Source organism: Topomyia yanbarensis, chromosome 3 (assembly GCF_030247195.1).
Source record: "Topomyia yanbarensis strain Yona2022 chromosome 3, ASM3024719v1, whole genome shotgun sequence".
NCBI lineage: Eukaryota > Metazoa > Arthropoda > Insecta > Diptera > Culicidae > Topomyia > Topomyia yanbarensis.
In genome coordinates this window covers 18,182,894-18,327,072 of record NC_080672.1, presented here as the reverse complement: position 1 = coordinate 18,327,072, position 144,179 = coordinate 18,182,894, and the positions used below count along the sequence as shown (strand labels likewise).

At 37.8% G+C, this 144,179-nt stretch overlaps 1 protein-coding gene across 7 annotated transcripts; it reads right to left on the bottom strand.

Annotated features, from left to right (window-relative positions):
• Positions 1-81,757: 81,757 nt before the first annotated feature.
• LOC131689419 (zinc finger protein OZF) lies at positions 81,758-132,538 on the bottom strand. Of its 7 annotated transcripts, none has more exons than XM_058974497.1 (6): positions 132,390-132,518; positions 93,545-93,610; positions 92,190-93,392; positions 83,306-83,689; positions 82,965-83,243; positions 81,758-82,907 (listed from the first exon to the last, which is right to left on the bottom strand). In XM_058974497.1, the coding sequence occupies exons 3-6, from the start codon at positions 92,778-92,780 to the stop codon at positions 82,584-82,586; spliced, it is 1,578 nt and encodes a 525-aa protein (XP_058830480.1). In that variant the 5' UTR covers positions 92,781-93,392; positions 93,545-93,610; positions 132,390-132,518; the 3' UTR covers positions 81,758-82,583. The 7 variants fall into 7 exon arrangements, with proteins under 7 accessions (XP_058830480.1, XP_058830481.1, XP_058830477.1 ...); XM_058974498.1 differs by having other exon boundaries at positions 132,416-132,513; XM_058974494.1 differs by lacking the exon at positions 132,390-132,518 and adding an exon at positions 121,423-122,042.
• Positions 132,539-144,179: the final 11,641 nt, after the last annotated feature.

Sequence of the window (144,179 nt, the reverse complement as noted above, 5' to 3'; positions counted from 1 at the left end):
CTTACCTTTCAATATACGGGCCCCTTGTCGAAATTTCGGAAGAAAAGTCGTGAAAGGTTTGGTTTGTTTTATTAAATTATGAAGCATGTATAACATGCATTAATAACAAAAATACTGTGTTTTGAAAAATCTTTCGAAAACTACTCGGAAAAAGTAAATATTATCAGCTCATCTCGGTCAGCCGGCAATATGGTACACCAACCGAATACATAAATGATGAAGTTTTGAATATAGGTCCACTACTGATTTGTTTCTATCATCATTCGTACTGAGCTGTTTGGAGCGAAAGAAGCATCTCCTAAAATGGCCGCACAATACCGAGAAGGAAACATTTGAGAGCTGTGCACGGCTGGTGGATGAATCATTTTGTATCGTTACGTGCTGTTGGAAGCGGCCAGTATTTTCATTTTCGATGATTGGAAAGCAGCATACACAATGAGAAACCGGAATAAAAAAACGACCGACGCGCGTTCGTGATTGGTTACCAGTAATTTCATGTACCAAGCTGCAAATTTTGAACAGAAAGAATGGAGATTTTAGTCGGTTTCTACTAGTCAACCTTATCAGATGGCCAGAGACTACATTTAATCATCGGGAGAAAAGGCGATTATTAGGATTCGGCTGACTCCGTCAACAGGCTGTAATCATTAGTTTGTGCAGCTCCGTGCTAGTAACGGGAGCCAATTGGTACAAAAATCTCTCACACGGAGAATATTTTCTTTGGAAAACAAAATAGCCCTTATCAACGCTATCGAATCATCAACCAAAAAGTTAAACTAAAAATTCTTTTCCTTCACAAACTATTATTTTTATTCACATTGGGTGGAAAGTAGCGTGCACGAAAAAATCATTTTAAATCATCTGGCTGAAGCTTGTCCTCAAATGCTCTCGGTAATTTCATGCGCAAGTTTGGAGCCGTGTTCGTACGAAGCTTTGAAAATGGAAGTAAATTGATTTCGTTCGATGACCAGCCCCTTTGGCTTCGAACGTAAACGGAATCGAGTACATAACATAAAGTGAAGGAAAAGCACAAATTCTCGCTAATCTTCAGTTTCCTGTCGGTCGAATCCACTGTTCGCTAAGAAAGGGTCACTGCACCGTTTCGGTGCCGAAGCACCCGTCTACCTGTTAGCAGTGCTGGAACATCTTACCACCGAAGTATAGGAACTGACAGGAAACGCTGCCCCTGTTAATAAAAAGACCAGAATCATCCCCATCATATGCAGTTGGCAATCGAAATGACGAAGAGCTGAACAAATTGTTCTGCAGCCTGAACATTACCCAGGGTGGTGTGTTGCCGAACATACAAGTCGTTCTGTTGCCGAAGAAGGCTCCGTAACCTAAATCGCCTTTCTGACTGAAAAAAACCGCCCGCTTCAGGGCGACTATTTTCTTCGCCTAAAGAGTTCATTTGATTTTCTTTTAAATTTTTACTAACGTACGTTTTAAGCGTTATTTTTTTGCAATGCCACCCTAAATAGTAAAAAGTGTATCATCTAATGGTTTGTACATTGAAATAAGTTCTCATCCACCATGCTTATTATTTTGATTTAATGAGATTTTTTTATTTATGGGTGGAAAGTAGCATACATATGGGTAGCGTCTGTGACATAACTGTAATGTCGTGATTACACTTCGGGCTGTTATTGCAAATCTAATGATGTTCAATGTAATTACGTTTGAATTTTATTTTGGATAGTTATGGTGGTTCTGACAAGAGCTTTTGGATTCGAACATCAATAAATGCTACTGACTTCTGTCCTCTATGCTTAGGCTCATCTGTTGTTCATGAAAACGATTCTGACATGATTGATGAAGGTGTAGGTCGTCAATTGGTAATTATTTTACCATGTGTTGTATATAAGAAATTAAAAATCAATCAAAGTATTTGACTAGGGTATGACATGTACGAAGTATTCTTTGGCTTCCTACTTTGACGTTTTGGGAAAAGATCAATGCAGGTTGGCCCTTTGTTAACGGGCTGTATGATCGAGGGTTCAGCGAAAATGCCTCCTAATGCCGATAAGTCTCCTTTTCGATACAAATTATATCCATCTAATGCAACCACCCCCGGTTGGTCTACTTGCGGACTAATGATAAGCCATTTAACATCTTCGATATATCGAGATCTAACTAAACAGCACTCGGCCGTGTACGAAGAAGCATCTTGTATATGTATTCGCCCGGTAAGTAGAGATTGATGGTGTAGTCTCTGACAGCAGCCCCAAATCGCGAAGTATGGGGTTGGTTCCTTCAAGAAACCTTAGCTTCAGTTCTGGCTTGCAAGCAATTGCTTCTAGCAAAAATTGAGGAGTACAAGAAAATAACTTATTATCCATCAGCCTCATTTCTAGCCTTTTGTCGGATCTGCTCTTCCAAACTTTTTTCCTTTGAACGGGGGTCGTTGAGCTTTTTATTCCGCGGGGCATGATGCATCGTTGCAAATAATTGGGCCATACAGCTACCCATTGTAGAAACACGGTGTGGAAAATGCGGAGAGAATCATGAAAAGACTTCCGACTGTGGAGAGGCTCCGCATGAACTCTCGGCATATCCTGCATATAAAGTATACGGGGAAAAACTTAAGCATTCTTTTAAGGACCACTCTGAGAAGAAATACTAACGATGGCTTCCCCATCGGCCACGACTAATTTCTACGCTCCCTTAGTCTCTAAAGAGCGAGAATCTGACAATTCCACTGAGTGAAAATCTTCTAATATGCCTATAAATTTTCCTAAGCTTCCTCGTAAAGGCCTGAAAGTGGACATTGATGGGTTCTGTCACAAAACCGAAGTGGAAGCCTTGGAAATCTTAGACACTAGCAGGAATTTCCACATGAGACATCAAAAGCCCCCTATATTTCAATCCCTATATTTTTCCAAGGTCATACACAATGCCTTGTGCCAAATCTGGTTAATTTCCGACGTAGATCTTCCACAATTTTAACATTAGTGGCCAGGGGCGACAAAACACTGTGGATGAGCGTTTTTAGGGATGAAAAAGTGCAGTTCTTTCAATAGGATTAACCTCTGCTCGGTACCAGATATTGAAGTTGTCGCTTGTGAAGATAATTTGATAAATTTCGTGGAACAATGGAAGTTTAAGAATGCCAAAGGTATCAACAAACCTTGGTTCAAGGGCATGGCTGAAAGTCATGATTTCATTCGGGTGATATCTCGAGTCACGTACAACCAATATACGTTGAATGCGTATCTCCGGCGTATTGGTATTATGGAGAACGGTCTTTGCGCGTATGGTGATGGTTATCGCAACATTAAACATGTTGTCTGGTCGTGCGCATAGTGTGCTAGTGCCAGATATCCGTTAAACGAATCCCTTCGGTCTCGTTCCAGTCTGAGATGTGCGATCTCTCCTATATACCTCTCATATACGTACGATAAATATCCAAATTTAATTATCCCCTCTTTTGGTTGATATTCTAACAACTTCCTGGACATTTAGTCTCAAACGAAATTCCAGTGGATCTAGGGAGGCCAGTAGGCGGTCCGGTCCATGCTGTCCAGACAGTGATCTTCTTGTTGCCAAAAAGCTGCCAGTGAGACACATATGTGGTTAATCTCAGGTTTTGATTGGTTCCAAACTATCGAGTGAGTAATTCCCCCTGGGTTATTTGCTGTGTGAGGTACTTATGAGTTATGATTATAAGATGTATTGTATACAGGACATCAACGGAATCGCCCTATGCAGTTGTACTCATCGTGAGTACCAGCATATGGAGTTAATCAAAGCAGTCTTTGACTCTGCTCTTTCAGTTTTCAAGCGTCCTACAGGCAAGACGTGATTCCTTTCTGGGCCGCAAATTAGACATTCACATCTGCGAGTGGGGAATTACCCACTCGCGTGATCCACCGGCTTTGTGGATGTACTTTCTAGTGTTGCTGGTGCAGGATCAAAGATAAGATGAAGCTTATGATTTAATATTTCTCGGATTTTCAATGTCTATGTTGAAATCTTCTGAAACAATAATCGAAAATAAATTACGTGTTACGAAAAACTGCCTTTCTTGAATAGTTGTATCTGGTGAAATGTATACTACAACAAGCAACATTTTAACAGCTTATAAGCCTGATAAGAGTTATTTAGCTTAGTGTAGAGAAAACGTCAATGTAGAAAAAAGAAATATATTTCGAACTATTCATATCTTAGATCAAAACTTGATTAGTGTGATCCAGTGGTTCAATTTGAAACCTGCAATACATAACACATGGTAAAATTATAACCGGTTGACGACCTACATCTGTATCAATCATGTCATGCTGACGGAAGCAAATTGAGTTCAGCGCAATCATCAAAGGTTCCTTTCCGAACCACCATAATTATCATAAAGAATAATTTGAAAATTTTCCATTCATTAGATATCATTAGATTTGAAATAACATGTCCGAAGTGTTCTCCTGTTGCTAACAACGAATCTCAATCGACATTGTGTAAATGATCAGAAAGCACAGCAAAATCTATCAGCCAATAATTCACTTGGCGCCTATTGCTATTATCGTAAACCGTCGACGATCGGATGCTTTCAGTATTTGTATGGATTGAAATGGTAAGCGGTGGATGATGGGTATCTGCGGGTAGTAGCAAGACAGCGCAACTATCAACTCTTCATAATCGAAAGGACAGAAAAAAAGATCGAGTGTACGTTCGAGCAAATTGCACACAAGATTTTTCTGCGCAAGACCCAGAAACTCCATACCTTCTAACAGTGTGTGGCTAGCAGGTGGCAGATGCGAACTGTTGCATACAATACCAAAATCGTTCCGATCTCAATGCATACGATGCTGACTAATTGTGTCCTTCTACCCAAAACTAACTAGGAGAACTTTCGTGCCTTAAAACCGCCATACTGTTCAACACATCCCTGGTTGGCATTTTTATGACCAGTTCCCATGCACCATAATATTCGAAACTATAAGCGCCAATATCACTGTGCCTCATTCGATCCCAGACATTACTTTCGGACTCTTTGGACAGTTTTAAATCGATCCGATGTGTGTAGGTTAGACGATAAGTTGTCGGATGGATTTTTGCACGAGGTTTCATGTTTTCTGCAACCAACATGATATATTGCTTGAAACTAAAAATTAAGTAAATAAGTAAGTAAAATTGATTTCGTATTTAAGAGCGAGTAAGGGCGCTATAACCCTGGCTCATTAGCCAGGGCAGGGCTAAATACTTCTGTCCCATCCCAGGAACCTAGGACCAAAAGAGTGACATTAACCCTCTTAGCAAAGTCACTCCCAACTATTTATCAAACCCCCATCAAATTGAAACGGTTGTGTACGGTTGTCCACGTTTCTTCCTTATTCAAGGTTCAGAATAATCCGTTGAATAAATTATTCATTGAATGAATAATTTGATTACCGTATAATTTTGAATCTTCTTTATTTTGTACGCTGCACAGTTGGCCTGGCCGCTTTAATGCTTGTGTCATTTTCAATATGTGCCAGAAACATTAATAATGACAAGAAAAATTGTGGACGAACGTCTGCAATTTTCTAGGATCCCTACATGTATTGGCTGTGTATGTGTAGACTAGACTAGACTAGACTAGAAGTAAAATTGATTTCGTATTTAAATGCTGCATTTCTTAGAAGATCTAAAACACAGCGCACAAATTTTGCGCACATATGAAGATAAACTCATCGACTCAAAATTTTGAAGAAAAAAAAACTATATCTAGTTGGCCGGATTCCCTTGAACGAAAACTTGCACCGAAATATTCTCGGTCGCAGCCATCGCTCTCAAGAAGGCATTGCAACCCACTAACACAGTATGCCTTCAGAAGCCCACAAGTGTTCAGGACGCCTAATTGGCTGGTGTTTTGTTTAAGAACAAACTAGCCCTATCACTTGACTAGTTCACTCTGGTACATCTTGGCCACTGTTTTATTCAGCGGAACTATTTCCTTTTGCGTTTTATTCAGAACCAAGATGTTGAAAATGAATAAAGTGATCTCTTACGACTTACCCCAAGCCAAGACAGTATTCATTCAAACACAAAATAAAAAGATTCGCGTAGAATCAGTACGACACATTTCGTCACACCCTGGCTGATGGCGGTTCCTGGCCTCTGGCCCGGAGCAATTTCGCGCAACATTGTTGGCGAGTTGTTTACAATTGCACGCCTGGCATTGAAAGATTGGGATCCAGAGAGTGTGCAAAACGTACCCACAAAGAAACGAGTTTGATCCAGGTACAAGTGTTGCAGTACACCATGATGTTGGATGCTAACCATGGAACCAGTAACGGTACCAGGGAGGAGACGGTAGTATTCGTCTTGGGGACGCTATCATATCCAGTACGTTTACTAATGATTCAAGCTGATTAGTTATGATTTAGATTTTTTATAGATACAATAGTTCCACAATTTGGTCTTGATCTAGAATTCCCCCTCTCTATTTTTACGACCTGGAAACTACCTACGGCCGGGATGACAGAGCACCAGGGTGGCTGTGCTATGCATTTGTCATCAACATTGTGCACAGAACGTGGCCAAAGTCAGTACTGGATACACTGAATACACTTTTTCATCCTTCTTTCACAGTGCCTGAAGTGCTGAAGTGTGTCCTCCGTTGAATTACATAATTTGGCTGGAGTTCTCCTGTGCCGCGCCGGGGCTGGGCGACACATTCAATGCAGGGAAGTCCTGGTGTCGGTCGGTGTGATGATATATTAAACACATCGAGGGCGTGAAGGGTGTTGAACGAGAACAAAAAATTATAATAAACCCGTCAGGAGAGAAACCGCACACTATTGTTCTTAGCTTTTTGTGCTTGCTCGCAGTTGATGGTGCTGAAGCCGGGGGGACGGGCCAGTTGAGACCTGGCTCGTTGTTACAAATTCGCGAAGTGGCTTTCGTGGTTTTTGTTTTCGGTTGCGAAAATAAGAAAGCGTTTGGTACAACGAACATAATTGTTCGGAGAATTTAGAACAGAAATATATGCTACTTATTAAGTTTGCTGTGCACACAAGAAACTCAAAACATGCCCTTTTTCAATAGTTGGAATGGGTTCAAGACGGCATTACATTGAAAATTCAGAAAGCAACTAAAACGATGGATAGCGGTCGTTCGGATCAATAATTGCGATTGCATAGTCAATTGCCTGATCAAACCAAAAGAAATTGAAATCAACCATCAAATCGTTACATGGCTTTTTAATGTTCTATCACAGACATCAACATCCACGGAGTAATTTCTGCTATCTTGCGCTGGTGTTGCATCCCTCTTGTTATGGTGTAGTAGATCCAATGTCACCTTTGATCATGTTACGGTGTAAATTTAATGTCTTATATAAAGCTTCGCATATATTTTAGTAAATGTTTTAATTTGTGATTATTATACCAGGGAATACTGCATGTTACAAAGCTTCGGATATGATTAAGTTATTCGTTTTTTGTCACGTCTCCTCGATAGTACATTGTTATGGATATCACGAAGCTTCGGATATGTCATAGAAATTCGTTTTTTCGCGTCGTTTTTACTATAAGTGTGCATTATTTGATTGTTACAAAGATTCGGATAATTGTGCTCAGAATTTAGAGAATTGTGATACTATCACTGCGGAATTATTTATTGAATGGTACAATGCTTCGGATTTGTTTTAGATTTTCGCTTTATTTATTCATTCGTCAATCAAATGTAGACTACATTATACAAATATTAATTGCTTATATACTATCCTGTATACTATTTCTATGTGCTATGATGCCGTAAAGAGTAGAAAAACTGTTTTAAACTTGTTCGGGGCATGGTAAGGTCAATACTTTCACAATGCTCGTTATACACTAGGGTGGGGCAAAATGATCGTTTTTTCAGCACAGCACTTTTTTAGTACCTTTTGGGGTCCCAAACAACTGCACAAAATTTGGGGTCGATTGGTGTTGACCCGGCGTGGCGCATTGCGTTAGAAATTTGTATGGAGATTAGCATGGGAAAACCTACATTTTTGCATTTTTAATTCTACAGACTACAATTCTTCCTGTAGTATGCCAACAAATAGATAGAAGTATGGTCCAGGATATGCTGAACAACTTTGCCGAAGGATGTATGGTATTAGAATGTCTCTAAGCCAAGTTATAGCTGTTCAAAGTTCTGGGTGGGTGAAAATACAGGTTATCAATGTCACCCCGGAATACGAAAACGGACTTCAAATTGTAATGATTTTTGAAAAAATAGTAGTAGGTGGACAATTTCAGGAAAAACCATGAAGTCTTGTTCGTCATACATCAGTACATGGTTTAAAAATATTAAACTTGAATAAAATGTGCTATGCCGAAAAATATGTAATGATTACTTCGAAAAATTATCAATGTCACCCCGGTTTACGGTACCATTCTTTCTAATCTAAAACAGAAAAATTGGTTTTGAAAACCTAATAATTGCACAACCTAAGGCGATTTAAAGCTACAGTTTTGTGAAATCTCGACAAAAAACAAAATTACGCGTTTGTCCAACGAGCTTTCTGTCCCGTTGTTGTGGTGAATTATGCCCCCGTGATGTGGTGAAGTTTACCCCCGCAAAAGTACGTTTTGCCCTGCACATTTTTCAAAGTGTAATTTATAATGATTTTGAAACATTGTATATTTTACATGTTTTTGAACATTTTGCAACGCGTTATGATTGCGATAAGAGAGGGGAAATGTTGGTTGAATGATATTTGTTTGGGCCTAGGGGTGGCCCTTAGTGTGGGAAATTTGCAGCTTGCTGTTGGTGGCTGGCTATGTTTACACTTGTTCGCAGACAAATAAAACTCTTGGATGGACCACTCAAAGCAAAACCACAAACAACTTTAGCGGACTGTATGTTGGAAAACCACTTGCTACTGGATGTGATTAATTAGAATGGAAAGCACTGTTTTACACTTTACTCATTTTGTATTTTCACTCTTTACTTGTACTTTACATTTCACTTATTGGAATAATACTTTAATCACACTTAACACTACTTGTTGAAATAAAACTGGTTCCTGCGATGCGCAGAACGCACGCATTTATATTACACACCACGCGTTCTAGAAACGCGTGGAACATTCGCTCACTGACGATGATGCATTACCGCGCCTGCTGCTGTTGCTATTGTTGCTACTGTTGTATGCGAGTCAAATATCTGACAGTTTATTCTGGAATGTTCTTACCGGTTGGAGATTCTGCTCGATTGTGATGGAATCGTGTGAATAATTTTATTTGGCAGTTATTAGCGCTGAACAGAGGCGCGAACAATATTTATTAGATTCTCCCAATGAATGTTCTATTGTTAAACTATGATCATATTTCCTTAGGAGGCGCGTTTTACCCTATGCTATCATAAATAATAATATGCTCAATCCTTAACCAAGCAGGTATCTTAGAGTGGAATTTTCACAATAACCCTGCAATTGTGACGTATGATAATCGACAACGAATTCGGTACCAGGACATGACTTTTAACCCTCAAAAAGGCAACCGGGTCTAAGAGGCCCGGCACGTTACAATTTTTTAGTTACAAAAAAATGTGTATGCAGTATAAGCTTGGGCATGGAAATTTTGATAAGTAGCTTTGAAATCTATAACAAAAATAAAGAATTGTGAAATTTTCATCTATGGAGTTTTGCGCAGCTATGTTTGAATTTTTTACATGCACAAAAAGGCAAGCCGGGTCTGGCAGGCCCGGTGTGCATGCAATACTAGGCTACTACTACTACTAGGAATACCACGGGTTTTATACATTAATATTTATCTGAAAAAAACATTTGGATGAGTTCATCGTCATATTAGCAGGAATTTTTTCATGTTTTGATTGATTTTATCTTTTTACCTTTTCTTTTAAGAAAAAAATCTTGAAAGTTTGAGCGAATTCTATACATTTCTTTTATAAGAAATGTAGAAATAGCATACGATAATGACGTGTGTCATATTTTTTTGGGTAAATACTTTTATTTCACTCACTGTGGTCTACTTGACAATTATTTGGATACAACATAACCTAACTCTGTCGTTATTGTCTATCTGTTGTCTATTCTTTCTGTTATAGTTTTCGTAATAATTCAAATTGTAGGATCTAAAAACAACAAAAAATTGAAATGGCTATAAGACGATATGCCCATGTTTTCAATCGTCTCAAAGAATCTGAAGTAATGGAAGAAATTTGAGCAAATTCAACAGCAGACGATTCCGAAACTGATTTGCAAAGCGAGGAAGAAGATGTGAATGATATTGCTTCCGATGATGAATTTGATGTAGAAAAATATGAATATGTGCTCCGGTTATGCATCAGAAGAAATTGATAGCAACCCAGAAACATTTATTGGTCGTGTTCAAACGAAATGGAGCTTAGAACCAATCGACAGTCGACGTGATCTTCCGAGTACTACCCTTTTGGAAAAAAAATTGAGCTTTTTACATTCATCGCCTTATACGCTGAAATCGGGATTTACTGCGTGTTCGTACTCATCATCCTGTAATTCCGGAACCGGAAGTCGGATCAATTAGAAATTCAACAGCAGCCAATGGGAATGCTGTACCTTTCATTTGAAACCAAGTTTGTAAAAATCGGAAAAGAATTCGCTGAGAGATAGGTATGACATTATCTTAGGAACTTGGTAAGTTCCCCCGGGGCATCAAGAACCGCCATAGCTGGCCAATGTGGTCGAAGTACCCTCGGTGGGTCATTAATGATCTAGACATGCAAAGCCAAGTAATGTTGCACATATTTTAATATATATTGCATCATTTGGACATCATGGTGGTATCAGTTTCTATGGAAATTTGCTGTGTGATTGTACTCTTCAACACCTAACTCCAGAACCAAAAGTCGGATCAATAAAAAAAAATCAATAGCGACCGATGGGAAGGCTGCACCTTTCATTTGAGACTAAATTTGTACAAATCGGTCCAGCTACCTCAGAGAAAAATCGGTGAGATTGTTTGCCACATGCATACATCCATACATACATACATACATACACACACATACAGACATTTTACGATTTCGATGAACTGAGTCGAATGGTATAAGAGATTTGGCCCTGCGGGTCTCGGTTAAAAAGTCGAAATTTCGACCGATTGCATAACCTTTCTATATGAGAACGGCAAAAAAGGAGCTTGAATTTAGACGGGCCTTAGAGGCCCGGCTTGCCCTTTAATGTTAGGATTTTAGCTTGCCTTCACAAGGGTTAATAGAGCTTTTTACTTGTGTAGCCGCGATATTCGCAAACAAAATAAGTAAAATACACATTGCGTCGCTTAGTTGCACATGAAATAAGCCGGGCCTAATGTGGATACAATTAATCTGGTTTTACGGATTGTTATTTAACTGTGTTTATAGCATTATGATACAAAAAACTTTTTCTCTGTTTGCTCCGAGGACCGAGTATTTTAAGTTTCCCTGTAAAAATGCTCTATAAACTCGTAAGTAAACTTTCCGAAGAAACGCGTATCAAATCATCAACAGAAAATCATCATATCAGCATCCAATAAACCAACACCATCCCCTTTACATAACGAAACAACCAGTGCTTATCGAATCGTCACTCACACTCGCATTACCGCTTGTCAGAGTAAAACATACCAAAGAGCACACGCCAGTTATAACTTCATTGTATACACCACAGTGCACCCTGGAACGCGCACCCTGGTGAATTTATTTGTACACGCACCTGACGCCACATATAATTAAAAGAGCAATCGCCAATCCATTTATTCAGCTCCAAAAGAAAGAGATTTCTACTTTTTCTGTGTTGTGTCATCAATGTAGGGTAAAGCGCCTATTTTCACCATACTAAGCAGGGTGTCTGACTAATTCATTAATTTCTCGGCCTACAATCAATAAAATGCGTAAAAATTCACATCACCAGCTTTGCTTCGTTGTTAAGAACCAATATAACAACACAAATGTGCTGGAAACAGTGAAATTCTCGTGCTTGAGCGCAACGAAAACTCAAATCGAGTGCCCCTATTGTTGCGGTACCATTCGATTAATGCGTTGAACAAATATGGCAGGCACTGCTCTAACCAACGGCTTCAAATGGGTAGAGTGGTAATAGAAACATGGCGAAAATGAGTTATCACCCTATCTTTCATGTATGCATGAAACTGGCGCGGTGCATCATTAGAATGAAATGCTATCAGCGCCTGGCAGCAGTCATGGGTATTACCTACCACCGAAGAATGCGAGCTGACATGAAACTCAGCAGCTGCTGCGATTACAACGTCAGTACACAAACTAACGAATTTTTCTTATGTTCAGTGGCTTAGCCAGGGGGAGTTTTGGGGGTTGAACCCCGCCCCCCAAACCAAAATTCATTGAGTTGAAAAAAAATTATTGGTGGTGACCAGTTTAATATGAAAAAGTATTTTAGTTTTAATATTTAAATAAGAATTTTGGAAGTACTACGATGGGATGCATATCAAAAACGGAATGCGGAGACGGCGTATGAACAACGAATTGCAACAATAGCTTGGAGAACCACCCATTGTTCGCTCAGCGAAGTTTGGGCGGCTGCACTTTTTCAGAATGGTGAACAACTCAGTAAAATTGTTCTAGAAACAAATCGTTCTCAACACGTTGCATTCAAAATCACTAAGCGTGCGTTGATCTCCCACTAGCATGCTCCAGGTTTCTTGACCGTAGAGGACAACCGGTCTAATGAGTGATTTGTAGAATATTAACTTCATCCGGTGTCGTACATTCGTCGATCGAAGAGTTTTTCGAAGCCCAAAATAACAACGTTCATCTGCTAGAAGACGTTTCTAAATTTCTCTGTTGGTGTCATTATTGGCGGTCATTAGTGAGCTCAAATACACCAGCTCACCTAGTAAACTAAATGGCGGGTTAAAACATTCCGACGAGCGGTAGGAAACATTGTTCTATGGAACCCGCTGTAACTCGCCAACAATCCGCCCTAATTGTCCCAACAAGCAATTTAGCTGGATAAAAGCTTAAACAGTTCTTGTTCAGCTTATTCTCTCGAATTAAAGGCTTGTTCAGCTTTCATTGCTTGTTGGGGTGTGAGTATCAACCAACTCGATATCATCGTCATCGCTTCAACCGTCAGTCGGATGTACGCACCCACCATCGTCTCAAGATTGTGTGCCACAATATGGACGTTACCGGCGAATCTAAAAAGCTGAGCAGACTTCCGGAAAACCGTGTCAATCTAAGCTCTTATTATCACACCTTACCGTAGCCCTCGAAAGTATTTCTAATACTCATCACATATCACTCGATCTATTTTCGCTGGTCCGGAAATCCGTATTTGGACATCCGTATTTGGAATTTGGGAGAACACCTTCAGCAAAATGATTGCTCGATAACTATTTGCAGCAATCCCGCTTAACACCATTTTTAAAGATGGGACATACTACTTCCTCCATCCAATCTTCCGGTAAAAGCCGTTTCTCCCTGATCATTAAAATCACCCAGTGGCGTGCTCTACACAACACCTCTCTTCCGTGTTTCAGCAGCTCACATGGCAGTTGATCATTGCCAGCGGCTTTATCAGTCCTCAACCGGCCGATCACTTCATGAATTTTCGATAGATCTTGCGCTGAGAATCTGTCATTGCCATAGTAGGCGTTGGCTGAAATTGACGCATTTTTTCGTGGTGCTGAAAATTGAGTCCTTTTAAATGTTCATTAGATGTCAAAGTGTAGTATTGAAGATTTTAATTGTGATTTTAATTTGGTGAAGAATGGTTCTGGTGGTGTCATAAATAGTGTCGACAGCGGTTGAAGTTCCGCTACTCCGCTACTCTGCGTTCAGAACGACCTGCCTAAAATGGAAGCAAGAAACCCCACAGCTATCGGTGCAACGTCGGAGAGAAGCCACCCAGTATCATCGCCATCGTCTTCAATAGTCTTTTTGATTGATTGATCCTGCTGCGGTTTCATCGATTGGAAAAAAAAATGGACGAAGAAAATTCTGACTTGAAACTGGAAATGAATCTGCTACAACATGCCTGCAGGAATATCGCTCCATGGTTTGGTGAATTTTTAGCCGCATCTCTCTCGATCATTTGGGAGAGTAATATCGAAGCGAATGTTTCGTGAATCCACTTGTATGCTGTCATAGATTTAAATGATTGGGACACGGAGCTCACGTTCATTTGTGGTATTTCGGAAATGTCGCTCTACTCGCAATCGACACTTTCATATAACATCAAATGTAAATGACGGTATGTACATATTAAGTATAAAGGTAAGTCTTGAAAGCAATCAATTAAAATTTCATGACACACTAAATACGCGTCAAGAGTTGCAGATCAGTGGCTGGAAGGAGTTGCCTTGTGCCGCGGGATTGGGTGAGATCTGTCTGATTATGGTTTTTGGAATGTTTTCAAATGTTTTCTTTGCATCTGTTCTCACCGTAAAATTGGAAAGATTTTTAAATTAAACATCGATCGTGCACTGAACTGACCTCAATCAGCAGTATATTAATAATAATAAGCCCTTAGTATACCGGGATGCGTTCTGATCTATTTATGCTATATGAAAGGTGAGTTTTTGTATTTGGTGTCTAAGCTTGTGCTTTTCCAGAAATTGTAGCTTATGTGTGTTTAGTTTTGCATTGGTCGGGGGAGTTTGGATGTATGCTATTGTTCCGACTGTGACGGGTTTCGAGGGACTTGGTGTGGATTGATGGTCCTACCATGTTTGTTCGGACGGAGTCAGTCTGGAGGCCGTGTAGTGTTCGATGGCAGCACCGTGAATTGATCGAAACGGTTTCTGCTTCCATGTCATAACCGGTTAACCAATTGGATCAGTTCTTGGTGCTGTCACTGGATATTGCACTGCTTATGGATTGTCTTTGTCCAGGGAAGTATGGTGTGATTGTTTGTCCACGGCGGTCTTTTGGTGTGCGTTACGGTCGGAGTCGTGGCATGAATCAGCGTTTTTTTATCAGCATTGAGTTGGATGTACGTGGGCTGCGGCTTTTGGAAGGCGTCTTGTTTTTCAAACATTCAGCTTTTGTCATATTGGAAATATACGGTACAGTTATTTGTGTTTTCTGTCAACGCTCAACAAATGCGGAAGGTTTCTGTTTTCATGATCCTGTACTGCCTATTCGGACATAGAAGTCCTGTATGGATTTTGGTCGAAGGTGAGTTGTCTGTTGGTTTGTATATTTATGCTTTTTTTGTTTATATTACTACTAATTAACCGATTTCGCCAATTTTCTCTCTATTGTTTCAGAGATCGAGTAAGGGCGCTATAACCCCGGCTAATGAGCCAGGGCAGGGCTAAATAGTTCTGTCCCATCCCAGGAACCTAGGACCAAAGGAGTGATATTAACCCTCTTAGCAAAGTCACTCCCAACGATTTATCAAACCCCCATCAAATTGAAACGGTTGTGTACGGTTGTCCACGTTTCTTCCTTATTCAAGGTTCAAAATAATCCGTTGATTAAATTACTCATTGAATGAATAATTTGATTACCGTATAATTTTGAATCATCTTTATTTTGTACGCTGCACAGTTGGCCTGGCCGCTTTAATGCGTGTGTCATATTCAATATGTGTCACAAACATTAATAATGACAAGAAAAATTGTAGACGAACGTCTGCAATTTTCCAGGATCCCTACATGTATTGGCTGTGTATGTCTAGACTAGACTAGACTAGAGATCTTGCGCTGAGAATCTGTCGTCGGCTTCGCATGTCCCCAGACTGATTCTTGCGATACTCTCGTCGTCTACTGCTATTTCGTTGTTCGTCATAATACAAAAAAAAATTCCAATCATTAGAACGTGCTCGATTCGGTTCTCAGTTTGTGAATCAGGTGATCTCAAGGGCGGGGTTCATGTCGCTGATGAGGAGCTTCACATTCTGCCGCGGGCTCCAAATGCGCGTAAAATGCATCTTTCTCGGGTCACGCTTCGTGAGGGCAGTGCACGTTAACGATGCTGTAGTTGTATAAACCTTTGATCTACACACATCCTTTCTCTGATCGTCCGGTACTTGATTTCGCGTTGGCGCATCTTGCCCAGTACTACAAAGCTTGTTTGTTGTGTCGTCGCTCTAGTAGAATGTAGCCGCGCGATGCCCGCTTTTCCGCACATTTTTTCCTGCCAAGCAAAGTTCCTACAATGCTACATCTTTGAAGTTGAGAGTTTTTAGCTCATTGTGTAGGATTCGTTCGAGCCCAGGGAAGCAAAAAAAACTTACAGTTCGATGTGCCAAGTTTCCAATCGTAGTCTTTTTTTCGTTACGTGGACTTTCATCGATTATTACGTTCCGTCTTGTGCTCCTGATTCTTCGTAACGTGGTGTTTTCCGGGCAGCTTGTTGGGTTTGATACAACTTCCTGTCTTATCGGACAGCCGCGCGGGATTTCTTTGTCACCTAACGTATTCAGTTCTGTCTACGACAGGGTTATAACGCACTCGCACCGTCTCATTTTGCTTCTACTGCTCAAGACGGTAGTACCCAGTCGATGCCGGGCTACAGATTAAATGTCATCAATAGACGCACAGGAAATCATGAGATAGGAGCTTGTGAACACTGGGAAGTATTCACCATTTGATGACTAACCTTCGAAGTTGATGGTTTCGAAATTTTTTGATGTTGACTGTAAGATATATTCCATTTTAAACTCTATGAAGATATGAAAGGAATTCTTTTTTTTTCTTATTTTTAGAATGGAATGGTAATCGCTGAACTGTTTTTGTTTCTGAACTTTCAATATTTTATCAAATTTACATTATATTGACGCATTTTCGAAAAATCAACGATTTTCGTCAAACTACGTTAATTGGAAAATCAAGAAAATTGATGCTTATTTTTTAAAACAACGGGGCTTTTTAATATATTGAACGTGACGTGAGCAGTAGCACGTTCCTGATGTGATGAAACTGTACACAACGTAGCTGCAGAAAAGCAACATTTTCTTTTTCAATAAACATCCCTCTTCGCTAACCGAAGGCTTCGAAATTAATCAATACTGTGTTAGCGAATCTCTTTCAGGTGATTTAGAATTAGGATGATACATTTTCAAGACTCGCATTTCTTGCTACAGGATAAGGAATAACTATTCTATGGTTGGTTGAGTGTCTGTCACCGTGACTAATAATCTATCTCGTTTGAAATTAATTCGGTTTAACCAAAACCGAAATGCGCAGCACAAGAGTGTTCTGCTTGTGATCGGTATAATAATCAAAGAATGCTTAACCGAAAATTTTTCGAAACAAATAAAGATTGGACCGCACTATTCCGTTGAAGTTTTCAGGGCGTGTAAGTAGCGCAGACAGTTAGTATGGGTTTATGCCATGAAACACATTACAAAAACATTTCAAAGCTATATCTCGCCTATATTTTTTTGTTATTTTAACTACTAACGAGACCAAATTTATAAAACGATTGCATTCTGTTATAATTTTGTTATTGCATTCTGATCAGGCATCCTCATCCTCAGTGTGCCCATGCAGAACCCTAAGCTTGTAGCCATTTAGGTGCCACAAGATGCCACAAGATTGATTTCTGGATCATACTTGTAGTACAATAAAGGCGTTTTTAAACTTCTGATCTTCTGTGAACTGTGTTCTTTCTTCTAAATCACTAATTCTTGTTTCGGATTGAGAACGAATGGCCATGAGAGGTGTGAAAAAATTAAAGAAATTGATGAAGCAATTGCAAAAATTTTGCTGGTAGTTCAAGGTATGAAATTTCATACGCTAGACTGAACCGATACCATTTTTTCCTCTTTAGAACCCGGAGGAAATCCACAACTTTCTGGCGGATTTTAACGTTGAATCAGTGCATTCAAGGCTTAATACGTTGCAAATCATGCCAAGGATCCGAAGCAGCGTAAAGCTGCTGAGGATCCGCCGGATGGGGTGGCCGCCGACCCGGAAGCGGCGGCCCCTCGCAAGCGAACTTGTGATCTACTCGTTTGCCGGATTATTCAAACATATGGGCTATCAATTAGTTTAAGTCCGATGGAGCGGTAGCGATGTCGGACATCACCCGGATTGAAGCGATGTGGCGTAGCCACATTAGGCGTCCATTTTATTTTTTATTCCATGCAGTCAATAAATCAGTAGCGAGAAATGAGGTGTAAATATGCTAAACGTTATAATTTTAAGTTAAAAAAAATCTAAATAAATCACCCTTCATTGAAAACTGATCATTCTTTTCCGTTCCAACCACTTATCACTCTCTTTGGTTTATTTGTTCTAATGGCCACTCAGCCTTTTGCATTCGGATGAATGACCATTCGGCCTAATGGCCATTCGGCCTAATTACCATTCGGCCTAACGACCTTTCGGCCTTATGTCCATTCGGCATAATGATCATTCGGCCTAACAACCATTCGGCCTAATGGCCTTCGGCCGAATGACCTTCGGCCTAACGGCCTTCGGCTTAATGACCCAGCATCGTTGCAAATCATGCCCGGTTCTATCCAGAATATTTTTTATGTAAATTCTCGTAAGAAAATGTTCTTTGCCTTAAAATAATTACAAAGTTTGAGGGGAAAACAGATTGATTCAACGAACCTATCATGAGACGAAACGGCACGAGAGAGGAGAGAAGTGTTAAAATCATTCAAAAACCTATTTTAATCCACCTAGCGGTGCAATCGTGCCTTTCTCAATCATGAATCACGAGAATGTGTGCATTGTTTATATTCATTAAAAGCTTTTAAATGCATATATTACATTTTATTATTATACATCACATGACAACTATATACAGGAAAATAAATCATTATTCGAGTTCCAAAATTTTGTAAAAGAAAAAACAGCCACGGTAATATTGAACTGAAATATCGGTTTGAATCGGAGTTTTCTATGTGATCGCACTCCACAACCCGTAACTCCGGAGCCGGAAGTCGGATGGAGATGGAATTTAATATCAGTTTCCGGGGACGCAACACCTTTCATTTGAGACTAAGTTGATCAAATCGGTCTAGCCATTTTCGAGAAACCAATATAACCGTTATTCTGAATTTGGATGCTTCCGGATCCGTCGATGGTGGCCAGTGTGGCCAAAGAGACCTTGAATGACTGTTGGTGACCTAGATCTACAAATTCAACAGTTGTGTTTACATTTTGGAAAAAATTTCACCTTTTTACATTCATCGCAGAATTCGTTAGAATCGGGATTTGTACGTGTCACCCGTATCACCCTGTAATTCAGTGATCGTGATCGTACGTATCACCCTGTAATTCAGGAACCAGAACTCGGATCCACACAAAATTCAACAGCAGCTGATGGACCTTTCATTTAAAATCAAGTTTGTCAAAATCGGTTCAGAAAATTCCGAGAAACCGATGTGGACAAATCAATAAATTTTGTTTTGTAACCATAGTCTTCAACTCGTAATCCGGAACAAGATGTCGGCTGAAAACGAAATTCAATAGCAACCTATGGGAATATTATACCTTTCATTTGAATCTTAGTTTGTAAGAATCGGTTCAGCCATCTCCGAGAAACCGATGTGTACATTTTGTTAACAAATCCGCACATACACACACATACATACATACATACACACATACATACATACATACATACATACATACATACATACATACATACATACATACATACATACATACATACATACATACACACAGATATTTTGCGATCTCGGCGAACTGAGTCGAATGTTATGAGACTCGGCCCTCCGGGCCTCGGTTAGAAAGTCGGTTTTTGGAGCAATTGCATAACCTTTCTATATAAAAACGGCAAAAGAATAATATTTAATTAGCTTAATCAGTATGAGTTCAATGTTATCTTCATCTGATTATAATTTGGAAAGGTTGGTGGAATGGGTTTGAGCGTGTAGGGAATGGGGGGTTAGTAGAGGGGGAGTGGAGGATGCGTCAGAAATCCTTCATCTTATTTCGGTATACGGGGTGGATAAAGGAAATGCGTGAGGGTAGTCCAAGAGGAGGGGAGTGATGAAGGAGGGAGGTGTACGGGCAAGGCGGGGGGAAGGGGCGGCGACGCAATACTCAACTGCATATTTTGCCTTCCATTTGAGACTTGGTTTGAGAAAATCGGTTCAGTCATCCCCGATGAACCGATGTGACTTTAATTGTGGGATATGCCCGGAATTCCGGACTTCCGGAATCGTCGATAGTGGACAATATATTCAAAGAATGTTTGATTGGCAATCAGTGATCTAGATCTGCGATTAGAAGTAATTTGGTGACCATTTCAATAGTTTCTAGCCTCTGAGGTATTACGATTGTACCGATTTATATGGGAAATTCCAGTGTATCCTTACTAACACCCCTGTAACTCCGGAAGCAAGAGTCAGAACCGAATGAAATTCAGCAGCAGTCAATGGCATTACTGTATCTTTCATTTGAAATCAAGTTTGTAAAAATCGGTAGAGAATTCGTTGTGGAATGGGTGTTATATTAGCTTAGGAACATGGCGGGTACCCCGGGGGCGTCATTAACCGTCATAGGTGGCCAATGTGGTCAAAGCTGCTTTGATTGATCATTAGTGATCCAGACCCGCAAACTAGAGTAATGTTACATCAATTTTAATATGTTTTGCATCATTTGAACATCATGGTGGTACCAGTTTATATGGGAATTTGCTGTGTGACCGCACTCTTCAACCCGTAACTCCGGAACCGGAATTCGGATCAACTAAAAATTCAATAGCAGCTTATGGGAGCGTTATACCTTTCAGATGAAACTAAGTTTGCGAAAATCGGTTCAGCCATCTCTGAGAAAATTGTGTGAGTTTAAATGACACACACATACACACACACATACACACACAGACATTTGCCGATCTCGACGAACTGAATCGAATGGTGTATGACACTCGGCCCTTCGGGCCTCGGTTAAAAAGTCGATTTTTACAGTGATTGCATAGCCTTTCTTTGTATGAGAAAGGCAAAAAGCTACTAAATGAATGATCTCGCAAGGTTGAAGATATTATTCGATTTTATGCTAAATATAAGGATTAGGGCATTGCAAAAAAAAATTTTTTTTTTTAATTCTCAAAGGCCCCCCTCTCATATTGTGACAATTGTCAAAGTAAGCTCAGATGCCAACTTTCACATCATTTGGTCCATTTTAGACCCCCGCCCACTTCGCTTGAATTTTTTTTAAATTGGTACTATGGGAAAATTTGGAGGAAAAATACATTAAATGCAATAACTTTTGAAGTAGCAATCAGAAAATTACAATTTATACCTCTTTTGGAAGGAAATAATCTTAGTATTTGAAAGGAGGTATATTTGTTTCCAGAAAAATGCGGGAAAGCGGGGTACTGGGTCATTTTGGCCCCAAAATCTCCTATTTTTAATGATTTTTCTGCTCCGTGATGCAAATCATACATATTTTGTAGTTTTTCTAATGTGAAAAAATCTCAGAAATCGAACGGAACCCTTTTGACCTTAGTCCGAATACGAGATTTCCTTTATTATTTCCTTTCAAAAGAGGTATAAATTGTAATTTTCTGATTGCTTCTTCAAAAGTTATAGCATTTAATGTATTTTTCCTCCATATTTTCCCATAGTACCGATTTCAAAAAATTTCAAGCGAAGTGGGCGGGGGTCTAAAATTGTCCAAATGATGTGAAATTTGGCATATGAGCTTACTTTGACATTTGTCACAATATGAGAGGGGGGGGCCTTTGAGAATTCAAAAAAAAAATTTTTGCAATGCGCTAATAAGGATATTACCCGACTTTTCTCTGTAATTATATTTTGATAACCTATCAGCCCAGCATATGAAATTTTATGCGTTATTTTTTTTCGCAAAAAAATGGTCCAAAGTGGGTATTTTGTTTTTCTCATACTTAATTCGGCATAATATGAGGGCTCACAAGGTATTGTATTAACAATCAAAATTTTTAACGTAGGTGGGTTATAATGGGTTAATATTACGAAATGAAAATTTAATTTTTTTGTGACAAACTTTATTTAACACGCGAAATGTACTGTACGTATGCAAGTTGATGTTCCGGGACTTTACTAGAAAAATTCGTTATGCATTGCATACATACAGGACATTTGTGGGTAAAAAAGTTTTTTCAAAGTTTGAGCGAATCCTATACATTTCTTTTGTAAGAAATGTAATTGAGTTTTCATTTCATAATATTCTTTTATCTTTTCATAATTTATACAACTGTTGGAGAGAATCGGAAATATAGCAGTTGAAATTAGCGTTCCGACTAATGTTCAGGCTTGGAAGTTAGAGCTCCGTGTAACTGTTTTGGGTTTGCTACTAGGAGTTTTAATGTTCTTTCACAGACATCAGCATCCACGGAGTAGCTTCTGCTACCTTGTTTGGGCGTTTCACAGCTAAAGAAGGCTCCCAATTGCCTCTCGCTTGTGAGGTTATGACCATTCCAAAGCCACCTTTGATCATGTTATGGTGATGCGCTTGTTATAGAGCTTCGGATATGTTCTAAGAACTTGGGTAATTTGTGATACACTTACTACGGAATATTTGATGTTACAAAGCTTCGGATGTAATATAGAAGAAAAAAGCTACACTTACTACGGAATATTTGGTGTTACAAAGCTTCGGATGTAATATAGAAGAAAAAAATTGCTATATTTCACCCTAAGGAGGAAAATGGGGTAAACACCAGTCTTTGCACTTGAAGGGCACAGAAAGAAATTGATTTGTGATATTTGTATTACGGAATATTGCATATGTATGTACTCAGAATTTAGAGTCTTGTTCGTTGAATGTTACAAAGCTTCCGATATCTATTAGATTATCACTTTCCTTGTGATATTATCAATCTAACAACACATTTGAATACCACAGAGCTTCGGATATGTTGTAGAAATTCGTTTTTTCCTGTCGATTTACCTCGAGTTAGAACTGAAAACCTAATGTTCAACTTCTATTAGTCGCAATTTTTCAAATACTATCGACAAATAATTACGTCGTGCACTGCTTGTGGTTTCAGTTTAGAATCACACATTATTCAATTAATTGAAAATCGTTTATAGGGTAATGTATCTATCTTCTTATGGCGCTAAAATGGTAGGATAAGCATGTCGCGGCACTCGATTCGAGTAACTAATGAAATAGTATACCAAAATAGATTTTTTATGGCATAAATCAAGATTTTGAGGGTATCAACATTTTTAAAACATTGTTTTGTATTGCATTTGACGCGACCTACAACCTATACTAGATTTCCTTGTAAAGTACAAAATCACCGGATTATACAATCGCCAATTTGACCAAAAACCCTAACAATGCCCGCTTATTTTGTTTAATCATGAAATTTGACACTCCGCAGGAGTAGAACATTAAGAAAGCAGCCGGGAACAACCCCAGTATCTCCGGAACTACGGTCATTTCCGAAAAGATAATATAAGGACACGATGAATTTGAAGGCGAAAAAAATATTTCTGAGTATCAAAATGTAACATTTGAGGGATTGTAGGGGAGACCGGGGCTAGTTGGCGGTGTTTTCCGTTTTCAATTTTTACCGCTTTGATATAGGTAGATCTTCGCGTTGCGTGGGAGGGGGGTTAGGGAAATGCTACGTCATTTACAAGGGGGAGGCTAGAATTTGGTGACCAAATGCTACGAGGGGGGAGGGAGGGGTCGTAAATCGCCAGAAAAAGCTACGTCATTTGTGTACGGCCCCTAATGTGTTTCACATTACTTGAGGTACACAACGAGAGGCAACACTTTATGTCTAATAGAAACGGAGAAAAGGGGCTTCCGCCAACTAGCCCCGGGCTCCCCTAATTTAAACGTCAGATATGTCAATACTCAAAATGTTCATCGCAGTAAGCCTTGCAGCCCATAATTTTCTCACTTTTCTCAGTGACATTAATCCTTTATAAGGGCCAGAGTTTGGGGCTATTAATGGATGTTATATTAATAGAAACACAGTTTTTTTCACTTAGTTTAGAATATATTTACATTTATTTCGTAATATAATAATGTTTTGAAAATATACGTGGTACCACCCGTACCGCCGTTAGAAAACATCAGTCTTCGTAATGTTTGATGTATTTCCAACGAGATTGGTGGAAATATAAGGACAAATGAAGGTGAGTTACTGGTTATTACCTGATTAACAGTAAATAACCCCTGGATTCTGAGAATATGTTGAAAAATGAGACCACAGATTACAGACGTTCATTTATTCACTCAATTTTTTTTCTTTGTAATTTTTACCACTTATAAACCAAATTTTGGGATTAAAAATAGTTGCTTTTACAAATTTGCATCACCAACTTATATGGTCTAGAGTAAGGGTGGGCGAAACTTTATTTTTTTCGCAAATTGTCGGAACGAATCGAAACGAAACGAAATTTTTCGCAAACTTTTCGAAACGAAGATTTCGTTTAAATCCGCAAATTTCGCCGAAATTTTACGAATTTTTTGCCTGTTTCGCAAAGTTTGCGAAACTTTTCGAAATTTATCAATATTCAATTAATTTTAGCGTAGTATAACTGTTTCTTGGTTAAATCTATTTTACACAAAAATAATAACTTGCGATGACTGGACAGATTCCGATAACTGATCGGAGCATGATTCACCTGATATGGCATGCACATGGTGTACTAATGAAAAATTTGTTCAAAGTACAGCTTATTCATTTTATACAATTATATCGCAGAGAAAAGCCGTCCATCTCAAGCGTTAACGGCCTATTCAAAGGTCTGCATCAGGTTGACTAATTTACAAATTTAATAACCCTAGTTTACAAATTTTGGGGTAAGTTAAGCTAAGGAAAAAGTTTTCATAATCGAGTTTGCGTCGCTTAACACAGAAACAATACCCATTTTCCTTAAAAAAAGATGTTCTCAAGATTTTTTTAAAAAGCTTTGTATGGTCTTTGCATTTATTCGTCAAAATTTCGTAAAAAAAATCCGATGAAACAGATTCACAGTTCGCAATGTAATGATCTACCATTTCCAAAAATGTGAAACGTGGGAAGATCAAATATAAATTTATTAAGGTTTCATGCGACTAAGCTGTAACAAGTATAATTTTTGACCCTTCTTAATTTTTTATTTCGACTGTGTGCTTGTAACTTTACATGCGAATTTATATTGTTGGGAAAAGAACGTGCTTTGAACAGTTTATTGATTGTATTGATCGGGCAATTTTCACACGAAATAAGGACCAAAAACCAAAGATAGAATGAAATTGGATATTACGAAATAATTCTGTTTTTGAGGATCCTCCATTTCGAGGTCTTGTAACTGTGATAGAAGTTCCAGTAGAAATTTTACACAAAATGCCCTTCAAACCTAATCTTTTTATGCTAAGAAATTTCATTTTACGCATTTGGAGTTTTTTTCGAGTTTATCGTTTACAATCTAACAATTACTACCCCAAAACGAATACTTGTCCCGTCATTAAATTTAGGTTGAGGAGCTTGAGCCTCAAACAAGGCTTTGATCGGGGCGGGCATAGCGTAGTTGGCCTTGTACGCAACTGACCTGTTTTCGTGTCCCAATTCCGCACATAGAGTTAGAACTTTCTCTAACCCGTAAAAGAGGCAAATGACTAAAGTTAAAACTTCTATAATCGAAACAAAAAAGGCTTAGATGTAACAGTTCAGAATTCGCTAGATTGCAAACTAAATGGATTATAATTTTGTTTTGCTAGATTACTTCTGTGGTCCAGTAAGCCTTAGGCTAACTCGAAAAGAGATAATCGCTCTAATTATCCATATGGCTTTTCCTGACTATTTTTACAAATATGCAGTCACACATTTTTGAAAAAGGTGTTTAATCTACGATCGCTTACCATGAGTTAAAAACATTTTTCATAATTACACACATTCAGCTATACAAATTAACTTTCTTTATATCAAAAGATTTTTGAAAAATTTCGCAAAAGTTCGCAAATGTTTTCGTCAAAATAGAATTTCGTGTTGTGAACAAAATCTACTATTACAATTTTGTTTCGTTTCGTATCGTTAAGAGAATACGGAAGAGTTATCGCATAGACCAGAATCGCGTTTCGCCCACCCTTAGTCTAGAGTATTTTTTTCCAAAATCGAGCTAATTTTATTATCCAAAAGGAAATCGCCGTATTTTTTTTTTCAAAAAACTCTTCACCAATCTTACACTTTTCACTGTATCTCAATAAAAAGTAATAAGAAGAGTTGCCAGACTCCTAACAAGTAGATTTCATAAGATTTGAATACTTCTCACTTCATATTTCTGCGTTATGAACGAAACGAAAAGGTGGCAATATAGTTGCCCCTGCCTTATAAAGGGTTATACTCGATTTAAATTCTACGAAAAAAAAACAACTTTCGCGTTTAATATCACTGAGAACAGTGAGAAAATTATGGGCTGCAAGGCTTACTTCGATGAACATTTCGAGTATTGAGATATCTGACGTTTGAAATACATCTATTTTTATTTGGTTTGATCTTTGATGAACCCCCGTTGCTTTCAATTTGAGGTTATAGTGTTTTGAGTGCCGAAAAAATGTCCCGGTAGGTAACTGACAGGTGGAAGATATCATTAATCCACAGCAATTTGCGAAAGTTGATTTTGTGTTCGTTTAACATTACTGCATCGTGTCACTAACAGCTTTCTTCTGGTTCTTACTGATGGTGACGTGAGTGATCTACTGGGGTCCAACCATGATGTGACGTGAAGGAGTCGTGCAGCAGGTTAGCGCGGATAGCCAAAAATAGATGGAAAGCTTGTACATGCATTACAATGGAGAAAAATCTGACTAATGTACATGTTTCAAAGGGACACACCGAAGAGGGAAAACGAGCCCTTCGAAACCGTGGAAAAAGAACAGCCACAACAACAAAATATTTTCTCTTCCTTTTCCGTACTGTATTTGCTAGGCGCTGACATGGGAGAAAGCACCCACTCCCAATTTACCGCCCATTTCGATTTCTTGCGTTGAAAAGACTGCTTGCCGATGGTGGTGGTCTACGACGATCGAAACCAGCGAACAGCAAAGTAGCGGGTGGATAAAAAATTATAAAGAAAAATACGCTCGAACGAATAATAATCGATATTGCAAAAAAAAGAGAGAAAAATCCTGAAAACTTGTGTGCGGAAATCCGCAGACTGGTAAGGAGAGGAGGGTGGGGCAAGGTATAAGAAAGAAACGAGCAAAATAATGCAACCGGAAGAAATTGAACGGAGTGGAAGAAAAATGAAATAAATAAATAAATGAGAAGCATGATAATAAAATATACATGTATCGGATCGGTTACAAGCCAGGAAGTGATATGGGCGGCTGATTAGAGTTGTACGGATGGTGACTAGGGTTGTGGTACCGGTAATACCGGTACCGAAAATCCCGGGAATACCGACCCATTTTTGGTACCGTAATACCGGTACTGAACAAAAGCCAGTACCGGTATTTTCGGTACCATACAATATTTTCATGGAAAATGTGTGGACTCTCTAGTGGACCTGTTTAAAAATGACTGCAAGATGACTTAATTATATTAAATATCTCCTAAATAAATCGTTGAGCTAACACCTTTGTGGGGAAATCCGCTGGGGCCATCATAATAATAGTTCTAGAAGTTAAACATTACTAGCTCTTGTTGTACTGAACGGTTTGTTTAAATTCCTGCACTATTTTGTCGAAATTAAATTTTAACGATCTTGTAGTAAATTTCAAAATATTCACATCTAGCGTTAGAGACATAAAATTTTTCTATGCTTTTTTATTAGCAACCTACTGATTGTTTTCCATTATTCACTGGGTGGCGCGTAATAATACTATGGTCTATGTCATGTCTGTATTTGGTTTGCTCTTAAACCTTTATCTATAAAAGAACGAACAGCGATTTAGAAGCTAACAATTTTAGACTAGGTGAACTGCTTCAAATGTGGCAATTTGTTATTTCTTGTTATCGGAAAATTCAGCAAAACTCTATAGTTTACAGGAAAGCAAGGAGCCTTGGTATGCATTAGAGAATAGTAGTCAAACGACATAAAGGTCGAAACCAATTTACAGAAAAGCAAGAGAGGAAATGCGAGCAACCTGCATGGATCCACTGCCATTCTCGCTTTGATTTACTATTGTTAATAGGGTTTCTTACATATACCATCTGTTGAAGTCGACGAAAGTCGCACCGCGTAGCAGTTATTGATTTCAAAGTAGCCTTGATTTCGAAATAAAAGCAGGTGCCTCATACGAAAAATATCTTCTGTGAAATGAGTCATGTCATTCCGAAGTAATTAAAAACAATAAACATGCTTTTTTGATCAGCACAAATTAATCATGTAAGAATAAGGTTTTCGGTTTGAGCATTCAATTTCACTTTGACACTTTTTTCGAATTTTTAAAAAAAATATTCGAGTACCGGTACTTTACCGGTACTACCGGTACTGAGAGCTTCAGTACCGTAGTACCGGTTCTCGCCAAAAAGGGTCGGTATTGCGAACCCTAATGGTGACATCGGAAACCGTTTGTGTGTGGATACAAAGAAAGCATGAGAACTGTAATGTGGGGTGTCCATGAATGATCAGTAATGCTTTGAGAAATGTTCGTCAAGTTACAAAACAAATTGTTTCATAAGAAAATCAGATACCTTCGTAAGAAAAGCATTAAACTTTGGTATAGTTTTGGACTTCTCAATCGAATCGCTGCGTACAGAATAATTCCATTGTGATTGAAGGTATAACATGATCGGCGAGAAAACCTCACATATATACGGTTACTAAATAACACTGTTGCACATACTCGAACGAGAGAGGTCATTAATGTATGCATTAGGATAGTAACGAGTAATTGCATATCTTTCAATCCATTTAAGCTACGGATGGCACGGTTTGCTACCGGTAGCTCTATACATTGTCAAACAAAGAGACAGTTACAAATGAACAGCTTAAATTAGCGTATAGTTAAGTCTCATCCGTTACAGAGTTATTGAACTTTTTGACGTAGGACTACGTCTTTGTTTTCGATATAGGGGTGCACGCTGCAAATTCTACAAAATGGTATGTAACGAAAAGTGGTCCAATTTTAAACGCATATAATTCAGCCATCTCACGATAAATTTTCAATTTTTTTGCTTATGTCGCCCCGAAATACTTCTAAGAATAGATTCCAATAGATAAACCCAAAGATTTTTGATATCATGGCATTGAAAATTTAAATAATGAACAACCTAGTCAAAATATCGCGCATTTACACGCAGAAGAGCGTTTCCCTAGTCCAGCACGACATATTTGTGTACCTAGCGCGCTACGCTTCTATGAATGACGTCATCATCGACTATTTAAACGGACGGATTTCGCTGAAGCAGCTCAGTCGCCTGTTGAGCGGCAGGCGAAGCAGATCACTGCGCTGTGTGCTTTTACAGCCAGTGTAGCTGAGTTAGAAGTCCGTTACACTGCCTGTGGAGGTACGTTACCCAGTGAATGCGAATGAGCTTGTCCGTTCAAACACTATGCTATCTTTTGTGTTGTGCTCGTTTCCAGCACACTTATGTATAATTATTCGTACACAAAATAGTTTGTACATGCGAGCTCCATTTACAAACACGGTTAACATAGTGTCGTGGTATTAGTTGTCTCTTTCGCTCTATCATCAGCGTTGATTCATTTTGCTTTGTGCGCTTGGGTTTAATGTTTGAAGCGTAGGTATGTGTAGGTAGATAGATCTAATTTGTTACTAAATTGCACAACGAAAGTTTATTATTTACGTTCGATCAATTAATTGATTCATTTAACCATCGCGTGATTCATTTCCACTCAGCCTATAGTACTTTGATTCTACTAATAGGTACATACTACAAAGCCTATTTATGAATGAATACACTGCCACTTGAAAAACCGTTGCAAAAACGCATCTTGTGCATATATAAAATTGTTATTGATTCTTATATATTTATAGTTTCGATATATGATTAAGACCACTGTATTCGCTATATTTGTATGCGTACTTTAGGAAAGTTATAATAATGGCAAAATATAACTAGAATGCTTGGTCTATATATGAAATGTGATTATATTGTCTAAAATTTGATTTTTCTTCACTGGTCCGGGTTTTTTACCACACACAATCGAAGAGGTTTTACAAGCTAATCTTATTCTATAAAGATTTAGTTCCAGATATTAGTTCAATCACAGTTTCTGTCTTCTTTCTTCAGATCTTCTTAAATAAGTTTAATCGGATTCGATCACCTACTACAAATGAAATGACCTGATAACCAAGAAGGTTTGGTTCAATATGTAATATTCGATGTTGATTGGTTGTGATTAAACCTTACGTAAGATATGTTTGATTTATTATTACTATAAATGTACTAAGAAAATAAATATTTTACATTAAGTAGTATAGTCCTACGTCTACAGTTCGTGCAACCCCATAGGGCTGCCCCTTGTAGTTTTCTGTAAATAATTCATTCCGTAATAAACATCGTATGGGTCGTCAAACGGTGCGATAACATAGTCTTCACTAAAGGGATTGGAATGGCAAGGAGACGCCATGTTCCGTTTTAAGTTTCAATTCAGCTGTAGAAGCTTATAGCTGAGTTAGGATTCAGGACGGAGCATGTCGTTTCTTTGTTTTTTTAATCTCTTTAGTTTTCACAAATCTCCTATCTCATGCCTCCACGCGAGTCTAAGTCTATTGATGACATTTGGTCCTTAGACCAGCGACGACTGGGTGCTATCAGTTACTACCGTAAAAATGAATATCTGATCGGAAATCAGCCGCAACAAGACTTTAATCTGACTAGTATCGATGATCACGGATCAATACGTACTGAAAATTCGCCGCGTCTGTTTTTATGAATCTAATTTCAAGTTCCGTTATTGCACCAGCCCGTGTATCAGGTTAACAATTATTTGTATTTCTCTTCAATGGTCATTATTATCGCTTGTATATGTGTATTTTACAAATGATCCGATACGTAAAATAGGAAATACATACCTTGATTTATAACATCTCGCGCTATCATAACTCTTTGCTCGTATAACGTGTTATCACTCGGTAGTTTTCAACCCAATAAATATACCGTAGAGAAGAAGTAGCGAATTTTGTCTAAATACTGTTACAATAGATAGTAATTCGGCCCATTACGCAGATAAGATTAGCTTACCTAGGCAATACTCCCACGGTCGTTTAGGAAACATAGGATACTCTCGGTAGCCGGCTGCCCAGAGTTTAAAAAGAACCAAAAACTAAACAAGATATTTTCTTTATCAATTGATCATGTACTCGAAGTCTAACTAAACAACTACCTAATAAAATATGCTTTACAGGTCGCATCGCTTGCTTGGAGCGAATCCTAGACCTTATACCCTTCCAAACCACCAACTCCGCGACACCTATGAAAGAGTCTGATGAATCGTCGTTCTTCCGTTAAATAGGTGGAGCATCAACACTTCCCATCTACCTTATCCTATGCTTTGTATTTTAAATCTTTTAGTTTAGTTTAGTTCCAAAAATTATTATTGCTCTGACTTTATTCCCCGCATTCAGGAAACACTTCAAGATGCAGTTCACTTGGCTAAGAACGTTATTTCGGAGCTTAAGCTGGATGTTGGTGTGGCGAATCCCGGAGAGCTGCAGGAATGCGATATACTGATATGATCCACCGTGAATCGTGTTCCGAATCGTCTTACCTTCATCGATCTCGCAGTCTCCAGTCTCGACCAATCGCCCTGATAGCAGCTGAACACATCAGCATTTCTCTAAGCCAAACGCCCTGCGGATGTTGCCACTAATTCTTTCGGCTAGTTTGATGACTACACCCAGTCGTTCTGTCGAGTCAGCATAGATCTTGATATTGTCCACGTAGAAAGTATGGAACGTCTCTTCCGGAGCTTTCTCTATACCTTATCTGATAGTCATGCGGTGATAGTCATTGAGGGGTCCTACTGAGCGGGATAAAAGAATCGTCTAAGAAGGTTCCCCTCAAGATGCGAAGCATTCAAGACCGTAACACGTCTTTTCCACTTCTGAGCTGAGCAATTTTGTCGTTACTCGCTCCATCGCCTGCCGCAGGAACCTTAGACTACAGGATCAACTTTATACATCTTTAATACCTTGATGAGGAGCGAGTGCGGTATGGAGTTGTATGTCTTCTTGTAATCGATATAGGCCATACTAAGGTTCCGTTGATTACACACTACTTCTCCAACAATGACTGCATCGTTTATGGCTTGAACTTTTGTGTTTTTCTTATATCCCTTCTGCTCCTCTGTCAGGATGCTACTCTTCTCATAGTAGGCCCATGCGTATGTAGTGATGAAGGTGCTCATGATCTTGTGCAGACTTGTTAGACAGGTAATTGGTGTGTCCTTGGGGACGAGAATTGTGGCACCACGGGTGATGAAATCCGGCGATAAACGGGGTTCGCGTAACGCTCAATTTCTAAGACACTGCGAACCCTCGCATACATCATTGGTTTCGACGGAGACAGCTGACATCTCGTCGATTTCTTCGTCTGCTCATTTCTCCTCGCGCCTAAGCCGCTGTTGTCCTTCGCGATGTTGTACGGGGACCTCCCAAATACTGGTTCAAAAGTTATAACGCTGATATCCGGTAGACCTTCGCTGACATTGGGATTCTTGTGGCTGTTTTGGTAATAAAAGTGTAACGCCTTAGCCATTTTGATAAGACACTCCGTTACTGTATTAGTTCCCAGCATGCGAAGCTTAGTAGGTGCAATGATAGCGGCAGAGTTGTTCGAGATCCGACTCTCCAATCTCCGCTACCTTGGAGATATTTGCTTTTCTCGGTGATCTTGAGACGGGTCGCCTCTAGGTGTAAGTCGGTATCGTAAACATCTTCCAATACTACAACAGAATACTTCCAGGTTCTTCACAAATTCCAGGTGAATTGGGAGCACGTTACCATTCATGACCTGAAAATCACAGGTCAACTTAAAAGAATACTGCAGCTTCGGGATCCTGGGGCGCGACATTGGATCCGTGTCGCGACATTGCGCAACCGTTTCATCCGCATTAACGACCAAATCACGTAGTAGCTGCCGACCAACGGGTGGGTCTTTCATGTTTTTATCTAGCAACGAGCGAGACGATGAAGGAAGAAAGTTTAGAACAGCGTGGAAAAGGTCATATGAGCAAGCTTAGAGTTTGCTGACGACGTAACCCTTTGTGTTCTACCGCAGGAGTCAGAATCGTCTTGAGTACTGTGGCTCTAAATAATAAAAATAATTTTTCTTCCAGTCCCTTGCTTCAAATATACGTTAAGATTAATCGAAAAAAATTGCCCCCTCACGCAAAACAAGATTGCTACGGCTCTGTGGACTAGCTAAAGTTGCACAGGGAATCATTAAATAATTATGCTTGGGAGTTGCGAAACATCTTTCAATGTGCAACTCATGGTAATCCTAAATTGTTTATTGATCAATACCGGCTCCGGCCAGGCCCGAACGTAGGTCGCGGAAGGAAAGGGAAGGAATTGTTAGTCCGATACTCGCTTTTGCTAGAGGCCGTATATACTACTGCGCACTTCACAAGTATCACGGGAGGAGGATATTTGTTAGTAAGTATAGAAGTTGGATTCTATTTCTTCTTTACCGACGCCAGAGAGGTGGACTCCACTATCTGGACGAGATACCAATCCATCAACTCATGGAGCGGGGACCAACGGCTTTACTTCCCTTCCGAAGGAAGACGTGACCACAGATTCTTTCACCTCAGAAAAATCTCAACGACCTCGGCTGGAATTGAACCCAGGCCAACTGGAATGAGTGGCGGTCACGCTTACCACTCAACCACCGGCACCGTCAGAAAGAATTGTAGAACTTTTTGAGGTGCATTAACTAACTTACTTGTAAAATAATACTAGATTCACTTAACTGAAAGGTATTAATGCTTTTCCTTGGCTTTCAAATGAAAAGAAAACAAGTACAATAATATTCATACTTTTTCAACTAGGGCTAATATTAGTAAAAATGAGACAAAAATATTCAAGTTCAATAACCCAAACACATGAAAACAAGTAAAGATAAGTGTATCGAATCATGCAGCTCTTCAAATCTAACAATCTGAATTATTAAAATGATGATGTTAACTATTGAGATTTTCGAGAATTGAGCGAAAAATCGATCAAAATTGTTGAATTTTAGATAAATTACTTCGAAAAGGTTACTTAACATCATTAGCTGAACCATGTGAGGACACCGTTCAATGGGAAATTTTCTCACCCTTCCAATGGACCCAAAAGATTTGAAATACAAAGTATACTTTTTGAGTTAGAGGTATTTAAAGATGAACTAGCTATTTACCGAAAAAGTTCAATATCTCTGTAACGGTTGAGATTTGATAATGCGTGTAGAACGATTTTTTGCCCCAAGTATGATCTTCTATCACTCTTTGAGAGATTCTTAACGATGAACCAAACACCCTATATAGGCAAATGAGCCCATGTTTGCCCTAATAGGTAGGATGCCGCACTACTTCGTTAATTACTCGAAACGGGTGCCCCAATGTTCGCCCTATCACGAGCCCAAGCCGTAAATAAAGGTAACCAACGCTGCTCTAACCAACGGCTAAATACAAATGGGTAGGGTAATAGGGATAGGAGGTAAATCGTCGCTATTGTGCTATCTTATGACAAACGCCATTTTGGGGTCAACTGAGTTAGATATTCCACATTACTTGACTAAAAAATCTCTACAAGGTGGCATTTTCAGTATTTCGACATTCTGCTTAGTTACTGTAGGTCGATAAACATGCTGAGAATTGTTTAATAATTTGCTTCAAATGACTGGGGATTGGCTCAAGATATATTGATGTATAACATGTTTTATGAGAAACACAAGGGCATAATCTTTTTCAAAACAAAAATACAGGAATTGTTAGAAAAAAGCAGTTCAAGTTTTAAACTGGAAATATAGTATATTTGGCAACACTGTAACCAATAGTGACTATTTTTTTCGAGATTTCCTGACTCATTTTCTTCAAAATGCATCCCACCGATTGTTTATAGATCAAATTAAGCTAAAGATATGAATAAAAGTTGATAATTGATGATTTTTTTGTATGGGAAATTTTCCATGCACGATTATGACACGCCATGACACAAATTTTGTCAACAATACACACCTATGACACGTGTGAGTGCGATTATTGTTTACATTTATAGTAAAAACAAAGTCAACCGATCTTTCCAATATTTGAGAGATTATGATGTTTGTACCATTTATATGTTTCAAGATATTCACTCGTAAACTTTAAAAATCGTTTTTCTCGAAATGTGCTAAATGGCGCTTGTCATAAGATAGCACAGCAGCGACGAAATAGGATCACTAGCGATTCTAAACTAATCGGCAATAAAAAATTTAAAATAACATGTACCACCTTCATTTTTTATTTGTCTTCTGAGAAAGCATATAATAAAACAATCGCAACTAAGTGAGGTTGACCATAATTACATATTCAGTTTTAACCAGAGGAAAAAACGAATTTCAAAAACATATCCGAAGCTTTGTGATATTCAAACGTAATATTCAAGTGGTTATATATCACAAAGAAAATGGAAATCTAAAACATATCCGAAGCTTTGTAACATGCAATATTCCATAGTAAGAATATCACAAATCAAAACAATTTCTAAAACATATCCGAAGCTCTATAACAAACGCTAAACTCACCCTAACATGATCAAAACTGGCTTTGGAATCGTTATGCCATAACAAGTGAGAAGCAATCGTAAGCCTAATTTATTTGTGAAACATCTGAGCACCGAAGCAGAAGCTGCTCCGTGGGTGTTGATGTCTGTGATAGAACACTAGCGAGCCTTGAAACGATTTATCAGTAGTATTGCTTTCAATAGAATATGATTTGACCGCGCAATTGAATTGGGGTATGTTATCGCATCTATTGATCCGAATTACAGTGGTCCGTCAATTTAGTTTATTTTTCAGTTTTCCGTGGAATGACGCACAGAGGAGTATTTGACCGAAAAAGCTGGCCGAAAGTCATATTTTCAAAAACCATTATCAAGGCCATTATATTATATCATAATATTCCCTAGTAATTTCTACATTAGATGGCAACCACGTTGCGTGTATTTATTAAAGTTTGGTAACGCTGTTCACTGTTAAAGGTAGGGGTTTTTAATACTCCAGGCTGATTTAAAGTTGCACGTGGAAACAAAATTTTCCAAACATTAGTGATTCGAATTGTTTCAACTCAAATATCCTATATTTTTAATAAACCAAGGTCAGGTTCATATTTTGGTATAGATGGATCCATGTACTCTAAAAAATATTAGTCTTATTAAACTTAAATACAAAGAAAAAAAATCCGCCATTTTCTCACTTTTCAAAATTGAAAAAGTTCATGTTCCCAATCCGTCCCAGTGAAAACTCTTACGCCCTGATTAAGTTTAACCCAAATACTACTAGATTAACGAAAAAACTTGCACATAATTGCTCCATTTTGAATGTGAGCTATTTGAAAAATTTGATATTTTTGACATTTTTCCTCGTTTTATTACATTGTCCGCGCTAAGTTCAAACTTTTACAAGGATATTTCTTTTCGAAATAATGTGTAATTCATTATTTCAAGATCAAGATTATTTGCAAGATCTAGGTTTAGTTAGCTGGGAAACAAAATTATGGTTTTATTGAACCAGAGCGCTCCAAAGTGCTTCGAATCGATTAGTTTTCGGGTAGAATTGAACTACATATGTTGCTTCAACTGTGTTCCGAAATGACTCAGTTGGTGCCGAAGCACTTTGAAGAACTCTGATTCAATAAAACCATCATTTCGTCTTCCAGCTAACTAAACCTAAATCTTGCCAAGAATTACACATTATTTCGAAAAGAAATATCCTTGTAAAAGTTTGAACTTAGCACGGACAATGTAATAAAACGAGGAAAAATGTCAAAAATATCAAATTTTTCAAATAGCTTGCATTCAAAATGGAGCAATTATGCGCAAGTTTTTTTCATCGATCTAGTAGTATTTGGATTAAACTTAATCATGGCATAAGAGTTTTCACTGGGACGGATTGGGAACATGAACTTTTTCAATTTTGAAAAGTAAGAAAATCGAGGATTTTTTTTCTTTGTATTTAAGTTTAATAAGACTGATATTTTTTAAAGTACATGGATCCGTCTACACCAAAATATGACCCTGACCTTGGTTTAATAAAAACATAGAACATTTGAGTCGGAACAATTCGAATCACTGATTTTGGAAGATTTTGTTTCCACGCGCAACTTTAAATCAGCCTGGAGTATTAAAAACCCCTACTTTTGACAGTTAACAGCGTTGCCAAACTTTAGTAAATACACGCAACGTGGTTGCCATCTAATGCAGAAATTACTAGGAAATATTATGATATAATGTCCTTGACAACGGGTTTTGAAAATTTGACTATCGGCCAGCTTTTTCGGTCAAATACTTCTCTGTGTGACGTCTGAACGCATTTCAACGATTGAAGAGGTACGTTTTGAGTTTCCTATTAAATTACAGCCTTTTTAGTTTTTTTGGCATCTTACATATTAAACTAAAAGAATGAAAATGCGAAGTGTACGTTTTGAGCTAGAGGACTTTTAAGACAACCAAATTATTTACAAATCAATACTCTGTGTTCCTAAAACTATTTGTTCACAACAAAATTTAATTTCTTGAATTTTATAGAGTTGTTGAACTTTTTCTCTATTTGAACTGTTTATCTTTAAATGCCTTTAACTCAAGAAGTGTAAGTATATTTCAATTTTTTTAGTTCCATTGGAGAGGTCAAAAAATTTCCTACTGAATAAAGCTATTATATCTTTCAGTTAATGGATTAAGGTAACATTGAAGTGGTGAAGTAGCCAAAAATTTGTGTTTTGATGAGGTTTTTGTAAGTTTTCTCAAAATAATGAATAATAAACATAACAATACTTATTATCTAAATGTCGAGTTTCAAAGCGATCCATAATTAATTCTTCAACATGATATTCGCATCTCTTCTCCTTTCGTTGAAATTTCATTATTAATCATTTTCTGTAGTAAACTTGTTAGAGTTTAAAAGACTCTTGCGTAAAACATATGCTTTATATCCTTATTACCAAGATTTTATTGGAAAGCTGAGAAAATTTCCTATTAAATTATGTACAATTTCCTTTTAGTTAAACTTACTAAGTGATGATTTACCAGTAAAGTAGTTTAGAATTAATGTTTTAGAGAAGTTTTGTAATTTTTGGAATTACTAATTAACAAAACTAGTTTTTGGCAGTTTATCCCTATCTCTTTTCATTTCGCTGCAATTTAGTAGTAGATAAAACATGACGTCACCACAGTGGGTTCAAAATCGGAATTGTAGAACTTGCTAAGATGCATCATTTCTATAATAATAAAGGTGGCGTTTGTTATTTAGTATTTTGAAAAAAAAATTAAATTGGCAAGCACACTAATAATACGCCAATTTTGAAATAATTTTCTTCTAAAAGAGTACTAAATCCACTTAACTGTAAGATATTTGTACATTTTTCTATGTAAAGTTTCCCTCGCTTTCCAGTGGAAACAAAAAATGTAATAATGGCATATTTTTTATTTATAATCAGTATTAGAGAAAATAATATAAAAATATCCAAGTTCAATAACCCAAACACGTAGAAACGAGAAGAGATAGGTGTATGACGTCAAAGAACAAATTATGCAGCTTTTTTATACGAACAATCTGAAGTATTGAAATATCAACTATTTAAGTTTACGAGATATGGACGAAAACTTGATAAAATACTCTACTTCTAAAATGTTTCTTAGACTCAATAACTGAAAGTCACCATTTTATATGCATTTTTTCACCTTTCTAACGAAACTATTAGAGTTGAAATGCAAAGTGTACTTTTTGAATTAGAGGAATTTCAAGACAAACAAGTCAACTTCAAGTCAAGTCAGTCAGAAAAAAGTGTTTTCTCCTCCGAGAATGATCCGCTATCACCTCTCGAGAAATTCTTAACCATGAACCAAACACCCTGCATAGGGTAATGGGCCTATGTTTGCTCTACTAGGTAGGATGCCTCACTATTTCGATAATTACTCGAAACGAGCGTCCCAATGTTCACCCTTTCATGTGAGCTCATGTATTAAATAAAGATGACTGAAGCCGCTCTGACCAACAGCTACAAATGGGTAGGGTAATAGGAATAGGAGGAAAATAAGATCATTAGCGTTTGTGAACTAATCGACAATAAAAAACAAAAATAACATGTACCATCTTCACTTTGTATGTGTCTTCTAAGAAAGCATATGATAAAATAATCGTAACTAGGTGAGGTTGACCTCAATTATATTACCAGTTTGATGGAAAAAACGAACTCCAAAAACATATCCGAAGGTTTGTGATATTCAAACGTAACGGACATCTAAAATATATCCGAAGCTTTGTAACAAACAATATTCCATAGTAACAATATCACAAATCAAAACAGTTTCTAAAACATATCCGAAGCTTTGCAATATTCAAAATTAATATTCAAGTGATTATGTATCACAAAGGAAAAGGAAATCTAAAACATATCCGAAGCTTTGTAACATCAAATATTCCGTAGTGAAGATATCACAAATCGAAACAATTTCTGAAACATATCCGAAGCTCTATAACAAACGATAAACTCACCCTAACATGATCAAAACTGGCTTTGGAATCGTCATGCCATAACAAGTGAGAAGCAATCGTAAGCCTATTTTTTTTGTGAAACACCAGAACGAGGTACCAGAAGCTACACCGTGGATGTTGATGTCTGTGATAGAACACTAGCGAGCCATGTAACGATTTATCAGTAGTGTTGCTTTCAATGGCATGTGATTTAATCGTGCAACTGATTTGACTATGTAGCCGCTATTATTCATCCGAATTACAGTTGTCCCTCGTTTTAGTTTCTCGGTTTTCATAGAAATACAAAAAAACGAAGAATTTTTACTTATTCAGCCAATATAATTTAGTTTAACGCAATTACTTACTTCGAATGAACCACAAAAAACTTTTTTCCATAAATTGTAGGCTGCCTTAATTGTAATCGATTGATGTACAAATATGCATATATCATCGCATTGAATATTATGCTCTGGAATTTAAAAAAAATATTTAGAATTATTATAACGTTGAAAAATCATGTCAAACTTACTGCATATCTCAATTTGTTTAAGCAAACCATGTTATCTTAGTTGACGCAAGTTCGTTGAAATCAGGAATCTCTATCGATAACAAGATAAAGTTGCTGAGAGGAAGCGGTAACTGCAGCAAAGATTCAACTACTGGCTTAAAAATACAAGAGTGTTGGTGATCAATTTCATTTTTTGCTTTGACTAAAAATTATAAACTTTTTATTACAAATGATTGATGCAGTCGGTAATGACATACATATATGGCGATTCCAGGAGGTATTACATGAAAAGCGAGAACAAGAGAAACTTTCAGCTTTCTTCTAAAACTTAACAGTAATATAATCTTAGAAGAACTATATAGATGTTATTTATTTGGATAACAACTTATTCTACTTATATCTTCTTTTCATTTAACGACATTAAATTAGCTAGAAATTACTAAGTAGGAAAAGTTTTAAGTTTTATGAAAGGATGTGGAATATACAGATAGGAAAGCTGTCGGTTCTAATTGTAAAGAGGGACGACTCTGCTGTTGCGAAGCATGGTAAATTTAAGCAATTCGTAGTAACTCTGTCTAAGCACTACTCCTCCGACCAGAAGATAAAAAATTAGTCCGTAAGCTTCTAAGCCTGTTCCTACCCAAGTAACAATTGATGTTTTATAGCACGGTACAAGTGCAATCTTAGTTTAATAGTAAATACCAAAAAATATATGTTTAAATATCTTATTTCATGGAAAGCATTAGATATACAATTCTCCCTTTAGGACAAAAGTTTTTGGGGAACGATCAACAAGAGATTGCCTGATCGCAACGTAGCAACAAGTTCATAAGGTGATCAGTTCATCAGGCATATGACTATCGGATAACACACGAGGAAACTGGTTCGATGTGGAGTGCCAACGAGCAACAGATGGAAAAAATCAGACTAGGAGACTTTTGCTCGCACTGGTTATATGTTAGAACAGTGTAGTGAGTTGAAAGCCGCTGAAAAGGACGATCACGACAGGGGCGCATAAGGCTTGATAATTATGGATTAGCATGTTAGAGACAATTTAAAATGATATTCAGTTTTGGGCATGTAGAGCGCAGGAGACTCGTTAAAGTGATCAGTAGACAACCTATAAGGCGTCGTCGACTTTTGGGGAAAGCGTTGCTGTCACTGGAGGTATGCAATCGAGAAAAATATGTGCGTGGAGCGTAATTGGAAAGTGGCTCCATGGAAATGTCTAATGCATTCAACCATGTTTCGCATCAAATACCCAGTCACTATAAAATGCACAGGCTTACGAAAAAAATTATTTCTTTCCTAACTATGTTTTCTAAATGCATTTTGGACCACTCAAAAAACCTCGAAAAGTGTTATTAAATGTTTTCCTACAGAAAGAAAATTTTCTATTTTCTACTTGATTCTCAGAGTTGCTCAGAAGACGTTCAGAAGTTTTTGTTTGGCATCATTTTTCTTATAAATCCATTAGAGATTCACCCAATACCTTAAATAGAGATTTTTTTAAATTGAAAAAGTAATGTTAGGTGAAAATCTGGGTCAGAATTCACATACTGAAAAAATTGACATCATAAAATGAAGTTAACACAGTTTTAAAGTAAAATAAAAATTATTCTTTTAAGCTTAAAAACCTATAGTGAAAAAAAATCAGTGGGCCATAATCCATTACCAAATCCTGATCAGATAGAAAGAGAAACAATATATTTCGCAAATATTTTGATCTGATTACTCAAATTCAATTTTTGTTTATTTTTAAATATATTTTTGTTTTTTTTTATATCTCATAATGATTTTTTTTATGGATTTTCCCACCTTTCGAGTACTTTTTTATTGATTTTATTTATGTTTTGCTTTTTGTTCAGTTGTAAAACTTTACATTGAAACATTCTTGAGGTTTGGATGTTCAGGAAAAATTTAATTGGTATTAAAACAAGGTAGCTTTATAGTAGGCGGCCTATTAAAATTGAAATAGCTCGTATGTTGAGATCCACTCTGATTTTTTAACAAAATTTTTCCAGCATAATTCTAAAAATTTAGAAAAAAAATCCAAGTTTGAAACATATGGAACTCATCGAATGTAGAATCGTTATGAGTCTTCTTTTCCGTTATAGTGCTCTTTTGTGACCGGTTCTGTAAATTTTTGACTGCAATTAGCTTGCAATGAAATGCAAAAATTTTGAAAAAAGCTAATGTTTTCATAAATTGTCACGCGATGGAAAAATAGATAATTAATTCTGCACAAAGGAAATGAAGAACCCGAGTATGATGATCACAGTGGCTAAACCCGCGGGTCTGAAAAATGTATGGTCAGGATCTGAACAAATTCAATAAATGCATGGGTAATTTCATTTGATTTTAAACAGCTTCCGGAACAGAAGCTTTATATTGCCAAAGATCACAAATTTCCAAGAAGTGTAAAATTCTTGTTTTTTTTATTCATTTCGTTTATTTGATAGGCACAAATGCTCTAAAATAAAATTCTTGTTGCTGGAAAAAGTGTATGATCTGGCAGTAAATTTGCAGTAAAACTCCGATTTTCATCACAACCTACAATATGAACCGAATTATACACATACGATAGTCTTAAAAACATAATGACGTCATCGTCCTTGAGAAAATGAAGAACTCCCCAAACTGCCCGCGGAATTCCACCCAATCCAAATCTATACACACTATAAATATACAAAATATGCAATATACAAACATAGCTAAGGATGCTAATTCTATGACAGATACTGGAAAAAAGCAGTCAGAGTGTTTGCAGTTTGTGCAGCAATTTAATGCAGGTATCAAGCCCAAAGCTCAAATTTTCATTCGAAACGAATAAAAACCGCAAAAACCCACAATGCACAGTGGTTCCATTCCTTAAGAGAGGGTGTCATAAATATGTGCAATGCAAATATCGCTACTAAACTATATTCTTTTAGTAAGTTTTGGGTCGCTGAATCCGAATTTCAAATTAAAAAATTGATTATATCCACCTAATAGTGTGATATGGCCTTTCTTTTAACTCTAATCATTCATATTTAATTAACATTATTTTTTGCTCTAACATTGTTTAGAGTATCAAATAGTACATTTTTTGATGTGCTTGTAAAAAAACATGATTTTTTATTGAAACTTCTTGAAAGTGCAGCTTTTGTGCTTGAACGCCAATATTTTGATATCGTTTCCAGTGAACATGATATCTCGTGAACCAAATCACAGACCAATTTTCAATTTTGGAATGTGATTATAATAGCAAGCACACGACAAAATTTCAAATTAATTGTGAATGTTTCCCTAAAAATTTTTAAGAACACAACGTGTTTTAGCCACCGTAAAAATAAAGCTTTTCGCATAAATAAAAAATATCCTCATTACGGTACCAATAATTTTAAAATAGAGCAACATGACTTGGTCATGACTTCAAATTTATTTGTGAATACTACGGATATGGTATGAATCGCAACGGACTTTCTGAAAAAACCGCATTCATGAACATCGTTGTGGTACGAAGTAGAGTGAGCCGTACATCGAATATTCCATTCTGACATGTGTTTCAAAAAGTAGCGTCCAATGAATTAATATAACTCAAGTTCGAAAAGAAATTTAGTGAAAATAATAATTACCCTGTCTAATTTCAAGATTTGAAGCAATAATAAATAATATAGTTTTAAAATGTGAAATGATTTTTTTCGTCTTGTATTAACTCGACAAACATATACAACATCTTAGATTCTCCAGGCATTCTGGGTGCAGACATGCACAGCTGAAGCCTACTTTAAAAGGAACTGAATAGTCTGAAGATCATTGTAAAGAAATACAAACTTTCTGCACTCCATATCCACCTAAACCCGATAATTGTCGTTCAATACACAGCTATTAGTAACGTTGTATGATAAAAATACTAATATTGATAACTACAGTTCGACAAAAAAAATTCTGACGAGCAATCAATTATCAATATTATTTAACTTATATATAGCGAACCACCCTAAGAATTCATCTATATACTAAAATTGTCAAAATCAAGTTTGAAGCAATCAAACATATATCCATAACCATATAATCACGAGATAAAAACACGCTCTTGCCGATATATTTTTTTTATAATATTGGACTATGGGGGGCTGTGCAATGTATCTTTAAACTACAATAAATACGCATCATTTTCTTCTAATAACGTTTTATGCTAAAGCATACTTCCAATTGAAAGCATCAAACTGGCTTTGCTTATAGCAGGATACATAAGGCAAATGTTAAAAAAATCCAGTCAACTCATACGAAATCACAACTTTGAATATTCTTAAAAAAATCCATGCATCAATAGTTTACGAGTTATGTGGGACTGAAAAATGGTCAATTTTACTAACTTCAAAAAATCATATTACTATATAAAAAAACGTGAGAATTACTTTGATTACCTTTTTTGAGAAATCAGTTTCGCCATTTAAGAAATAAATGGAACAATTTCAATAACAAAATAAAATAACTGTTTTACAATCGACCCTTTACCAGAAATATACCTGAAAATGAAGGTTTAACATAACTGAATGTTTTAAGCCGTTAGCCCCCCCCCCCAAATGGAAAAGGCTGCGCACGCCTATATTTGTTTATCTCTATACGTCTTACAATTTTTAAGATGGTCTCCCATCGGACATAAATCTGACCCAAAATTTAGCATAGTTTCAAGCAGGCCTCATTTTGCGCATTTTTGCGTCGTAGTTTGTATATCTATGATTTTGAAAATATCAAAATACTACCAAAAATATGTAGCTCATAAATCTTGTTACAAATTGGTTGCCAAAACAACATCATATTGCCGAAAAATTTGTGATTTTTACTTGTTTTGTCAACCATTTTTGCAATTCGATGTAATTGGCTACGGCGCGCTTATGTTGACGAATATGTATGCGAATGGTTTGAGGAAGGCGAAAATTTAAGTACGTCAACAATAGAGCCAGCTTCCAAGAGTGTGCTTTTGGGCGTAAAGTTGCCGTTTAATCCGTCGAGACAATACTTTCTGCGTGTCCGTGTTAGTAACATAAAGCATTATGTGCCCTTTTCAGCTTCTGCCATTAGCTCAACAGGTCTTCGATCTAATTTAATATTTTACCATTTAATCCATCCATCCCTCAGATTTCTAGCGTATTTCATATGTTGACGTGTATTGTTAAATTCTTGAAATGAAGGATAATTTAATTGATAAACAATGTTTTCAAAACACTGAGGTCTCTTCGTTACCTTCCTCTTTCCGCAATAAAACCACACCAACCATAGAAAAGGTTCTATACATTGGACATAATGTTTCTTAAAGTAAATCTAGACGACCAAAAAATGTGCCCTTTTTACCCACAGCATCTAACCAACCGATGCTCATATATCATCAGTGTACATTCCTATCAAACCGTTTAATATTTCCATCTTTCTGTCGCTACGATACTTTATCGACATTTCCCGATGACGGTAAAAAGAAGAAGCAAAGTCGATGGCATTTCCTCACCGAACCATGCCTCCCCCCCCACAACTTCCGCATCTGTTCGTGGCAATACCTTTTCACTGCGATCCATCCCAATTTGGGGGAGTACCGACGCGTGTGTGGCGAAATGGAACCGATTTCCAATGTGCTGCTGCCTGCTCGGGGTAGAGAGGAGCAAGGAAAGGAGTTGCTATAAGGCAAGCCGAACCAAGTGAAGTTGATAGAATGTAAAAATAATTGGAATAGGGTTGTTGAATTTGAAAAATGTAATGTGCATGCAAAGCAAGGAACCGAAACGGCTCGTTTGCTCGGTGTGTCTTGGCTGGCGAGGAAGGCACACAATCCGAGAAACGGCTCGAGCCGCGTGCTCGTCAGAGTAACATGTTTTATGTACAGTACATGCACCCAGGGTATGGGGGCCGGCCGAAAAGGGCGATCCGATGGTTTGAAATGCCATTTCTTTTGAATCGTATGCTTAAATTCGGTGAAATTTAATGGTTTTTCGTGAGTATACAGTTACAGTCTCCGACGAATCAGCTGTGGAGTATCTAAACGAAGATGGTTCCGCGTATTTGTAGAAAGACAAGTGAAACAACAAAAAATTATGGAGCTACGGTTATTACGATGGCTCTTATTATTATAGCGTGTGTGATTTTCCGCTACAAAGGCACCGATCGATCTGTTTTTTTAGAAGTTCTTTTTTAAATAATACCCAGCTTGTGAACGAATGGCTTTTATTTTTATTTTTGGATGAAATTGGTAATGTTTCTATCCAAAGAGTAGATTTTTTTCAATAACTAGAAGAACGCCCCTTTTTCTTCAAATCGAGATGGCATTTGGTCACGGTGTTAGTAAATATTTCTTTATTCTGTCCATCGCCTACGTTTCATCGCAATTTCAAGAATAAAGATTTACAATTCCACTAGTTTTCTCAATGAGAATAAAATAATTGAACCATACGTGGCAACGTTCAAAGTTAATATTCACAAACCGCATACGGCATTCGAGACTTGTTCTATGGGAAATGGCATAATATAAAATTCGATCCGATTTATTAATCTAAATCGCGATTCGGCCGTTACAATATCTCACCCTAACTTGATCCAAAATATGACAATCGGGAGAAGAGCGACGGGCCGGGAAAAAATACTCCCTGACAGCTATCCCATGGCATTGCGGCGATTGAAGCTGCTAAAGAAACGATTTGAGAAGCCAGCATTATGCGATAACGTAAATATGCAAATCGACGATTACCAGCGAAAAGGTGCACACCTAGCTACTACCGATGAGTTGACCCAGACTGCACCTGTAAAAGCCGGGTACCTCCTGCTCAACGTTGTCCAGAACCGCTCGTATGGGATGCTGCAGCAACCGCACAAGGAATCTCACTCAATTCACAACCGCTTAAAGGGCCAGACTTGCTTGTTCAATTAAGGACATTATACAAGCGAGCCACAACATAGCTCCTACGCCGCACACACCCCTCCCCCTGCCTAACCATGTATCTGACATGAGCAAATAAAAAATACGTTTTTCAATACACTAACCTTGCCGGTGTACCACGAAACTGCTACTTGAGGAAGCTAGAACATTTTCCTATACAACCAACCCGAGTTTTTGACGGAATTCTATCTGTAGCGCTTATTTTGTGCGAAAATATCACCCCTCTTCACTTGGGGTTTCTTTTCGAAACACTCTTATTTTACTTCTTCTCATTTTCAGTGCACTTTTTCAAATGCACTTCAATCACACACCACCACTCGCGAAACTTTAATCGTTTATTAACAAAATTCACAATTTTCTGCCAATGTGCAGATGACCGAGGGAAAATGTCCGAAAACTCTCATTTGTGCACTTCGAATTCCATTTTTCTCAATGTAAACAAGCGCGTCGGTGCCTAGCAACAAGCGTGCGTTTCTGGCTTCCACATATCTTCACCTTAATGGAGGTCACCATCGGTTGCCGTGAACAGTGACTAGCATTCAATGGGGACTTGAAGGAGATATCTTATCAGCTGAAGATCCGCACCAAGGATAAACAAGCACAGCCGTTCACCTTTAGAAAGTCTTTCGTTGATCCCCCCAAATTTCAAGGAATTAGTATTTTTATGGGTGCAAACTTTGAAGTTTGATCGCGTTGCGTAACCCCTTAGCCATGCACGTATTTGATTTTCTTTTGTACTATCAATTATTTGAATAGCCATTATGCAGGATTTGAAATAAAGAAAATTTAAAAAAAAAACAAGTTAGTGGCTATTTAAAGTGTACCAACATTTGAGTACTGAATTAAATGGCGTAATACAATTTCGAGTTCAAGGACTCATTCTTATGTTATGAATTACAATAGCGAAGAAAAGTGAAATAAATGCTCGAAAACAGTTTTTACGGTCAATATCATATAACTTTGAAACAGTCAGCTTTGGAAATTAAGTATTTTCGAAAAAAATTCGCATCGTAGCACATGTTCTGGTAAAATAATTTTCGTTAATAATCCTCCCAGATGGATGCATTAACTCTTAAAACAAATTTAGTTTAGAAAAACTTGGTGCCTTCAATAAAGTTTTTGAGAATTTCTTTACAAATAACGTAGCTGAAGACATGAATGCTCCATATATTCAGGGTATCGATATATGTTTGCTATTTGCGAAAGTGAACCTTCAAAATCAATTATTCTGATATTACTGTATATGATCAATCTCTTCTGCTATTAATAAACAATAAAACAATCATTTTTCCAAGCCATGTGCCTCTAAAGCTTACAGTAACATTGAAGAAAACTAGATTTAAGAATAATTTTGTAAATATCGATTTATATCTTGATATGCCACATACCTAGAGCGTTTATATCTTCAATAAAGATGTTTTAAGTGAAATTCGCAAAAACTGTGCTGAAGACATCAAGTCTCTTGCTACTTTTTTGAAGAGTTGATTTTCAATTTCTTTCTTCAAGAACTTCAAAACCACCCGGTGGAATGCTCTAACCAACGCCTCTCTTCCGTGTTTCAGCAGTTCACATGGCACTTGATCATTACCAGCGGCTTTATCAATTCTCAACCGTCCGATCTCCTTATAAATCTTAGGTCGTCAGCTACGCATGTCCCCAGGCTAATTCTTGCGATACTCTCGTCGTCTACTGCTATTTCGATGTTCATCATAATACACTTATCGATCAGCTCACACTCGGTCGTGAGAAGGTCTTCATTAGTATCTTTTCATATGTCGGCCTGTGCCACATAGACTTTGCTCGAGCGATTTACCTAGTCGTAGAATTTTTGTAACGCTACAGACGCTCCATCGCTTCGGTATCCCAATCTTCTTGAAGGGATTCTGAATCTATATTCGCACTGCGGAAGGTACGAACATTTGTGATGTCGGAGCAGAAACTTCAGTTAATTAGAACGTGGTCGATTTAGTTCTCAGTTTGCTAACCAAGTGATCTCAAGGGTGGCGTTCATGTCGCTGATGAGGATTACATTCTGCCATTCTTTACATTCTGCCGCAGGCTTCAAATGTGCGTAAAATCCTTCTTTCTCGTTCTCGGATCACACTTCTTGAGGGTGGTGCACGTTGACGATGCTGTAGTTGTTGAAATGGCCGTTGATCCACACACATCGTATTGCTGATCGTCTGTTATTGATTACGCATTGGCGCATCTTGCCCAGCACTACAAAGCGGATTCCCAACTCGTTTGTTGTGCCATCGATCTAATAGAATGTAACTGCTCGATGCCCGCTTTTCCACACATTCTAACCCGCCAAGCAGAGTTCCTATGTATAATGCTACGGCTTTCAAGTTGCGAGTTTTCAGCTCATCATTCGTTCGAACCCAGGGAAACAAAGTGACTTGCAGTTCGATGTGCCAAGTTTTCAATCATAGTCTTTTTTTCGCTAAGTAAGCATCGACCGATTGTTCCGATCTGCCTTTTCTTCCTGATTCTTCGTAACGTAGTGTTTCTGGGCGGCTTGTTAGGTTCGACCCAACCTCCAGTCTCGTGGAAGGACAGCCATGCGGGGTTTCTTTGCCACCTCACGTATTCAGTTTTGTCTACTGTAGGGTTATAGTGCCCATACCCACTCGCACCTTATCATTTCGCTTCTACTGCAGAAGACGGTAGTACCCAGTCGATGCCGACCTACAGATTAAAAGTCATCAATAAACGCACAGGGAAGCATGAGATATGAGCTTGTGAACACTAGGAAGTATTCACCATTTGACAACCAACCCCCGAAGTTGACTTCGAAATTATGAGATCGTAAAAAAAGTTGTCGAACATATGTTCCACTTTAAAAGTGTTTATTCTTTGATTTTATCATATTTAATAAAAGAAAGTTATCTATAAAGATATGAAAGGTATTCATTTGTAGAATGGAATGGTAACTGATGAACTGCTAATATCTCTCCCTAAGAAGAAAAAGAAAAAATAACGCTAAGTCCAAAATTGGACACAACTTGTGAACACAAAAACGACTTCTACTTTACGATGTCCCATAGGTGAAGAGGCTCTGTTTGCTGATGAGACCTACTGAAATCGAACTTTGTTTTCAGCTAAGCAGGCGAGCGCTAGCAAATGCTATATTTCTCCCTAACGATTTTTGACTTAGCGTCAGCCCGGTGCATTGGTCAAGTGCCGTGGTTCTGAAGAGACGAAGTCGAAACGCAGACACCTGAACTAATTAACTGATGAACTGTTTTTGTTTCTGAACTTTCAATATTTTATCAAATTTACATTATATTGAAGCTTTTTCGAAAAATTTGCGATTTTTGCCAACTCCTCCCCCCCAAACCAATTTCTGGCTACGCCACTGCATCAAAAACTTTTACTTTCCGTGTAAAATCATACACATTGAACTCGGTCAGAGCAAGCAAATTACATTACCGGCGACAAACTTTTTAAAGAAGGACTACCGTGTCTACATGCTCGCTCATAAAGTTGAGATCGACGGTGCTGAAAAGCGTGGCTACTGTGGGGAGAGTCCACATGATCTAGTACTATGGCTATCATACAAAAAGCACAAAAGGAATCTGATGCGTACTCTTAAACGACGCACTAAGTGCTCTTTGGCAGAAATACTACAAAACAATGCCATTCACCACGACGAATCATAATACGTTCGTGGCTCAGAAATAGTATTACTTTTGATGAGATTCCTTGAAAAGGTTTAAACTTTTCTAATGAGATGCCGTCAAATATTCCAGCTCGAGGAAGATCTGACATAAAGTAGGAGCGAACAGCTCCTGGTCTTTGAAATCAAACGAGGGGTTTGTAGCGCTTCTAGGAGTACCAAAACTCTCATGTGACATTTCAACCAGAGATTTTCCTTCGCGCGTAACTGATTGGATCTAGGTTTGGCACCGGCAACTTAGTGATATTTCTGAACTCTTCCCGATATCGAGGAGACTTCAACTCTGACGGTACGGCATGGGGTTGTCTTCTCGATAATTGGTCTAGTTTACTTCACGATCTTTACTACAGTTTTAAGAAGGTGGCCTATTTGACTGCCCATGACCACATTTCTGGGCCAATTGCCCAGCCAACATTTTGATTCACTTTAATAAGTTGCAATTTGATTAACTGTACTCTTCAACGATATGAATTGATTGTATAAAATGCACAAATCTCTTCTATGTGAACAAAAGTGGAGGCCATATACGTACAACAAATCGGTATAGTAGATCTATGTGATTTACGACGAATTTTGATCTCATCAGAAGCATTATACAATCATAGCTTATCATTTTGAGTTTATATATGAGCAACTTTACAATCACACATGAAGGTTTATGCAGCTTAAATTCCCCAATGTGGTAACAAGAAGTATTTTTAAAAAAAATAATATGAAAATAAAAAATCAAGATGAAATTTCTGAAATTCTGTTATAAGACACAGTTACGTCCACACTGGTAGATATGTTTTTCATGGGTGAGGTTGGAGTTACTGGAACATCAATTATTTAAATTACCTGCTACAATTTACTTCCAGTTTTGAACCTGGGATCTTCGTATTCCCAGCATAGCCGCTAGGTACTCATCTATTTATACACTGTCAGGCAACGATTATATTTGAACATTTTTATCGCTTTGTGATTACGATTTAAAAATACCATAATCCAACCTAAATATGGCACTTCAATGATACCTTCTATACCTGCCGAATCACAACCTACATTCTATACTCAAGCCATTTTTTATTGCTCAAATATTGAACTAGTCTGGCAGAGAATTTGCGAAGTGCTATAAGGAGGTTTGAACGATTTTGCAGTTTAATCCAATTGCAAATTAATTTCTATACAATGTTTCAAAATTGTCTTTATTATTCCGCATGTACAATTTTGTTTTAAGTTGTAGTGGACTAATAAATAACCTCAAGTCAACATTGTATTTCGATCACAGATTTGCATTTTATGTGAACTTTTTACAACAAAACATAATTTTTGCTTGCACTATTTGTAATTTTGATTTAGTCTGTCATTATTTGTAATTTATTGTAAACTTTTATATACGATTGCTGGTTTGCTGGGTGTGTTTCTATGAAACTCAAAGATTTGAGCTAATTTAATATTCGCTTGTTTTAATGCGAGTTCTTTGCAGTTGAAATTTTGATGTCGTGCAACGTGAACACATTTGCAAATCTTTCAATTAACATTTGAGAACAACACCATTTATTGTTCATAAATTTGAATCGGACAGACAGGGACGTAGCATGGCCTTCTGGTGGCTTTGGCAGAGTATCAGTTCTGTTCCCCTTTAATGTTTAGATTGACTTTTTTTAGTTCGACTTTCGAACAATAATTTGGTATGTATCTGGAAATAGAATTCCTATCATGACTTATTATATAAAGCAACCTGGGAGCCAGGCGGGAGCCAACAGCACGCTACGGGTCTGTATGCATTAAAGATGGGCGAGTGAATCGCGAATCGATCAAAAGAATCGACTCTTGGAAAAGAGTGAGTGAACCACGATTATTTTTTTAAATAAAGTTGCGATTCTTTAAAGCAATCTGATTTTGAGCAACTTAGGGGATTGTATAATTACATCATTTATAACGAAATAGTTTTTGTAAAAGTTGCCTATTTCTGCGTGTATTTTCCCAAACCGGCATTCAATTTCAACGCCTTCTTCATTCATTAACTTCCAAGCTTATTGAAGTTTTACGCGAAATCGAATGCCTACAGAGGAGTTAATTCACCAACACAAACATGTGAAGGCAAAATATGGCAATTTGAAATTTTAGAGAATAAGTGAACTGCGTAATCTTCTCGATTATCCCCGTCAGAGCCAAAATTCTGTTTGAAACTGAAATTGAATTAGCATCGAAAATAACTGAATGAATGCGCAGCACCAAACCAAATTAAAAAGGCGTAATTAATATTCACACTTATTGGTATATATGGAATCAAAATATCGACTCCAAATCAAAATCAAACAGATATTTCTTTAATCTTCTCAAATGAATCAATGAATCGATCAAGAGTCGATCTTTTTGCCGAGCGAATCGGACACGATTCACTCACTAAACTGAATCGGTTTGCCTAACTCTAGTATGCATGTACCTGTTTGTTAAATGTTTTAAAGTGCTCATCACAGCATGCTGTGCGTTTTACTGTTATCTTTGGTTTGTTTGCATTTTTGAGCAGTTCAAATTCTTCCTTCCCGCGTTTCGCGTATTAAAAACCAAGTAAAAATGAAGATTTTGAACACATGCCTAAGTGAAAAGGATTGGCGAATTGTTTTGGAATTCATAACGCGAGTGAAAAATCCATACTGAACAGGTTTGGGGAATACTATTGTTTAGATAAACTGTATAGAAGATGCAGAAATCTCGGATCTTCCAACCCGAATCTAGACTAGAAAGTTTCTCTTTTCAGGAAGTTATAAATGTAGAAACGAGCATCGGAATGATCCAACATATCAAGAAACGGAACAACCTGAAGAACTAGGAAAAACAGAAAATTTTCGAACAATGTACAGAACAAAAGCAACGTGCTATAAAGAACCCGGAAATTGTCTTGGCGTGTTTGCAGGACAGGCACTTTGAAGGACTACGAGCCCTACGTAAAAGAGGAGTCAAAAACTACGCACACAATGTTATACTACTATCGTAAGGAAGGATATTCAAGTCGATTCGAGTGGAGAAACTTTGTCTAAGAGTACTGGTATTGCAAGCAATATGTTCCTGCAGTTTCAGATATACCATATGGGAAGCATAGTGCACTACCACTGTTTTAGCCGAATTTAGCGTCATCGTACTACGCCAAAACAACGCTAAATTGGCTCACGGATAAAGATATAGATTTCTTTGTGGAAGACTTTAATCCACCAAATTGTCCTCAACCTTGGTCCAAGGAACGTTACTGAGCGTTTGTGAAGAGGGTCTTCACAGAGACTGGTAAAGCAGCTAAGAATAAGCAAGAATTCAAAGTCGAGATCTGGTGCTTAAAATTGATAATTATTGGCATTTTTACTTTATTTTTCGGGTTACTGGAATTTTAAATTTTCGGGTTTGGGTGGGGTTCGGGCTTTGTAATCTCAAATTCTCGGGTTCGGGTTTTCCAAAACTTTTATTCTCGGCTTCGGGTTTGATTTTTTTTTCATTTTTAAAATCCTTCGGTCCAGATTTGCGTTTCCCAATTTTCATAAGAAGGAGCTCTTATTCGAAAAAATAGGTTGGGATTGAGCTCTTATTCGAAAAAATGAAGAATCGCCTTCCAATGTTTAGATCTCGTGATTCAACGGTAAAGAAAGCCATTGTATTGTAGAGCATTTTCAATAGGTGGGGAAAAGAGCCCGCCCTTTATCCACGAAATGTTATCGACGGATCGTTGGCATTTCCACTCTCACTGTCCAAATCACTTCAATCGGGTGCTCTGGTGGTCCCTCCCAGTCCCAATACATTGTTATGTTGGTAGTGGTACATGTAATATGGTTTGGTTTGAAAATTATCAAAATTGCAATACATACTCTTGTGGTCTTCACTATTATCAATACCCAATGTGTATCCTCGGCAATGCACTGTAGTGTTCTCATGGTACAGTCGCAAATAGGGTCATTGTTGCGATTTAACATATCAGAATGCGTCTCTTGTACTTGTAGCTCCATTTGGATTTTTTTTTCTCCGTTTCCCACTAATAGTATGCCTTGGTGATTCCAATTTTCAGTTCTTTTCTCTTGTGTTGTGTATCCATATTTCCAGTACTAATCGTGCTGAGTGGGCGTCGAGGCTATTGGTCAACATTACAGTCCAGAGTCTGAGATTCCCGCTAGCAATCCTGAATTTGAAGAACTATTAGGGATACACTGAAACCTCCATTTACGAACTCTTTTTTTACGTAATATTCGATTTACGTAACTTTTTTTACGAACTAAATTCGAAATAACGAACTCTTTTTTTACGAACTAATTCAATTTACGAACCCCCGGTTTGGTTCGTAAATGGAGGTTTCAGTGTACTAGTATATTTAGTCTACCTATCACGGTATAAGGTGAAGATATGTGGAAGCCACGTTGCTAGGCACCGACGCACTTGTTTACATTGAGAAAAACTGAAATCTGAAGTGAAAATTCAAACGCAGAAATGAGAGTTTCCGAACGTTTTCCTTCGGTCATCTTCACATTGGCAGAAAATTTGAAGTTTTGTTAGTAAACGACTAAAGTTTCGCGAGTGTTTTTGCAGTGGTGTGTGAACAAAATGCATTTGAAAAAGTGCAATGAAAACGAGAAGAAGAAAAATAAGAGTGTTTCGAAAAGAAACCCCATGTGAAGAGGGGTGATATTTTCGCACAAAATAGGAGCTACAGATGGCATTCCGTCAAAAACTCGGATTGATTGTATAGGAAAATGTTCTAGCTTCCTTAAGTAGCAGTTTAGTGGTACACTAGCAAGGTTAGTGTGTTGAAAAACGTATTTTTATATTTGCTCATGTTAGATATATGGTTAGGCAGGGGAAAGAGGAGTGTGTGGCGTAGGAGCTATGATGTGGCTTGCTTCTATAATGTCCTTAACTGTGAAATTCCACAACCAAACATCCACAAAAAGTAGTATTAATCCTCTTCAAATAAAAATAAATCGACGGGTACGCATGAGAAGAAAGACTCCAAATCAATATGATTTCAATCTAGCTACGAGTAGGTAATTTTGGTAAAATTGAAACGCTAGCCAAAAATGTTTCGTCGTTTAGGACGACACCTTCTTTTACTATTCTGGTTTGTTATTACTAGGTATTATTATTATTATTGTTCTTCTTATTATTACTATTGTTGTTGTCGTTGACAAGTGAAACGGATCGGTCCATCTCGTAGGGAATGCACTGGGAATTACCCATGTTGATGGTAGGAGAAATGTCCGCGAAAATGTAGTCGTGAGAGTGCTCTGGGGGTGGTAGTATCTAAGGAACGAGATGGTAGAAAAATCGCAAACACACATTCAACGGTTGTTACATAAGAATTATTTTATTCTGGCGATCCACCATGATTTATAGTTGTGAAAGAGATGAATAATCAACAATAATTATGAAGAGAAATATAACTCGTATGGTGGGCATGGTTTGAGACGATGAAGTCTGTAAGGACAGGATGGATTCGAATGAATGTGTATGTGGTTATACAGAAGCCGGTTGGTGGACGGTATGAGTACGATAATCAACCCTAAGTAATGACAAATGATGCATTGAAAAAGAGAGTGAATGCTATTTTATTCATTGAAATGTTCGATTACATGTTAATGAGTGTCGCCGACGCAAAATCATAAACAGCTGTTCGCAGCGAGCACAAGAAAACCGTTCGGCAGAATCAAAACAAACCACCGCAACATAGAACAGTTCGTTCTGACCTAAAGAGGCAGAAGGAAAATCAAATTACATTCAAGTGCGCCCAATGATGAGTCAATGCGCGCTCACGCAAGGGTCATATATGCTTCATCGGCATTTTCGGTGCCACTGCCGGTCACAGCGCATTCGAAGACGATAATTATATCGATATTTGACTTCGCGCGGTGGCTTGGATAATAAAACATTTGTGCAGAGTTGACAACAATATTCATTGTTAACATTCTGTACCAAAACAAATCCAAATAAAATCGATTCAAAAATCGATTATTTGTAAATAGCTAGCTTTAGGAAAGTAGGTATATAAACCAAAAAATTGTATAATAAAATCAAGTTGAAATCGAGCAGTCGAAAGTACCACTTCACTCAGTCGAAAATCCTTTACTTCGTGTCCAGACCCTGGAGTTCTTCGTTGGTTTTTCCACCTTGTTAAATCCAAAGTCAAATTACTTCCTTGTTTGTAACGCAAGCGGGGAAGCAAATTGTCTTACGACCAGAATTAGTATTGGTTTGTTACGCAGAACGATACTAACTGGACGAGGAATTCCCGGCTTATTAAGCTATAGCGTGTGGTATTTGTAACGCAGGTGCCACAAACTATACTTAGTCTAGAATTAGAAGTGGCTTGTACCGCAGGACGCTTCTAACTAGACCCAGCACCCCCTTCTGCGGCGAAAGATCGTTCGGCGGAACGATATATGGTGGCTCCAGAGAGGATTTATCCTCACAATTCTCGCCACAGAAGGCACGAAGTAAAGAAAAACTACTAAGTCCTACACTGACCAAGCTACGGTAGTGGAAAAAGGCATAAAACATTAAGCGAACACCTACAAACTGTGGTGGAAAAACGCTAGAAACACAGCGTGTCCGTAGCTTATAACGGACAGTAATACGCATTGCAATACGCGTCACTTACAAAATCGCTAATAAGGCGTATCCGTAGCCAATAGCGGATTCGGTGAAAACAAACAGTGCTTGAATAAGATATCACAATATATATCACACCGTGCGATATATCACTAGTGAACCTAAAACAAGCCGAAAGAGAAAGCGGATCTAAAGGATGGCATCTGGAGGATACGCGCACAACCCGAATGGGAATTGCCGCCTGTGCAAGGATAAGGACAGCGCGGACGAATGGATGGTCGAGTGCTCAAAGTGTTGGAACTGGTTCCACATGACCTGCACCAAACTTGAGAAAAGACCCTCCACTAAGGACCTCTGGCACTGCCCAAAGTGCAAAGAGGAAATAATGGAGCTCCAGCAACTAAGAAAGGAGCTGGAGGATCAAAAGAAGAAGACTACCAGGAGTGTGTCCAAGGAACGCGGACCAGCAGACACTGTAGAGCTGCTAAGACGCCAATTTGAGGCACAAATGGAAAGCCAAAAATTGCGTGATGAGGCATTTCAAAAAGCCATGATTGAGATGGCAACCAAAATGCACCAAGTAAAAATGGACCCCGAAGCGGGACAACAAATGGCTCCGACAATCAAATTGCCGGATGAAATTACAAACTTACTGAGGAGGCAAACAGCAACACCCCTCCCAGTTTTCAACGGAAATTACAAGGATTGGCCAAATTTCAAACGGCTTTACGAACAAAGCAAACGAGAAGGTCAATTCAGCGATACCGACAACATAAACAGACTTATGGCAAGTCTAGGCAAGGCAGCAAAGGTACACGTAAGTGCCTTGCTGATGGATCCAGGAAACGAGAAACATGTAGTAGAAACTCTGGATAGTATTTACGGACAACCGTTGGCTATATACAACGAACTATGGAAGGATTTGGCAAAGTTACGGAACCCACGCATGGAATACCCTCAAAGCATGGTGGACTTCGTAGTAACTCTCGGAAATTTGGTGTCCAACATGTCCATGATACAGTGTGAGGATTATTTAACTAATCCGTTGCAGATGGCTGAACTTGTTTGCCGCTTACCACTGAACTTAAGAGAACAATGGGCGGACAAGGAAGCAGAAGCAATGATTCCGCAAGAAGGACGACCACGGCAAAAACTCACACTAAAGGAATTACACGAGTTTTTGAAACCGCAACAGCAAAGAGCAACACTTCTTATTGCACAAAAGGTGTGTCAATCTGAGAAGGAAAACCCGAAAAATGAGCGCCAATCAAGAGTCAATATGCACGCTGAAACAACATCCAGATCCCAAGCCAAATGTTCCTGTTGTAGTCAACAACACTGGATAGTAGCATGCCCGGTCTTTAAAAAGATGAGTGTGGAAAAAAGACGAGAACTGGCACTAGAGAAACGCATGTGCTTTAACTGTTTACGCCAAGGACACTCCTTTAGAAACTGTCAAATGAGGCCAAACTGCAGAACAGAAGGATGTACAGCATATCATCACACATTTCTTCACGTCAGACCAAAAACAAATGATGAAAAACGAGCCTCCCAAAAGGAGGAAACAAAACAAAAAATCAAGGAACCTTCAGGACAATCAAAAGACAACAAGAAGAACCAAGATAAGAAGGAAGTGAAAGAAATAGATGCGCAAGCTCCAACATCGTCCACCTCGAAGGAACAAGAAGATGTGCGCACTAACATACACGCTACCAAAAGAAATAAGGTCTACTACCAAATACTGCCGGTTACACTTTATGCGCAAGGAAGACAATTAGAAACCTTCGCATTTTTGGATCACGGCTCATCGAACAGTCTAATCCTCGACGACTTGGCCAAAGATTTAGGTTTGCAAGGGCCAGTATCACCATTATGCATAAAATGGACAAATGACTCCGTACACGAAGATAACGAAAGCCAAAGCGTATGTTTCAAAATATCAGGCGACAACAAAATTCGATACCAAATGGAAAGTGTACGTACAGTAAAAAAATTATCCTTGCCACGACAGACACTTGACTACAAGGATCTTCATGACAACTACAACCATCTTAAAAACCTTCCTATTCAAGGATACGAGAATGCTGAGCCGACATTACTTATTGGACTTGATCATCCCCGACTATTAACAGCAACAAAACAGAGAGCAAGCAAAGTCGGTCCAGTTGCCGCTAAAACACCAATAGGATGGGTCATTTACGGAAGGACCAACTCCCGACATCAAGGAGAAATATATTCCTGTGTAGTAGAGGAGCAAGACTCACTACGAGAAGAAATGAGGAAATACTTCTCAACGGAAGAGTTTGGCGTTAAGGTTAGCACCACTAACCAACAGAGCGAGGAGGATAGACGAGCTGAAAAATTGATAAAAGAAACAATGAAGTATGACGGGAGTCAATACGAAATTGGCCTTTTATGGAAACAAGCCAGGCCCATAATGCCAAAATCAGAAAGCTTCAAGGGAGCATTAAAGAGGTTAGAATACACTGAAACTAAGATGAGGAAAAACCCTGAGTTTGCCCAATGGTACACGGACAAAATTAAGGAATACGTTGAAAAGGGATACGCACGAAAATTAACAGCAAACGAGATAACACTAACAACCGATAAAACATACTATTTGCCTCATTTCGCTGTCGTAAATCCTAATAAAACACCTTTAAAACCGCGACTTGTATTTGACGCAGCTGCCAAGGTACAAGGATTATCGCTCAACACTGAATTACTCTCTGGTCCCGATAACTTGACATCGCTCTTTGGAATTTTACTGAGATTCCGAGAAGGAAAGTACGCAGTAGCAGGAGACATCCAAGAAATGTTCTCACAAATTAAAATACGCAAAGAGGACCAGGAGGCTCAACGATTCTTATGGAGGGACGGTAAGGCTTCAAATACCATGGGACACTACGTAATGCAGGTAATGACGTTTGGAGCAACCTGCTCACCTGCATGTGCCCAAGCAGTAAAGAATGCAAACGCAGAGAACTACCGAGATTGCGATCCGGTGGCAGCCAACGCCATTATAAAACAACACTATGTTGACGATTATCTGGACAGTTTCTCGACAGCGGAGGAAGCCAGTGCAGTCACTTTCGGAGTTATAAAAATTCATGAAGCTGCACACTTCACACTAAGAAACATCATTTCAAACGATGCCGAAATGCTAGACGTTCTACCTGAACGCAACGTCGCGAGACAATCCACCCAAAAGGAATTTATTGAAAAAACTGCAACATCAGAGAAAGTCCTCGGAGTATACTGGGACACGACCCAAGACACAATTGGGTATAGAATAGCAGACTTCAAGTCCAACGCCATACCGACCAAAAGAGAAGTCCTCTCAACAATTGCCAGAATCTTCGACCCTCTTGGATTAATAGCGCATATTACGATTGGAGGTAAATTACTAATGCAACAAGCCTGGAAAGAAGGTATAGACTGGGATGAGAAAATATCTACGAAATTAATGGAAGATTGGACGATTTGGACAAATAGACTATCCACAATATCACATCTGAGAATTTCTAGGTGTTTCTCTCCCAACATACCGGACGCAAAATCATTGGAATTGCATATCTTTGTTGATGCATCAGAATCAGCGTTTGCCGCGGCAGCATATATACGAGCAGAAACCTTACACGGATACGGCGTAAGCCTAATAGCAGCAAAAACGAGAGTTGCACCAAATAAAGCCATGTCAATTCCAAGGCTAGAACTTCAAGCCGCGGTGTTAGGCACACGATTGAAAACAACCGTTTTAAAGGAACTTCGATTGAATATTACAAACGTAACCATGTGGACAGATAGCACCACTGTACTCTCCTGGATACGAAGTGACCATCGCAGGTATAAAACATTTGTAGCCAACCGAGTAAGCGAAATACTCGACGACACAACGATCTCCCAATGGAGGTGGGTACCATCAGGAATGAATCCGGCAGACGAAGCAACACGGAACATCCAACCTACGGAATCTATATGGTATACAGGAGCGACGTACCTAAATACAAAAGTGGAATCATGGCCAAAGGAGAAAGGTGCAGTCATTGAAACTTCAGAAGAAAAAAGGGTTTGCAGCGTTCAAGAAATACAACCTGCGAACATTATTATGCACACAACTTGGTGCTCGGATTGGGGACGACTAAAGAAGGCAGTTTGTTACTGGCTCAAATACATGGAAAAATTGAGGACGAAAGTATCAAACTCCAGATATGATGAGACAATTACTTCTGATCATTATAAGCGAGCAGAAATCCTATTGTTACAACAAGCACAGCAAGAAGCTTTTCCATCCGAGCTAGTGGCTCTGATCAACGGCGAAGGTATTTACCAGAACAGCTCTGTAGCAGATCACGAGCTTGCATTAGATGAAAACCGTCTCATCCGAATCAGCGGACGAATACAAAACATGACTCCAGTACTATTACCAAACAAGGGACATATAACGAATTTGATCATAAAACAATACCACGAGAAATTTCTACACCGTGAAACAGAAGCAGTTATAGCTCAAATACGACAGCATTTCTGGATAATCAAGATTAGGGCGGCAGTAAAAAGAGTGAATGCAAGATGTCAACTCTGCAGAAACAAGAAGGCAAGCCCTCACCCTCCAAAAATGGGCACATTGCCAAGCTGCCGCACCACTCCAAATTTAAAACCATTTACACACACCGGTATAGACTTCTTTGGACCAATGGAAGTTACTGTAGGAAGAAGATGTGAAAAACGCTGGGGTGCACTCTTCACCTGTATGGCTACTCGAGCTATACACCTGGAACTAGCAGACGACTTAAGTACAGACGCGCTTCTCATCTGCATAAAAAACTTACAAAACAGGCGCGGCAAGGTCTGTGAAATGTACAGCGATAACGGCACCAATATGGTTGGCGCAAGTAATCAGATGAAGGAATTAGAAATCAGAACAGCGATCGAAGGAATAAAATGGAATTTTATTCCACCATCAGCTCCACACTTTGGAGGAGCATGGGAACGTATGATACAAGAGGTTAAAAAATTACTAAATGAAAAGTTATGGCCAGTATCAAAACCCAAGGAGAGCGTACTTAGGAATGCTCTAATCGAGATAGAGCATCTCCTGAACAGTCGCCCGTTAACACATATACCATTAAGCTCCAACGATGATGAACCCCTGACACCAAATCATTTTTTGATTGGATGCGCAGGAGGAACGTATCCTTCACTCGACGACACGTCGCGAGCCGAGGCAACAAGAGAACACTGGAAAAAGGCTCAAATGGCAACTACTAAATTTTGGGATCGGTGGAGTACAGAATACCTTCCTAAACTGAACAAACGAGAAAAATGGAAACAGAACACAGAACCACTCCAGCCTGATGATGTCGTTGTTTTTCCAGACGAACAACGGAAAGGGAAGTTTCATAAAGGAATTATAACCGAAGTAAGGAAGGCGCAGGATGGCCAAACAAGGTCTGCGGTCGTTCGCACTGAAAACTCTAAATTAGTTAGGCCAACTGTAAAATTGGCCAAATTAGACGTAAAGGCAGATACGGTATTCACCGGTCACATACAGGAAATATCACCAAAACGAAAAGACGTCTTCCCGCAAAATAGTAGCTCAAATGCAAAGGCAAATATGACAGATTGGGGTAAGCGACAAAAAATCGACATAGAGCTAGTAAAACAACTAGCAGAAAAGCACAAAGCCGCTCATCCAACCAAACCGAAAAAGAAAACTATTCGAGCTAGGCCAAACATGTGGGCAAAAATGCTCGTCACTACAGCAGCAGTACTATCTTTAAATACAACGTCTAGTATGACCATCAAACCCGTACCAAATGCGGGACTTTTATTCGATCACGAAGCTACCTATTTAATACAAACCGGAATTTGGGACACACAAATTACTACAAACATATCTCCCACCGACGATGTAAAACTCATTGACACGATACACAGAAACATCGAAGACGCTATAAATGGACTAAAGCAGAAAATAAAAAATCCAACACTCATCGACTTGGCTACCTCGATTGAACAACAGTGTTACGCCGCGAAGCAGGAAATTTTGGAACCAGCTCGAGTAAAAAGAGGAAAGGGAATTTTGGATTCCTTAAAGACATACTATTCGGAGGCGATGATCTGACAGAGCAAATCGAGGCTATCCGAATGAACGAAGAACAAAAAATTCATGACGTCACACATAGCATGAATCAGCTAAGGGAAAGAACCCTGCAACAAAACAATCAATTTGAACAACGGATTCACCACGCATTAGATGGAATCAAACTTTTGAACAAACAGTTCGCGATGAACTATGCAGAAACTCTAGCCAACCATCTGATGGACACAATAATGGTGGCTAAACAACTGATCGAGAGTATTCTCACACGTCACAGAAAATTGAAACGTATACCCGTCACCATAGAAGAAAGAAATGAATTCATCCAACAAGCGAACCTGCGACTTCCTGCAAATCACTACATACCCGAGGATGAGTTTGCAACCCATTATAAACTCAAAATAAAAGATGATTCGTATCACATCACGATGAGATCTATTGTGATACTAAGAGAATCATTCGAAAATTTCAAGGTTATAGCTATACCAGACTTTGAAAACAGAACAAAAATTCATGTTGATCAACCAAGAATCGCCATCAATCAGCACAACCAGTATTTCTATCCCTCTAATGAGGCAAGGAAACTAAACGAAACACACTTCCTCTGCTTCAAGCCAACAATACAGATGGAAATGTCATGCGTGCCAGCAGCAATATTTCACAAGCGTCCCGTAAGAAACTGCAATATTACAACTTTCGATAACCTGCCCACCGATTACGCGGAAGTAATCATATTATCACAACCAAACACACTACTATACTACGCAAAAGATCCAAATACAATCACGATACACAGTGGCACGACTCAGAACACAATGTGGACTAAAGTCCAAACTTTTCCGTATCGGTTCATATAGGACATTTTTATATAATTTTGGTACGCTGAATTCGTTTTCGATATCAAAGCATTTCAAAAATAAACATTTACTATTCATTAGGGTGTCTCAAAAATATTTTTTTTTCTAAATCGTTCTAAAAATTTGTGTATATTAATTTTCGTGTGCTAAATCGTTTTTTATATTTGTAAAAAAAAATCATTATACATTAGGGTGGCTCAAAAATAATTATTTTGTTGTGAAGGTTCAAAAAAAATTTAAACACATTTTTGTGCGCTGAATTCCTATGTTGGTTATAAAATAGAAATTAACTTTATTTCTTATTAGAGTGGCTCAAAAGTAAATATTTTGTCTTCTATAATGATTTATTTCAATTGTAATTTTGGAATTTTTTTTCCGTATTGAAACGAATTGATTGACATCTCATTATGGGGCTTCAGAAATGACTATATTATTTTTAAGGATCAAATAAGATGTGATTGACTAATTTTGGAACGTTTAATTCATTATTGGGTTACTTGGTATGAAAACCAAATTTTCTTTCGTTTTCAAAATAAACATTTTGAGCGTCTTAGTGGAATACTGATTTACATTCACTAATCAACAAGATGGTTAACGATTTTGTTTTCGCAGGTGTGTTTTAAGTTACTTAGATTGCTTATTTCATATCTTAAATAAAAATAAATCCAAAATCCTTTTTTCGCGTATATGGTTCATTTAAAAATGGTCTTATTTTATTTGGATAATATCGCATACCCTTAAGGTTGCACAGAGAATGCGCAAAATTCGCAAACGAAAAAAGCAGTTATTTTCCACACCGTATGTCAGATCTTCATAAAAATCAATCAGCAGTACTGTAACAACATTCTATATACGCTGATTGATTTTTATGAAGATCTGACATACGGTGTGGAAAAAAACTGCTTTTTTCGTTTGCGAATTTTGCGCATTCTCTGTGCAACCTTAAGCTATATGAGTGATATGCAAACTCGGATAAAATAGTCTCACCAATGACTAGAACTCTACTGTGTTCACTCAATTTGACAGTTATTGCGTAAGTTAGCAAAAATAGTTTATGAAACATTTTATGACACATATCAGATGGTTGAAAATATTTACTGAATTTTAAACATTCTTAATTCCTTTACCACTTAAAAACCATACTTCCCACTCGGCTCCTTACTCTTGATCACTACTAAAACCCTGGTAGATCATGCTCTAAATGCTATTTGAAAGTTGTGCATAAATTAGTGTCATTATTCTAGTTATAAAGTGAATATTCAAATTAAATGTCAGTAATAACCATGCGTCTCCATTCACAGTTTTTTCAAATTTTGACTACTTATCGCAAGTTTTCGCAAAACTAGCATAGGTTCATTTTAAAGAGAAAATGAAAAGCTTTCAAATGAGCATAGTGTGATCGCGGGCATTCATGGGCGTCGTTGTTGTTTTCGCTTTAGAAGTTCGAATTTAATAAAAATTCATGACAAACAGTTATCTAAACACTAACTAAACCAACTAGTGACTTATTTTTAGCGATTTTACGATGTAATTTTAACACATGGATAATTTTGGTGAAGTAATGCAATTCATAAAATCAACGGTTTCTTTGAAAAACGAGAATAAACGTATGTAGTACCTATGGTCAAATAATGCAAAAAACACTTGAGTTATGCCCTTCAAAAAGCTGTCAAAAATTCATTTTGCATTCAAATCACCTAAAATCTCGCGAAAATGTCTCTGATGGCTCAGCTGATACGAGAAAAATACTAATGAGAATATCGCATAACCTTCATATATGGACTTAAGTCCGGGCTCGTCCCACTGTGCGATACTCTGCAATAAGGAATTGAATTTCACCTCATACAACATAGCGGTTGTAAAATTAGATCCTGGTTGTGAAATACGAACCAAGCACAGCGTAACGTACGCTAGCATTGGCGGAACTTCAAAGCAACAAAAAATATACTTCAAACGCCACGATCAAATACCTCAATGGAAAAACGACAATTTCAATGCGTCAGAAGACACTTGGGAAACAACAGAACTTGATCCGATAGCTGCAACCCATTCATCCTATCACAACGATCCTGAAACAAAGGCGATAAATCATCATGTTCCGGTCATAGTAGCAGCGGTATCATCAGTACTTGTTGTGGCCACGATAATCAGCGCCCTTTACTATAAGAAAGGCAGTCGACGTTACACCATTAGAACATCGAGCAGACCAACTCCACTTCCAAGACGACCACCGAGAATAATTCCACGAACAACAGCTGCAAATAGTGTTACACAAATTTAAAGCAAGTGCATTAATAACTTAAACAAATATTAAAAAATAACTTGAAAGATAGGAACGTTATCATTTATTAAATATTAAACTAGGCTCCAAAAACATAAATCATTAGTAGGTAACAAAAGTAAATATTATATGAACCTTTATAATCAAATAGGCATCGAAAATCTCGACAAGCAAGATGACCATCGGCGCGTCGGCTAGTTTTTCGTAAGGTCTATGGGATAGACTTACGGGGGGCAATATGTCGCCGACGCAAAATCATAAACAGCTGTTCGCAGCGAGCACAAGAAAACCGTTCGGCAGAATCAAAACAAACCACCGCAACATAGAACAGTTCGTTCTGACCTAAAGAGGCAGAAGGAAAATCAAATTACATTCAAGTGCGCCCAATGATGAGACAATGCGCGCTCACGCAAGGGTCATATATGCTTCATCGGCATTTTCGGTGCCACTGCCGGTCACAGCGCATTCGAAGACGATAATTATATCGATATTTGACTTCGCGCGGTGGCTTGGATAATAAAACATTTGTGCAGAGTTGACAACAATATTCATTGTTAACATTCTGTACCAAAACAAATCCAAATAAAATCGATTCAAAAATCGATTATTTGTAAATAGCTAGCTTTAGGAAAGTAGGTATATAAACCAAAAAATTGTATAATAAAATCAAGTTGAAATCGAGCAGTCGAAAGTACCACTTCACTCAGTCGAAAATCCTTTACTTCGTGTCCAGACCCTGGAGTTCTTCGTTGGTTTTTCCACCTTGTTAAATCCAAAGTCAAATTACTTCCTTGTTTGTAACGCAAGCGGGGAAGCAAATTGTCTTACGACCAGAATTAGTATTGGTTTGTTACGCAGAACGATACTAACTGGACGAGGAATTCCCGGCTTATTAAGCTATAGCGTGTGGTATTTGTAACGCAGGTGCCACAAACTATACTTAGTCTAGAATTAGAAGTGGCTTGTACCGCAGGACGCTTCTAACTAGACCCAGCACCCCCTTCTGCGGCGAAAGATCGTTCGGCGGAACGATAATGAGAAAAGCTTTCAAATTTCAAATACTATTTCAACAAAATATTTCAAAACAGAAAATCAATCATGAACCAAAACAAACCGGATATGTGCTCTTCCGCCCCTATATTATACATAGCCACTTGTTGAGTAATGTGTAGAAAATTAAAAGAACTTGAAACACAAGAAGATGGTAACATTTTGAATCACAAAAGCCTGAAATGCCTACCGCGCTATCTCATGTGTTGCCTGATGTTTTCCCAGCTATTGGTATCATTACACAATATTATGTGCATCCGATATTTTAATGGAGATCTATTACAAAATTTACACCCTTCCTGTGCAATAAAAGAATACATTTCGTTTAACTCGATGTTGGGGGAAGCAAAAAAAAGACGAATCAGCATGATGATAGCTGCAGCAGGACGACAGAATGCCGAAGAAAGAAGATTGGATTTACTCGCATTTCAAGCCGAGTGGAAAGTCGGGAAAAGTGGGATAAAACGGAAAATTAAGTATGTGTCATTATTCTGATGTAACGCAAGCAGCAAGAAGCTCGAACGGCTGGAAGCTAGCTAGAGCTATGGAGGGGTACGGCGTTCACACAAAAGAGGAACCGGAAGGGATATGAGTGAGGGTTCTCTTCTGATGCTGCTACCATGGAATTACTTCTCCAAGCTGAATGTTGACATCTCGTCATCTGAATCCTTCCAATGGTAGCTCTAACAAACTAACAAATTTGCACTATTCAGTTGAATTGGAATCGAACTTGTCACTATCATTTATCTGTGGTAGTGTTTGACGTGACCACGTTTTACGCCCACTGGAGGAAAAAAAGCCGAAGTGCGACACAGTGATAGAATTTGTAAATTGAGGATCCGTCGGTATGGTATTTTGCGGTTGGCGGTTTGGATTTTTGGACATTCTACTGCTGTGGAATTTCAGTGTGCTAAGCTTACCATTTTCCCCACTGGCAAGTGAGTGAGAAGTTGGCAGAGGACGGAAGCAAAATAAAAATTAAAAAAAGGCAAAGCAGAAATTGTTGAATTTTGTACACTTGATTTGAGTTGTAAAAAAGAGAGCAATTCAATTATAAATCAACGATACGCTCTGGGAGATTTCCTCGTCAACCACGCGGTTGTCGCCCTTGAGGACGCGTGCAATTTCGAGTGGTCGTCGACGTCTGGTTTTCGGTGTGTACCACGTCGACGCCGGTGTGCCGCACTCGAGCCGCCACTCATCAGTGATTATGTTGTGTATCCTGAGCCCGGGTTGATGGGCTCACAGAGTGGATTTGGGAGAGTAATGTGCGTTTATTGATACGGCAGCCAGCTAGTACATATATGCACCACCGAACCGTTATGGCTGGCACCGAGTGTAGGTGCTCTTGATGGGTGAAGCAGATTCTTTTGTCGCTTGTTTTCGCAGCTAAATTTTAACAAAGCTCTTGTTCGTGAAAACATACTTCAACCTGCCAGGGTAATGGGTGAAAGGCGGCTTCGAGACGTGCCTACGTGGTGAAATGGCCCATTTCGATGCGACAAGGATATGCGCGGAATCAGCTAATCTGTTTCAGGCTCTTGGATCTGGATCGGTATGAATAAGGTTGGATCGATGGCGTGAAATTTAATTAAGCCAAGTGACAACTTGTCAAAGTGAGACCCACATCTCGAAGAAATGCGGTACCATCTATCAGATAAGGTAGAGCAGCGATAAATTCACAACCGCGAGAATCAAACGTTGAGATTTTTTCCTTGGCTGAAATAACGGCTAACTTTTTCATTGGATCTTTAGGAACAGCCGATAGATATTATTGATTGTGAAGTGTTTGGTCCATAGAGAGTAAATTTTATATACAATATGTAATTTAGCCGCTACCGTTCAATTATTTTTTTTATCAGATAGTTTATTTGATAGGCATGGGTGCGTTAGTTTGACGGTGCTATTTTTTACATTTTAAATATCTCAAAACTAAAAGATTTTCTTAAGAAATGATCTAAGAGAAAAAAATACAGCTATCGTAAAGCTAGAAATACAAATCAATCTACAAAAGGTAGGAGGAGCAGTTGTTTTTTTTTCTTTTTGTAAAAATATTTCAGCTAGGAATACGGTTCGATATACAAGAGAGGGACAATTGGTTTTTATTAAGAGGGGGTGATTAAAATAGGTGATATTCAGGACTGGTAATTCAGTTTTTTAGATATAGATTTAGAGATATTATCGAATCGAGTAATTAAATCTAGAAAAGTGCATTCAAATTTGATTTTTATATCGGCGGCGAATGCTTGGGAATAATATTCAAAAGCTAGAGAGAGAGAGAGAGAGAGAGAGAGAGAGAGCAAAAATTGCAACTTTCAGGCAAACGGAAGGTCATCATCTATTAGAGACTCAGGCTACCATGACGTAAGAACCAGGTCGACGGGTGGTGTTCTTCACACCCGCAGGGAATCCTTCAAAAGTGCTTGGTCCATCAAGTCGTTTTCGCTTCAAATTTCATTGGCGCGGGCGTAGTGGTGAGAGCGATGGCGGTAACTGTCACGCTGGTACTGGTAGGCTCCATAAGGCAGGACAGAAAAAACGAGAAACAAACAGAGAGCGGCTATATTGGGATGTTTACCGTTTTTATAAAGTTATAAATAAGGGGGACATATAGAGGAGATCGCAACTTGCCAGGATATCCCGAATTGGGACATTGGGGGGTCTACCTTGGGCCGGAAAGGAATCCTTTAGCTGAGGCCTGGCTTCACAATACCCAGCGCATTCCCAGACAACGTGCTCGATGTCGCGATGGCCCTCGACACAAGCGCACAGATTACTCCCTTCAAGCGCAATACGTCGCACATGCGCATCCAACGTGTAGTGGTTGGATATAATCTGGGACATTATGCGAATGTGATCTCGAACCAGATCCATTCCCGTGAGCCAAGGCTTCGTCGAGACCTAGACGATAGAATGTAGATGATATAATGTAACCATCGTCCAAGCTCCCTATGGCTCCACGAGTTTTGCAAACGGTTGAGTGTCCTCTGACGACAAATACTAAAAAAATCATTTAAGTTAATTGGTCTTTCATAGATGTCAGCTTCTAAAGCGGAATTTATTTGATTTGATTTGAGCCCGCCTTTGCATCAACCTTTTCATTACCCGGGATGGAGTAGTGAAAAGGGACCCAAACAATGGTAATGTTGAGGCAGACACAAGAGTCGATGAAATAAAACACCCCGGCATGGCAATTAGTGAGGGTAAAAACTAACTCATTCAATGAGTTTCATCGTCGCACAATGCTTAGGGTGGAAGTTTTCCGTGACTTAACTTTTTGTCGGCTCCGACAGCATAAGTTATTAAATTGACTTTACGCTTGTCCGGACAAGCCGCAGACTCATGTGATTCGCATTTAATACCAAAAGATCCTGACTCCTGCGCTGCAGAAGATAAAAAGCTAAGTAACCGGGAAACTCTAAGCTTGTTCATTGACCCTACTCCACGCTTTTCTAAACTTTCTTACTTCAAATCCTTGCTCTCCCTTGAGTACTATGGCTCTTAATATTTGAAAAAATACTTCACCTTCCAGTCCCTTGCTAATTATATATCGTTACAATATAAAAAAAAAAAATTTTATGAAATTTTAAAAAATATCGTACTTGCCATTTTTTGCTCAATTATAACTATAATCATGACCTTATTTATAGTTCAAAAAGAATTATCTTTCATTTGCCCCAAATGAGTGATATTGTTATTCCAAACAACTCTATTTTTGACGAAAAAGTACTAATAACTTTTCAGCGGAAATAGCTAGATATGTGGTGCCATGAAACAAATTATTCGCCTTGAAACAATCTTAAAGTTGTCTGAAGACCACTTCATTTTTAAATGAATACAGCAAAAGTTATTGGAATAAAACTGTATTTCTAAGAAACACCCTAAGCTCCCACTTTAAATTTGTTGTAAAATAAAAAGTATGGCAGATAGAGCTTACAAGCTTCAGCAAACTTTTCCAAAATTTGTCGTTCTACAACTTCGCTGAAGGTCGCTTGGCTCTAACTGGAATGATTAAAATTAAATTTTTTGATTTTGGTAAAATTAGAACCACCCTAACTGTTGTTTTAACAAAAAGAGGGGGCTCATAAACTACGAAAACTTCTCCAAAGACTTAATAAGGCTAAGTTGTTTAGTTTTAGTAAAATCTCAAAATTCTTGCTAAATTTGCATTCTGGACCACTGTGCATTGGTATGATTATTCTCATATATTGTTCAATTGGAGTAATGTTGTGAGCCAAAAACAAAAGTGTGCCGACAACCGAATACATTCCCCTATAACATTCATTAATTCAATAGTAATTCTTCAAAAGGGCTAATGAGACTTTTGTAAACAAACTTATTTCGCTCGTTTCTCCGCTACAGAGCTGAGTTTTATGGAAAATACACATGAATCAACATCTTTGCCCTTGGTAGAATCAATTTCAAATGTTTTCTGTGTTGAAATGATAACAAATTAAGAGAAATCAGCAAAACAAAAGTTTGTTTACAAATCTTATTAGCCCTATTCAAATGTTGATATGGAATTGCCCGAAACTGTGGGCCTTATAAAGGGTTAAAAATAATGGGCATGAAATTGCCTCAAGGTATGCAATTTACACAACTTTTCGAGTGTCGAGTGATATAAGTTATCCCGATAGCAGAAATTGAAAATTTACAATAAAAATGATTTTATTTTATTATAATATAACGACACGAATCACCCAACAAATGGAACGTTTTAAACTTGTGGGTTACAACTACTTGCTTTCTACAAAGTTATTCGAAAAACTTGTTGAAAATGATTGTTATAAGAAAGCTTTTTGTGCAACAACCATAGTACAGTATTTATTATTCAAAAGGGGTGAAGAAATTATTGCATACAAACTCATTTCGCTGTTAAGAGAAAAATAATATATACGCTATTCCACATACCCTTCGTAGAAGCAATTGTGAAAGTGTTATGTGAGTATGATACACAGATCGTCACAATGATCTCACAACATCCCCTTTTTCAATCGTTAGAATGGGTTCAAGACGGCATTACATTGAGAAATGAGAACGGTAAATAAAACGACAGACCACCGACGGATCCAAAATTGCAATTACATAGCCAAATCAATTAAGCGATCAAATCAAATGCTTACGAAAGCTGCACAACTCAAAAAATCGTTTCATGACTCGTTGGTGTTCAATCACAGACATCAACATCCACGGAGTAACTTCTGCTTCGGTGCTCTGATGTTTCACAAATAAATTGGGCTTACGATTGCTTCCCACTTGTTATGGTATGACGATTCCAATGCCATCTTTGATCATGTTGGGGTGAGTTTAGCGTTTGTTATAGTGCTTCGGATATGTTTTAGAAATTGTTTTGATTTGTGATATTCTTACTATGGAATATTGCATGTTACAAAGTTTCGGATATGTTTTAGATTTCGTTTTCCTTTGTGATATAATCACTTGAATACTAAGTTTGAATATTATAAAGCTTCGGATATGTTTAGAAAATTCGTTTTTTATCGTTTAATCACTGAAAACAATAATGTTCAACTTCAGTTAGTGTCGATCATTTTATCATTTATTACGCTTTCTCGGGTACAAATAAATAATGAAGCTGGTACAAGTTACAGCTATTACTTTTTGTTAAAGCAGGATTTGGCCAGAATTTCATGAAAAACTTATAACTGCAATAAATGTTCCCTCTTGTGGATCATCAAAGTAACCCTCACTAGGGAACGCTAGGGCATAGGAGTTTGTGGAAGGGTGTGGCATAGCTTTATCTAGTGTCTCTGCGTCAAAGAATGTTCTTCATCCCCGCGTAGTTATATCATGTAGATTCTCTGCACTTTTCAGCATTCTTACTGTCAACCACTTCATTCCATATTGCTACAATGAGTGGCTGTGTGACCCAATTGTTTGTACATATTTAACTACTTCATAACCATGTTTATAAACAACACAACGTTTATGAATAGCTATAAATTCTGATTGAGGCAGGATAAGCTCATTAAACAAGTAAGGCACTAACAGTATTATCCCCAGACCTTAAGTTATTGCAATTGTTCTGATTTGATTCCGAAACAGCAATACTGCCCAGTGACATTTACAGTCGGGGATGAAAACTTTTGTTTTGATATATCCTCGTTGTCTTGAAATATTTTTTAAGATTAATAAATTTAGACGGCCTTCAACTATCTTTATTACCCATATTGAACCCGCACAATAGCCCAATAAACCACACCACACACACCCACACCTAGTTGACTCTTAAATAAATTTCTAACTAACTAACGAAAATTAGTTCACCAAATATTGCTGATTTCGTTCGCAAAACAATGAAAATGAAAAATAAATCCAATTTATTTCAAATTAAGGAAAGTAATATTTCGCTATAAGCTACAATCGAAATTTTGCAAGTCGCTCAAAATGATGGTGTAGAAAAGTAATATTGCTGCAATCATACTAAATCACTTCACTTTCGGTGGCGCTCATCTGTAGCTTACCAAGGTATGGCGAATTTTCTCTAATCCCATTGGCAAGGTCAACATCAAACGAACTCTTCTGGCCTGTTGCTACCCCTTTAGCGACCCTAAACTGTTGGCTAGGGAGGTGAGTTTTGCTTCTTTCTTGGGAGCTCTGTTGATGAATAACCGACACCACATAGTGCTTCCCATGTGATGCCGCTACGCTGCCTCCTTTGTTCTCTTTTTCCTGTGAGTTGTGGAGGAGAGCAATGTTCGTTCGACTTATTCTCCACAGCGAGAGTACCTGGTGCTTTTGTATTTTTGACACATAGTCGGGGAAGTGAAATACTACACCTGACTCTACGGTGATTGTGAGATAATTCTGGTTGTTTTCTAATCAACCAGTTCTAAATGCATGACGACTTACAGAAGGAATGAACGAGTACACACTTGTCCCTTTTTCGCTCAATACGTAATAAAAAACGATTTAAGTGCTCTAAAATGTCGAGCAATCGCTTTGATTCAAATTTCTGTCTAGATCCACGCAAAGTTCACCAATCTCCAGGTCAGTGAAAATCTCCGGGTCAAAAGGTCTCCAGAGGTGGCAACCCTAGAAGGAAAAATAGTTTTGGAATGAAATATGCACTAGAAAAAAGTTGGGTATGAAAGGGTTAAGGGGAGGTTCTCACTTAATTGCTCAAAAAGAAAACAAAATTTGGATTTTTTTTTGTGGACCAATGAAAAAACATAGAAGAAAACAATTTTAGGATTCAAAAAGCTTATATTTTTGTTTTCATTTACAATTTTTTTCAAGACGACAAAATCATGTTTTGAGTTAAACGCGTTTAAAGTTTTGCGAACACTTTCGATGAATTATTCGTGGTAGAATGACATTTTTTTGTAACAAATTCATGGAATTATGGGTTTTGGACATTGCTGATTCCAAATCTTAGAACAGTTTTTCGAAATTTTGAAATGGCCGATCCGGTAGGGCGGACCCCTAATAAAAAATAAGTGGTATTGGCGATGTCTCTACCGATCGAGCCGTGAAATACGTTCTCGGAACCTGTACAGTGTACACATGTAAAGTGCAACGCAAAGCATTCTGGGAACGTCCATAATGCTATGAAAAAGTTTTTGCCTGAGGCGCGCGTCTCGAGCCGAGAGCGTCCCATGGCGGTCGAGATGTCGCTTTAAAATTGCCTGAAGAAACTTTTTTGATTCGCGGATCGAAAAACCTGTTTCACACAATATAGTAAACAATTATACCTTTTAAAATATGCAAAGAAAAAAATCAAATTTTTGAAAATTTTGAATGAGAGTAGCAATTAATGAATAACCACAACTTTTATGAATTTCATTTTATTTTTAGGAAAATTACTAAACTACTAGAAAAACACATACTGATATAACTTACTTGTAAAGGGTCCAATGGAATGAGAAAAGATTGGTATATGATAGTTTTGATTCTTGAAACTCATAATGGATGATAAGAATTGTTAGGCTAATTTGTGAAAATACCAACGTTTGACCACCTTTTATATTGTATATTAGGATTATTGTCATCTTTTTTCGGGTTAGAAAAATGTCTAACCCTAAGTGTGCGGGGGCTGCGTTCAAAACAATCGACTTAATTTTTTCCACTTCAAAAAGGACGGTAACACTTGTTAAGCTAGGCTTTTTAAGACAAACAAGTCCATTGAAGAAATTCAATAATTCTGATAAAGATTGATCGAAGAAACAGTTCAATAACTCGGTCAATGGTTTGATGGTGTGTAGAAAGATTTTTCTAGAGGATATATCATTCCTCGAGAGATTCTTAACCATGAATCAAACACCCTTAAGGACATTCCTGGTATATGTTGCGATTTGTCGACATTGAACAGAAAATACATAACATTTGTAAGCGTTGATTCAATTTAGCTAAGCCTTAGCTTACGTTTGAAACAACAGATGGTTTTACCCCAAATGGTAACTGCTTAGATAGAGGGAACTGTGGGCAAGACGGAGGGGACAGACACATTCTTATTTTAAGCATAAAACATTTAGAATTCATATGAATTTTATGCGTACCCCATCATTTTCAATAAACTTGAGTTTTAAAACTCTCAGTAGGCCGCGAAAACTGTCAAATTTTAAACATTTAAGCAAACATTGAAAATCAGTAGTGCATCTGCATGCGAATGTAACTTTCAAGCTAGTTATTTTAAGGTTTATTGTGGATAAAAAGCAAATGTTTGTGAAAACTTTGTGGTTTCCGATAATCTATCTGTTGAGACCAGATTGTTGCTGTTGAGACCAGGTAAGTTAGTCAGAGAGAGATTTAGTTCGATCGGTTAAAAGCATCATGGTGGGGTAAGACGGGTAGTGTCAATTAATTCAATTGTCTCATTCTTAAGAATGCCTCGCGTGTACACACGACAATCGAATCGTCAAACGTGGACAACCGTTCGGCTTGCAGTAAAATGTGAAAGGTCCGTTAATGCGACTGCGACCAAATACGGAATCTCTAGAACCGCGTTGGGCAAACGGACTGCAACTCCCGAAATGTCGATGAGTATGGGGCCGAAGGCTACTGGTTTTACGACAGAGCAGGAACATGAACTAGTACGGTATCTTCTGAATCTTGAAAATTGTTTTTATGGTATCACACAAAAATATGAGCTTAAACTAGCTTTGGAATTAGTTGGACGAAACTCGTTGACCCATCCTTTTGACAAAGCAAAACAAATATCAGAACATGCATCGTCGATTGGGTTTCTTAAACAAAACCCCGAATAGCGGTTCGAAAGCCGGAAGCAACTTCTGCTGCTCGTGCACGCGGATTCAACATACCAGCAGCAACCGCGTTTTTTGATTTACTTGAAGACTTGAAGTTTGACCCAGCCCATATATTTAATGCGGATGAAACCGTGATTAGTACGGTTAGTTCAATAATTGAAAGTGATTCAAGGTCGTCTTTTTAATAATAGTGTGCTGTTTTCTAGATTCCTAAAAAACAAAAAATTGTGGCTCGGAAAGCGAAAAAGCAAATCAGATCTACTGGTTCTACGGAGTGTGGTGAAACAACATCTGAGGTTTTCATGGGATATTCGATGTAACTGTTCTAATGGCAACAGTATTTATCTGAGCCGCTAATACGAGGGAAGCTACATAGGGCTTCAAAACATCCGGAATATAGCCTTATAACCGAAACGTCTTTACCAATGAATCGTTTACGCCAACGGAAGTAACAGCTAACATTGCAATGCTGTTCTGTACCCGAAAGTTGTACGAGAAAATGATCTTGTTTCGCCTCGACAATTGGGTTGAAGCAAATAACTTGCTGTCAGATACACAATTTGGCTTCCGCAAAGGCTAAGGGATGAACGCTTGTCTTGTGTCTCAACAGAAATTCAAATGGCCTATGCTAGCAAAGAGCAGATGGAATCAGTTTCTATCTGAGAAGCTGCCCCAGCATACCCTTTCACCGATTTTAAACAAATTTTTGCTAAACTTGCTGTCTGAAAAACACATGCATTTTTAGCTACATGGGCCTTCCACAGGGCTCATGTCTAAGCTCCTTTCTTTACAATTTTTACATGAATGACATTGACGCATATCCTGTCAATTCCTGCACGCCTGCCTGCAGCTTTCAGATCACGGTGTGGTGTCTATTACATGTCCCAAAGCTGTCGATTTGCAAAGACCATTGCAAGATACCTGGAACAATTTGTCTGCCTTCGCCCTCCATGTAAATTTCGAATGCTCCACGAAGAAAACTGAGTTAGTCGTATTTTAAAGGGAGCATGAGCAGAGCCGTAGCGTGATCTTCTGGCGCCCTTGGCGGAGGCTCAGTTTTGCGCCCCATGCGTCATTTGTCTACGCTAGCAGCATTGTCAGCGAATATGCCGAATGTGAATCTGAAGTGAAGTATCTGTAAGACAATCTAACCGAAAAGTAATCTATATTTCAATGAACCTGAAAGACATCAGGTTCAAAGAATTAAATTTTTAAGTCTATTTCGGGTAAAGCCATCAGTATGGAACACCAACAGAACACTATAGTTTTGTGAAATTGTAAATATAAGTTGACTGCAGATTTGTCTCTAATATCTTTCGAAGTGAGTGTGCCTCGTGAGCAGACTGCCTTAGGTGTTTGAAGGCGACGGACGAAGCAGATTTTCGGGAGACTGAGAAATCAATAGACCCCAGGTGTTTAAAGGCGATGAACGGAGGATTGTTCTGGAAAACTGTACGTGTATATCTGGTTACAGAGCTGACGATTTTTAGGGAATTCAACCGCCTCTGCGGTTCAACCTTTCAACAACAGTTATGTTTATTTCCGATGATTGAAAGCTTGTAAAATACCGAAATATCCGATTTCCAGAAGATTCGACCGAAGCTCGTTCGTGTTTGACTGCCACACATTTTATGTGATCATCTATATGGCACCTATGGGAAAAAGTAACCATCGAATTTTATAACCAGACACCTCAAAAAAGTCTCTATGCAATACTTTAGCTCAATCAGACATGATAAAAGAGTCGAGCTTAGTGGTCAATTTTGCAAAAACTTTCACCCGTGAAAAAACACCAAGAACTCTTTGAATATTCAAAACAAAACTCGTAGTTTTGATGCAAAGTGGCTTAGATGGTCAAAAAACGTCAAGATTTAGTGGATAGCCTTTGAAAATATTGGAGTTTGGAAAGGTAACTTTTAATTTCTTTTTGAAGTAAAAAGCTTTAGAAATGAATGAAACGTCGAATTTTTAATTTTCCGAATTGTCACCAGATTTCGACGTTTCATGCATATCTAAAACATACAAAAAATTAAAAGCTGCATTTCTAAACTCAGGTCGTACCTCAAATAAAAAAATTTACTGTCGCAGAAAGGCATTTTTTCGAGATTACTCCAGATCTCGATATTTGATGATATTATAGGACATTTTCGGGGACTTTTTTGATGTGCTCTATCTGTATATCAAGACTAATATATTGAGGAGACTCTTTTTAGGAACTTTACCTTGTTTGTGAATTGCTCATTATGGTGCATATTACATTCGAATTATCAGTCCAAGAGCCATTACGAAATTCTGATTATGTCTTTTTTGCAAATGCAAGTAAAACAAAGCTACTACTTATTTAGCGGTAACAGATATTTTGCCCAGATAAACAAAGAATTGTGATATTCTATACTACTATACTGACTACTATATCTACATGCCCGCTCACAAAGTTGAAATCGACAGTGTAGCCACTGATTCGAGTTTGTCATGCGTAGTTCTACTGAAGCAAGGGGTTGTTTGAAGCACCCCTTACTTCGCTTAGCAAAGACTGAACGGCAATTGCACTGGACGGGACAAAATGGTGTGTCCTCTCAAAATTCGTGTCAGGTAACCTTTGGCAGGAGAGTCCCAATAACCATTCCCGCGTACAAAAAGCGTTCGACCAATGTGAAGCATTCCCTCAAAATATGCTCTTAGTGTTCTTTCACAGAAATACAAATCATTATGCTCACTTGACTCAGCCCACATAACAATTGACACAAAGTCTTGGAGATGAAACAAAGAATTTCCAACGCTTCTAGGAACTCCAAAAGTTTCATGTAATTTCAACCAGAGATTCAACTTAGTACAAAACTCGTTGATCACTGATAATTTTGTGATATTGAGGAACTCTTCGTGGCATCGGGAAGACTTCAGCGTAGCGTAATCTTTTAGCGCCTTTTGTGGAGTTTGTGCAGTACTTTGTTTACATTGGCTTTCTTTTTCAGTTCGATGTGTGCTTGGAAATGGCACTCCTCTCATGACTTATGTCATGACTTATCCTGACTTGTTTTATAAAACAGATCACGATTCCAGCGCCCCGCAAAGCTTGGCGCCCTTGGCGAAGGTCAACCGAGCCAACCGCACGCTACGGCTCTGAGCAAGAGTCAGCGAAACTACAGCTTGATTTAATGGGTAAAACTGTTGCTCAGGTTTCAACTTTCAAATATCTCAGGGTATGGTTAAGACAATAAAGGTACCGGTCATATTAGGTATCTGAAACAGAAGTGCCAACAAAGGATCACCTTTCTCCGTACAATAACCGGAACATAGTGTGGTGCCCAATAGTGACAGGAAAAAAATGACCTCTTTCGGCCCACCCCTGAGTCGATTCCTAGTCCCACAAGGAGTACTTGTTCCAAATTTGAAGCGAATCGGATAAGTCTAGCTACCGGACCAACGCACCTGAAGTTTGTATGAGATTTTTCGACAATTTACATGGAGAAAACCCACTAGAGCGCATTTTTGCCGCTAGGTGGCACTGTATGCATCGCATTATCACTGTAAGTGAAAATAAGAAAGATAATTTAATTGTCTCCAACTTTGTCGAAGACTACTAGTCAATCCGGCTTTGTTAAAAGAAGTTATTAAACTTTTAACGATGTGATGTCTGAGTCAGTTCTCTATGGGGCCTAGCAGTGCATGGTTGTGTATCAGTACTCGATTCCCACGAACTAAACATTTTTGTGAAATAACCGTTGAATTTAGCTCAATAGAATGTTCAGAAGAGTTTTAGTAAATAATACGAGTCATGTTTTGGTTAGAAAATTTTAGCTCAACATTGTACCGCATAGAGGGCGCCTACACTAACTTTTCAACGGAAAGAGATAGATATTAGGTGTCTTCTACAAAGTTGTAGAACAGGCATTTTTCAATAATTCTACCGAACATTTCGATATCCTATCTCTCTTCTATGAAAAGTTAGTGTTGGCGCCCTCTATGCGGTCACAGTTGGAACTAAAATTTTTCAACCAAAATATGACTCGTATTATTTACTACAATTCTTCTGAACATACTAATGAGCTAAATCTAACGGTCATTTCACAAAAATGTATATTTCGTGGGAATTACAACCAAGCACAACTAGGCCCCATAGAAAACTGACTCAGACATCACTTCGTTAAAAGTTTAATAACTTCTTTTAACAAAGCCGGATTGACAAACAGTCTTCGACAAAGTTGTAGACAATTAAATTATCTTTCTTATTTTCTCTTCCAGTAATAATTCGATGCATACAGTGCCATCTAGCGGCAAAAATGCGAATTAGTGGGTTTTCTCCATGTAAATTGTCGAAAAATCCCATACAAACTTCAGGAGCGTTGGTCCGGTAGCTAGACTTATCCGATTTGCTTCAAATTTGGTGCAAGTACTCCTGGTGGCACTAGTAATCGAATCAGGGGTGGGCCGATTGAGTTTTCAAAAATTCATTATTTTTCTGGGCAGTCTAGTGCCCACCTAGAAGACCTGATCAGGCTATATCAAACAACGATATTGTCGGTGATGGAGTACGGGTGTTTCTGTTTCTACTCTGCACCGAACATACAGACTATAAGAATCTCTGGCAGCGTTTTACCTTTATTTAATCAGATCAAGCCAAATTGTACGTCATACCAAGACATCGGTGAGAATTAATTTTTGCCTACGCAGACCTCGACCCTGCAAGTTCCGGATTCTGGCAAAATGCGCTACCATTACACGGTCCATAGTCGCAGGTCAGTCCAATTTTCTACGGGATTCCCTTTCTACATGGAACTGATTTTCGATTATAGCCAGTACACAACCCAGAGCTGTAGACATACATCCAGTAAATTATTAGATGTAACGTAGCTCACAACTTTTGGTAGCGTTATGATTACACCCGGTGTCCAGAAGGATTCCCGTTCGAGTTCTACCTTTCTGCCCGTCGATTTTTGCATTCAATCTCGCCATTTGCCTCATTCGTGTTCCACAACGAAAAATTTAAAACTCACATCAAAACCATAAACGACGGATTGTATTGCTCCGTTCCCATTGTTTCTCCAGTAGCACATCGGTGAATTGGCCTATTGCGGAATATTTCAAAATCTACAAAACACAGAATGCTATCGTGACTTCTTTCGATTTTATTACAGGCAACAGGGCGGTTTGGAATCACCCCTTAATTGTTGTTATATCTAGACATCTAGTTGTTGTTACTAATTCCACTACACTAAGCATGATACTAATTTTAAAAAATCGCTCACTGGCATAGTAGTAAATTGTTTTCGTTTTCTCTCACCTTCTGTACAGTACAAAAGTTTGGATTGTAAAAACAAACAATATTTTTTTGGTTTTGAGCTTTCAATATGATATAAATGTACAAAATGGTTAACAAAAACATAAAAACTAAATGAAAACACAGTTTACGTTTACACAACTTGTATAAACTTCTCGAAATGGCGTTTTTTGACTAGATCCTCCACAGACCCTGTATGCAGTTACATCGAATTCGCTCTAGTTGCTGTTAAGCATCTGAGATCCCTTAGCCATTATGGCATAAAATCAATGTAACTATCAACTAAAATTAGACTGTATTAGTTCAAATTTTTTGGCAAGTTTTTATTGGTATTATATGGCAACAAGGCTTCGGAACTTCCGTGTACTTTGGTTGGAAATGCAAATGATTACAATAAACAAACTTACAGTATTCCCATCATCGGAATACCAGGGTTTCAATTCAACATACTTATCCTACTCATTGGTGCATAAACTAACGTTACGAATAGTTTAGTATAATAGAATTCAAAATAGTCCATTGAATAGTGCTACACCATTTCTGAATTTTTCTACCTCGTACATTGAGTTCTTTTGCTATAACAAATAATTCATTTCGATTTTTTTTAAATAATATAGATAATTCGAGAAAGAAAAGAAAAGCCTTCTACCCGAGTTAGTAGAGCTTAGTTCGTCAAATCCTCCAGTAACTCTTCGGTGCTCCGATTGGCTTTCTTGAACTCCTCCATATACTTGGCAGGGACTGTCCATTCCAGCAGTTCTTGCACGTTCTGCTTCAGTCGGAACGCTGGGTCCACCGCTCTATCGTCGCATGCTTTGCGACCAGCGCATTTTAACGAATCGACGAGTACGTTATCGATTAATCTTTTGTCGAACCCGAGATCCTTCAGCCGTTCTTCAGTGGAGATCTTTTTCAGCAGAATAGCCACCAGAAATCTCATGTGCGATAACGGCATCGGAGGATCAACTCCACTGTTGGCGTGTTTGACCTGAAAAATGCGGTTCGTTTTATGGAAAATTCAAAAACTTGTTGAACAGACTCTTACATTTCTATCGATGATTTCCTCCACACTGATTGGTCCTTGCTCATCTGGTGAACAGCTCGCTACATGATTTTGATGGTCCAACTTAGTCTTGAAGAAAACATTACAGTTTTTGCACAGATATGATTTGTCCTGGTTGTGAATAGAGAGCATATGTTTCTTCAGATGGGGTAGCTGGGAAAATCCAACTCTACAAATAGGACATTCAAACGGTTTCTCTCCAGTGTGCTTGCGAATGTGTAACTTCAATACACTTGAGTGTGCGAATGCCTGCCAGCAGACCTACAATGATAAAATATGGAATTAGTTCAAAGTGTCCCGACTTCCTCTGACGAATAACTTACCTGACATCGGTACGGACGCTCTCCGGTATGGATGCGCTGATGGACAACCAGCTGCGATCGCTGCGAAAAAACGGCCCCACAAACTGCACACCCATGTGGACGAATCATCTTGTGCGTTCGCATGTGCTGCGGGAGATGACCTTTGAACATTTTGTTGCAGATTTGGCAATGGAAAGCCTTCAGATTGGCGTGATAGCAGAGCAGGTGTTTCTTCAGGGCATCTGGCCGGTAGAACCCTTTGCCGCAGATATGGCACGTATAATCACGAATGTCCAGGTGACTTTTGAGATGCATCTTGAGATTGGCCGCACACGAGAACGCTGACGAGCAGTGTGGGCACTTGTGTCTCCGGATTCCATTGTGGGTGGCCAGATGCTGGGTGAGCTGAAAGGATTCAACAGTCGAATTGTAATTAAAATTCAATAAATACTTTGAACTTTTTCAAGCAAGCATCCATAGAAGTGTACACAACGTCAGTCGTGTCGTGACGACAACGCTGCCCCAATTATTCGTTTCTTGTCAGCTGGCGAAAACATGAAAGGAATAATCTCTATTTGCTATTCATATTGAAGAAAGAAAAATGTTGTTCAAAAAAAAAAATAAAAGGAAATCAAGCAGGTCGTGGGCTCAGCCGATAAGGTAAGAACGACATAAAAAGCAATGTTTGTGTTTGTAATCAATTTATCGTGTTTTTGATTACAACCCCGTTCCACTTTTCTAACATTCCAATACATAACCTGGTGAAGTTCGTTCCCCCAAACCACCATTCGAGGTCGGAGCGCTTGGAAAGTCACTGCGGAATATTTACGTAGCACACCCACGCAACCTATGGAATGGAGCAGGAAAGGAGCTCCCGTGTCCTGACGTAGAACATATGCAAAAGCCATACAGCGCTGTCGTTCCCATCAGTGGATAGCACCGTCTGCAGAACAACCGTGAAGCGTAACGTTGACTATACACAGGGTCTAGGGAGTGTCAAAAGCAGGCGAATAATATCCAACCTGTATTTTGCCTGTAAGCAACGCCAATGATTGGCAACTAATATTAGGAAAATACAACACCCCTCTCAAACATTGATGCTGTATTGTAATGCCTAAAGCCAAACTTCACAGTGGAATAAACCCAATTATGTAGGCAGTTACATCTTTAAGCCCTTGATTAATAGCATTATTTCGATTATTTCTTTCATATTATTTATTGCCACAGGTAAATGATATGTGTTTAATGTTAAAGTCAAACAATCAGAGCTAAAAGCAATGGTAGAGCAGAAGAGGTTTCATTCTTCACGGACAAAAAACCCGTTCATAAATTCGTGAAAATAAGATCACGATTTCGTAAACTGAAGGATTTACGAAAACCGTGGCCAAGGTCCTGAAATTATGAATAATAGACCTCGTATTCATTAAACTATTTGTATTTCCAAAAAACTAGATCGCGTCGAATATATAAATGGCGTTACATTCGAATGTTTGGTAGAGTTACTGTGGTTGTTCCACATGTATGTTTAGTTTTTGTTGTGATCCTTGTTATTACTTTAAGAATACACAGACAACAGTTAAACAATGTTCATGATTGCAGGAGCTTATTCGCGATTTTTGTGATTTCTCATTAAGTTACCGTGATATTTTATACATGAGTTTACTAACGGATGTTTGAGTCAGAGTAGCCTGATTTATGTTCATGATTGCAGGATCTCTGTCACGATTTTCGCAATTTCTATTTCGTGGTATTTTAGTCATGAGTAAAGTGATTCATGCTCATAACTTCAGGATACTAGTCACGATTTTTGTGTGAGTAATGTGAGTTATATTCATGATTTCGGGATCTTTGTCGCAATTTTCTTCTATTCATGTTATCGTGATATTTTAGTCACTAGTAGAGTCATTTATGTTCATGAATTCAGGATCTCATCACGATTTTTGATATTTTATTCACGAGTAATGTGTTTTATATTCATGATTTCAAGATTCTTAGTCACGATTTTCGTAATTTTTATTCATGTTATCTTGAATTTTAGTCACGAGTAGAGTAATTAATGTTCATGATTTCAGGATCTTAGTGACGATTTTTGATAATTTTGTTACGAACAGTAAGATTTATGTTCTTGATTTTAGGATCTTGGGGACGATTTTCGTTATTTCTTTGCACGGTATCATGATATTTTATTCTAGAACTTTTCAAATTTGACACGTGTACTAGGAATCATGAACTAGTTCACGAACCCATGAATATTTCATGATTTTGTGAAATATTTTACTTGCACGTATGGTCAGTCGTGACTATTATACTAGGAATCATTAAGCAGTTCACGAGTACATGAATAATATTTGATGATTTTGTGAACTATTTCTCGAGCACGGATATTGGATCGTGACTAATATATTAAGAATCATGAATTAATTCACGAGAAAGTAGCCAGACTGTTTTGATTTTGTGAATTAACGCTCCTAAATCTATGAATAACATCATAGGCCAACCTTTGGTTTTATGAATAATGTTCTTAAAGTTGTGTACTAGTTCACGTACAGAAAATCGATTTGGTGATGACATGGCGGTAAACATGACTTAAGTTCATAAAACAAAAACAAATATATCTACTAATAAAAGCTTTACGTGGACGTTGCTGAAGGAAAATTGAAGATAATTATTAAAGCCATGATTTTTGTTCATGGTTCTGTTTTCGTAACGTAAAAACGTAGTTGTTCCATAATTCATGGAACTTTACTCATGATTTTGGGAACAAATTTTTCCGTGTTGGTTATTCGCCTTCTATAGTAATAAGCCGGTGCAGTCTGTGACCGATTTTCACTATCTTAGATGGAAATTAGACAAATTTGGTTTAATTTGGACCACAAGCCTAACTTTTTCTCTCGATTATAGAGATTAACCTTTTTCGGATTAAAAGAATTTCCAACCCTATGTGCGCGGGGTCGGGAATCGAACCCAGCTGAACTACGTACAAGGCAATCGACTTATCGACTACGCTATGCTCATACCCATCGGAATTGATTATTTACTGTGCCCTAATGCATCTTAGCACCTCTATTCATCCCACCCATTTGAACACATTAGTTAGAGCAGTGTCTGCTATCTCTATTCAATTTAGCTTTAATGGTATGATGAATAAGGGTGCGTTGTACTCGACTTTTCGTTTCGCTTTAACGCGAGTATTTTACATTTTCCAAGCCAGATTTTATTGATCTGCTTCTTCAGAACGAAGCAAAGATGTCGATACCTATTTAAGCGCAATCCAATCAGTATAAGTCCAGTTGTCAGCGAAATAGTGTGACATCGTGACTAATGAGATGAATAAGGGCACGTCTACCCTATATAGAAAAGACTATATAGATGTAAAGATACATGACCTATCACCACGTATCCCTCTTGATTTAATTACAGTATATATGGTGCAATACGGAGAAGTAGAATCCGTCGCACCTGATACGTGGAGAAATTTCTTCCCAAATACACCTAACGGTGTTCTTGTGGTAAGGATGCGGATTGAAAGACCTATCCCCTCCCACTTCACTATAAAACTCAAAACCCACGAAACTACTATTAATCAAACTACGTTATGCACCCATGAGGGGCAAACTCCTACGTGCAAGTATTGTAATCGGACAGCGCAACACGGACAAGCTTGCGCGGAAGATACAGATGAGTATGCATCTCTACCGATTGCCAACCTATCCAAGGCAATCCAACCCAAAAAAGAGTTTTCAATACCAATACCTGAACCACCTGGACCTGGACTAAACCGGTTTCCAAATTTGCGGCTGCTGTTCAGACCATATTGACAATTGCAAAAGCAGCATCCAGCACCCCAAAAACCACTGTAAGCAACATCGGCAAAGAATATAATAAAAATGACGACGAATTTACCTTGGTCACCCGTGCAAGAAGCAGGAAAGAACATCTGATCGCGAGCACCAAGACACTTTTAACGATGATGACCTTGATGTGCAGGACAGTGGAGAATTAAATGATCCCCATGACGCAGTAGGCGAGCCGCGAAACATGGTCTCCGCTCGCAATAAAAAGTTGCGCACGAGAGATCCAACGGATAATCAATATTTGATTTTATTTTTTTTATAAATATTGTAAACCCGTGAAAGATCCAGGGCTGCGTTAAGCTATCGCTATGATCCGTGTCAAAGAAACGAAATAAAATAATAATGTCCGGACAAGCGAAAAAGGCAATTAGTGACTTATGCTGTCGGAACCGCGGACTATTACGTTACATTCAGACGAAAAATAGACACTTTCAGATTTTACCTTAAATTATGCTCCTGTTACCTGTAATAAATTTTTCTTCAATTATGATTTTTTATACGTTTTGTTTTTTGACAGTGATAAATGTTTTAGCATATACTATCATGTTACATTATCGTTTAGGTTGCGCGTTTTGTGCTAGTACAAAATTCCTTAAAAAACCTGAGTAAATGTTTAAATCAATAAACAATATAAATCAGTTTTGCCATCTACTCAACTGTTTCCTTCTCGTGTTTGACGATTTCGGTCTAGCTTACTATCAGCAGTCATTGCGCCACTTTAAAAGCGTTCCCCGAACGGAGTTTTCTGACACTCGCTATTGAAATGATAGTTGTAAGGTGTCGAATCGGCCCTAGCCGTCTATTATCTGTGGTACTAATCAACATTAATGTCGTTTTTGATTGAAGCTAAACTGAGTCAAGTTCTAACCCCGACTACTGTCAAAACGTATGAACTGACAGCGGTTGGGGTTGCAATCTGACTCAGTTGCGGGGTCAAGCAAAACTGAAATTTTTACCCAACTTTCACATTCTAATTTAATTGGAATGAAATGAAACCATTTGAAATATTATCTATCCATCCAATTTTTATTTTCGGCAGCTCATTTAAAAGATCCTAGATTTTTCTTCCTGGTTTTACGCCCACTATGAAAACCAAAAGATTGGAGAAAATAAAATAATATTTTAAAGTTGCTAGCTTGTAGTACTCCTTTGTAGCTGGGAAATTATGTTGTGAACGAAGCGGAAATAAAAGTTATTAGCAATAAAATCTTGACTCGTAAAATGGCCATGTTGGACATTTTTTAGTATTAAATAAAAATCCCGTAGCTCTCGTGAGTTGACAACATATTTTTCGGCTTTCCCATTACAAAAACAAGCTACAATTGCTTTTTTAAGCAAAACAAATATTTGGACAGCAGAGGGTTAATTTTTAATGAGTTTTTAAGGCATTCCAATGGAACGAAATATTTACAATTAAAAACTAGTGGTGAAATTGAGGCTTTCTATTTTATCAACTCTAGTATTCCTTGGTTGACTATCATAGCAACCATCGACGGCGGAGGTGCATTTTTTCACTGTCATCAATTTTTATTTAAAAGAAATATTCACTCTCGGAATTGGAAAGCACGAATAGATCCCCTGAAGGTTAATGCAAGTGATGTAAATTGTAATAAGCAACTTAAGTATATTTGGCATCGAAGAAATTCAAACACTGTGATCGATACTTGGTAAACAATTGAAACGGTTATCGGTTCCGGTTGCCTGGCTTAGCGATGGAGCATGGTTAAAGCAATTCTGACATGATTGGTGTACGTCGTCAACTGGTTATAATTCTACCCTGCGTTATACATTACAGATTGCCAATTAAAGTACTGAATCAATCAAGCAAAGTGTCGATAGTGTGTACAAAGTTTAAGGGGGGGGTAAGAGTTTCTACGTCAAAAAAAAACTTTTTTTATGAACTTTGCGTGAAGCGAATTGATCAAAACTTTTATACAATATAGTATATCATTTCAATAACATGCTGCAATTTTTCTATGTAAAAATATCAACAAACGACTCGGTGACAAAGCTTTTTGTAGAACGTCTCTGGAAAAACCTGATTTGCGATGTTACCTAATATCTGCCATTCAAAAACTAGTTAACCGATTTCTTTCAAACTTTGCATGCAGATTCTATGTCAGAAATACCTAGCCCCTGCGTTGAGTTTTCGAGATAAATTTCCTTTCATTTCAGCACTAATAGTTACAAGAATTATCCATAAAACTTAAGTTTTTGCAATTATTCTGATTGAATTCTGTTGGAGCAGTGCTGCTAGGAACAGTTTCAGCTATCGGTGAAAAAAATTGATATATCTTTAATGTCTTGAAATATTTTTGAAAACTTATAAATCTTATCAATTTAGACTTCTATTTTGCAGAAAAAAAAACGGGAAGGTAAAAATTGTGCAGTTTCTAGTACTGCTAGAGAAGCACCAATCTTGACAAAACTAGTTTTTTATGTTTCTTTACTCCAACAGTTTCAAAAAAAGCTAGCCCGTAATACCTTTACGGCAATAAAAAAAATGCTGTAATAGAAAGACGTTTAATACTAAAATGGCACCAAGAAAAAAATTCCCTAAACGGCAATATCAACACATTCCAACCCTCTGTGTTGCGCTCATTTGGACTATGAGATCCTTCGTGTTTCAGCAATTCGTGTGTTTTTTTGTAAACGGCCAATAAGCATGCTGTCAAAATTCTCTTTCAGAGAAAATACCGGACAAACCGCAACTCGCCGAGAACGGTTGCTAACATGTAATGAAAGAGAAAAGTTTTTCTTTCGTCTACTGTTGTAATTTATAATCGGCGAGTAATTGTTTGTCCGGAATTTTCCCTCAAAGTGAATTTTGGCAGTATGTTTCGAGGCCATTTTCAATAAACACGCGAGATGTGGAGAAAAATGGGTTTCGCTTTTCACTACACGACACGTTTTCGTATTTGCAGATCGACTCACACTCGACCAGCTTTAAAACACAATCAAACGAAAAATCGACCCGAAGTAGTGGTGGGGTGTTTCGTGCCGTGTTGAATTGAAATCGTTTTGCCATCCGGACATAAAAAGCACGGTAGCGTATGGCCAAAATATAAACAGTCCTTCCCGTCGTATACGGGAAGCAAGAACAGCGGGCTGGATCCACGTACCCTAACCGAGGGTCCGAATCCAGACACTTATCTGGATCTAAACCCAAGTCTGTGCCATGCTCAGGTGCGGTCCTGGGAAGGGGAAAGAGGATGGCTTAGGTCCGGGATTGGTCCGGATCCTGAAACTGGTTTCTAATCCAGACTAAACTAGTTCGGAATCACGGTCTGGTTCCGTGATCTATCCAGGCTTTGGGATCTGGACATAAAACATAACCGGGCATCTGGAACCCAAAATGAAAGATCGGTATAACACATCATATCGATTTTTAATTTGTACAACCTACCCAAACAAAAATCCAAACAAAAATTTCGGCTGATTTCGGCAGAAACCAGCCATAATTCTGACTGGCTTTGACTCTGTACCAATTAGTTACAGAATTTGCGTTTCGACTTCGTCTCATCAGAATCCGACAGAAACTTAGCGACAGAACTAAGCTAGCTCCGGATAGACGTTAGCAAAAAACGAAGACACAATTTATGTTCCTAAGAAAACCCTAGTCAAGACATCCCACAAGAAAAGGAGCTCATGATTTCGTCCAGCAGTGTTGACTGATATATGAGGCTACATTCGAAAATTAAAATTCCTCCTAAGGACAAGCCTCTTCAAATTCTGCTCCTATGAGTGAGTATGTCATATCCACATCATGACGAACGTGGGAAAAACCACACGCGAACCGTTCGTTCGCCATTCACATGAAAACTTGCTTCATTTGTGTCAAGTCAGTTATTCTCTTCTTTGGTGATTATCAACTCGGAAAGATTCACTCATGAAGTTCTTGTTAAGCGCCTCACACTCTGTAATGTGTCCACTACACTGTGTCGCTGTCCACTTCACAAGCAGTACATATAACAATACATCGTTACACTACCTGCTGTGTGAAATAGTGATGAGTGTCCGAACATAGCAACAAGTAGACCCACTCCGGACGAACTGTGTTGCTATTGATTTTTCAAAATGCCGCTGAAAGCTATTGGGCAAGTGGAACAATAGGATCATTAAGTGATATTCTGTTAAGAACTATTCCACGGTTGTTGGTGGGATTGTCTTGCAATCTTCGGCAAGTTTGTTGAGTATACCTACAAAAAAGAAATCCGTCCTAGGTGCGTTTTTTGATGTTAACTGAGACCTAAATATGATAATTTTTCTAACTGAGCATATATCCCTACACATTTCGGCTAAAATCCCATACAAACTTTATGTTCTTGTGGAGAGGTCTTAACCGATTTCACTCAAATTTGGATAATTACTTTTTCACGGATTGCAACGAAACGAAACTGGTAGATGTAGATCGGTGATTTTTAAAATAGCTTTAATCTTTGCACCAATTTTCATTACCTTTTCGTTTTACTCTAGCAATGCTATGCTCTTGCTATAACTGTTCGACAAATTGGGTCAAGATAGGAATTATGGCCTTCGATTCGTTGTTTTTCTGTCTAATGCAATTTTAAAATATGCAAGAATGCACCATTGTTTTTTAGACTTACTAAAACTTAAATTTCATATGATTTGGCGGTTATCAACGCACTAGAATGTTTGCAAGTTCAATAAGAACTTACAGTGGCTAAGCCAAGAAACTTTCTCGCGACCAAACGAAACTAGATATGGAAGCTTTACGAACTTTACAATGACAAGTTGACTCGAATAATGAAGCGCACGAATCCCTACTTGATATCATTCGAATATAATCACTTGTTCAGCGACTTCAACCAAAGCGACGAACCATTTCGAGAGAGTACAACACAAAGATACTTCTGGCTGATTATGAATATTTTGTGAAATACCTTCCGTCGTAGACGAACATGCTGGCAACCGTTTGTAGTTATAAACTTTCTCCAAAAAATCGCAAATTTAGTGTTTAAAAAGTTTGTAGCATTCCAAAATCAAGTATAAAAATTAAAATACGTCATGTCGGTAAAATCACTACTCACCTGACCACCACGGGCAAACGTCTTAGGACACATGGGACACTGGTACGGTTTCTCGCCGGTATGCACTCTCATGTGCAAACGAAGCCGCTCCTTGATGGGAAACGTCTTCCCGCACAGATCGCACGTGTACAACGTATCCGTGCCGTGTTGAGAGGCGATATGGTTCTTCAAACATCCAGCCTGTCGGAATCGGTTGTTGCAGTGCGCACAAGCGTACGGACGTTCGTCGTTGTGAATGCGCAAATGCTTCCGTAGATCATTCGCTCCCATAAAATTCTTATTGCACACCTGGCAGATGTACTGCTTGCGGTTCTTTTTCCTGCTGGATTTCTGCTCGCCACCACTGATGTCACCGGTTGATGATGCACCCGACAGCGGTTCATTCTCAACTGCCAGCACGAGCAAGCCTTTGTCTAGATCTTCGACCTCCGGTAGGATGGGTTGCTCTATCACAGCTGTTAGTTCAGCTGGACTGGGCTCAACCAGATCATTGTTGTTACTCTCCTGCTTGATGGTTTTTGTCTTCGGCCTACCGGCACCGGAAGATGCTTTGGTTACTTTAGTTGTTTTGATTTGACGATTACGTTTCATTTTGTTAGTTAAATAGCAAAGGTAAACAACTTAAATGCACAATTGTACTTCAACCATCCGTTAATTTAACTAGTTTTTTTATGGCACCGAACTCTTTGGTGTACTTTTCTACCCGCAACGGGAAAGCACTGATTACACTGGTTTGTTAGTGAAAAGATATAGAAAATCTAAAGTCCATGTTAGTTACACCACCACCAGATAGCAAGAAGTAAGTGATTACATCACTTCTACATTTCAACAAGGGTTCGTTCTACACCAACTACCACTCTACTCAAATCTATGGTCCTGCAACTTTGTTCCCCTCGAACAATATGTGTACCATTTCTTCACGTTCTAGCGTATCCAACTGATTCACTCGTCATTATGCATAAACATATTCGTTGTTGTTTTTTTTTGTGTGTGCTGCTAGCGCAACTTTGCTCCGATTTCTGTATATCAAGCTAGCTGAGCAGGGCGACAAGAAATTGAATTACAATTCTAATTTATTCTTTTCAACGCTACGAGCTTCTTCGATTTCGTCGCCAGGCGTGGTCCGGTGACTTCCTCTCCACGGGTCAATCCGAGGTGACATTGGCGACTGTGACTGTATGTACGGACGGCGACCGAGGATGGCTGAAACGAGTCGACATGAATCAACGATTATTTCGTTTCACCGATGAAGAACAACTAAACACTCGGCGACTTGCATGCATTGCATACACATATTAACGTGAGAAATGTTTTTTTTTATAAATAAAAGATTTGAACTAGATTCAAATATTTACCTTTACTGAACTCTCGGTCAACGACGAGTTGCTTGGTTCGTCTCGAGAAAGTGTTCTCTCTGCCGGCTTGGTGAATAATCGTGTGACGACATAGAAAGATAAGCTGAATAAATACAACGAGCTGGTGCTGATAAGCCACAAGAACTGTGATGTGCTGTAATAGCTTGAACTATTGCTGCACGAATAAGTTGCTGCAGTCTAGGTTCTGTTGTAGGGTAGCGTCAGAAACAGAGCCCACACAGCCTGCCAACCGAATGGTGTAGCAAAAAGGAGTCATGAAAAACTTCAACACAGGATAAAGAGGGAAACCCCTTGTGCGACAGGATCACGAATGCATATTGTACGCTACACATGTATACCATGGAGCGCAATATGGTACGATTATGGCGACACGCTCCCTTATGTACGCTAACTGTTAGTTTCGGAAAGGTCCTATGTAACAGCTGTGCTTCCCCTTCCCAGTGTTTGGTATGTACATTAGTTCGGGTCAATGAATTAATTCGCTTTCCGGTCCCGCACGCTGATTTCTGGTCGTAGCGGTAGGGTGGTTAAATAAGTTTAGATCAGTGTGCACTAAGAACAATTGTAATAATCAATCTTCGAATAGTTTTTATCATATCAATATTCCCCAGTTTATGAACATCAAATCTTTCAATTATCAAAGCAATAAATAACATACTTTATTTCATTGGATTCGATCTAGTCTGATCCAAGTAAATATTTGAGTGTGATTGTCACCAAAAGTCTTAATTTCAAGGATCACATTAAAAGAATTCAACCCAAATAACAAGCATCATAAACATCTTATAAACGGAACACTGCATTGATTTTGACAAACAAGCACACGTTGAAACGGTTATACATCTAGAAACGTTTTGGCAATAATGATTTTATGCATGGTTAAATATTTTTCAAACTAAATCCAATAAGGCGAATGTACTTTTTTCGATGTTTTTAAAATCTGGGGGTACGATAGGTCACTATATTCAATGTTAACTAAAATAAAACTCAACTTTTTTTAATACAGCAGATTATTTAAAAATAATACATCTTGACGTCATTCAGGTAAGAAAATGACGAAGTGGCAAATGATGTGAAAAATCATAAAACCACGGAAGGAAATGTTGAAAAAACATGTTTTTTAGCAGTTGCGTGTGGTTTTGTATTCACGAATGACTTCTTTGGTGTCCTCGTCATCGCCAAAGTGTGGAATTGAAGTTGTGTGTTTTGGCTCACGTGGTACTTAGCTATGCGACGATCACGTTTGCGCTTTGGAGTATTTTTTAATTGCTTTTGTTTTTTCGATAATCTACATCAACAACACCTTTAATTATTATATTATTAACTCACGCGAAACATCAATAGCGCTTTCATTGATAACGAGCACTTTCCTTTCACACGAGCACGTAATGTTTCGAACGAAAACTCAAATTGTTTGAAGGTTGATCGAGTACTGGCGTCATCTTGAACAGATGCAATTACGTTCTCTATGTCCTCTTCACTTCGTTTTGGTGTTTTTCGCACAGAATTACGCACAATTTCCCTGTCAAAATAATTCAAATTTCCATCATAGTAGTGACCTATAGTGTCCCCAAACGGCTGATCTATCGTACTCTCAAGCGTATGTTTCATGTTGATGACCGTATTTTTTTTCAAAAGCAAAATACAAAAAAAACAATACTTGTGTTCAGCATTAATTTTGACGTAAAACTACATTTTCGTTTTCGATATGGAGGTGCACTTCAACAAAAATGATATGTAACGAAAAGTGGTTAGGTTTCAAAACGCTTATAATTCAGTCATCTCACGATAGATTTTTGGAATTTTGGCATTAAAAAATTAAATACTGTATAACATAGTCAACATAACACGCATTTGCACACAGAAGGTAGCGCTTCCCAAATCTGGCACGACAGATTTATGTACCCAGCGCGCTACGCTTCTATGAATGACGTCATCGTCGAAAATTTAAGGAACAGTTTTGGTAAGACAAGTTCAGTTGCCTGTTGAACTGCAGGCAGAGCACTTCGTTGCGTGCTTTCACAGCCAGCGCAGCTGACTGACTGGTTCTAATTCACCAAGATCAAAATTTTAACTTTTAAATTATTCTAGATGGAGCTATACGACTTTCCGTAAAAATGTAGAACAAGTTTTAAAAACCTGTTTTAATCCACCTAGAGGTGCAATTGTGCCTTTCTCATTTCTCCAAACTATGATTTAATAGCTGGTTCGTACAATATAACTTTATGGAAATGTCTTTCATTCTTATTACACTTGATAAGTATATATAAGAGCACCTTTTTGCATTCATCGCGGTATCGGTTTGAATCGGAGTTTTCTATGTGATCGACCTCCTGCTGGAAGTCGGATGGAGATGGAATTTAATGTCAGTTTCTGGGGACGCAACACCTTTCATTTGAGACTAAGTTGAGCAAATCTAGCCATTTTCGAGAAACCAATATAACCGTTATTCTGACTTTGGATGCTTCCGGATCCGTCGATGGTGGCCAGTGTGGCCAAAGAGACTTTGAATGACTGTTGGGGACCTAGATCTACAAATTCAACAGTTGTGTTTACATTTTGGAAAAAAAATCACCTTTTTACATTCATCGCAGAATTCGTTAGAATCGGGATTTGCTGCGTGATCGTACGTATCACTCTGTAATTCAGGAACCAGAACTCGGATCCACACAAAATTCAACAGCAGCTGATGGACCTTTCATTTAAAATTAAGTTTGTCAAAATCGGTTCAGAAAATTCCGAGAAACCGATTTGGAAAAATCAACAAATTTTGTTTTGTAACCATACTCTTCAACTCGTAATTCGGAACAAGATGTCGGTTGAAAATGAAATTCAATAGCAACCTATGGGAATATTATACCTTTCATTTGAATCTTAGTTTGTAAAAATCGGTTCAGCCATCTCCGAGTAACCGATGTGGACATTTTGTTAACAAATCCGCACATACACACACATACATACACACATACACATACACACATACATACATACATACACACAGATATTTTGCGATCTCGGCGAACTGAGTCGAATGTTATATGAGACTCGGCCCTCCGGGCCTCGGTTAGAAAGTCGGTTTTTGGAGCAATTGCATAACCTTTCTATATAAGAAAGGCAAAAGAATAATATTTAATTAGCTTAATAAGCATGAGTTCAATGTTATCTTCATGTGATTATAATTTGCAAAGGTTGGTGGAATGCGTTTGAACGTGTAGGGAATGGGGGTTTAGTAGAGTGGGTGTGGAGGATGCGTCAGAAATCCTTCATCTTATTTCGGTATACGGGGTGGATGAAGGAAATCTGGGCGTGAGGGTGATCCAAGAAGAGGGGAGTGATGAAGGAGGGAGGTGTAAGGGCAAGGTGGGGAGGGGGGGGGGGGGAGGGGCGGCTACGCAATACTCAACTGCATATTTTGCCTTCCATTTGAGACTTGGTTTGAGAAAATCGGTTCAGTCATCACCGATGAACCGATGTGACTTTAATTGTGGAATATGCCCGGAATTCCGGAATCGTCGATAGTGGACAATATATTCAAAGAATGTTTGATTGGCAATCAGTGATCTAGATCTACGATTAGAAGTAATTTGGTGACCATTTCAATAGTTTTTAGCCTCTGAGGTATTACGATTGTACCGATTTATATGGGAAATTCCAGTGTATCCTTACTAACACCCCTGTAACTCCGGAAGCAAGAGTCAGAACCGAATGAAATTCAGCAGCAGTCAATGGCATTACTGTATCTTTCATTTGAAATTAAGTTCGTAAAAATCGGTAGCGAATTCGTTGTGGAATGGGTGTGATATTAGCTTAGGAACTTGGCGGGTTCCCCGAGGGCGTCATGAACCGTCATAGGTGGCCAATGTGGTCAAAGCTGCTTTGATTGATCATTAGTGATCCAGACCCGCAAACTAGAGTAATGTTACATCAATTTTAATATGTTTTACATCATTTGAACATTATGGTGGTACCAGTTTATATGGGAATTTGCTGTGTGACCGCACTCTTCAACCCGTAACTCCGGAACCGGAAATCGGATCAACTAAAAATTCAATAGCAGCTTATGGGAGCGTTATACCTTTCAGATGAAACTAAGTTTGCGAAAATCGGTTCAGCCATCTCTGAGAAAATTGTGTGAGTTTAAATGACACACACACACACATATACACACACACACATACATACACACACACACAGACATTTGCCGATCTCGACGAACTGAATCGAATGGTGTATGATACTCGGCCTTCCGGGCCTCGGTTAAAAAGTCGATTTTTACAGTGATTGCATAGCCTTTCTTTATATGAGAAAGGCAAAAAGGTGCGAAATCGGCAAAGTCCCAAAAAGTCGATTTTTATAAAAAAAAAAATTTTCGAGATAACATAAAATCTCGACGTTTCATGCATTTTAAAGATGTTTGGCATCAAAAATACGAATTCGATTTCTGAAATTTCATGGGGTCCCCCCTTTGAAAAAAAATTTGAGTTCCGGCTTATATGGGAATTTCATGTGTGACCGGACCGTTCAGTCTATATTTCCGGAACCATACAAGCGGTCCGTGCGAAATGTTACAGACATCTGTGGGGATAATATAGCTATCATTTGGGACTAAGTTTGTGAAAATCGGCCCAACCATTTCCGAGAAACTGATATGAGTTTGCTAGTTATGAAAGATGGCCGCTTTTCCCGGGCACTTCCGGAACCGTCTATGGTGGTCAATGTAGTCAACGAAAGTTTGTTTGGCCGTCGGTGACCTAGAACTGCAAAGTTAAGTTATTTGAGAGACATTTTAGCGAAATTTTTACCTTTTTTGCTTCCATCGGGGTATCGGTTTGAATCACAATTTGCTATGTGATCGCACGCCACAACCCGTAACTCCGGAACCGGAAGTCGGTTGGGGATAAAATTTAATAGCCATTTACGGGGACGCAACATCTTTCATTTGAGACTAAGTTTGGTTGATTCGGTCTAGCCACCTCCGAGAAACCGATGTGACTGTTAGTCTGAATTTGGATACTTCCGCCGGGGCGTCCGGAACCGATGATGGTGGCCAATGTGACCAAAGAGACTTTGAATGGCTGTTAATGACCTAGTACTACAAATCGAATCAGTTGTGGTCACATTTTGGAAAAATTTTCACCATTATACATTCATTGCAGAATTTCTTAAAATCGACATTTTCTGCGTGATCGTACTCATCACCCTGTAATTCCGGAACCGGAAGTCGGATCCATTAGAAATTCAATAGCAGCCTATGGGAACGTTGCACCTTTCATTTGGGACTAAGTTTGTAAAAATCGGTTCATCCATCTCTGAGAAAAGTGAGTGAGATTGTGTTCGCGTACACACACACAGACGCACATACACACACACATACATACACACACACATACATACACACACACAGACATTTGCCGAACTCGACGAACTGAATCGAATGGTATATGTCACTCGGCCCTCCGGGCCTCCGTTAAAAAGTCGGTTTTCAGAGCAATTGCAATACCTTTCTATTGAGAAAGGCAAAAAGGTTGCTGAAGCGCTATCTGTTATATTTTTCATTTTACAACAAATTTAAAATCAAAGATTAGGGTGCTTTAACTAATATCGTTGAACAGTTATGAGCGCTTTTTCGCCAAAAATGGGGGCAAACCAAAGATAATTTGGTTTTGCATGGATTGACCACTGGACCTGGCTTGAATTGATCCCATTGACCTGGTAGTATGTTTAGATTACTTTGACGGTGAACAATATAACAGATATAGTTTGGCTTTCATGACAAAATTTTGCACTTTACAAGATTTTTATATTATATTAAATAGTGGGTAGGGTGGTTCTAAATCTATTAAACGGAGGGGAATGACATTTAGGGCGAAATCTTCCATAATAAACATCATCTAACATCCAAATTTATTAAAATCAGAATATTTACTTTTGAATGGTTCGAGATAGTTTCGCAGTCTTCCAAAAAATGAAGAAAATCAAATTTTAAAAAACTTTGTCGAAGATACTGGAACTCTATGTCTTGTATTTTTCATTATACGAGAAATTTAACGAAAAAATAGGATGTTTCTTAAAGAATGGTTTTATTTATATAACTCTTGCAGTTTTAATTTTTTAATTAAGACGACTTTAGAAATACTTTCAGATATTTTGAAGGAGAATATACTGAACCTCTAGCTTCTTTAAAGTTATATAAAGGTAGAAAGGAACAAAACGTCGAAAGGATACAATATTAAAAGGCATTAAACGTAAGGGACGTAGCCAAACGGACTGTCAAAAACTGCAGCCAAACGAGCATGATGGTATCACTGAGAACTGACACACAAGTAAAGTTTTCAACTTGTGTAAACTGTCGCTTTGAAATGATAACAGCAAGTAGCAACTTGCCGCTAGTCGGTGCTTCTATCGGCCAGCAATCGCTATGCGGGACTTGTATGCAAACTTGGATACAATGGTGACTCACGCATGCGAACCTGTATGCGATTGTGAATTTCAACGTATTTAAATGTTTACACATGTTTTTCGGGAAAATTTGTTCTAGCTTATATGTCTGTTCTCTGTGAAGTATTGCGCTCCATGGTATACATAACCGAAACCAAGGAACTGTGTTCAAAGACGCGTTCGCTTGAATTTTTGAGTGGCGTGCACTCAGCGTACTAGCGCGTCTGCCGGAAGGTTAACTACGGTATCGAATGATTTTTCAACAGGTGATATACAATTTCATTTCGGTTCGGTTTATTGTGTAAATTTTAGTTTGAGCATGAGCATGATGACCGTACAATTCATAGTTGCTACCCGTGATTGACCAGAACAAGCAAAATTGCACAGAGAATAAACAAATGGGGCCTGGGAGTAGCTGTCCATTATCAATGTGCACGTTTCGAGAGTTCTTTACTTTGAAATGCCAATAACAGCGCCGGTCACGTCCTTACAGTAATCGGGGAAGGAAAGAAATGTTAGTGTAACAAACGTTGTTATGGATACTGTGTATACCTCTGCATCTCCACGTTTGCTACGGAAAGGAGTTTTTGTTAGTAAGATGGGGTAAAGAGTTACACAAATCTGGATTCAACTTGATGAGTAGTACGATCTATGTAACTTGCAGTAGTGTTATTATGTGTTTATTACTGCCGAGAATTTATCGTCTATTGAATTAATTTTGAAATGCTCGGTTTATAGAAAAAAAACCACTTCAGCTCCGGACAGCCCACAGTCGGGAGTATTGCATATGTTTAATTGAATAAAACGGCAGGTGAACGATTTTATTATTCCACGCTCCTTCATTCCGGCGTAACATAGCATTCCAAAAACAATACAATAAAATGAAAAGCGATTAGACAGCGATTGTCTTCAGACATTTGTCAACATTTCGATTTAATTAAAGGTTTCATATAGACGCATTATTTATCGTGTATAAATTTTGCTATAATTATTAATGACAATTATATGTTGGTTTCTTTCTCCGCGAACAATTGATTATTATGTTGTAATTATTCGCGCGCGCTATTATGCTAAGGCACATTTTGAAAGGTATAAAATAAGCCCATGTACTACTCCAAAGCATATGCAAGTACTCAATACAATAAAAACAATTAATTTAAGTTATTGATTATTGAATGGGCTAAAAGTAAACCAATTAATATGACAATAAACCATTTGTTCTTCGTACTGATGTGACTGCCAAAAATTGGTTGCTGGTATTGAATTCTTTTTGCGAATTGTTAATTCTCAGACCTCATACATAATTCAAAAGATACTCAGACAAGACCATACGTGTTCCCCACGCGCATTAAATACCCACTGGATTAGTTTCCTTGTTGGTCAAAAAAATACTAAACAAACAAAAAATTAGTCAGCCTTAACTATTTATAAAGCATTCAGAGCTATTTGGTCTCTTCCGGGAAAGTTGCGTGTATTGTAATGCTAAAACATACCTGCGAACATTGCTAACGCGAAAATTCAGAATCAAAAATGTTATAAACAAAAATAAAAATTTAAAGGGTTCATCTGAGAAAAAAGTCTCATAACTCGATAACTGTGAGTGACAGACACAACTTGTGTTCGGCAAAATTTATAAAAATTCTTTTCTCTACAACTTTGTCGAAGACGGTCAAGCTCTATTTTTTTTTGGCTCGAAAGTTAAATTTTCTTTTACACTGTGATCAGTTTTCATAAAAATAACATTGCCAAAAGATGGTACGTACACAAACATTGTAGAACATGTGAAAACGTATGTATGGACAGTTTTTACTCCAATGAATTAAGTACCACAAAACGCTGTTTTTAATACCACTGTGCATCGACCACGTCCTTACACTAATCGGGGAACGAAAGGAACGTACGTGTAACAACCGTTGTTACATCTTCATGTTTGCTAAGAAAGGGAGTCTTCGGTAGTAGGATGGGGTAAACCAAATCGATGAGACTGTTGGCTGTTCGGGGGTCTATGGAGACTGGCCCTCAATGGTAACTTCTTTTCCCGTGTAGCCTAGATAAGACCGGTAATGTCGCTAGTGGTTGTTTCAACCGGCGAAAAACTTCACTACGAACCACCTGTTCCGGCAGAAGGAACCTACTAAACAGGCAACTCCAATTCCAAAGTTTCATGCCACCCATGCTATGGTTCAATAGTTGAGGGGGCTTTAAATATTATCAATCACCAACGGAGCCTGGAAGTATTGGCGTCCCCCATATAGGTATCCCCAGTATGAAGCACATCCTGCTTACAATAAGTGAGTGATTCAATAGGCTGGTCACTCTACACACCGATTTTTTTGCCCAGAGGTTTGTGTTTTCAACGGTTGGGGGTTTGTTAAGGTTTTCAACTTATGAAAGTTCGCTGAAGTTACACAAGTTGCAAAGCAGTATTCATTTTGATAAGTGACGATATTTGCAACTGTCAGAAGTTTTATATGTGTTGATTGTTCTGGGCAGCTGAATTGATGATAGATTTATCGTTTGTTGAGTTAATTCCAAAACGATTCGTCTGTAAAATATGCCACTTAAACTCTAGATAGTTTAATAAAATTAAATATTTTTCAAACGACATGTGTCCAATAAAAATAACACAGAAAATATAGCAATTGCCTTTACTGTCTTAAAACATCTGTCAAAATAGTTATACTAAAATCTGTTTGAATATTTCTTAGTAACAGTTATTGTGTATAAATGTTGATATTATCATAAACAATGCATAACTTTTTTCATGCATGACCGAAATTAACCAAATTTTGCGCCGTTTTTCTTTAGAGTGTATTATTGATATGCGGTCAGTTGTGCAGTTGTCAGTGAGTTTCCGGTCAAGATTTAAAACAATCAGCGTTCGCGAAAGCATGTTATTCACCCACATGAAAAATCCTGGGATGTTGCATAGCGCCTTGGGAAAACTGATGAAAAAAGATCATTTGAACGCCTTAAAAGTACTCTAAATGTTTCAGACACCACCACAAGCCAGAAGCTGGACAAAAATCGGAAGCAACGCGCAAAAAATAATAGTGCGCTGAATACTTATTTCAAGCAGAATCCGCTCATTTCGTCGAAGGAATTGGCCAAAAAAAATGATATTTCGCAACGTGAAATGAAAACGGACATTATACAGAACTTCTCAAATCGGAACGAACATCAGCAGAGTGTTCCCAAAACGTGAGCCTGGAAACCCTACACGAAGCTGCTAACGAAATGGCACTGATGCGTTGATGATATCCATGCAGATTTCAAGCAGATGCAGGGACAGGAATATTGTACGAGTAAGGATAAGTGTAGTATGGAGGACCGTTTAAAATATAAGAAGCTGTCAAATTCACTATCCTCGTAACTGTTTTGGCAGGCCATAAACACTTAGGGCAAACGTAGTGAACCATTCGTGACCTAGGGCACCATAAACGATGAGATTTATAAAACTGAGGGACTCCAAAAACGGGTTTTCCCGTTTTTGAATTGCCACGATCGAAAACCGATTTTTTGGCCCGATTTGGCTTCATGCCACTACTCCAAAACCATGCAGGAATGGTATGCTGCTAATTCTCTGGATTTTGTGCCGCAAAATAGGAACCCACCATACGGTCCTGTACGCCGTCCGATCGAAACCTATTGCGCAATGATGAAGCATCTTCGGAAGAGCAAAAGAGAAGCGAAGAATGGTAAGGAAATGATGGGAAAGTGGAAAAACTTCGAGAAAACGTACCTGAAACGACTGTATAATGTAAAGGCTCTTATGAAGAACGCCAATCGCAAATGTCGAGCATTTTCCTGTAAAGGTACCACCCCGATCAAAAGTATGTCAAAACAAGAATGTGAGTTTTCCTCTCGCTGACAACTTTCGCGTCTTCTTGAGGTCTCGCTTAATCACTCGATTTTTTTGACGTAGGACTACGTCTTTGTTTTCGATATGGGGGTGCACTTTGCAAATTCAACAAAAATGGTATGTAACGAAAAGTGGTCCAATTTTAAACGCTTATAATTTAGCCATCTTACGGTAAATTTTAATTTTTTTTTGCGCATATCGCTCAGAAATACTTCTAAGAATAGATTCCAATAGATAAACCAAAAGATTTTTGATATCATGGCGTTAAAATTTTAAATAATGTTCAACGTAGTTAAAATACCACGCATTTTCACACAGAAGGCTGCGCTTCCCTAGTCTGGCACGACAGATTTATGTACCTAACACGCAACGCTTCTATTAATGACGTCATCATCGACTATTTAAAGAGCAGATTTGGTCGGGCAAGCTCAGTTGCCTCTTGGACAGCAGGCAGAGCAGAGCACTGCGCTGCATGTTCCCACAGCCAGCGTAGCAGAGGCTAGCATCGTGGTATTAGTTGTCTCTTTCGCACCACTCATCATCACCAGCGTTGACTCATTTTGCTTGGTGCGTATCTTCCATTCGTGTACGGACACGATGTACTGGCACAGCTTTTTGATTCAAGCACGGTACACCGTTCGCTTGGCTTTATTGTTTGAGGCGAATGTGTAAGTATATTCAAGTGTTGCGTGTATGATAGCTTTCGGTTTTTCTTTGCGTTGTCGTCTCCATGACAGGCTAAGGAGACGAAAACTTTCTTAGCAACAAATTCACGCGAATGGATAGAAGAAAGTGCAACGAAGGTTTATTATTTACGTTTCATCAATTTATTGATTCCACGAGATACATTTCAACTCAGCCTATCCCACTTTGATTCTACCAATACATAGGTACTACAAAGCCTATTTATGAATGGGCACTGTTACTCAAAAAATCACTGCAAAAAATGCATCTAAGTCCATCCATAAAACTATATTCGATTTTTGTATATGTTTTGCTTCGATATATGATTAAGACCACTGCATTCGCTACATTTATGTGTACTTTAGGAAAATTACAATAACAGCAAAATAAAACTATAAAGCTCGTATTGTCTAAAACATGACTTTTAAGCATCGGTCTGGTTGTTTACCGCACACAATAGAAAACTTTAAAAAAATTTAAAGCAGTTCCAGATATTAGTTCGGTTTTCCATCGCAGTTTTCTGTCTGCTTTCTTTAATCGGATTCGATCTCTCATTGTAAATAAAATGACCTGATGAGCAAGACGGTTTGATTCATGAAGTGAACTGTAGAAAGAAATGTTTGATTAATTATTAATCCAAATGTAATAAGAAATTGCCATTTTTTCTTTGTTTTACATTTCGAATTGCTTAAAACTAGAAGGTTACACATTTAATATAATTTTGTTTTATATAATGAAACTAAAGGAATTTTACAGCTAACTTATACATATACAAGAGGGGATAATATCATATTCGTAAGATTAGGGAAGGGGTCTTTTTGTGTGTTCTTTGTATGGCAATGCACTTTATGATTTTTAGAAGGGATTATTAATTATTAACTAAGCGAAACATTTTACAAGCTTATTAACTAGGAGTGGTTCAATTTTATTAAGATTGAGGGGGGGGATTAATTAGGGCTATTTTTAAGTATTGGTACTGTTGGCATTTCTTAACGAGATTAAATATTGATTACTGTAAAACTTTGGTTTCATTTCTGTAACTTTAGCAGATTTACCAATCCATCTAAAGTGTAATAATTATCGACTCGCCCTTTATACTGGTTTCTTCCGGAGAAGGATAAAAGTATTATCAACCAACAACTCATCTCCCCAGTTTTCTTTCTACTAAATGTACAGCATTTGAACGGAACGTACCAGTTCACGCACAGAGTCAGAGCAACAGCGCGATAATAACTCATACTTCTAGCAGAAGGCAGCGATGTGACCCTTTATTGATTTAACGAATCATGCAACTGGAATCCGCATTGCGCGATTCTGTGTTTTTTTCTGCTTCTCTCAATTTCTCTTCACATCTACAGAACCACCCCATGAACTGCTCGAATTAGTATCCTTTCCCTGATATACAACTCTGTCACTTTTTTCCATCCCTTTTATTCACCCTCATCGATCGATAGCACGCGCTCTCCCGTTCGTCTATGAAACGGCCAACATATTTACTTCTCGACCGGGTGTGTGACTCACATTTATGTCTCCTTTTCCTACCGAGCCGCGTCTGGTCCGTCGATCACGCCATCAAAGCACACATATGGTTCGCAGATTGTCCCGCAAGATCATGCACCCGGGACGGGAGAGAGATAGAGATCGTTATGTATTTATGTATTTGGTATCGAAATTCAAACACAGAGACCTCTTGGTAAGCGCGACGACAAATGGACTGTTTAATTGAACGAATGAAGGCAAGGAACGCGATAAAAGCTGTGTGTGCTTATTTCTATATGATTCTCCTCCACTGGAGAGCTCTACTAAATCATAAATGAGGGTTTACGGTATATGCTTCGATATGGAATACGATACATTGTTATTGAACGGAACTCGGCCCAAGCCTTTGGAATCAAAAAGTCAACATAAGCAATTTATGTCATAGCTTGCTGCTTGATTTGTGATGAATGTAAAGTCTGACTGTTGAATGTTTACAGCCAGCCACAGTATGCTCGCCAACTGCAATGACTTCTACGAGTGCATAAGTAACCAGTCTCAATCTATGTATATCGGGGCCGGGTTTCCGGCTTGCTTGATGAATCCAGATTGTTTTATTAGAGCGATATGATCATCTTCTGAGCGGCAGTCATGGCTCACTAGCTTCAAACAATGGTTGCCTTTTGCCAGCGGCACCTCTGTTTTTTGCGGGGTATATGTGGTCATAATTGTGTTTCATGACTGATTGTAGTTGTCTGGTGAGACTTTAGCTCTGCGCTTAAACAAATGATTCACAATTGATTTTGCTTGGAAAGCATGAACCATTTCTATCTTATCTTTTGGTAATATCATTGAACGTTGATTTAATATTTGTAAAATTATATAATTAAGGTAGATAATATTTGAGCCTTGTAAAATTTTAAAATTGATCCAGTGCACTGAATGCGTTAAACATACTTAAAACATGCATTATTTAGATGATCATCCCCAAAAATTTTAATGTTACGACCTTGTCAGCACGATAATTAATCAGAAAGAAAAAAAATCGTTTTTAATCGATACTTCAATTGTCTGTCTTTATTTTTGATGATATAGTCGATTTCACTCGTCAATATGCCGTAGGCACAAATCTATTATTTTGGTTGTAAATATAGAAATTCGACAGGCTTAGCCATCTAGTACCTTCAAAACAAATTCTTTGCAAAATAATGACACTGGTTTAAAACAAATAAATCCAAGGCGGTCCTCTTGAATATGGAAAAAAATCCTAATTGAAAATATGAGGCGCACATAGGCCTCTGAATAAACATAATTTCGGACCAACCTTGTTGAAAATAGCCCCTTAGACTTCCCAAATAAATAATGAATATTAAAAAAAAACTTAATCGGCCCACCCCTGGGTTAATTTCTAGTCCCACCAGTTCCAGATTTGAAGCAAATCGGACAAGTCTTGCTACCAAACCAACGTGTCCGAAGTTTATATAGGATTTTTCGATAATTTACATGGAGAAAACCCACTGGCTCGCATTTTCACCGCAAGCTGGTACTATATTAATCAGATTTTTACTGCCAGTGAAAATAAGAGAGATAATTTAAATATCTAAAACTTTACCAAAGACTGCAAGTCAATTCGATTTTGTTAGAATAAGATATTAAACTTTTAACGAAGTGATGTCTGAGTCAGTTTTGCATGGGGCCTAACAGCGCATTGTTGTGTATCAGTACTCGATTGCCACAAACTATACATTTTGTGACACAATGGCCCAGTTTAACTGAATAGTATGTATAGAAGAATTTTAATATATCATATGAGTCGTGTTTTGGTTAGAAAATTTTGGTTCCACCTGTGACCACATAGAAGGTGGACATTAGAGTGACAGGGAAAAAATGACCCCTATCGGCCCGGCTCTGAGTCGATTCCTAGTCCCACCAGGAGTACTTGTTCCAAATTTGAAGCGAATCGGACAGATCTAGCTACCGGACCAACGTACCTGAAGTTTGTATGAGATTTTTCGTCAATTTACATGGAGAAAACCCACTAATTCGCATTTTTGTCGCTAGGTGGCACTGTGTGCATCGTATTATCACTATAAGTGAAAATAAGAAAGATAATTTAATTGTCTACAACTTTGTCGAAGGCTGCTAGTCAATCCGGCTTTTTGAAGTTATTAAACTTTTAACGAAGTGATGTCTGAGTCAGTTTTCCATGGGGCCTAGCAGTGCATGGTTATGTATCAGTACTCGATTCCCACGAACTAAACATTTTTGTGAAATAACCATTAGATTTAGCTCAATAGTATGTTCTTCTAACAAAGTCATGTTGACTTGCAGTCTTCGACAAAGTTTTAAATGAAATTATCTTTCTTATTAGACTTGCAGTGTAGCTTGACCGAATTGCTTCAAATTTGGAACAAGCACTTCTAGTACGACTCAGGTATGGACCAATGGGGGCCATTTTTTCTATTCACTCTATTGGCTCCTACTTTGGAAATGCGCAATATTCAAACTCCAATTAAATGATTTAGATATCAACCTTTCAACGAGACATTTTTTCAGGAAAACTGCTCATAATTTCTGGACTAAACAAACTCTCACCAATCCTATTTCATTCACAACGCGAAATATGTAAAAGAGTTGTATCAAAAAACCGAATTTTTGAAAAACATTCTACCACACAACACGAAAATATCTAAAACGGCGAATAACTAACTCGTTAGATACGAATCGATTCGCCAACGCGTGCGTTGTACTACAAATAACACATCAAGCCTAACTCCAAATTTATTTAAGGGGTTATATATGTTGAAGTGTAGGAATAAAAGGGAAAAGTCTAGCGTAATACAATATTTAATTTGTAAAATTTACTTGAGAACATGAAAAAATGGTAATAAGTGTCGAAGTTTTAACAATAAATAATATTTTCAGTCACGCAGAGCCACACATACGAACGTTCCAAGAGTAGACGTCCAACCATTTCCACGTCGAGGAGCACCGCGACGAACACGATAACCCTTGATACAATTGTCTGACACAGGAAATTCAATAAGATTTGTAAAGCTTAGACTTATAGTTGTTACTCAATGAACCAAAAAAAATAAAAAAAAGTTCGTGTTTCGGAAAATGGCTTCAAGAAAACCGAAAAATCTCATATAATACTGTAATATTGCTCACTTTTCTTCAAAATAATAGGGAGAAAAAAAATTATTCAGTTTTCTGTGGTTCATCGAAAAACTACACATATTACGCATTCTCATAAAAAATCAAGTCATTGTGCGCCAACTTGAAAAACGCAGTTTCAAGAAAACCGTTATTAACCCTTTCATGCCCAACTGCAGATAGGGTTTCAAAACTATTTTTCCTTGAAAACGGTGGAGTCTAGAAACACAAAAAGCCTATTTTTATAAAGATAGGTGAAGCAGTGCTAGAATCTGCTCAATTTTTACCTTCCAATGCTCAATATAATTCTCCTAGAATATTTACAATAGTTCACTTGCGTGGAAAACGTAGCCAAAGACAGTCTAAATTGATAAGTTTTATCAGCTTTCAATATGTAATATTGCAACATAACGAAGATATATGAAAAATTCATTTTCCGTCGTCAAAATAAACTGTCCCTGGCAGCACTGCTCCATCGGAATACAATCAGACTAATTGCAATAACTTCAGTTCTAGAGCTAATCCTAGTAACTGTTAACACTCAAATGGAAGGCAATAGTCACATTCAGTAGCCTTACTTATTCTTGTGAGCAAATCTTGCCTCAATCAAAAGTTATAGCTGTTTAAAAAGGTTGTTGTCCACAAACAACATGGGCATGAATGGGTTAAAGGGTGTCAGATTGAAATCTGCGTGTGTTACAGCAAATACACGCGAGGAGTGCATGGGTGTGGCCACCGAGATTTTGGAAGACTTTCTAAAGGTCCAATACTAACAATTAAGCGGATAAAAAAGAAGACAATGTTTTGCCCACTACAACAGAGGCCCCCCTTAAGAGCTATATTCCGATTCCATAGCATCGATTGCTGTGCTACCTACAGCAACCGAGTGTTAATCGCTCGCTTTATTCGAAATAGTATTTGTATGTGCTTTCTCACGTTATAAAAGTGAGCCCAAACGTCTAATACAATATAATCTAATATACAGGAATTGTATTTATGACTAATTTGAGTAAAGAAGCCCGGAATTTTCACAACTTCGTCAATAAAAACTGATATTTTCACATGAAAAGTCACCACTCACATAAGTTATTCGAATAAAATTTCTCCGGTAAATGAATCTGCCGGAGAATGAGCTAAAAAAGGTTATTCCTTCCTGTCCTGTTGGCGCTTATTATAAACATGACAAAATAAGTCTACTGTACTGTGTTTTCGGTTTTCGAAAATAACGAAAACTACCGCGTTCTCCGGTGGATAAAATTATTAATTATATTGGTTTGGAAAATGTATTCTCACACTATTTGTGGAGACGGAGAACTGTGCGATTCATTCTTATCCAAAAATGATAGTCATTCGATAGTCCCTTCTCGTGTGAGTAAGTAAACATTACGATGCGTGGTTGTTTCTAAAAATTTTCCTTCCAGATCTATCATTAAATAATCCTAAAAAGGTGATTACGGACTTGACCGACATTTTAGTTCAATGATCAGTCTGCTTCACGATGTTGTTTACCACATAGAAAAGGCATTCTCGATCAACCAATCTAGCTTGAGTGTATTCCTAGATATTGAAGGTGTTTTTGACAATGCGTCCTTCCACTCTATTCTGGAAGCGATGCGCGCTCATGGGATATCTGCATGTGTCTCGGGTTGGACAAACGCAATGCTTAGTAACCGCATTCTTTGTTCGTCACTGAGACAGGCAGAGATAAGGGAATTAAGTATTTGTGGCTGACCTCAGGGTGGCGTTCTGTCACCTTTGCTATGGAACCTGGTTTCCGACGGCTTGTTGAGGAAACTCAATGATTTTGGTTTTCCAACCTACGGGTTTGCTGATGATTACCTAATACTAATTGCTAGAATTTGCTTCGGAACATTCTGTGACTTGATACAACGAGCACAGTGGTGTCGACAAGTTTAATTATCAGTTAACCCAAATAAAACACCAACCGTTCTTTTCACGAAAAAGTAAATAACAACCGGGGTTCGTCCCTTGCAATTCTTTGATGCTGAACTACTGATATTGGATTCCAAACTGAATTGGTCTGCTCACATTGAATTCAGAGTCAAAAAAGCGTACAAGACCTTCGGGCAGTGCAGACGAACTTTTTGAAAGACCTGGAGTCTCAAACATAAATACGTCTATTGGATTTACACGACAATTGTACGTCCAATACGGTCATACGGATGCCTTGTGTGGTGACAGAAAGGAGAGGTGACGAGGGTCCAATCAAAGCTAAATTATCTGCAAATACTGGTAATGGTAATGGGAAGTTATCTAAAAATGCATGAAACCGTGTTGATCTTGCTACCAGTCATACACGACTGTGGTCACAAATGGTTACATGGGGTGAAGATATTCTTGCTCCCACCGATAGTACACTCACATATAGTTTTCCTTACATGACATTCCATGTGAAGTTTCCCTCTCGAGAGGAGTGGTTGTCTGGCTAAATGGAGAGAACAACAAACGCAAGTGGTCTGTTGCACTGACAGTTCTCTGATGGTTGGACGTGCTGGTGCTGGTGACTATTGTCGTGAAATGAAATTGCAACAATCTCACTAGCTAGGTAGATACTGTACTGTATTCCAAGTAGAAGTCTTCGCGAATATGTGCGGGGTACAATCGGCCCTTTAACAGAGTTTGTCCGGCTAAGTTATAAAATTCTGCTCCGATAGCCAGGCTGCTGTCAAGGCTCAGCAAAGTTATAAAATTCTGCTCCGATAGTCAGTCTGCAATCAAGGCCCATAGCTAGTCATCGCGTGCCGAACTCAAATCGAAGAACTAAGCATTGTCAACACTACCTACCTTGTCTGGGTACCCGGACATTCCGGTATTGCTGAAAATGAATGGGCTGACGAATTGACAAGGGCAGATGCAGCGATTGACTTCGTTGGTCCCGAGCCCGCCCTTCCAATTATGAAAAGTTGGATAAGAGAAAAATCACGGTTCTGGGCTTCGTCCGAGCATCGCAATTATTGGTGAAATCCACAAACGTGTCGCCAAACAAAGGCGTTTCTACAACAATAGTGCCCAGTGTTTTCGAAAAATCTACATATTTCAGCCACTATAAACTCAATTATCACACGGCAACTATTCAACGCGCTCAGTCATTTTCATGTGATTTTTGTGAATCCGACTACGGAACCTCATATCATTTGGTATGCAACTGTCCAGCAGTAGCGCAATTGCGATTTCGAGCTTTCGGCCGTCCTTACATAGACGACACCGCGTTTGGACTACTGAAACGCAGTGACATACTAAAATTTCTTATCCAATGCGGTAAAGAGCTTTGCCTTTTTATTTTTCAAAACATCGAATTTTTTTTATTACGTTATCTGAAAGTACAACTTATTGAGAATATTTTCCCAAATTTTCATATAGGTCCAAATAATAGATCGAATGTTACAGCGCTTCGAAGAGTGCTTCGTCTACCAAGAGCAGACGTAACTTAGAAATTTTAAACTCGATTATCTCGAAATGTCGTTTTTCAAAAATGCCTTTTGCGTGATCACGATTGCTAAAAAATACTAAACCGATTTTCTTCATTTTTTTCAATTAATAGTAATAATTTTTTTTCGTACCTTAACGATTCCTTTTTCATGCATAATTTTTTGTTTAATGGTAGATTCTTTTTAAAACAAATTTAGAGCTTGAAACATCAGTTTTTTAGGGAAAACATTCCCAAATGCAAGAAAAAATTATTATTTATTCAACTAATCGTTAAGGTACTATAATTACTTCTATACTAATGGAATTTTATGAGTTTTAGGATAGTTGATCTTTAATCGTGATCACCGCAAGCCTCGTATATAAAAAGGGTTTCGGTGATCAATATATTTTTACAAACTAATGCTTGTTTTTCACTGAAAAAAGTACTATCAAAATACTATAACTTTTGTGTGATATCAGTGAAAATAGGATATAGTATCTCTGAAACAATTACCGTTACCTCTGGTGTACCACAAGGAAGTACCCTTGGACCTCTCCTATTTCTAATTTTCATCAATGACGTCAATCTCTCTTTGAAATGCTTAAAGCTTTCCTACGCCGATGATTTTAAATTATACCTAAGAATTTGTAATCCGAATGATGCCCAGTTTTTGCAACAGCAGCTCGATATCTTCGCCAATTGGTGTCAATTTAAACAAAATGATGCTGAACGCATCAAAGTGCTCTACTATCACCTTCACTCGTAAACGCAACCCTATCATATATCATTATTCGCTGCTAGGATCTAACTTGAAACAGGAGACCTGCATCAAAGATCTCTTTTCTTATTACTCCCATTGCTAGAACAAATTATTCGAATTCGACGAACCGATGGCAAGCATGTGAAAAATTTTCAACCAATGTTACACGTCCTTTGACTTTAACTTGTCCCGTGTTTCCCTTAGACGTCTATACAGTGTTATTTTAAAAACATGACCCGTAGTTTAATACATAGTTCGTAACGCTTATTGTAATTATAATATTAGATAAGACGTTTTATTTTAGGATGTAATTTATATAGCTATAAGTAATTATGTATCATTTGGATTATATCATATCTGTTGGTACGAAAAGACGAGGAGGTTTTGCGCCCATTTGAGAAAGAGTGCTTATGTTTTCTCATCTCAAGAGGGTTTTTCCCTGCTCCAATAAATAAATAAATAATGAAATCACTGCGTTATGCCTTTACGTAAATTCAAACTTTCTTGAATTTTTTCTCGCGAAAAGGTATGTTAACATACCTGCTGTTTGTTTTTGTGCTGTTATTTTCTCTTAACATACCTGCTGTTTGTTTTTGTGCTGTTTTTCCCACCCTTCCATTCCTCTCTCCTTTTTCTCCTTTCCTTCCGCTCAAGAAATGATGAGGACAAGGCAAGATACACTGACGACATACGAGGAACGTGCTCATTGAACTATATATTCGGATTCCTGTATAAATCGGATCATTCACTTTTTCTTCCCTTTAGGGTTACAATTTTTTTTTGCGCGAGCCGCAGCTTCTTTTTCGAAAGCAGTATTCAGATAGGTATTTAGTTTTTCCAGTAACTTGATCGATTTCCTAATTAAGATTCAAATCATAATTATCAAATGGATCAAGTGGTACATTCTTCATTTGCAGCTAATTAAATGGTTGTATGTATGGAAAAAGTCAAGAAACATGTTAATGTGAGGTTAACCTTTTCATAGGGTTCTAGGGTGTTACGGATCATACCTTCCTAGCTTTATTGTGCATAGTCTAGACATTGAAAAAATTACCATTTCTTACACTTTGGTTTGCGCCTTTCTTTCTTTTACGTAGTTGAAGCTGTCGTAAATTTTTTTAAAATCTTCAATAACTTTGAAACGAAGTATTTTACATACAGTCTTCAACAATATTATGTGGTTTTAATTCCTCCATACTTGTCTAGAACATCGTTTGCACGATAATTCACAATGAAAAAAGTTATATTGAAAAAAATAAATTTAAGGAGGTTGCCTGAGAAAACGCTTTATAAATCGATAACCTTTGATCCCACAAGTTCAAGTTCTTCAACAAAATTCTTCATTACGAGCATTTCTAAAACATTGTCGAAGATACCAACTTTCTATCTCGTCAGTATAAAAAGTTTTTTGTGGTTCGATAATAGTAAACCATGCCTAAATTTAATGTGTATCAGATTGTGGAGAATATTCATACGAAAAATTCCTTCAAAGACACCCTGTGAATAAACTCGATGGTTTGGCCTCTAGCGAATTAAGTTCACGTTTTTGGGGTTTCCGACCACTGTGCAAAGGCGAACCTGGTCTAGAAGGCGAAAAAGAAGTAACCATTGACGTTGTTTTTTTGAAACGAAAAATCCTTACGAAAAAAATTGCGAAAAACCGCTTCTCTTTCGCCCTTATATCAGGCCCGCACAATTTGGAAAATGTTAGTTCCGCGAAGAATTTTTTTTCATGTAACTAAGGGCATGTTCAGGAGCGTTTTATTTTTTGTAGGAATTTCAAAGTAGAACTGCAACTGAAACATTCACATCCCCAGCAGAACGTTTTGTTTTATGATTTTGAACAATTATGTTTTAAAATTTAAAACTGTTATACGACGCCGTTCTATTTGTTGCTGATTTTAAAACACGTTTAGAGCTGTGTTTTAAACAAAGGGAGAGTACTCAGCACAGACACTAAGACCCGATTGACTGGGGAAAATAAATTCAAATGCAGTAACGCTGAAGGCATGGCGAGACATGAATTTTAAGGTTCCTGTTACCTTTTTTGAGCATGTGTTAGATTTGAACGCTTGGTAGTATGGATAGGAAATTGTGTTCACAGCTTTGCTACCGGATTATCTATGCAAACCTTTTCAAAACTCTAAAAGAAGAATATCAGCCGATTTATTAGATCACAACGATTCAAATCATACAAAATAGCTGCTGGTAGAACTATCGGTTTCGCTAAATGGTGCTTTTGAAAAAGTGGCTGTGATTTTTTGTCACACTACCACACCGTACTGGGGTACGCAACACAACTGCGCAATTAAAAAACCACAGCCACTTTTTCAAAAGCACCATTCAGCTAAGCCGATAGTTTTTCCAGCAGATATTTTTCATGAATTGAGTCGTGATGATCTAATAAATCGACTGATATTCTTCTTTTAGAGTTTTGAAAATGTTTAAATGGATAATCTGGTGGCAAAGCTGAACACAATTTTTCTTACGCACACTACCAAGCCTTGAGGTAACTTGAGCCTTAAGCTAAATAGAACACCCGTTAAAACTGCACCTGAGACAGCAAGTTCTAGTTCTAAAATTTTCAGTTTTATATTACAGAATCGTCAAAATTTTAAATCTAAAACTGAAACACTCCTGAACATATCCTAATCATTGAAAGAGAGGGATCCATGAGAAACCGGCCGACCGCAAAATATGACCATCATCGATTCGAACGAAACTTTGCAAGTGTGTTCACTGTATGAATCTCCATGATATTCTCTGGCAATTGGAATATTTTGATACAAAAGCAATTTTTAAAAAGGGCGTAAACGTTTCTACGTGTATGAATTTCAAAATTTTTTTGTTCGATTACTGTATGGGACCATTCATAAATTACGTAACGCTTTTAGGGGGGGGGGGGTTCGAGAAGTTGTTACATATTGTGACATAGGGGGGAGGGGGAGTAAGCTAGATCGTTACGTAACATGTTTTCATCGAAGAAAAAAAAAGATGGGTGGGTAATGTCTGCGACATAACCGGAGAGATGTAGAATACATAAGGAACACGTTCTTCAAATATGTTGATACTCATTGGAATTTTCGGACTAAAGGTGATTTGGGCGAGGAATATTTCAAATTATTCTTTACAAAAATGATGGTGGTCCTGAAAAGGTACCAGTTTTGTTGGCGTTGTTGGCCTTGGTGAGGGAGATGGCTAACGATGAAATTAATTGTTAGCATGAGGAAGTCGCGTAGTACTGGCCAATGGAAGAACAGATAATAATTGATTCCTGAAAATCAATTTTTCTTTATTCATGTAAATTATACATACTTACAAATCTAACAGAAGATTCCTGATCATATTTCTGAATCATTAGTGCGAACATTGTGTAATTTGGTTAAGTACAATGAAAGTTACAAACTTTCCAAACTCGACCTTCTGTTCCTTCAGAAATATTGAAATGGGGTGTCTATATTAAACCGTTAGTCGTGATCACAATAAAAAAAGATGGGTGGGTAATGTCTGTCACATAACCAGAGCGTCGTGATTTCAATTCGAGACGTTAATTTAAATCTAATAATATTCAACAGAATCACGTTTGAATGGGAAATTTTCAAATAATTCTCTATGGTAATAATGGTGGTTCTGAAAAGAACCTTTGGTATCGGCGTTGGTGTTGATGGTGATGCGCTGGATCGTTGGATATTTTTGGCATGATAGTTACGTGCCTAGCGAACTGTTTTGTAGCCTCGAACAAAACGACAAGACTGGCTTCTTCGGGTACCATTACGGCTGAACTTTATAAACTTAGCTCGACTTTGAAATCCTGCACAATCTCACGAATCAGACACTAGTAGAGCCATTTTGTTTGCTACTAGCACGGAGCTGCACAAAAAAATCATATGCAGTTAGTTCACGGGGGCTGCCAAAAAGCTTGAATAGAAGCATGCGACTTCAACGTTTCTCTTAAACACATGCAACAACACATTCGTTTTGGTAATACTGATAATAACAGTAGAAAGGAATGGAAAAGCAGTGCACGAAACGAGCGAGAGGATAATTTAATTTTTTTTTCCATGTGCAAGCTACTTCTTTCCGCACAACGTATTATGTTGCTTGTTGAAAATTTGCTACACACCTTAAAATGAAAGTTTCAGTTTAACTCTCGCTAGAACACAATTGATTGGTCCTGAAAAGAACCGTTGCTTTTATTGTAATTTACGCCCACTCCCACAAACCGACCAAGTAGGCATCACTGGCTTCATTACGGCTGAGTTTTGTAAGCGTAGCTCGACTTTGAAGTAATACACAACCTTACGAACCAGACGCTGGAATGTTAGCCAGCGGATTAGTTGCTCCGTTGCCCTTTAGTTGGGGCGAAATACTAGCATGGCGATAGTTCCTGATCGGTAGTTGGTTGCGATGGGCCACCAGTAGCTGGGGCACTTTTGCGGACCGTAATCATCGCCAACTGCTTTCCTCCGGTGGACTGGCTGCTTGCTAGTGCTTGAACGAATACGAATGATGAGAAAAACCAACCGACCAATATTCATATATGAAAACACGAGAAAGCACTACTATCGCTCTCTCGCTCGTTTTCGTGCCATTCCTGTGCCTTTCCTTTCCGTTCGGCTACCAATACTAGCATAACCAAAACGAATATTCTGTCTTTCCATCGCCTTCAATCTAGTGGCCAGTGCTAGCAAACTTGCATGTTCAGTTTTTCAATAACAACATTCCAACAATATTTTCAAAGAATGTGGCAGATTTGAAAAGAAGGAAGGAGAAAATTTTCACAAATTTAAATTCTTTTGTCTTATTTGTTAGCGCTGATAAAGGCTATTTAGTTTGCTACTAGCAAGGAGCTGCACAAACAAATCGATTTATGCAGTTAATCAACGGAGGCTGCCAAAAAGTTCGAATAAAAGCATGCGACTAGTGTACTTTGCACGTTCTATATTTTATCAATACTAGAGAGGATCAATAAAATAATTCAAATTGTAATAGCGACATGCAATTGTGGCAACACTGGCCAAGAGATTGTGGGGGAACACGCACATTCGTTTTAGTTATGATGGTAGTAGCAGCAGAAAGGAATGGAAAAGCAGTGCACGAAAACGAGCGAGAGGATAATTTAAATTCTCTTTCTTTCTTTCCACACATCATATTTCTTATATAGCTTTCTGAAAATTATTTGTTATGCACCATAAAATGTAAATTTCAGTTTAACTCTTATTACAACACAATTAATTGGTCCTGTAAAGAACCGTTTATTGTTTTATTGCGGGAGCATAATTCAGACGCACTCCCCGCGGACACGGTGAGCCCGTTTAACTCTTATTAGAACACAGATTAGTTTCTCTGTTGCCCTTTAGTTGGGGCGAAATTCTTGCAGGGCGACAGTTCCTGATCGGGTTGCGATGAGTCACCAGTAGCTGGGGCACTTTTTCCGCCGTCGTCATCGCCAACTGCTTTCCTTCGGTGGACTGGCTGCTTGCTAGTGCTTGAACGAATACGAATGATGAGAAAAACCGACCGACAGATATTTATATAATCGCGCTAATATGCACTACTATCGCTTTCTCGCTCGTTCTCGTGCCGTGCATGAGCCTTTCCTTTCCGTCCGGCTTCTAATGGCCTAACCAAAGGAATATGCCGTCTTTCCCCCACCAACTGCTCTCGTCAAGCAACCCAATGCGAATAATCATAAAACAAACATGTAGTGGACCTATATATAAACTTTTCATTATTTTATTGCTCGGTTGGTCCACCATTTTGACGGCTCTGTGCGGAATGGGCTGAAAAATTTCACTTTTCCGAGTCGTTTTCGAAAGATTTTTCAAAACACATTTTTTTGTTATTAGTGCATGTTATACATACTTCAAATTTTAATACAGCATAGAGGAACATATTTGCAACAAATTGGCCTAAAAATCAAATCATTCTATTTAGTATGATAAAAGTTATTAACGTTCAAAATCTGACGCGGCGCCGCAGCCGATATTTTGAAACGGGACCCCTATATTGAAACCTTAAATGTATTCTACATTAAAAAAAAAATTTTCAAGGAATTTGTTACGTAATAGGGGAGGGGGGGATAACTAAATTTGTGACAATTTGTTACATGGGGGGAGGGGGGAGTCAATTTTGGGCAACTTTTGCGTTACGTAATTTATGAATGGTCCCTATTCTATACAGCAAAACTCTCTGAGAACAAGTTACAGGAAATGAATACTTCTGTCTGTCAAAAATATACACTGAAGAAAATGTTGTGTTAAAAAAAAAACAAAAATTTATGATAAAAATTTAAATGACGGAAAAACCCATTTTTTTAAATTTTTTATGTTTTGTTACCAAAAACCTAAAGAGAAAAGAAACATTTTGAATGTGATTGATTGATTGGTGGAGAAAAAATCGGTAAAAAAGTTTTTCTAACAATAATTTTGTACATGTTTTTAAAATTTCAAATATCTCGAAAACTATTGCATTTTGGAAGATTTTTGTTAAATGCATTTTGATTTTAAATGGTGCTTAGAATTATATTCTGTAATAACATTACAATTTTATATGTCAATTAGTATGAAATTTAAAAACATGTACGAAGTTATTGTTAGAAAAAAAATTTTACCGATTTTTTTCTCCATCATGCAATCACATTCAAAATGTTTCTTTTCTCTTTAGGTTTTTGGTAACAAAATATAAAAAATTTAAAAAATGGGATTTTCGCAATTTAAATTTTTATCATTAATTTTTGTTTTTTTGAAAAATGACACAACATTTTTTTCAGCGTATATTTTTTTCAGACTGAAGTATTCATTCCCTGTAACTCTTCTTAGACAGTTTTGCTGTATAAAATATAGTAATCGAACAATTTTTTTTTGAAATTCATGCATGTAGAAACGTTTACGCCCTTTTGAAAAGTTGCTCTTGAGTCAAAATAATCTTATTACCTGTGGAAAATATTTAGTCTTCCATGACGGTGAAACGTGCAAAGTTTCATCGGAATCTAAGATGGTCGGTCACGATTTTAATGATTTTTGGACGGATCTTCGTGGAATTCCTCACTAATTTATCACCCATATTCTTGTTTACGACAAATGCAAGATTCGTTCGAAAGTAGTTTGTATTCCCAGCAAAATCGAATGGGCTTACTATTCGTTCGAATCGATTTCGAACGAATCTCACATTCGTCTTAAACACGAATAAAGTTGTATACCTTAATGGAAACTTTCTGAATAAGACTTCTGTGTAGTAAATATAATTTTAGCAGTTCTGTTCTTTTAGAACAATGATTATTCTTAAGGTGTCGGTTTATCCTCGGTTCCCCTATGCTCTTGTTATGTCTAAGATATCGTTAGAAAGAAGACAGAATCAAACTGGAAAAATTAGCAGACGATGTGATTTACCCAAGTATTCGTAAACAAAACACCATTTCCAATATCGTAAACAAGATACATTTATTATATTATTTTGTTGTGCACCTATTTCTCTCGTTCAAACAGGCCCGGTTACATTTTATTGAAGTTTTCCGAACATGTGTGCTAAGTCGAACAAATAAACCACAAATTCGCAATTTTATACAAATATACTCGTGACTCGCGTGAGATATACGGTAGCTAACTTTCACTGTCGGGCTAGACCAGCATTGTAATCCCATGATAGTAATACATTCAATTATTGTGATATAAAGCACAATCACAACCAGAACTCGCAACTTTTTCAACAAAACTCACCGCTTACTAGTCATTGAAGCCCGATTGTCGAGAAATTTAAATGCAACCATGAAGCGAACCTGATCGATAGCTAGCAGCTTTTGTCGCAGCCATCATCGCAAAACAATAAAATGCATACATGGAAAGAAAAATAATACCGTCGATGGGGGCATAACGCTGAATACCACCATGTCATCACATTTCGCTCGACAGCAGAGAGAACTAGAACCGCGACTTTGAGCTACATTTTATCGAACGGAATTACACTCATTACGAACAAAATCAAGCAGAAAAATTGAATAAAAGCCGGTAGAGCCGACTAGGTAAAAAGAAGAAAACACAACACATACTTACTTGATTACCGACGTCGTATGAAAGGCCGTTCCGATAAGAGCGTAATTACGAAATTCGTAAAAGTAAACATAACTAGACTCACAGCACACGACACCTCATGGTGATACGGAGGAGCACACGTTTGCCAACAACCCAATTGAAGCACACGAACACTAACGAGACACAATCGAAATTGGCGTATTGTTTCACTGTCTGACTGATAACGTGCTTAGCTAACTAGCAGGAAGAATATTCACCATCACCATCAGCAAACTGACCCAGTGCAGCGCCTTGATTGACCTCGACTTGACTGGCGAATTATGCTTTTATTTAATTCAATTGACGCATTCCGGGAACGAGTAGGCCCTGACCGATCTCGTCGCTACGACACTCGTTGAATGTTCGTTGATGTGTGTACTCGAACCGCGGGGGGGGGGGACTCTGCACTCAAGCACAGGATGCAGATGGTCTTATTGTTTGCTACTATGCCCGGCACGGCAGCTTCCACGGGGATCTTGCGATCGAAAGTCACCAGCCGCCTAGTGTGTGGTATATGGATGTGTGGTATACATATTTTAAAAATAACCTACAACCGAACGAAACGAACTGAATGCGCTGATTGTTGGAACGAAACTGCGCGCGCGCGTGTTCGTCGTCGGTTTTGTTTTCAAATTTTTCTTCTTTGTGCCGACGACCGTACACAGTGGGTTCGGTGTCTAAGCTTCAAGTCTTTTTTTTCGTGCCATAATGTTCTCGATTGACTTTATTTAATTAGATTCTCACAAATTTTTCGATTATGGTACCACTAGAACCAATCTCCAATGAATTGTGACTTGATATCAAAACTAAAATTTGGCTCCTTTTGTACCATTTTATGAGGATCACCGCCACGCCTGTCCGCTGTGAAATACTCTACCACAGAACAGACATTTCTTGAGCGTTTTTTCAAAACGTCATATCTGCAATGAGTTACTCTCTTTGTTTACTTTCTCTTCTGTTAATAATTCGATCACTTTGACATTTATCCCTCAACTCTTTGCATAATATGCTAGTTAAAACCACCGTCTTTCGATCTGTACTGTAAAATAAGTGAAAACTGTTATAGTGACGCCGTAAAAATCGAAAGAGAAAGCAAACAAAGAGAGTAACTCATTGCAGATATGACGTTTTGAAAAAACGCTCAAGATTTCTTCGATCGCTGGCGTTAGATGAGTGCTACTCTACTTATAATAAAGAGACAGGCGGATGAAGCAAATAAACCAGAGAAAAGCGGCGCACATGTGGTAAAATCGTTTCATTTCTAAATATACAAACTTGAGACCTCTGCTCATAGGACGAAAAATCGAGTAGTTTTTTTCCTCGTTCGGGCGACTAATTACGTACAGTCCTATACGGACACAAAACTATGTACAGCGAATGTGTTTATAGTTTAGGAACTCAACATGGCATATGTTGCTCGGTAGAATATGTAAATAGCGCAGATCTAAATGTATCACTGCCTATTTTTACATGCTTGTTACAGAAGCTTGCAGCCTTACAGAAACTCTAAAAATAATTTATTTACATATATACACGAACATAAGTTGAATGTGGTGATATAAACAGAGTGCAAGTCTGTTTTAAACAATTTTCTCCGAAAGGAAAGACGAAAGATTTCAACGTTTCGATGAAGTCTCTTTGCGTACGTAGGTATGTCTTTAAACTTATGTACGAACCTAAAGAAATAAGACGTATCGCAGCAACCTTTGACCATGGATTTAAATATTAGGATTGGTAGAAGCGAGTGAAGAAATTGATAGTATTCCGGGGCAAACTGGGAAAAAGTTGTTCTTTTTTGAAAGACACTAAAAAAACTTTAGTGTCTTTCTAAAAGGTTTTAAAATTATTAAAAAAAATTAGTGTCTTTCCAAAAGGTTTATGTTCGTCAAAAGAAATTGAGAGAACATATCTCGATCGGTAAATATTTAGAGTGGGTAGTAATAATATTTTTTCAATTAGTTTGCAGATTGGTGGGTTATATAAACTTTGAACTTGGTGAAATGAAGATTCATTTGTATTCCATGCTTTCATGTCAAAGCGGATAAATTTGTAGACCGTTACCCCGGAATTGATCCGATGAAGTTATTTATTGTTTTAGCAGCTAAATCGCCATCAAAGGGTTTTTCAAACCAAAAAATTATGGAAATAGAGTTGATTTCTCCAAAAAATCTACAAATTTGAGATGCCCGAGCATTTTTGTTTAAATCAAATTTTGTTTAAATCAAACAATAAAGATATCCAACTGAAAATTGCTAAATTGGTTTGTAATATATATTAAAAGAATCACAAAATTATACTAAGTTTATAGGTTTATAATTCCTTATTTGTTTTTGATTTAGTAACAAATAGCAATTGCAGTCGCTTACATTAGAAACAATGCGTCAGGTACAAGACCTTTAATGCGCTTGAATAAATAAATATTTCCATTTGTCTGCAGTTTGCTATCGTGAAATAGCAGTCTACGTGCTAAAATTTTGAACAAACGTTTGAACAGTTTGATGGCAATAACTTCACTGGTATTTCATATACAGGGTGTTTGGTTCATAGTTAAGAATCTCTCAAGTAGTGATAGATGATCATATTTGGAAAAAAAATCGTCCTATTAATAGCATTAAATCTCAACCGTTACAGAGTTATTAAACTTTTTCTATATTTTACCTGTTTGTTTTAAATGCCTTTAAATCAAGAAGTGTACCTTGAATTTTAAATCTTTTAGCTCCATTGGAAAAGGAGAGAAAATTTCCTACTGAACAAAACTCTTAAATCTTTCTGTTAATGGATTTAAGTAACCTTTAAGTGGTGAAGTAGTCAAAAGTTTTTTTGATGAGGTTTTTAGTAAGTTTTCTTAAAATTAAGAATAATGAATATATCAATACCTATTATCCAAATGTTGAGTTCCAAGACGATCCATAATTTGTTTTTCAACATGATATTCGAATATCTTCTCTTTTCGTTGAAATTATTAAACTTTTCCTGTAGTTGACTTGTAAGTGCTTAACAGACTCTAGCCTAAAAATATGCAATATATCCTTATTACCAACGTTTCATTGGTAAGCAGAGAAAATTTCCTACTAAATTTTGCGCAAATCTAGAGAAAATTTAGAATAGGACGTAAGTAAAAATGAGAGATTCTCTTTGAGGTCTTTCTCTTCTGTTCATTACTCAGCCAATTCAACATTTACTACTCTACTGTTTGCATAATATTCTAGTAAAAACCGCCGGCTGTCGATATGTACTGGAACATTAGTGCAAAGTGTTGTAATGACGTCGTAATAAACGAAAGAGAAAGTAAACAAAGAGAGGCTCTCAATGTTACTTACGTCCTATTGAAATTTTTCTCTAGAAATATCTTTTAGTTAAGTGTACTAAATGTCGTTTATCCAGTAAAGTAGTTCGAAATTAATGGCTTCGAAGAGTTGTGTGATTCGTACAATTACTAATCAACAAACATTTTGATTGTTCATTTGATGTCCCTTAGAATTCTTTACAGTGTTTGTTTAACACTTTATTTCTATCTATTTTAATTTCGCTGCTATTTGATAGTAGATACATGAAGTCACCATAAATGCAGTGGGTTCAAAATCGTCGTTTTTGCATGAGTTTGCGTCGAAACGATGAGAGAAAATGATACGGACTCAAATAATAACACTATTTTTGAAGAAATTTACTTCTAAAAGAATATTAGTTTCACTTAATTGAAAGTTATTAGTAAATTTTTCCATGTAAAATGTTCTTAGCTTTCCAGTGGAAACAGAAAATAATGGGTTAGGCGGCATACTTTTAATTTGAAGCTAGTATAAGAGAAAAGAATATAAAAATATCCAAGTTCAATAACCCAAACACGTGGAAACAAGAAAAGATAAATGGATGCCGTCAAAGAACAAATTATTCAGATTTTTTAGACAAACAATCCGAATTAATAAAATAATGATGTTATTTGAGTTTTCAATAACTGAACGAAAATTCGATAAAAAAAGTTAACTTTTAGATACTTTACTTTTAAAATGTGACTTAAACTCAATGACTAAAAGAAGACACTATTTAATATGAAATTTTCTCAGCTTTCTAATGCAATTAATAGAGTTGAAATACAACATATGCTTTTTGAGTTAGAGATATTTAAAAACAAGCATGTCAATTTCAGAAAAGGTACAATAACTCTGCAACAGCTGAGATTTGATAGTAGGGTAAGGTGGGGCAAATCCGACCGTTGGGTAAACCCGACCCCCTTCTGTTACCGAAAATCAGAAGCACTACGCGAGCTAATATCAATGGTTTCGTGTAGAGCATCGAACATAATCATAATGGTGGCATGACAGCATTTTATTAATCTACATTGAGATGCTCAAACGACAAAAAGTGTGTTTTTACAACCTTTGATTTGACTTTTGTGCATTATTGCCTACAGGATATTTCTGATTGTTAAAGTGATTGCATAAAAAATGTAAGTGGATTTAAATTCTTTGAATAAAGTCCTACAAAGTGTGTAGATGAATTTGGTTCAACCTTTTTCATAACTTTTGTTAATTGCATCGTAATGAAAAATGACACGGTGGGGCAAATCCGACCTCTAAATAGTGTGGTAAATCCGACCGCTTTTTTGCTAAGAAAATGTTTATTTATCAAATTGAAATATATGTTTATTGTTATTTAAAATTATTTTTATGAAAAATGGTTCATAATTACAAACGAAAGACACAAAAACGTGATGATTATAGTATTCGTCAAGCAATTGCTCCGATGCAAATGGGAATATCATTACGTGCTACTGCTCGTGATTTTAGCATTCGAAGATTGACATTGAACTCCATTTTCTTCATGTTACAATTCAATAACACAACATTCATTGATTAATCATTGAAAAACCATAAAATTTGGGTAATACCTGCACTAAATGAACCAAAACATAGGGGGTCGGGTTTACCCCACCATTTTTGAAAACAGCAAAAATGAACATTTTCGTTAAAAGCTTGTATCTCAAAATATTCTTAAGATCCGAATTTAATGCTATATATACGAAGTTGCCCAGGAGTCTAACATTTAATTTGGTATATAAAACGACTTAATCCGATGTAAAATGAGCATTTTACAGCCAAAACCATTTACTAGGTCGGATTTACCCCACCTTACCCTATGTGTAGAATGATTTTTTTCTCCAAATATGATCAAATAACATCTCTCGAGAGATTCTTAACCATGAACCAAACACCCTGTATATGTATACAATTTATTTCCCACTGAACGGTACAATTTTATAGAAGATATTGCTCTACATCTTTTCATACATAAGCTCTTCACATTCGAAAAAGAAAAGTTTTTAAAACCTGAAGATGGAAGGTAATAGCTCTAATGTAAATTCATCGACCATTTTACAAGAATACCCCGCCGACACATTCAATAATCCATGCCTGAATACATCCACATATTAAATAAACACATGTTATTCTTTCATATTCCCGCAATCAAAATGCAACAGTATGAATTATAAAAATATGTCAAAAGTTGTTAGGACAACTTTTTTATTGGAAGCTTTCGCATGTTCCAAAAACACTGAAAAAGTTTCTTTTACGTCTTTAAAACGATAAACATTAGATTGTTGATATTTTATGATGAGGTAACGCGAATAACTTTTAAAAAGGGCATAATTACACGAATTAATGGTTTTTGTTTGTAAATTCGACTATCGCATTTTAGAAAATTTTTGGTAAATGCATGTTGATTTAAAATGATACTTAGAATCATATTTTATAAAATATGATTACAGTTTCGTATGTCAATTAGTATGAAGTTTAAAAATATGTATAAAGTTATCGTTAGAAAAACTTTTTTACCGTTGAGTTCTCCATCATACAATAATTCAAAATGTTTATTTTCTCCAAAAAAATGGAAAATTAGGTTTTTTGCAATTTAAATTATTAACATAAATTTTTCTCGTAGAAGTATTCATTCCCTGTAACTCGTTCTCAGATAATTTTTTTGTCAGTCAAAATAATATTATTGACTGTGGAAAATGTTTAGTCTTCCATGCCTGTAAAACGTGTAAAGTTTCATCGGAATCTTAGATGGTCGGTCACGCTTTTAAACATTTTCGGACGGATCTTTGTAGAATTCCTCATTTATTAATCCATTTACTTCGTCTGTTGTGTGACATCATTTGTAAAAATATCGTTTGTAACGTGTGTGACAGCTATCGCTAAGCTTTTTTTTATTTGAAAGATTTGAATGGTACTTTTCAACAAAAAACAAATGGGTTAATTTTAATTGAATACTAACAATATGGGTATCAAAATTCTTGGAATTTTCTCAGAATATATCCCATGATTTAGGAACCGGAGCAGCTTCCCATGGGATCAAGAGTGGCCGTTCCGAGGTCAAATTGCCATATAGTTTAGTAACGATAAACAACAGATTCCTGAGACAATTTCAATAATGTTGATGCCCATACTGCTAGGATTTTTTAGAATTTACTAATCATATCCTAGTACTGCAACATTCCTCTGTAAATCCAGAGTACCGGGAACCAAATAATTCTAATTCTCAGTTTAAAACATCCGAAAGTGTCCAAGTCGGCTGAAAAATGCCATAGATACGCAGTTTTTAATTGACAGGTACCCGACTACCCTTGTCGTCCTGTTGATGGAGATTTTTCGTTGGACACACAACGGTTAATCGAATAAAACCGCACACTACCTTGGAGCAACTAAATAATTTTATCCAATAAATATTGAAGACCGGAATTTAGATCATCTAGCCAAAAAAATAATCTAAAAAAGTTGACGCCAATTTCCCAGCTCATGCGAAATTCTTTCTGAGCCAAGCGTTATGTCTAGCACCTCCTTTCTCCCAGACCTTACAGAGGTTGGTCGGTTTCCCACATTCAGAATATGGAGATTGGTACTACTTATGTACTCCATCAGTTCAGAGCCTCTCAGATTGATATCTGAGCTGCCCCAAATGCATCACTGTCGATAATGAGCGGAAGCCCATATCTGCTACAATATGATACAACGTTTTTGAAAAGAAGACGACTCGTTATGCGGTAAATATTCTGAACAATCAAAATTCTTTTTGTCTATGTTACCGACAGTCAGTGTAACTGTGACTGCACAGATATCGCTAGCTATGAGCTCCGATATGAGACACGCGCTAATAGCCTTATTTGCAAGAATGCAAGCACGAGGCATTTCACGTGGGTTAGTCATGCCTGTATTGTTGTAAGCAATGAAGACAGTGTTAAGTAACTTTCCAATAGAGAAGTTTCCTTTATAGAAACACGGTTCTTAAACCAATGCTATTGAAGTTTTACCTTCCTGCTTAAGTCGAGATAAATTCATAGTTGCTGAACGTTTATGCTGGAGATTGATTGGTGCTATTCTAACCATTGTTGGGTACAAAACTGTACATTTCTTTTACAACATATGTTGCACAACAACTAGAGGACACCAAACAAGTTGGGATGTTAACGCATGTAGGGTAGGGCATTGCAAAAAAAATTTTTTTTTTAATTCTCAAAGGCCCCCCCCTCTCATATTGTGACAAAGGTCAAAGTAAGCTCAGATGCCAAATTTCACATCATTTGGACAATTTTAGACCCCCGCCCACTCCGCTTGAAATTTTTTGAAATTGGTACTATGGGAAAATATGGAGGAAAAATACATTAAATGCTATAACTTTTGAAGTAGAAATCAGAAAATTAAAATTTATACCTCTTTTGGAAGGAAATAATCTTAGTATTTGAATGGAGATATATTTGTTTCTAGAAAAATACGGGAAAGTGGGGTACTGGATCATTTTGGCCCCAAAATCCCCTATTTTTAATGATTTTTCTGCTCCGTGATGAAAATCATACATATTTTGTAGTTTTTCTAATGTAAAAAAAATCTCAGAAATCGAATGGAACCCTTTTGATCTTAGTCCGAATACGAGAAGTTGGGGTTAAATGGCCTTTTGACAATAATATTAACCTTCATCATTTTCTCGTGAATATATCTCTATTATTCTTCATTCAATTTTCATAAACTATACCTTGTTGAACGTGGAAAATCCTTAGAATTATAACAAAAATAGATTCGTTACCGGTAAAATTCAGGAACATCAAATTATCTGACATATAGTGTCGATTTCACATTTTTATCATAAAATCGCACATATTAACTCCATTTAACAACAAAATTCTTATTTAATTTACTACTTTTAGTGTAAAATATGCTTAGGAATCACATGAGAAAAGTTCCATTCCTGGAAAAATAGGGGAAGTTGAGGTATTAGGACAAATAATGAAAAAAATGAGATTTGTAGAGTAAATATCAAAAAGTTTGATGTTTTTGAATTTTACCTTTTTTACGTTTTTATTTTTGTTTTATTCCTCAGAATTTTACACGTTCAATAAGTTACATTTTATGAAAATTGATTGAAGAATAATGCATGAGAAAATGATAAAATTTAATATGACTGACAAAAAGCCCTATAACCCCAACTTCTCGTATTCGAACTAAGGTCAAAAGGGTTCCGTTCGATTTCTGAGATTTTTTCACATTAGAAAAACTACAAAATATGTATGTTTTGCATCACGGAACAGAAAAATCATTAAAAATAGGGGATTTTGGGGTCAAAATAACCCAGTACCCCACTTTCCCGTATTTTTCAAGAAACAAATATATCTTCATTCAAATACTAAGATTATTTCCTTTCAAAAGAGGTATAAATTGTAATTTTCTGATTGCTTCTTCAAAAGTTAGAGCATTTAATGTATTTTTCCTCCATATTTTCCCATAGCACCAATTTCAAAAAATTTCAAGCGAAGTGGGCGGGGGTCTAAAATTGTCCAAATGATGTGAAATTTGGCATCTGAGCTTACTTTGACATTTGTCACAATATGAGAGGGGGGGCCTTTGAGAATTCAAAAAAAAAGTTTTTTTTGCAATGCCCTAATGTAGGGAGCCATCATTTGATACCCACGATTTGCGAGATTCGCATAAAACAGTAAGGGTAAAATCTAAAATGCTCCGCACACGACTGGCATATTTTAGACCCTCCAGTCATCAAGTCTACGGCACGGAACTACACGTTGACTTAGGAACTCCTACTTTCAGTCGCCTCCTACGACATGGGAGCAGAAACCCAGTGGCTCAATTCTTGGCCGGACACCACACGGCCTCTAGGCAGGTTCATCTGTACACATCGAAATTTAATAATCGAAACCCAGCAAAACTTCACCGAACTACCATCAGCCAAAATTATGCCGATCATCGGCAAAAAGGCTTCGGTGCGCAAAGCGAACGTTCCGCTGCGTGATGCAGCATACTAGGGAGCCCGGTTCATCCTAGGCTCCGTTCGCCGTTGAAAATATTTTAAACCCCCTCAACAATTTAACCCATAGCACGGGTCATATGACACTATGGAATTAGGATTCCCTGTTTGGTGAGTTTTTACCACTGGTACAGCACCCAAGTAACAATTGCGGTTTTAAGGCACTCTTAAAGAGCCTCTTAAAACTTAAATTGCACTTGTAGCATGCTATAAAACTTTAAATGCTACTTGGGCAAGCCCGTAGAGTATACACACTTGCGACACGTGTTAGAGCGACAAGATAGCAAAAGGTTAAATTCGGTGTTTTATCTAGCAATAAATAACTACAGAGCATAATTAAATTTTCAAAAATTGGGTCTCTAGAGATTATATGCGTTTATTCACATGTTATTCAATCACATTATTATTATGCTATATTCCTTCCTAAGGAGGAAAAATTGGGTAAACACTAATCTTTCTCTCTTTTCAATCTTATTCCCGAAGCATAGTTCTTTCGCATTGGCCTGCTAAGCCAAGACAAGCTTCGGCTTCGCTGTGTCTCATCGGCTTAACAGAACTTCTAGTCTAACGAGACATCACGTTTGACCAGTCGTTTAATTGGAAACATAAATATTGTTCCGTTTTGGGATTTAGCGTCAAACCGGCGCTAAACTACTCCGGCAATAAGTTAGTATCGGTTTCTGATGGGACGAAATAAAAACGCACCCTTGACTTTATCACTTCGTCACTAAGTTATTATAAAAATCTCAATACTAAACATACGTACAAAATAAGATTGCAAAGTAAGTCCACCATTTATGACTGAACAACCAATAAATTCAAGTCTAAAAAAAATACTGCACGGTTCAACAATTACTTTCAATTGAAACAACACTAAAGGGCAACCTACGACGTACACTCTCGTTCATTGTGCCAATTAAACGTTGAACTAGTGCACCCATAACTGTCCCTCAGGATCCGTGCATTGAAGTCTTTTTCCTAGTTTATTCCACTGATAACAACACATTCCTTCGAACAGCAGTCCAATGAGTGCAGGGAAACATGCGCGATACAGCAAGAACAGAAACAACTACCAAGGGCCTGTGGCGGCGACAGAAATTTAGCCCCCCTCCGCAGGTTTCCCGTCTGTCTCCTCTGTGAGCACGGAAAGCTGAAAATCCCCTACCCGCGACCGCGACAAGAACTGATAACCGGACGGATTTTATTGTTATATAGATTAGAGGTTGCATTTTTTCAAGCAAATTCGATTTGCGTGTGGCCAAAACTGTAGAAATTACGCAATCTCTATTTTTAAACTAGCGCTGCTAATAAATTGGTTCTGCTGATTAAGTAGCTTAAAAAGGTGGGTGCAACAGTGAACATGGGCGAACCCAAAGCCAGAGAAAAAATGTTCTTACTTTCGTACTATTCGACGGGGGTTTCTAGCCTGAGGAGTGTGCAGTCATTTATTCACCATGACCTTTGCTCGCCTTTACGCTCATTCAAAATCTAGGTTCGATTGGTGAAAAACGACACTGACAAACAAAAAGAAGCAAACAATATTTACAAGACATGCAGGAGTTTCTTTTCTTTAGCTTGAAAACATAAAACACAAACGAGTGCATGCAGAAACACGCTTATTTCATTGATAACCTACTTACAAGATATTTTGGCAATACAAACTCACTGAAAAATCACCTCCGACTAGAAAGATTCACGGCGAACAAGGCAGGAACTTCCCATCAGCGACGGTCGTTTGAAGATTTTTCACTACAGTTTTTTTCTTCCCTTCTCGTTTGCTCAGATGACAGTTTGTCCGGTACGCACATACACAAATGGACTGACGGTGTTGTTTGTTTTATTAATTTGCGCAAGCGCAGCCGAAGCAGCGTTGCCAGTGTTTAGTTGCGTGAAAAAATCAACTTCTTATGAATATATCCTTTTGTACAAAACGAGTATTTTCGATAGTTCCCGTTATATATTTGAACTATAAATTCAAAATAATTGCATTTTGTGCAAAAATTCGTTCGTATACCCTATTGCGACATAGCATGCTTATGATTAGAATTCAGGGAAATACAAAGAAACAATGATACTGGAAACTCAGAGTGTGCCCATCGGTGTTCATTACACAGAATAAACTGGAAATGCTTCGGTAAGAGTATCGGAAATTTTTTGGAAAATCATCGAACTGAAAAATACAATTTGGACTGAAATTTAAAAATAAATAGAAATGAAGACTAGATCTGGTGGGATTATTGAGACCGTGGAATTCCTATATATTTTCAATTGCCTTTTATTACCGTAGTCAGTCAGAGCATTATACTAACCCTTACGACCTGGTTTCCTTGTACATGTCCTGGTATTTAACTGGATGTCGAGGAAAACTATCGATTTGTCCTGGTTTTTCTTCTCTAAGTATAAAATAATTGTTTTGTTGAGTGTTGTTTACTCTGGTCCAGTTCGCAGTTACAGCCGACAGCAACAATGCAACGAAAACTCACTCTCAATCAGAGTACGAGAAACAAGGCCCAATAAACTCGAATCTCCAAATCCGATATCTCTTTCTAATTTCTCAACTGTGCGTTATCATTTCTCTTCTCAACTTCCTTCTCTTACAAGAAAATTGAAAAGATAAACAACGGGGCATTCATATGTACGTAACAGCTCACTCATAAGCTGTAGTCCGCTTGGAATACAATCGAGCAGGCAGCAGATATCTATCAAGATTTTGGCTGTACATTTATATTTCTAGTTCGTAACTATTATAACATTTAAATACAGAGAAAATTGTAAGAATAAATCGAACCGGTTCCAGTTGTGGGTCAAACTCTGGACACTATCAAGGTCGATGAAACGATGATTACCAAGGCTTCATTTGTCTTTCAATCCAGAACCGAACAGATGTCTTTCGGTGTTTCTCAAATAGACGTTTTCTTGACTCGGTTTCTTCACATCTTTCGATCATCTCATGTTTCCAGTCCATAAAAAAATTAAGGGAGAACACCATGCGCGAATTTCAGATGTCTAGGTTATCAAAAAATTTCAAAATAATCTGAAACATTTGCACAGATTATTATTTGTTTTTACAACAGATAATAGACATTTAGGCTAGAACAAAATTTCTTCAAAAACCTGTGTAAACTGTTATCTGTGTTTTTACTATCGCTGATAAAAGATCGTTTGACCTGAAACACATATCACAGAGAACAGACGTCTATCTTCAGCATTCAATTTGTGTAAAAATTCCTAACGTTTTCGAAGGTAGTTGGGATATCTCCACCAGGTGCGCCACTGTAGTCATGTTTTTTAGTCGCTGAGTTCGACTGAATTGACAGCAGTACCTCTAGTCAAACCATTCCGGAACTGGTTCGTACTTCTGAGTAGATTCAGTATGAATTCCAGCTCAAATGCATCAACCGATTGAGTCGGAATCGGTTTTCTTTGAGCCAGATTATATACTGAATCCATTCAGGATTTCGAACCAGTTCCGGAATAGATTGGACGGATAATTCGGAAAAGGTAGTGGGCGGCGCTAGTGTTTTATCGTATATTCATTCAAATATTTACACACGTTTTATTAATATATTTGTTCGATCATGGATGTCTGATCTCTGTGCACCTGCACGTATGTTGTTACAGCGGAACAGAATTAATAAATGAAAACAATTTTACAATGATACGCATTGATTCAGCTGATTTTCTTTTAAGAATCATCACAAATAATTTTGTGAACGGAATAATAACTATACAAGGTACATATAATTTCACATAGGGTTAGAGATTTTCCTAAAGAGTTTTTTCTAACCCGAAAATGACAGAACGGATTGCTGGTGGATATGTCGGGTCGAGTATCCTGTGAGGCGGATGGTACCTTGCCGGTACGGCTCATACGCACTGTATGAATCAGACATTCGGCATCTCTTTTTTGCAATTAAGATAAGATAATTAACTAAGGTGGAATCCCAATGAAAAAAGATGGGTGGGTAATGTCTAGGACATAACCGGAGTGTCGTGACTACTCGTTTGGCTTGTAATTCAAATCGAATGATACTCAATGAAATATGTGGGAATGTTTCAAGTTATTCTTTATAATAATTATGGTGGTTCTGAAAAGAACCTTTGTTGTTGGCGTCTGCATTGATAGGGGATTCTAAGCTTGTTGAGACATTCATTCATGAAATGAACAAATTTCATATTTTCTTTCTTTGAAATATCAATGTTAAAATCTCTCGTAACAACCATCGGAATCTTTTTCCTAGCGTACAGAAATGAATAACGCTTAGCAAAAAACTAGGGGCGGGTAATGTCCGGGACATAACCGCGATGATCATATTCTTAAAATTCTGCTTGTATCTCTTTCAAATGGCTAAATTTTACGCATTAAGTTCGATTCGCCGGGCTCAGCGAAATTTTCCTGGGGATCCTGCTCGTTAGTTTATTCAGTAAAACAATTTTATTACCGAGTTCTCCGCATTGAATACAGGTCAATAATTTCATATTATTTCAACAAGCAGACAGTATTTTGAAGTGGTTTTAGTGGAGGTAACAACATAAAATCGTTGATTGGACATGTTACAATGATTCTCCTTAATTCCGCAAAACCACGCGGTTGGCAGCAGACGGTTAAATTTTTGGAAGAGACGACAGTTATTATATGAATATAAAATTGTTTTATAAATTGCAAAGTTATTGCCGTGTTAACCTGAAAATTTGTCAATCATTGAAATTATGTCAATTTATGTTTTGCGAGATTTGAAACAACTTCGAAGTGTGGTCACGACAAGCCTGTTATGTACTGCGTACACACATACAAACATTCCCCTTTCGCAGCTCATACCGAATGAGCACGCTTTGCATCAAGGTGTTCCTATTTATTAACTTTTCGGTGCACCTGGAAGGCCATCCTTTTGTGCGATAAACGAAAATATTTTCATCATTCGTTTTGGTGTAGCTTTCGCTTAGTGGTAATGTAGCCACATTCACTGATATTCTTGGAAGGATTTGCAAAAATCTTCAGGTTTGTAGATTAGAACAATATTTTCTTATGATTCACTGGTAAAAGTACAGAATTAACAAGTGCAAACTTAATACTAGTTAACAAAAGAAACTTTCTAAATAAATTCTTTTTCCATTTTGCATTTTTTTTTTTTTTATTATTTATTTTTTATTTATTTATTTATTTATTCATTAAATTTTTTCGACAAGAGGAAAAGCCAAGATGGAAACATTTCATAACTTTTATATGTTTCAATCTCAGGCGTAAAAACCCCTTTAAAACATGTACAATATTCATTACAATTTATTATAATTCTTGAATTTTCCCTTAGTTTTTTTCAATACAACGCAGATAGTTAGTTTTGATAAACCTCAGACAGTCCGAAAACTGATTGGGAGGTCTTTTTTCGATAGGAAATTGTGCAAATGAGAGTATTGAACACGTTCTAGTAAATTTTTAAGTTATGTTTTCTACAACGTATTTTCGTAGTGCTTTTTTAAATGTATAAATCGAATTAAGACTTTTTAAATTAAACGGCAGATTATTGAAATTTTCGATAGCAGGGTATATACAACCATGTCTAATGTAATTGGTTCTTGGTGTCATTATCCTTAGATTCCTAACGTTTCGTGTATTGAAACGGTGTAGTTCACTCAACGATTGAAGATTTAGATTTTGTTTAATTAAATTGTTTTTTACTTTGAAAATAAACAAAACCGATTCATAATATTTGATCTGGTTAAAGTTCATTATGCTATTGGTAGTGTACAGATCAGTGGTTCTAACATTGGGGTCTAGGTACTGTTCCCAGAAAATAGTTCTCATAAATTTGTTTAATGTTATAGAGATTTTACTGATAACGTAATTAGGTGCATTTTGCCATATAATGCTCAAATAACATAATTGTGAGTGGACGTGTGCGTAAAACAGGTTCTTTTTTTCTTTAATAGGTAACATGTAACTACTCTGTCGAAGTATACCGAGAAATTTGGTTATTTTTCTGTGAATCTGCTCAATGTGCAAATTTCACTTTAGGTTTTGTTGAAGTATCAGTCCTAGGTAAGGCAGAAAGGCAACTTTTTCTAATTTCGTTTCTCCTAGCCACAAGTCAAAATCCTGAGTGGTCAGACGATCAGTACTAGAGAATATAATATACTTCGTTTTTGATGCGTTGACAGTAAGTCCGTTGTCAAAGAACCACCTATGAATCAAATTCAAATCATGCTGCATATCTTGATACAAGGTTTCTACGTTATTTGAGTTGTAAACTAAGGCAGCATCATCAGCATATAGTTGAAGTTTGCCCTTCAGGGGTAGATCAAATATATCATTGATAAAAATATTGAAAAGAAGTGGTCCTAATATTGAGCCCTGTGGCACACCAAAACCGACAGCGATTTCAGAACTTATGTGGTTATCTAAGGCTACACATTGTAGTCTATTGTTTAAATAAGATTCAATAAGCATTAACGCCTTATTTCTTATGCCGTAGTTTTGCAGTTTGTTTAATAGTATTGTGTGAGGAACGCAATCAAATGCTTTTGACACGTCAATAAAGATTGTAGAACAAATTTTACGTCGGTCTAGGTTCAGTTGGATTTCGTTTACTAGATTAACTGTAGCACTAGTAGTATTCGAGTTCGGTTGGAATCCGTATTGATTTTTATGGATTATGTCATGCCGACTTAAGAAGCTACATAGCCTTTGTTGAACAAGCTTTTCGAATGGTTTTGACAAAGTTGGCAGAATTGAAATGGGCCTATAGTTACCTATAAATGATTTCTGACCAGTTTTGAAAATCGGAACTACTTTTGCTGATTTTAAACAATTAGGGAAGACACCATTTTCAAGTGATTGATTAATTAGACATGTTAATTTAGGAACAATCAATGTTGCATTATTTTTTAAGATTTTTGATGGAATGCCATCAAGTCCTACTGCACTTGAATTACTAAGCTCACGAACGTAGTTACTTATTTCATTAGTCGAAGCTGGTAACATTATAATGGAGCTTTGAGTTGATCTATTCAGTGTAAACTTCTGTGTTTCATTGTTAAACATCTGTTTCAAATTGTTAAACAACTCAAAAGGTATATTAGCGAAATAACTGTTAAAGGCATTGCATATTTCTGTTTTTTCGTTAAGAGTTCTTTCATTTACTGCAATTGTTGATATAGTTTTGCGAGCTACACTAGTGTTTTTACGGAATACAATTTCATTCAAAATGCTCCACACTTTCCTAATATTGCTTCGATTCTGTGCTATTTGATTTTGGTAGTAATATTTTTGCTTTTGCTTGATAAGTCTAGTTACATAGTTTTTTTGCTTTCTGTAGTTTTGACGGATTAAAGGATTATCTGGCCATTGATACATTCTTTGGTATAACTGATCCCTAAATCGGATTTCTCTTATAACTGTTTCATCAACCCACGGTGCTTTAGAGCGATATCTGCCATGAAGACGAACTTGAAACGAGTTTTTCGCCATAGTTTCTTTTATGAGTTGAACTAAACTTTTCAGGCAGACGACTGAATCTATCGATTGGGCTAAGTCAGTTGAGATATGGTTAAAATTATATTTCCTGGTATTTGAAATTTCAAAATTACTCGATGAGCGGTTATTTGAACTGAAACTGATCAACAGTGATTTGTGATCTGTAAAACTGACGTTGTCTAAACACATGCAAAATGTTTGAGAATACAGATTGGTAAAAGCATGATCAATTATTGTTCCTGACGATCCAGTGCTTCGTGTAGCATAGTCATTGTCGATTTTGTTCAAGAACGTGAACCCGTTGGAATCCACCATCGACGCATATTGCCTTGACGTTCCATTAAGTAAATTGATGTTAAAATCACCTACACACAGCATATTTCCTGTACATTCCAATAGAGAGTCCAGATAATCTAAGCTGTCCTTTACACTTGCATGCGGAGGCCTATAAATTACTGCGACGCTCATTTTTGCCTCTTTCAAAACTACAACGATGGAACTACCTTCCAAAAATTCCTCATTTTTCGTCACGTCGTACTGCATTGTCTGGTGAATAAACATACAGGCGCCCCCACCTGATCTATTCGATCGTGGACAACAAACTACGTCATAGCAAGGCAATCTACACATATAAACTTCATCTGGTTTTAGTCGTATTTCAGTTATGCAGATGATATGAACGATAGTTTCAAACTTGGCTATATAAACCAGCAGATCTTCTAGCTTGTTTCGTATAGAGTTAATGTTTACATACAACAAGTTTATTCTAGTATTACTAAATGTATCACTTAAATGTGGATAATATATATTCAAGTTATCGCCTAACCGTACATTGCTGATAAAATCATTGCAGTCGATTGTTCCCATTGCGATTATTGAAAGTGTATAGAAAACACCGCACAAACACCATCTTCATCAGCACCCAGCAGCAGCAACAGCAACAACGGAAGGTACTCGTCAGGCCTTTTTGGGAGATGAGCGCAATTTGTTGAGGTCATCAATAGAATCAATAACGTAGACATTAGCAGATTCGTCTCGCTTGCAGTAGATATTTCCATTATTGCACCACACATACTTATAACCGTGGGATCCTCGAAGGGACTTCGCTTCACGAAAGATAGATCTAGTTTCTCTGGTAAGGTTCTCATTAATGAACACTTTAGTATGATTTCGTCTGTTATTTGGAGAGGACTTTGAGGCGCCGGGTAGCACCGCATTGCCAAAATCGATTTCATCAATATATATCGATTTACCCTTACGAGCACGAAGGATGTCATTTCGCACTTTGGTGTTGCTAAATTCCACTTGGATCATACCATTTCTAGCACGATGAGTTTTTTCAATGTCTGTAGCAAACAGTTGCATCCCGATGGCAGCAGCAACTTTTGTAACGATGATAGAATCACCAAGGGATAGTTCCTTAGGTATGCCATTTACGATGATTTCGTTTTTCAAAACGCTCTGCTCCGCCAAACGTAGTCGCTTTTTCATCTCGATGATAGTGTTGTTGAGGGCCAGCATCTGGCCGTCATGCTCACTAACTTTAGTCAGGTTGTCTGCTATGTCTTTCCGCATTTCTTCGTGTAACAACTTAATATCATCATATTGCTCGGAGATGAACATTTGGGAGGCTTTCACTTCTTCAACCGAACTTTTAATGTCATTTTGGGATTTTGTGAGTTCAGCAATGGATACACTCAGTTTCTTCACGGCCTCATCCGTCTTTTTCTGATTATCACCGTTTTCTTCGCACTTTTTGTCAATTTTGATCATCGATGCTTGTAGGCCTTTCATAGATGTCAGTAGTTCATCCATTTTTTTGCTGTTAATATGTGCAGATTCACACTGATTGGAACAATAGTAGCCATGGTTTTTCTGAATCCTATTATAGCGAGATTCAGAGAGTCCCGCGCATTTCACGTGCAGCGAATTGCTACAATAGACACATTTCAATTGTTTTTCGTCTGCTTTTATTTCGGTATTGCAGATTGAACATTCATCCATAGCTGATCTTTTATTTCGATTAGACATGACACTCATCATGAACGCGCCATTGACACTCTTAATGGCTTTGGAACAATGGACGAATCAGTTTATTGGGATTTTGCAGTTCAAATCACTCGAATTCACAGATGATAATTCGTCACATGCGAGTAGCACTTGAAAGTTTGTATGGGAACATAGTTTTCACTTATGTTATGCTATTATTCTAGTCAAATTTTGTAATTTTGTGGAGCGATTATTCAGAACGCGTCTACACTCTCAGGCACTCAGTGATTGACCATTCGTCCTAATAAGGACGGTTTGTAGATAACTATGGTGATACAAGACGAGAATCTTTTGAAACGATTCAAACCTTGCCAACGATTTCACACCGAATGTGTACGCTTTGCATCAAGGTGTTCCTATTTATTAACTTTTCGGTGCAGATGGAAGGCTATCCTTTTGTGCGATAAATGAAAATATTTTCATCATTCGTTTTGATGTAGCTTTCCTTAGTGGCAGAGTTGCCACATTCACTGATTTTCTTGGAAGGATTTGCAAAAACCTTCGGGTTTGTAGATTAATTTGAAAAATATTTTCTTATATAATTATTTTGAATTATACAAATTAATAAAAGGAACTTCCTAATAAAATTCTTTTTCCATTATATATTCATCATAAGGAAGGTTTGCATATAACTATGACACAAATCCATCTACAATTAACAGCGCTAACGGAAAATAAACACCACTAATTCTTTTCAAGTATTTTGTCAGTCCTGAAAAGGACTGTTAGCAACATTAGAGACGCGTGAATTTATTTAATCTTCTTCGGGCAGCTTTCTTGGCAGGTTTAGCGGCCTTCTTTGGCTTTGGGGTCTTCGGCTTGTTCGCTGTAGCCTTCGATGTTTTGGTGGCATTTTTAGTGGCAGTTGCTACCGCTATTTCAGTGACTGCGTTTCTTAGCAGCAGCCTTTGACTTTTTGGCCTTCTCACCGCCACCACCTCCACCAACGTTTTTCTTCTTCTCTCCGGTGGTAGCCGATTTGATTGGTCGTCCGATGCAGCTTCTCACGACCACCTAGCACGCACGTCCGTTATGCACTGCGTCTTACACACGTCTGGCTTTGAGAAAAGCTGCGACACCCCTATTTATAGGTTTTATTATTAATGTTGATTCTCATTTAAAGTAGTTTTTGAACTATTTAAACAAATTTCATATAGCACACAACGTATCGGTAGCAAGCGTTGAACGTTTTCCTTCCGATTTATGAAACAAGATTGGCAATCCGTTTAGTAGAAGAAAAGTTATTAAGGTTCAAAATGTACGTAACGCTTTCGCTAATATGCACTACTATCGCTTTCTCGCTCGTTCTCGTGGCGTGCATGAGCCTTTCCTTTCCGTCCGGCTTCTAATGGCATAACCAAAACTAATATGCCGGCTTTCCCCCACCAACTGCTCTCGTCAAGCAACCCAATACGAATAATCATAGGAAGGAACATGTAGGGGACCTATATATAAACTTTTCATTATTTTATTGTTCGGTTACTGCACCATATTGACGGCTCTATGCGGGATGGACTGAAAATTTTTACTTTTTCGAGTCGTTTTCGAAAGATTTTTCAAAACACTATTTTTCCGTTGATAATGAATGCCCTACATATTCCAAAATTTAATACAACATTGGTACAAATATTTTCGACAAAATGCCGAAGAAATTGATTAAATCCATTCAGTACAACAAAAGATATAAGCGTTCAAAATCTTATATCATTTTTCTTCCAAAATTTTGAAAGGGGCCCCCTATATTGAAAGGTAAGTCATTAGTCACGACAATAGATTTCCTGTTAAGGAATCCACATTATAAAATAAATTAAAGTTAGGTTAAATACTGCTGACGGACGCTTACATTAAATTACAAAACAATATCATTAATTAAATATTTCGTTAAGCCTATGTTTAAAGTACTGTTTCAATCTAGCCTTGAAGATGGTATACGATTGTCGATTCTCTGCACATCAAGTGGAGGTGCATTAAACTTGGTAGGACCAATAAAAAGAATCCGCTTTTGGCCAAGGTTCTCTGTTCTGCAATTACCGCTTGAGTCTGCGAAATCCATCCACTACTCATCGACGAACGCAGCTCACGTTAAATGAGGTCAAAACTAGCAGGATCCACATGTCCCCCACCCAAGCGAATTGATCAACTTGCAAGTAGGAGTACATATCTACCAACCAGCCTAAAAGACTTCCGAACCAATGAGAATGGACCATGCCAGTCGAAGGCCACAAGCCCAGCGCCATCTCATACATCTCCTGAAATTAGATGTTTTGTTAGTGTTACTTACAGATTTCATTTCAATGGTAGTAAGTGTCTCGTTCCCTCTTGTAAAACTCGCTTACCGCTGCTCATCTTTTCCGACATTTCGACGCCGTCGGTCGACCATCTCACAGAAGAGATCTCTTTCATCGAATCCTTAATTTCCACCGGACCTCGTATATGAGACGCTTAAGGAGTTCTACAAATAGCTCAAATATCAACTATCTGAAGCGAAAAAACTAAGGCTGTCTGTCGATTCTAATACAAAAACGCTAATGATGTTTCCATTAAGAATACGTCAGATAACCTTAATTGACCCAATTCGACACCAGCTTGGCCTTACCGAGCCGTAACGCCGGTGGCGGCGTGAAAACTGCCGAAAACGGGGTTGTATGTGATATCCAAGGCTGACTTGGACAGTTCCATCGAGCCTAGTTTGCATACCTTGCATAACTAGACTCAATGTTCTCCATTCACACACACACAAAATTTGAACAATTTTTTTTGGCAAATGTCTGAATGGATTGGTGTTCGAATAATGAAAATCCATCAACAATTAACAAAACGCAAGCTACAATATTGTCTGTTTCTCACATGTTCACAAGGTTTACATAACAATATGTATTTTTCAATAGTGTAAGTCGAAATATCAAAATAAACAGCCTTATTCTGCATTACGACGGATCACATTTTCGAATAATGTGGTTCGATCGAAGAAGGCTCCCGTTTGATTTTGTTGTCGTTATTGAGAATGCGAACCGCATTCGTTCGAAAAAGCGATACGTCGTAATGCAGAATAAGGCTGAAAGTTGGAAATAATTCTTATGTTGGACTTTTCTGAATTGATTGATGATTAAATGTCGTAAATCCATCAACAACTAACAGCGCTACAGTCGTTTAAAATTATGTCACATTTTCGTGTCGCGGATCCAGACCCGATGAGAGGGGGAGGCAGCCAGGGCAATTGCCCTGGGGCCCGGATGGTATTTGGGGGCCCGCGATCTTACCCGAAAGATTGGCGAACACGTCCGGTATTCGTAGAAGATCAAAAATAATAAATAATAAATTGTTATATGATGAAAGCGTATAAAAATGAAAACTTTATTTGATAGTTGACACTTGTTAAAACAAACGTTCTCAAGGGAGTTGTCTACTTTGTGTACAAGTTTAAAAAACGAGTTTTATTGCTTGAAACGACGGAATAAACTACAAAATAGTGAGAAGCCAATTTAAAGTATTTTCGAAGAAAGCAATGAGCGTCAAACAGAAATGCGAGCGCACGGACAAACGCATCTGTCCTCTACTACGTTCGTTTTTTTGCTGGTAGTGCCGGTTGTTGGATTGGAGACACTGGGCGTCATTGTTGTTTAGTGAATATTTGTTCCTGTCAGATCCGTAGATATTGGTTTTGTAGCCGTTTGTGGTTTGGCATAAGATAACAGTATGTTGTTTACGGTTATAGTAGGTATGCTTTTCTTAGCTGCTGTTGCACAAAGTTTTCCGTGGTGCAGTGTCTTTTTGTAGAATTCGCGCATATGAATATACCATGGTTGCATAACCAGAATTGTCTGATGAAACGTACCATTTTTGGTTGATCCGCATAAAATGGTTACGTATGAAAAAGTTGGTTTGTACGGAAGCATTCTCACCACAAGAA

Bases quoted from the DNA above. Each gene is read 5' to 3' on its own strand.
- LOC131689419 (XM_058974492.1), bottom strand. From the start codon at position 92,780: ATGAAACGTAATCGTCAAATCAAAACAACTAAAGTAACCAAAGCATCT. The intron at 83,244-83,305 runs GTAAGTTATTCG...TTATCATTGTAG, and splicing joins AGCGTCCGTACCGATGTCAG to GTCTGCTGGCAGGCATTCGC. The intron at 82,908-82,964 runs GTAAGAGTCTGT...CGCATTTTTCAG, and splicing joins AGGAAATCATCGATAGAAAT to GTCAAACACGCCAACAGTGG.